The following is a 144,179-nucleotide window of genomic DNA, read 5'->3' as shown; positions in this document are numbered from 1 at the left end:
ATTGAGAGACAGATAGACAGGGAGAGAGAGCGAGAGAGAGAGCAGATAGAGAGAGAGAGAGACAGAGAGATTAAGAACTAGCATAAGTCCTTATCCTCCAGTTCTTCTCTAGAGGATTCAAATTAAACAGATTTATTTCCTAATGGATACAACCTTGAAGTGCCACAAAGAGGATAAAGTCATAAATGTTGATATGCACTTACACACTAGAAAGTTGGATGTCTCATTTTTGTAAGTCAACTTTCAAAATTCTTGGTCTTAACATTTGGATCTTGATTCTATTGTAAATATCACCTCAAAACCCCTAAATTCAATCAGCAGTAACCTAGAAATAGGCCCTCAAGTCTTTCTCTACTTACAATTAAGTACCAGTGAGCGCAAAGAATTTCAGTACTGACTATAAGTATTAAGGATACAAAGATAAGATCAAAACTCACTTCAATATCTCTGTTCACTAACTTCCTTTGAGATTTTGGAATATGTTGTTTTGCCGATTTTCACCTTTAAGATATACTTAATTCATCATATACCTTTCTGGGTCACTGGACTTGACCACTTCAAGTTTCAATAGCTTACTGAAATTTCCAGATTTCATGATTAGATATCTTGGCTTGACACCCATGTCTTTTTCTAATAGAAGGTGCAATGAACAGAGTGCTGAGCTTAGAGTCAGAAAGAGCTATATTCAAATTTGATATCAAATACTTTCTAGTTGTATGACTTTGGGAAATCACAACTTCTATCTGTACACAACCCCAGGCAATCACAACTTTTGTTGATGGTAAAAGGGAATAATAATAGAATTTATCTTCCAAATTTATTCTTAAAGATCAAAGAGAAAATCTCTTCAACTCTGCCTCAGTGAGGGACTCTGCCCCGAGGGACAAACAGCTTCATACTTGTTATCTGGATGGGGTCAGCTCAGTCCTAAAACGCACTGAATTCAATTCAAATTCTATCCCTCTCTGAAACCCAGTGAGGAGCCAACTTGGGACTCCACGACCACCGGCCCCTTCAGCTAAAGCTCCCATTATAAAAGAGCCAAACTAAAATCCCTTCTTTGCAGAGGTTCCAAACATGCCAGCTCTATGCTTGGCATGCCAACGGCCTCTGTCCACTGGAATACTCTTTCCAGTGCCATACTCTCTTTGCCCTCACCTATTTCCCTAACCAGACTTTATGCCTCTCTGACAGGATTTCTAACCTTCCCTATAATAAACTTCTTTTATCAATCTAGGTTTTTGGGTCTGTAAATTCCTTTACAGAGAATCCCTGTGCCTCCAGAAGGGAGTCCCCAAAACTCCCTACCCATGCGCCATATACCAAGGGATTGCAGGGGAGCCAAACCTCTTCATTTGGTTCCCTGAATCCTGAACCTGCCACTAGATCTTATCACTTAACTCCTTGATCACCAGAAACCCTAACTTCATTTTGGTTCCCTAAATCTAAACCTCATCAATAATGCCTGAGGCACTTAATAAATGCTAGTCTCTTTCCACCCTTATTCATTCCAGGCTTCATGACCAAATCTGTTCATTGACTAAAAAATTATGTCCTAGTGGACTTACTATAGATGGCTAATTGGTGTATCCCTTACATCCAATTGGAACCCTCTTTTCTTTGCCTAGAAGGAGCTCAGAAAGAAGTAACATAAGCAGCTAGGGAAAGTTGTCATCTTTTGTGAACTTTGGGATTAAATTCTGTATAAAGTTGTATGAAGCTGATTTTAAAGTAATGGAAACATCACTCTATTTAACTACATATAGGATCAACTAACTAAAACTAAAGGTCCCAAAGTAGCTGAATTGGACTACAAAAACAAGCATTGTGATTCCAAATCCAATGCCCTTCACCTCCTTGTTTGTTTGTTAGTAAAAGAGAAGGAAAGTTACAAAGTTACAAAAATGTATGGGTAAGAATGTCACAAATGAGTAGATTGGCTGAACATGGTCCTGGATATACAAAACAGGAAAATAACCTCTTGAATTTGTATATTCCTTTTCTGCTACTGTGTGTTTCTTCTTCTACGTCCATGTGCTGAGTGGGGAGGGATAGAGAGGAGATTGAAAATAAATGCTTTTTAAACTTTTGTAAAAGTGATAGTTAAATATATTTTAATCAGTGAACAAATCTTGAGGACAGGGATTTGGAATGATTTTTTTAAGGTTGAGCCTGGAGACTTTGGATAAAGGTAGGAAACAATTTAGGTAAACAACTGTCTTACAAAATAAGATTGGTAATAATCTTGATTGAAAAGCACTTTCCATGTATGAAGTATCAGGTTAGTACTTGTAAAGAAGAATTGTATCAGTCTCAAAACCAGACAAATTTGTCATTTTTTATGGTACCTTTGAAAAATGTACAAAAGGAGACATTAATTATTACCTAACTTTTTACCACACATCCCTTTAATTGGGAACACTTCATTTCCTCCCTTTTTCCCCTTTACCTTCTCCTAACCTCCTCCACCTGTTGGCTAAATAACAGCAAGCCACTGTAGTTCTTGGACAGGGAATTATGCAAACCCATAGAGTAACCTGAGCCAAGTTCCAGGCTCATTAGCAGTGAAAATCAACTTGTTTCTAAACCAATTCTGACATTACTGACCCTACTAGTTCTTTGGGATCATGAGACCTAGCAGAAGTTAAAGAATGAATAAAATTATACAGGAAAGAATGAAGATAGTTTGTGGCTAAGTAGTAATAGTAGCAAGAATGACTTGACTAGAATCACAAATCTTTTGGATTTGTGATATAAAAACTTAAACAGATAAGATGTTAAACTATGATTATCCTTTTACCCAACAAAATCATTTTTGTTATATCATCACCAAATAATATTTATTTATCACCATATATAAATAAATATATATATCACCAAATAGATCAAAGAAACAAAAAAGAATAGGATCTATGTCAAAAATGTTTATAACAGATCATTTTGTGGTGGCAAAGAATTGGAAAGGGAATGAATGATCATGTTATGCATTGAACTATATTGGAATAATATTGTGCTAAAATAGTAAAGGAGATGGAATAAAAAAAACCTGGGAGAAATATGAACTGATAAAGAGTGAAGGGAACAAGACTAGGAGAACAAGTAACACATAAACATCAATATCATTGATAATAATCAACTATAAAAGAATTAGCAATTCTGATGAACACAATGATCTATCCCAAATCCAAATGACTCATTATGAAAGATGCTATCCACTTCAAGAGATTCAGAGTAGAAGCTGAAGCATTTTTTTCTTTCTTTTTCTTTTCTTTTTTTTTTTTTTTTTTGGAAGATGGTCAATGGGGAAATTTGTTTTATATGACATCATATATGTAATAGGCTCTGTATTTCTTGCCTTCTTAAAGAGCAGAATTTAGAAATGAAAATTTAATTTAATTTAAATTATGCTCAATTGGTGGGCAGATCCAAGATGGCAGAGAGTAGACAGGTCTTTCTCTGATCTCTTCCTAGCTTTCCTCAGATCAACACCAAATCAAGCCTCTAACATTCAGGGGTCCTCAAACTATATGGCCCACGGGCCATATGCAGCAGCTGAGGATGTGTATCTCCCTCACCCAGGGCTATAAAGTTTCTTTATTTAAAGGCTCACAAAACAAAGTTATTGTTTTTACTATAGTCCAGCCCTCCAACAGTCTAAGGGACAGTGAACTGGCCCTCTATTTAAAAAGTTTGAGGACCCTGCCTGAATTTTGGGAGTGATACAACCCATAAATATTTGGAGTGTAACAAATTTCCAGCTGAAATTATTTTGGAAGAACTTCAGGAAAGACTTGTATCAATTGGACAGGGGGATAGCAGCCCAGTGAAGATCCAGCTCAGCACAGTACAGGTAGATCCAGGGCAGAGAGAGGGAATCTAGCAGGAGGCTCTTAGCTAAAATACCCCAGTATTTCCTACTCTATCCTAGTTATGAAGCCAAGAGATCAGCAGACTAGCTATTTCAAGTATACTCCTCCAACGTTCCACCATCTATATTAACCATACACCAAGTGGTATAGCATTTAGATTTCTAGAGGAGAAATTAAAAGATCTTCACGAAGAAATAGACAGCAAAATTATACTAGATGGGGATCTCAACTTCATTCTACCAGAACTTGAAACACAAGACAAATAAGAAAGATGTTAAATTGGTAAATAGAATTTTTAAAAATTATATATGATAGACCATTGAAAAAAAACTGAATAGTACAGAATGTACTTTTTTCTTGGCAGTAGATGAAAAACCTACACAAAAATTGACCATGTATTAATGGCATAAAAACCTCAACATCAACTGCAGAAAGGCAGAAATAGTAAGTGCATCTTTTTCAGTTCATGATGCATTAAAAATTACATGTAATAAAGGACCAGAGAAAAATAGACCAAAAATTACTTGGAAATTAAATAATGTAATGTTAAAAATGAGTGAATGAAACAACAAATCCTAGAAACAATCAAGAATTTTTTCCAAGAGAATGACAATAATGAAACAACGTACCAAAATTCATGGGATACAGTCAAAGCAGTGCGTAGGGAAAATTTTGTATCTCTAGATGCTTACTTGAAAAACACAAAGAAAGCAAAAAATTACTGAATTGGGCATACAACTAAAAAAGCTAGAAAAGGAACAAATTAAAAATCCCCAATTAAATACCAAATTTGAAATACTGAAAAAGGGGAGATCAATAAAAGTGAAAGTAAGAAAACTATTGAACTTATAAACAAAACTAAACATTTGTTTTATGAAAAAAATCAGCAAAATTGATAAATCTTTAGATTTGATTGGAAAAAAGGTAGAAGAGAATATAATTTCTAGTATCAAAAATGAAAAGAATGAACTTTCCACCAGTGAAGAGGAAATTAAAGTAATAATTAAGAGCTCAACTGTATGTCAATAAATCTGTTAATCTTAGTGAAATGGATGAATAGTTACAAAAATATATATTGCCCAGTTTAATAGAGGAGGAAATAAATCAGTTAAATAGCCCCATTTTAGAAAAAGAAATTGAACAAGCCATTCATCAACTCCCTAAGAAAAAATCTCCAGGGCCAAGTGTATTTACAAATGAATTCTCTCTAAAATTTAAAGAACACAATTCCAATACAATGCAAATTATTTGGAAAAATAGAGAAAGAAGAAATCCTACTAAATTCCTTTTATGACACAGATATGGTGCTAATACCTAAACCAGATAGGGCAAAAACAGAGAAAAAAAAATTATAGACCAATTTCCCTAATGAATATTGATGCAAAAATCTTAAATGAAATGTTAACAAAGAAATTACAATTCCTGGCCATGCTTTCTGACCATAGATCTTTTCTGCTTGAGCAGCAACTAAGGCTTACCCAAAACAAGAGGTTGCTGTTGTTTATCCCTCATTCTTGAAGATGACCATTACATAAGGGAGGGGTTGCCATGGCATGCTAGTGAATTGAATTGAAGTGAGGGAGGTCTGTGTAAAGTCACCAGCTTCATTTTCTCCTCCAGAGCCTTCTGAGTCTAGTGGAGAGATGTAGATCAGGATTATTGGTCATTTGTCTGGATGCAGTGGGAGACCTTGTTCTTTTTAAGCTAAGGTCTTTAATAGGTCTCAGTTGGACAAGGGCAATGCCCATTCACTAAAGGCAAAGTAATTTGGGTTAATCTGATCAGTAACGCCTAAGATATTTTGGAAAATTTTAGCTATCAAAATTTACATTTCTTTGGAGAGAGCATATTCTATGTTGACAGAGTGAAGGGGAGGGGAGGGAAAGAAAAGAAAAAGAGGAGATAGGAGGGCAGGGAAGAGTAAAAGGAAGGAGAAAAGGGAGGAAAAGAAGGAGAAGGAGAGGAGAAGAGTGAAGGAGAAGAGAAAAAGGAGGAAAGATGGGGAGGGGAAAATATAGGACAAGGGAGGGGAGGGGAAGAGAGGAAAAATGGAGAAGGGGAGGGAAGGGAAGAGAGGAAAAAGGGAAGAAAAAGGAGGGGAGAGGAGGAGGGAAGGGGAGAAATCAGGGGAGGGGAAGGGGAGAAGAGGGGTGAAAATAAGAGCAAAATGGAGGCAAGGACGGGAATGGAGAGGGCATTAGTAGGAGAGAAGAGAGCTGTGTTGCTCAACTGGTCAGTTCCTTTTCAGTTCCCAATGAGCTACTAGTCACAGAGGTTGTTGTTTGTCTTTCATTTTCACAGAATACCATAACATTGGTGAGGTGATACCATGACATGCTAGTGAATTTGATTTAAGTGAGGAAGGGCTATGCAAGGTCACCTGCCTCATTTTCTCCTCCTAAGGGAATTGTATGATACAGGGAAAAGAGCATTTAAAAGAGTGGGAAGAGAAGGAGAAGGAAAAAAGGGGGAAGAGAAGGGAGAGAAAGAAAAGAGAGGAAAGGGTTGGAGATAAAAGAAGAGGAAAAATAAGGGGAAGAAAGGAGGAGAGAAGAGGAGGGGGCAGTAAAGGAGAGAAAGGGAAGGGGACAAGAAGGGAGAAAAAGAGAGGAGAGGGGAAAGGATGAGAGCTTGCTGTTTGTTTTTCATTCTCACAGAATACCATAACATAAGGATGATGAGCAAGAAACCTGGATTTTAATCATTGCTATGCTACTGTGCAACTTAGATAAATGAATCCCCCTCTCTGGATCACAATTTCTTAATTTATAAAATGATGGAGTTAGGAGTGAACTAGATGGCTTCTAAGGTTTCTCCAGCTCTCATTATCAAATTTGGGGATGATTTACTTCCTGCTAGAATGTTTATATTAAACTAAAAGTTTTGCACAAATAACAATGTACATTCTCATCTTGTGGTTTGTGTGTGCAAATGTAGCTTAGATATAATGGTGGAGTAGAGGGAATTTCATCAATGAGATGCACTCTATTGCATGTTCTCAAAAATCTTTGGTGCCTTGGGGGACTGTCCCAAAGGGGATGTCTTATTTAAGAATTGGTGGCCTTCTCTATTCCCAAGCAGTCAAGCCACTAGAACAAACCATTTTTACAAGCCACTTGGGGAATCTCCTAGATGCCTGTTTGGCTGTTCCTGTACAGTTGGCCTGTATATCACCTAAATAGCAATAGGGATTTTCAAATTTTATTTTAGACAAGATATTCCATTCCCATCTCCCTCTCTTTCCCTAACCTTTCTTTTTCCTTCTATCCTTTTTAGACATTAGCCAATGTGACAAGTTTTTTTTTAATTACATTCAAAACTTCCATCCATTGAATATCCCTTTTCCTTGTCAACATCCCAGACAAAATAATGTGCTTTTCAAGATCCTTTTTGGGAGTTTCCTCTAATTTTAATCTCTGCATAAACTAAAACATGTTCACTGCCAAAGGCTGCCTCCATATGATCTATAATGTTTTCCTTTGGACCATGGTGTCTACTCTCTGGCATTTTTGCAAATGTTGTTATATACTTGGCTAAGCCAGTGGAGAATGTTTTCCCTATTGGCCCAAGTAATTGTTTGAAAACACACACCCACACACACCCACACACACACACACACACACACACACACACACACACACACACTCATACACACTGTACTTTGTTTTTCTTTTCTTTTTACCACTATGATGTAAAACTACAAAATACAGAAGATGACCTCAAGTTATTAAAAAATAAATTAAAAACTACTGCAGAGTCTTAAGAAATAAATAGTTTGGGAGTAATGAATCATATTTTCCAGTGTAAAAAATACTATTTTCAGATCTTTGAGCAAATGTTTATTTTTGTCAAGAGGCCTCTTAGCCTGGATTGTAAAGTTCAGACACAGAAAGACTTGAGTTCAAATTGCACTTCTCATACATACCGTGGGCAACAGACAATTTTTAATGTGCTTTGCAAACCCTAAAGCAACACTTAAATGCTAGTGTTTCTAAGACAAGTTGTAGAAACTATCAATCAACATTAGTAAAGGGAGCTTACTCATCCAGACTTCTTTATTCCAGTGAAATCCTAGGTTCAACTCCAGCCTATCTTGTTATTGATTATATTGTTATCAATAATAGCATATCAGATGCTCCCCAAGTGAATTGGTTGTTATAAACTTTAAGTGTAAAAAATGTTAAGTAATAAACATACATACATATTTAACATGTCATTGTAGACTTTACTCACTTGATCAATATCCATAGGAACTTCGATTTAGAGTTCAATGAGATTAGAAATATGTTGTCTAACCTTATTTTATGGCTGAGGAAACTAAAGCCCAGAGAAAGTATACAACTTTCCTGAAGTTATACAGGGAATAAGGAGCAGAAGTAAGATTCAAACTCAGATCCTGTGGCTTTAAATTTAGCAGTTTTCCTTTTTTATTTTGATTCCTTCCATGTGACTAAACCAGTGGAGAAATTTTTTTCTACTGGCATTAGTATACCCATATATTTCATGGATATACACAAGTACATACAGATATAGATATATGTGTGTATTTGTACATAGATACATATGTGTCTATATGTGTATGTGTGTGTGTGTCTTAAAGTTTGATTGTCTCTGACTTAGTTCTTATAAAGTAACTAGCTTCATGAAGACCCTTTAGAGGCTTTAGAGAATGTTTTGCCACCATCCTTTTTAGCAACTGTTGGAGAAATTCCTTCTTGGGTCTAGCTTCATTCTCTCTCGCTGCAGATCATGCTCATTATTTCTAAAAACAAGATGAAAAGATTCTCAAGTCTTTCAAAAACAAGGCTGCTCAGATTTCACAGCATGTTAATTGGGCAGTAGGCAAACAGAACTAGGGAGCCCAAGAAGTAGCTGTGTATTTGAAGCTATAAAGGAGGGGAAAATATGAGACCTTGAGTCTCTCCACAAAGCAAACATCTATTTACATGGGGGAAGGACCCCTCTGTAGATTCTTTTTGTACTGTTTACAGTTTATTGATATAGAGATGTTTGTGGCAGACATATAATTGCTTGGATTACTGAGAATTCAGTAATTACTGAGAGAAAATATAATCATGCTGTTATGTCAGAGAGTAAATAAAAGATCATTCTTTTCTTTGGCAATCTGATGACAGATATGATTTCTTTTCCAGTAATATAAATATCCTAAATACTGGACTTGAGAATTGGTCATATGCATATCTGGATCAATATTAAAGAAGAAAGTATAGATCCCAGATGGAGTAGCCTATGTTAACATTGGAAATTAGACACAATTACTCTTAATTTTATTCTTTTATCCTTTTTTCCCCTTCTTGTCCAAAATGAAATCCTCTACTATCCTTTCTTCAACTCCCTATTTTTTCTAGTTTCCCCTGATTATTTAGATCTACTGAGACATCCTAACCAGTCTGCTTTCACTAAGTGTTATCTTATCCATAAGTGATCTCTACTCCATCTATACTTTCTCCTACAATCAAAACCCTTACCTCCTTAGGAGCAGGCTGGCATTGGTTTAGAAACCAATCCTCTTTTTTTAAAAAAAGTACTCTCCACATACTATTACGTTTCAAATTCATTATTAACACTTGTCTCCACCACTTTCTTACATCTAGACAATCAGCAACCTAATACATTAAGCCCTGATTTTTAGTATTGCCAAGTTACAAGGCATAAATGCTCACTCTGAAAACTGATTCAAGCTGGCTCCAACACACTCCTTCATGCCCTCCACTACCTATTCTATTATCATTTATCAAAGGAAAAAAAGAAATCCTAGTCATTCATTCAATAAAGTTATTAAGCTCTTATAATGCACAAAGCACTGTGTTAGGCACTGGTGAATTTTTTTTAATGCATTTCATTGGTATAAAAAAGACCTAGTGAAAAATATCCTACTTAACAATCACTTGAGGCACTGAGTGGTTTAGCAAGTTCTCAGGATAACATGGTTAGTAATTGTCAGAGGCAGTACTTAAAGCTATGTCTTCCTATTTCTGAGGCTGGCACACCATCCTCTGAACACCAGATTCCTTCTACTTACCTCAATATTTTATGGACACTCCACACTTTAGTAGACAGTTATTGGGAGAGTTGTGGCTAAAAAAAATATTACCTGGCAGTAAATCTTCAAATACTTAACCTCAGCAAATTTAGCTGAGGTGATATCTACTGATAGATATAAAGTCTAGGACTGCCTACAAATCTGAAACCTTTTCAGTTTTGGTAATACCTCTCAGCGCCTGGATTCTGATAGCACAAATTTCAAGAAACTAAGGTGAACTCCATGTTGTAATGAAGTTGGAAGTAGGACTTTAATGAAGGAAATAGAAAAAAATGTTATATGTTAGTATATACTAGTATATATTAGCATAATAAAATATTATTGTAAAGCGATATTCATTTGGAAAAAAAAAACTTTTTTTTCTAAAAGTAAATGAGCCTTTGCCATACTAAAATACATGAAATCCTAGTAAGTTAATGGAAGAAGAAATAAATTTAGAATGGCAAGTAAAAACAGAAAGGTAGGATTTTCCTAGCTGAGGAAGATGCTAATACCAACAGCTCACTCATTTTCATTCTCGACTCTCTTTCCTAACCTCCATTCTTAGGCAAAGTCATAAGTAGGATGAAGAGCTTTGTTCCATGGAGCTAACATATCTTTGAAAATGGTAGAGTGGACTGAATTTGAAGCCAGAGGACATGAGTCATTCATTACCTTATCATTTATTGACCAAGGCTGGTCTTGGACAAATCATTTTAATTCTGTGAACCTAAGTTTCCTCACCTATAATAATAGCTAACATTTATATCATGCAGAAAAAAAAACGAACAAACAATAGTTTATGAAAAGTAGAGGAAGGAAGAATTTTTATTAACTACATAACTGAGAGGAATAACGGAAGAATTATATAACAGATAAAAAGAAGGAAGAGAAAAGAGCTAATATATTAAATAAAACTGCAAAACAAAGGAAAGAAATGGCAAACTGGATGGAATGTACAATCTTAGGTATGAGAGGGAGGAAGACTTTTGGAATGGGATTGCCTTAAAGTAGATTAAGTAAAATAATTGAAGAGACAAAATACTATCTTCAAATTGAAAGAAAAACAAAAGTCCTAATTCAGGGAATAAAAAACAATGGAGAGAAATGAAAGAAAATATTCAACTCATTTCAGCTTAATTCAGCTAAAAAGTAAATATCATGAATAAATAAAAATGAAGGTCTAGAATTGAATTTATTATGCCTTAGATGAATCAAAAAAGCAATAGTTGCAACTTTTTAAAGAAACATAAAAGAAAAATTAGCAAAGAAAAAAGGAAATTATGCTATGCTGAAATATTAAGTGAAAATTAATCTTTATATTGTTTATGTGATGAATTTCTTGGCATATATAAATTTTCAAAGAAAAATAAACTGAATCATAAGAAGATAAAGATATTAACATAACAATGAACCTTACCATCTATCCTTCAGTTTTTGACAAATCTAACAAAAAACAAACAAGAGGGAAAATACATAATTGAACAAATTACTGGGAAACTAAAGTTTAAAGATATCTTCCTGATGAGTTTGCTAAAAAATAAATGTATTTTCTCATACAAGAAGAGTGACACCAATTTAGATCTTTTTTCTTGTAAACAGAATCATAGCATTTTAGAAGTAGAAGAGTCCTTAGAGGCCAACTAGTTCAGTTTATTTTCTGCAAAGGAATCCTCACTGAAATGTACTTAATTAGGTATTCATCTATCCTCTCAAAGATCTCCAGTGATGGAAATCATAGGTGGGCTACAACCAGCTTTTACTGTTTCTTTTTTTTATCATGTAAGAATCAGGATAAAGATGGCCCAAGTAGATGTCTGAATGATAGATGAAGTGAGTATACTAGATAGTTTAATTGATTAAATCTTGAACTTCGAGTTTAGAAAATAAGAATTAATACCCTGCCTTGGACACTAATTGAATGACTTTAATTTTTTAATTTTTCTGTGCCTCAGATATCCTTGTCTACATTGGGATAAAAGTCTCTACCAAACAGGATTCACATTAGATTCAAATGAGATAATGTAAAATGTTTTGTGAATTCTAAAGTTACATATATATATATATATATATATATATATATATTATTTAATGCCATGGAACAGGGCAGGTTAGACCTATTGTATTGAATTGAGTTCATACCCAGTCATTCATAAATTACAGCAGCTAGTTTTCAGGCTGAGAATTACAAAACAGTGATTCATTAACTCTGGGGACTTTCAACTTACTTTTTTGAGCCATTATATACATACATACATATATATATTATATATATGTATATATATATATATGTTTTTGTAAATTGTGTTTTATTTTTTAAGCTTAAATAGAAATTGAGAAAAGAATACACAGAAGGTAATAAGAGAGTTCAATGTCAAGAAAAAATTAGAGCATTAGAATCCACAAAAAGATGAAGTGAAACAATCTTCAAGCTGAAAACAACTTATAAGGTCAGCAGGAAAAGTCTGTAACCCCAAGGTGAGAGTGTAACTCAGTCCCAATGCAGGTTATGATAGCATAGCTCCAGCCTTAGCCAACCAGTAGCAGGCCTTGGGAGTCACCAAATCAGCAGCAGCTGTGGCAGCAATTGGGGATAGTAAAGGTATTTTCAATCTCCCCTGAAGTACATTACAGAGGTCTCTTGCTAGCACTGAGGTAGGACTAGGTTACTTTTGCCTATATTCAGATCCAGGACACAATCCTGGGTCACAGTTCCAAGATTAGGAGGAGCATTAATACACTCCCTTCTCACAGTTCCAGAGCAGGATAGAGTGTTTATGATTTCTCAAAGACCAGAGCACATGCCAAGAGAATAGTGAACATATTTCTTGGATCATACCATCTTGGAACTGAAAATCTATGGTTCTCTAGAAGGAGCTCTGAAAATAGTTGCACAAAACACATAAAGCTTTGAACATTGTATCTTCCATGCTGGAAACAGAGTTCTACATTAACAAAGAGTTAAAAGTCAAGCAATAACCTGGAAAAAATGAGCAAACAACAGAAAAATATTCTGTCCATAGAATATGGTGATAAGAAAGATTCAAAAACCATACTCAGAAGAAGATAACAAAAAAAAATCTCCTATATCCAAAACCTTCAAGAAAAATAAGAATTTATGTCAGCCCATGGAAAAGCTCAAAAAGGATTTTGAAAACAAGTAAGAAAGATGGAAGAAAAATCAAGATAATTGAAAGTGGTGCAAAAGAAAATACATAAACTAATGAAGAGAAGAATGTCTTAAAAAGTAAAATTGGCCAAATAGAAAAGAAGGTACAAAACTCATTGAGTAAAACAATTTCTTAAAAAATAGAATTGACAAGTGGGAGCTAATGACTTTATGAGAAATCAAAAAACCAATAAAACAAAACCAAAAGAACAAAAATTAGAAAGAAGTATAAATATCTCATTAGACAAATAATTTAACTGGAAAGTAGATCCAGGAGAAATTATTTAAAACTTATTAGGCTCCTAAAAATGATGAGGAGGATGAAAAAAAAAGCCTGTACATCATCTTTCATTATTTGACAAAAACTGTTAGAGAAAATGGAAAATAATATTACAGAAACTAAATAGAGAACATCTCACAACATATACCAAGATAAATTGAAAATACATGATTTACATATAAAGGTTGATACCATAAGCAAATTAGGAGAGCATAAAATAGATTACTTGTCAGACCTATGGATAAGGGAATAATTTAGGACCAAAAAATGAATACACATACATACAATGTAAAACATATAATTTTTGATTTTATAAAATTTAAAGGTTTTTACACAAAACCAATGCAACCAAAATTAAAGGGAAAGCAGGAAACTGGGGAGAAATTTTGCAAGAAGTACCTTTTATTATCTAATTTCTCAAATATGTAGAGAATTGAGTCAAATTTACTTTTTAAAAATAGAAGTCATTCCTCATTTAATAAATGGTAAAAGGATATGAACAGGTACTTTTCAGACAAAAAAATTGAAGTCATCACAATTATATAAAATTTCTCTAAATCACTATTGATCAGATAAATGCAAATTAAAACTATTCTGAGTTACAATCTCACGCCTATCAGATTGACTAATATGACAAAAAAGGAAAATGATAAATGTTGAGGGAAAGTAGGAAAACTGGAACACTAAAGCATCATTGATGAAGTTGTGAACTAACCCAACCATTCTGGAGAACAATTTGGAACTATGTCCAAAGGACTATAAAACTGTGCATACCTTTTGATTCAGCAGGCACTAAAAAATCTATATGCCAAAGATATCACATTTTTTACAAAGAAAAAAAAAGAAAAATGACCTATCTATACAAAAAATGTTCATAGCAGCTTTTTGTGTGTGTGTTGGGTAAGAATAAAAAATCTAGAGGATGCCTATCAATTGGAGAATGGCTAAACAACTGGGGGTATATAATTGTAATAAAATATGATTATACTATATAAAATGACAAACAAGATAATTTCAAAAAAATCTTGACTTATATAAACTGATACAAAGCAAAATGAGCAGAGTCAGAGGAATGTTGTATACAGAACAGCAATATTACATGGATTGTAATATTCTCTTTAAAATGTAATGTTCTCTGTTAAGGTTTTCTTGGGGTCTCTGGAGCAGCCTTCATTTCAGTTCAGTAATTACCACAAGTGAAGCCAGGTGTTAAAGTCCAAATCCTTTATTGTCTCCTTCAAAGTCTTATCTCCTTCACTTGGGGCTCGAGTAGTTTTTCTGAAGCCTATCTCTCTCCTTGACTCGGAGAACTTGAGCTCCCGCCTGCCTTCTCTGGCTTCTGAATCTCCCCAATTCCAAAGATTTGTGCTTCAGCCTGCAGCCACCACAAAGGTGGACGATGGAATGAATCTGTCTCAGCCTCCAAGAGCTTCTAGTGCACTTGTCCTTTCTGGCTCTGAGAGCTTCTCAATTATATGTTCCACACTGAGTATACACCAATCATTATATTCATTAGGAAACCATTATTTATTGTAGGATTAAATCAATGCTAAACTAGATTTAACCATTGTCTCCTCAATTCCATTTAGTACCTTGTTTCAAGTTCTGGAACATAACATCTCCTTGTAGGATTAACAATGATAAGAAAATAATAAGAAAACTTTAATTACATCAAATTAATAAGTTCAGAGTTCTGGACTATAACAATGGATTACTTAGCTATTGTCAGCAATACAATGATCCAAGACAATCCCAAAGGACACATGATGAAGTATAATATCCCTCTCCTGATAAAGAACTGATATTCACTGAATACAGACTGAAGCATTGTTTTTCATTTGCTTTCTTTTTTATTTGAGTTTTTTGTACCTTAATGAGCAATATGAAAGTCTTTTATATGATTGCACATATACAACCTATATCATATTTCTTTCCATTTTAGCAGTGTAGAAAAAAGGAGAAAGGTAGAGTTATGATTTGAAATTTAAAACAGTTTTTTAAAGTTTTAAAAATTTCATGTTTAACATGTAATTGGGGGAAATACATACATACTACATACAGACATGGATACATACAAACATACATATATATATATGCATGCATTCATTGTTTGGATGACTCTGGAAATGGAGATGGCAAAGGAAAAAAAGAAAAATCTAGAAAATATTTAAAGTACCAATAAAAATCAGTTTTATAAAGAAAATATGCTATAGCTAGCATTTATCTTTTTATCCTATTTTCTCTGATTAAATTATTAAAACATTTGGATGAATATATTTTCCTTCTTTCATATATGTCGCTCTGAACCACTTTCTTCCCTCATGGGAAGAATATCTGCCAGCAAAAAAATCTTTGATCCCCTAATATATAAGGATTTGCTTCATTATTTGAAAATTAAAAAGTTGTAGCCTATTAAAAAAAGAGTATTATTAAGAAGAAATAGATAATTATATTATTCCTCAATTTTATAAGTCAATAGTGATCACAGGATCACAGAATTGGAGGTAGAAAGAGTCTCAGAGGCCATCTCATTTAATCTAATCTACAGATGTGGAGCCCGTGGTTTAGAAAGTTTAAAATTTTAAGCCTAAAATCATTGGAGTATGTTTCAGAGGCAGGATTGAACCGAAAGTTTCTAACTTCAGTGTTAACGTGCTTTCTACTATATTCCACTACTGTTTTTATCAATATACACAGTCACACACAAAAAGTCAGATATTGCTTCAGGAAAATGCCAGTGGGAAAAACGTCTCTACCAAAGTAGAACAGCAGCCTGTCTTCAACTCTCACACTGTTGACCAGAATGCTGAGAGGTTATAACTGACCCTTGTGCATTCAGTCTATGTGAATCTGACATAGAACTGCAACCCAAAACCAACAAGCTGAGAATGACTCTCCACTGCATTTCAAAATGTAAAAACTATTCTTAGTTCACCAATTATATGAAATTGGTGGTAGAACGAATATAGCACATGGGCTATCACTTGCCAAACACTATAGTACACCATGCCCAGGATAAAAAACACACCAAAATATGCCACAGGATTTAATAATAAAAGGATTTTCGAAATGTAGTAGAGAAAGGGACCAGAGAGGGATCATATTTCTAGAGATTAAAAGTAAATAGAGGCAACTATATGGTTCAATGATTAGAACATTGGGCCTGAATCAAAAATACCTGAACTCAAATCTAGTCTCAGACATTTACTAATTATGTTACTGGGATCAAGTCATTTAGCTTCTGTTTGCCTTAAGTACTGAAGAAGGAAAAGGCAAATCCTTCTAATATTTATGCCGAGACAATTGGACCACAGATCATGAAAAGATGGGTGACTCAGGAGGATGTTTGAATAAGAGGGGGAGTTATGAAGTGATCAGAAGTTTGAATCATGAAATCATCTACAAAACATTCAATGATATCAAAAGTGACGAGATGTTTGAAAGAAAGTAAGCAAAGGGAAAAAAAACCTGAAACCTTTGAATCTTGAATATCACCAGTAGTGATCATTGTTGAAAGCCTATGAATTTATGTAGAACACAACACATAGTAATAATCTTAATAAAAGTTAATTAAAAAATCTGAATTGGTTGGAAAACCAATCAACCAACTACAGGTAGTTTGCTAAATCCTTGAGCAGAGTCTCAAGAAAAGTAGTTAGTTTTTTTTTAATAATTATAACTTTTTATTGACAGAGCCCATCCCTAGGTAAGTTTTTACAACATTATCCCTTGCACTCACTTCTGTTCTGACTTTTCCCCTCTCTCCCTCCACTCTTTCCCCCAGATGGCAAGCAGTCCTATACATGTTAAAACAATATATATGTACAGAATCAAACAGTTCTCTTGTTGAACAGGAAGAATTGGATTCAGAGGGTAAAAATAACCTGGGAAGAAAAACCAAAATGCAAACAGTTTACATTCATTTCCCAATGTTCTTTCTTTGGGTGTAGCTGCTTCTGTCCATCATTGATCAATTGAAACTGAGTTAGGTCTCTTTGTCAAAGAAATCCACTTCCATCAGAATACATCCTCATACAGTATCGTGGTTGAAGTATATAATGATCTCCTGGTTCTGCTCATTTCACTTAGCATCAGTTCATGTAAATCTCTCCAAGCCTCTCTGTATTCATCCTGCTGGTCATTTCTTATAGAACAATAATATTCCATAACATTCATATACCACAATTTACCCAACCATTCTCCAATTGATGGGCATCCATTCGTTTTCCAGTTTCTAGCCACTACAAACAGGGCTGCCACAAACATTTTGGCACATATAGGTCCCTTTCCCTTCTTTAGTATCTCTTTGGGGCATAAGCCCAGTAGTAACACTGCTGGATCAAAGGGTATGCACAATTTGATAACTTTTGGGCATAATTCCAGATTGCTCTCCAGAATGGTTGGATTGGTTCACAACTTCACCAACAATGCATCAATGTCCCAGTTTTCCTGCATCTCCTCCAACATTCATCATTATTTTTTCCTATCATCTTAGCCAATCTGACAGGTGTGTAGTGGTATCTCAGAGTTGTCTTAATTTGCATTTCTCTGATTAACAATGACTTGAAGCATCTTTTCATATGGCTAGAAATAGTTTCAATTTCATCATCTGAAAATTGTCTGTTCATATCCTTTGACCATTTATCAATTGGAGAATGGCTTGATTTCTTATAAATTAGAGTCAATTCTCTATATATTTTGGAAATGAGGCCTTTATCAGCACCTTTAACTGTGAAGATGTTTTCCCAGTTTGTTGCTTCCCTTGTAATCTTGTTTGCATTAGTTTTGTTTGTACAAAGGCTTTTTAATTTGATGTAATCAAAATTTTCTGTTTTGTGATCAATAATGATCTCTAGTTCATCTTTGGTTACAAATTTCTTCCTCCTGCACAAGTCTGAGAGATAAACTATCCTATGTTCCTCTAATTTACTTATAATCTCCTTCTTTATGCCTAAATCATGGACTTATTTTGATCTTATCTTAGTATATGGTGTTAAGTGTGGGTCCATGCCTAATTTCTGCCATACTAATTTCCAGTTATCCCAGCAGTTTTTGTCAAATAATGAATTCTTATCCCAAAAGTTAGGATCTTTGGGTTTGTCAAACACTAGATTGTTATAGTTGTCTATTTTGTCTTGTGAACCTAACCTATTCCACTGATCAACTAATCTATTTCTTAGCCAATAAGTGGTTAGTTTTCAATGTAAAATTTTGAAGGTAAAGCCAAAGAAGACAGATGAGAGGATGACAGATAGTTCTGAATTTGGGGGTCAGAAAGAGAAATTCAAATACTGACAGGACACTTACTAGTTCATGAACTGGGCAAGTCATTTAATTTCTGTCTGCCTCATCTGTAAAATGGTAATAACAATAATACTTATCTCAGAGAGTTGTGAGAATTATAAAGTTCTTTGAAAACCTTAAAAAAACAGGAGGTGGGTGACTGAACAACAACAAGGGTGAAATGGATACACAAAAATAGAGGTATCTGGTATAAATACTATTTTTTTCAAGAAATGTGAAAGAAAAGAGAAAGGTTTGGTGTGGCATATAGAAAAAAAGTTGGCAGATATTTTTTAATTGAAAAGATCTCATTTCTGTAAGCAGAGGGGAAAAAATTCAATTAGGCAAGGGAGAGATAGAAGATGCTAAAGAATGAAGTTGACTTTAATTTGAACTTAATTCATGTGGTACTTGAATATAGATTCTTATATGCATCATGTAATGAATTTATTTCTGCAGATGTAAGTAATCTTTCATTTAGTATCTTACCACATATTTTACAGTCATAGGGACCTTGGTCTTTTGATGTTTTGTTTTTATTTTTGCTATAATGTGTTCTCTGGGGAATTGTATCAATTCTATGAGCTATGTATCCTTGAGACAGTGACCCAGGAGCTCTGCCTGGGAAGAATTTAGTGCTGCAGCAGGTACATAGGTCACCTTCTGGAGCCCTGAGCCTTGATAAAGACATAGACAGTGATTCCATTCAAACAAAAGCAGTATAAGATGATCCTCCAATATCATTTCTACTTTTTAGAAAATGAAGCAAAAAAGCAGAATACTTTTTTATTCACAGAAATGGAGCAGGATAAGACTTGGATATAAGAACTTGTTTCTTCTTTGAAGTCAGTGAGATATAGTTATTCCCTTCCTTCTCTTCTCAAAATAAAGGTTTGGGGTAGGGCTGGGGATTGTTGAGGTCATGCAGACAGGACAACAGAGTAAATGGAATCATCAATAATAAATCAACCTAGTAAGAGATTTATTTGTGTACTCTGACTCCTGGACATCACTACAAGGTATAGGAAAAAAGGGAATTAGAAGAAAGGCATCTGTTTCCTCATATGCTATTGGGATATTTAAAAGAAAGCACTCTATATAGCCCCATCTTAAACAGAAAACTCTTCATACTTTGTATTTCCCAGAATTATATTTTCTAGGGATGAAATAGTATTCACAAAATGTTTCCGCATGCCCTCTTTCCTCATGAATTTAGAAAAAATTACTTTTAGAAAATAAAGTCGGTGACCATTTATAATCCTCTTGCATTTCTGTTTCTAAATCTGTGGGTTCCCCTTCATTCCCTCCCCCAGACTAATAATCCCTCCTGGGAACAGTGGCACAAGTCAGTATCATGCAGCAAAGATGCAATTTATTGATAATAAGTGAGACAGGCATGAAGGTGAGACTTCCTATACATTCTCCACAGATAATATTTGGGTGAGGAGTAAACATTGTCATCTACAAAGGACATTTGCAGAAAAATTCAACTTCCCCACAATTAGATAAACAATCCTTTCAAACCCTGACTTGATTTTAAACGATTCTTCATAAGCCAAATGCAACCACTTCTGAGAAAGAAACTGATTTAGAACAAATAAACAAGCAAAAAACACAGATAACTCTACATCAAGGTACAAGCACAGCTGAAGGTCAAGAAAAGATTCAGTTTGTTTGCACAGAAAACCTCTAATCTATTTTTGATGCAAGACCTCCCTGCAAAGACAAAGAACTTAGAAGCCAGCAAAGACACAAAAGTCCATTCTATTTGTAAATATTCCAAAGGCTATTGAGGGGGGAGCTGGAGAGAACATTTGGGGAAATCAAATTTACTTTAATTTAATTTCTAGCCAGAGGAAGGGGGAGAAGGTAAAGAAAAGAACCTCTAAAAAGGAGAAGAGTTAAAATTGTGGCAGAAAGAATACAGATTAGTGTGAAAACAGGATAACCTAGCAGAAGAGTTGTTAAACACTGAAATTGATGAGTGGGGGAGGTTTAACCTTCACCAGAAAAAAGGAGGAATAGCAGAGTCATCCAGTTCTATATTGAGGTAAAGTCTGAATTGGGTGATATCAAAGTCTCTGCCAGTCCTTTACTTTACCAATATACTGGTCAGGCTATGTGAAGATCCAATATAAAGATCCAAAACAACAAATATTTAGTAAATGCCTATTTTGTTCAAGGATTTGTGCTGAGGAAAAAAAGTTAATGAAAATAGTCCTTATTTTCAAAGCACAATGACTTCTTTTGGTATTCTATTGGTCATGTTGCAATCCTTGCAAACAGTAGAGTTTATGTATTAAGTTGTTTTTTTCAACATTCATCCATTTAAAAAATTATTAAACATTTATTGTAAGCAAAACATTTTGGTACTAAAAAAATTAAAAGAATTTCCTGCCTTTGCTGTTCTGAAAATTCAGTAAGGAGCTAACAATAGCAATTTAAGGGAAGAATGTGCACTGACAATATGCTCTCTTACCTAATCCCAAGGACATACATTTTATGACAATACTAGCTATTTTGTGTATATAAAACATGACAATAAAACAAACTGGCTTGGAAAAATAGTTATTAAATTATTAAATTTATTGATGTGACATATTTATTAAAAGTTTAAATGTTACTGTTTGTTTAAATGCTTTAGGTTAATACACAAAAAACTCTTGTACTACTTTCATGATTTGAATTCATGTGTTTTGTTGCTACTTATTGCTAAAGTGTAGCATATAAATCCAATAAACCATTGTTGCTGTTGAATTTTTTTTTAGGATTAAGCAATGTGTTCAGAGACTGATATGAGTATCAGTTCTGTGGATTCTGAGTATACAGATACAATTACACTGTTCCAAGGCTCGGCTGTATGATCCTCGTGTATCTACTGTCATCATATCTATGAAGACAGAGAAAAAATTGTCAGCAATGGTTAAAGTAACAAAGATACTCCTGTGAACCAAAGATCAAAAAGAGATGGAGCAATGCACAATCTTGTTCACTTTGCAGACACAGAGAACTGGGAGAATGTAAAGCACAAAAGCAGAACGTAGGCATTCTTCAATAAGATAATCATTAGAATAATAAATCCACTTTTTGTCATGTCATGGTTTGTATCACCATATTTATGTCTGATGTACAGACAAAGAGCAGTGATGATGATGAAGTTTAAAAATCTTCTGGTCCAGTTTCAGGAAATTGGAGTGAAACTAGGGAAAGAGCTCATCTTGAACCCTAAAGGCATTGGCCTTATCATTAAGTCTTTATGTGTCTATTCCACTTGGACTCATAGGACTCTTGCAGAGGTGATGGTAAAAATTGAGAATGCGGATTGTAAAGCTGTCCTAGACAGTGGATCACAAGTTATCATTATTTTCCAATTTTTTATGACAGGTAATCCAGTAAAATAACTATAAAGTCTCTGACAGGGCTTAGACTTGGTGGTTTGAGTAATAAAGACTATTCATACCTAAGATACATCTAAGTGAGTGTAAAATTTCCCAGGGAAGTTATTTGTCAACAGAAAAATGGCACAATGACTCTGATATGTCCAGACTCTCTAAAACTCACTGGAGTGTCAGCACTGATTGGAACTAATTCTGGTCTTTTTAAAAATTCTAACAGGATACAACACAAAACAAAGAACTCATAAGTTAGTCGCCTACTGTAAAGCTAATCTATATAAAGTTAATGAGAGACTCAACCCTTTTCCTGTTTACAAAATTGGGCTAGAGAATAAAGGGAACAAAACCTATTACAATTCTTCATTGTAACCACCTATTTATTGCCCATTATTCTATTAGTTGGATTTCTAATGGGCAGGTGGTAAGAACTGATATATATGTGTATATATATATATATATATATATATATATATATATATATATATATATTCACCTATTCAAGGTTAAGAAAAGGAGACTGTCTACTATCTGTGTAAAGACTTTCAGAATTAGATATGAGTGATGGACGTAATACATCCAATGTAGAAAACTCCCTATATTATTGCACAGCAGGGAAATTAAACCTAGAGGCAACTTCTTTCCTGCCCAAAACTGTTACAGAGATTCCTCAGATACAGATTTAATCCACAGAGCACCTACTGATAAATAACCTGACTGGGCTGACAGTTCAGATGTAGACAAACTAGTTTATAATGACCTTTATGGTCTACCCATACCAACTACTAACTCAAGTTTAGGAGCAGAGAGATTACTAGATGGCAAGAGAAGTAGTAGGCCTATTAAACCAATTACTAAACTATTATGTTGTTTAAGAGAAATCTGAAACACATATATTTGGGCAACAAAACTAGAGATTGCTCCTATGAAATATACCTTGCATGTAATTTCATGTGTTTACTGTTCTACATATAAGTTATTGCATATTTAAGTGTGTTTATTTCTTGTTTTTCTGTTGTATTCATTTGATTACATTTTCTGTTACATTCGTATATATGTATATGTATATATACATATATAAAATGTCAGTTTGTTAATTGCTTATAATATGCTACTGCTTATAATAAAATTGTATATATATCTGGGCTTAGTGATAATGTTTTTATTGCAGCTAGATAACTTTGCTTTGTTACATAGCCAGACTTGTTGCATATATGATTGATTGCTATATTATATTATATATATTATAGACATATACATATTATATTATATATATTATAGACATATACATATTATATTATATATATTATAGGCATATACATATTATATTATGTATATTATAGACATATACATATTATAGACATATATGTCTATATTATAGACATGCATTACTCAAATATGTCATGTCTTGCATGTAGTTAAGAATGTTGACATTATGGTATCCTCCCATGTAATACTCTGATAATGCTGGGTCTACTGTATGTACTATTAACATGAATTTGCTTTATTTCAGTTTCAACAGTATTGAAAGCTGGTCCCCTGGGGCGTCAGGAACATCACTCTTGTTACCAAGCATGTAGGTTATGTTCAGCATAGAACTATATAGATACAAGTTTTAGACTTGCCCCGGTTGTTATCTGCAAAAGACTGCAAAGAGTTTCAGCCCAGGGACAGAATGTGACTCAAAACTCCGAAGCCCTCTGGTATGAGAATTTGTCCTCATTGATGAAGATCAATGCCCTGTACTGGCATGAGATCCCATCTTAGGTTCTTCTGCCTTCCAGTTTTAAGGGAAAAGATAGATGCCAACCTCTCTTTATTCCTCCTGAAGAGAAAACAGACCTTAGGAAGGAGCTATTATGAAAGGAGCTGAAAATCTAAGTCATGTCCATAATCTCAGCATGGTACACTAGAGACTTCAGAGAATTTTCCTCTTTGTCTGAGATCTGACACTCTCTTGGTTGAGCTGAGTTATTTTTCTCTCAAAGGGAGAGCTCATTTCCTGTGTATTGTCTGATATATATTCTCATATGTATACTTTCTCTATTTCTATATTACAATTTAGATAAACAGTTTTATTTGTTATGTGTGTTAATATGGAACTGATAGCTGGTGAACAGAGGTCAATCACTTTGGTTCTAAAATTTAGGGGCCTTCTTTCCCCATAAAGAAATGATTGTCAGGAGGCAAGTTTGAACCTTAAAGTTATTTCCCCTAGACTAAAAATATTTAAGGAAACAGATGGATATATTTCTACTACTCCCTTTTTCTGAGGACAGTGCCCAGCCTTTGGCCTCAACTTCTGGCAGACATGCTCTTGCCTTCAAGGAACTCACATTCTAATGGAGGAAACAACATGCTATAATTATGCAATTCACATAGTTGTATCATGTGTGTATATACACAAATATACATATAAACAGAGGTATATGCAATATATAATAATATATTACATTGCTCATATACAATATATAATATATATATGTATTATACACATATATTGAACAATGCATATGGGTGTGTATATTGTAAATATATACATATATATGTATATATTATATGTATATGTATGTCCACATACAGTTAGATATATTATTTATGCATAAGCAGTTGTGACATTATATATACATAATTATAGCATGTTGTTTTATAGTATACATATGTGTATATATAGTACATATAATATATATTATATCTACTTCATATATATTGTATGTTTGTGTATTACATAGAAGGCAATATCTAAAGGAAAGCTCTAGCAGTGGGGAAAAAGGAGTGGGAAAGAAGCTGGAAAGGTCTGTAGGAGGCAGATTTTGAGCTGAGTATTAAAGAAAGCCTGAAAAAGCAGGCATAAGTGATAGCTTGCAAAAAGGCATAGAGTTGGCAAATGAAGTATAATGTGTGAAAAACAGCAAAAAAGGACAATGACAGTGAAGTATGTATTGGGAACTAAAGTGTGAAAAGTATAGAAAGGCAGGAAAGTGATAGAGTATAAAGGGCTTTAAATAGAGATATTGATAATATACTAATATGTATTATGTATTATATAATATAAATAACATATAATAATATGAGATAATAATATGGTTGGACCAATGCTTTAGAAAAATCACTTTGGCAGTTGATTGGCAAATGGATTGGAATGGGAAGAGCCTTGAAGTAGGGAGATGAACTAGAAGGGTATTTTGATAGTTCAGGTAAAAAATGATCCAACTGCTTACTGCAGAGTGAAAGTTATACAAATATAAAGAAAGAGGTATAATATGAGATATTCTCTTGGGACAGGATAGTTGGATGATTTTCATGACTCTTTCTAATTCTATAATGTGTGATTTGGCCTCTTAAGTTACTTTTATCCTGTTTCTTTCTCTTTCTTTGTTAATCTCCTTGCCTCCATTCTCACTACAGAGTATTTTCTTGAGATATATAGAGTGATCAGGGTGGACTAACAACTCTTATGTGATGTCTTGGCAAGCCCTTTCCAAGAGCTGCTTATTCACCTTTGGTGTTTACCCTCACCCAACCTCTCACCTGGAGCTCCAAGAACCTAGATCATGTATAGTGGCCACATCCTAAAAGTCTAGGCAACTGGATTAAACCAAGTTGAAGGTAACCAACAAGCCTCAAACTGATTGGTGAATTAGAGGAATGTCTGCCTCTAGCATGTAAAGCATGTGAAAACTTTCTCCAATGGAATGATAGATGAGAACATTTTATTCCAATAGTCATGAAGGTGAATGAAGCAGGTGAGCTTAGAACTTGTCCAAGTATGGAAAAAATCAAGATCATCTATTGCATCTTTGGCTATTGCAAGTTTTCTTGACCTTTGTTTTGCCACTGGACTTTGATAACTCAGGAAGAGAGTGAGTCTGATGACTTGTCACAACTCTGTCTCACTTACATACAATTCATAGGTAAGTCAAGACTTCATCCCCTGATGTCACTGACCTTCTTAAAAATGAAAGATCAACAACAACATTTACTTGTCAATTCAATGATCTCAAATTTCATTTCTACTAATAGAATCCTATATATCTCCCCTGATTGGTTCTCACACTTTTAATATTTATCTTCTCTCTCCTGATCTTTCCTGTTCTTCCAAGAGTTGAACTTGTTCAACTATAACTTCTTTGTTCCAAGCAATGAATGAGTTTCTTGAGAAAAGTGAATAATTTGTGAATGTAGGGTAGAAGTTGCATGTCCAGAGAGGATGGGATTAATGGGGAAATTACAATGTGATTTTACTCATTTCATTTTCCTATCTAGAATGCCCACCTCTTTTCTACTTTAATGTAAATTTTGCTTATTTTTAAGTCCTTCTCTCCCTAAAATGTTCCCTCACTACTAATAGCCATGTTGATGCCTGCTTTCCCTGAACTCCATCTGTTCCATATGATTTAGCACTTTATATACTGCCTTGTGTTGCTCTGTAATTGTTACATCTGGGTAAGTCTTGCATTCCCTGAGGAGTCAGTTAGCTCCTTGTAGGCAGGGACCATGTCTTAGGCTTCTCTTGTATCCCCCACAGTACACGGCATGTTTTCAACAAATACTTTTTGACTTGACTACTAATTAGTTAGAGAAGTCCTCTGGGAAGAGTTGAGACTTGAAGATTTTAGGGGCCTTCCCCACCTCATGGATTAATGTTCACCAAACGAGGCTGTTAAAAAGCAGAAGCTCTAGGGATAAGAAAGTCAAACTTTGGCACCATTTCTAATATTCCACATAGTCTGTACTTCAGGCTGTGATGACTTTGGGGCATATGTTTGTAGTCACTAGGGAAAGTAAAAGTTTGGAAGAGCAAAGCAAAAGTCATTTTCTGCCTTAGGGATATTTAAGTCTATGTTCAGCTCAGTTAATTTAAGTATTTAACTTTTACTGGTTCACTTAGGAGTTGATTTTTTTTTAAAAACAGCAGTACTCAATTATTGTATGACCTCTGAGGAATTCAAAAAGAAGCTTGTCATTGGGTTCAAAAGTTTTTCCTGCCCTTTCTTCAGAGGAAGCAAAACCTCACCTCTCTTCAGTGACAGTTCCTTGTTCCATAAGAAGTGAGGCTTCTTCTTTCCCTTTAGGACTGTTTTTCTTTCACTTCAGTACATGTTGTTTTGAAAGAGTTATTTGATGTATAGTGAACCTTTTTTCTTAATAAAAACATAGTGAGAGTATGAGAGAAAAAGAAGGAAAGAAACCACATTTTTGGAGTAAATTAATTCAAACCCTTTGAACTGAAACCAGTGCATTTCAAGGAAACTCTAAGGTATAAAAGTCTAATTTTTTAGCTTTCTTTTCTGGTATATATATATGTATATATATATATATACATGTACATATATATATATCTTTATGCAATATACATAATTATCAGTATAAACAAACCTGAAAGACAAAAGGATGAGGATATACTTAAAGAGGCCTCACCTGTAGAATGCTATCCTTCACCACAAGAATGCTCTCAACCTGTTCTTCTAGCTTCACCCCAAGTTGAGATGCTGCTCCAGCCAGACTTCACATACTTTCAACTATGATATGAGTACACCTATAATCAAGTGGATCATCTCTTCTGCTTTAATTAATTTAAGAAAATCATCTTAGCTTTGTTTTCTTTCTCTCTTGCTCTGTGTGTGTGTGTCTGTGCCTGTCATTCTGTCTGTCTGGTTTTTTGTTATCTATAGCTTCATTCATATAGGAGACGGATTCTCTATGCTGAAATTCCTTTTAACAATACAGACTTGTGACCCATCTATAATGTATGATTATAAATATTTCTCTAGAGCACAGAGAGGTTAAGTGATTTATCCACAATCACATAGCTATGGAAGAACTTAAAGATAGGACTTGCTGATTCCATGACTGCCTATCTCTAGAACAATTTAGTAAATATTTATTTAGCTCTTGCTATGTAGATAGGCCTCAGTTCCTGATGTGTGCCACAGAGTGGCTATAATAAGATATACTTTAATTTTCCTTCCAATTTTGACAAACTACCTTTTTCTGTGATCTTTGATGACCTATGAGTACCTGTTTCTAACACTTAATCTTTCCAAGTCTTCCTTGTTTTGTTATATTTGATTCAACTTCCTTTCCTTTTAAAAATCAGGATTTTTTATACTCAGTTGTAGTTTTTCTTTTATTTTGAACTTGTTAGAGTTTTCTTAAAAAAAGTCTTTGTCTTGCTAAAGGGCATATCTTATATTTACCCTCAAATAGATGGAAAAGTTAAGTAAGGCAAACATAATACCATATCCCTTTGCAGTATCATGATCCTACTTCTTAGATATCTACTTTGCATTCAATAAATATTTAATAAATGTTGTGACCTTATATTCTTTGACATTGCTATTTCCTTGGTCTGTTGGAAAACTAGAAATTAATGTCCTATTTTGTTCAAGACATAGCACAATGGCACCAACGCACAAAGCTAGTTTATATCTGTTCTCAAAATCTCACAATGAGTTTCATAAACTGTCTTCAGAAATGTTGTCATTTACATGACTGTCAAACAGAATGAATGATAAAGGCGTATATAAAGTATTTACTATAAGAAAAACATCATAAGCTAGTTGTAGTGTTGAACTGTTGTTTATCCTTGGTTTTCAAAGAGGACCGGTGACATCATGAGAGTGAATTGGATTTAAATGAGGCAGAGTTGTGTTGGTAGCAACTTTATTCTTTTTTCCTGAGTCATCAAAGTCCAATGATGCTCTGTTATCTAGGTATGCTTTGTTGTCCCCTTTTTCCCAACTTAGTCAAGTAATTTTCTTCTCTTTCTAGCTTGTGATTCTATACCACAAGAATCATTTTATTAAGACAGTTTAACCAAGATACATAAATGGTCAATAAATGTAAATGATAAGCATACCTTTCAGAACCAGACACTATATTAATTCCAGCTTTATCCAAGGTGAAGTTTTGTTCTACCTGATCTCATATTGAAGTGAAAGAAACAGAAACTATCATGTTAAGTAAAAATGCACTTATTCATTTAGAACAAGGAAAAAGCAAACTCCTTGATCTCATTGTTAATATCAATACTCTATGGTTCAAATTTTCTAATATTTCAACCACTATATACCTGGTTCTCAATTTCTCTCATTTATTGTTTCCATTGGACCACTGCCCACTTTTCTCACAGCAACCTGTATTACCGATATGAGGCCAGTTCATCTTCATACACCTTTTAAGAAATAAATGGAGCCACTTATAGCCTTTCTCCAGGACTTGAGCAAAACTTGGGCTCGTGATAGTGAGTGACATTGCTCAGTGTCGCCTGCAACTTCAATCTTCCCACCTTCACTGCACCAGATGACATATATTGATTGTCATGCACAGGAATCTGAGAAAATATTTTCTGGATTCATACATTCTAACAAAATCAAAAAACTTCTGAAGGATGTAATCATTTGGGAAAACACACATCTCCAAACTGGATTTTATTACAAAATTAAAGGTACTGAGTATCAAGAATTTTATGACCAAATGGGGAAAAGAGTATAAATACTCTTAAAGAAATGTAACCACATTATAAATCCATTATATACAAGGCAAAAATAAGAGCAAAAAGAAAGATAATCCCTAATCTCAGAAACCATATATTTTAATAAAACAATATAAAAGACAAAGAGACCCAAAAAAGATGAGGTAAAATAAACATAATCAGAATAGGGATATGATTTGGAAGTCCAGAAACCAGGGAAAAGGCTAGGTGAGGAATAAAAACACCGAAAGCACTGAAATACTTATTGAATAATTTACTTAACAAACGTTTTTAATAGTTGTAACAGAGATGATATGATGATGACAATGATAGAAAGGCAGGGTTAAAGATAAGCATATTGGAACTGTATTAGCTCTTTAGTCTTAGAAAATATCTTTAAGAGACAAAATGTCTATTTTTTATCCTTTGCTGTCATTCTCCAATTGACAAAATGGTCAAAGAATACGAACAGAAAATTTTCAGATGAAGAAACTAAAACCATTTCTAATCATACAAAAAAGTGCTCCAAATAACTATTGATCAGAGAAATGCAAATTAAGATAACTCTGAGACACCACTACTTACCTCTCAAATTAGCTGACAGGAAAAGATCATGATGAACGTTGGAGAGGATGTGGAAAAACTGGGACACTAATACATAGTTGGTGGAGTTGTGAAGAGATCCGACCATTCTGTAGAGCCATTTGAAACTATTGCCAAAAAACTATCAAATGGTGCATATCCTTTGACCCAGCAGTTTTTCTATTGGGCTTATGTCCCAAAAAAAATCTTAAAAGAAGGAACAGACTCACATATGCAAAAACGTTTGTGGCAGCCCTTTGTGTAGTGGCAAGAAACTGGAAACTGAGTGGATGCCTATCATTTGAAGAATGGCTAAATAAGTTATGGCATATGAATGTTATGGAATATTTTTGTTCTATAAGAAACAAGCAGCAGGATGATTTCAGAGAGACCTGGAGAGACTTACATGAACTGATACTAAGTGAAATGAGCAGAATCAGGAGATCATTATACATGGCAACAAGACTATATGATGATCTCTTCTGATGGATATGACGCTTTCCAGAAATAAGATGATCCAAGCCAGTTCCAAATGATCTTCTTAGAAGGCCATCTACACCCAGAGAGAGCACTGTGGGAACTGAATGTGGATCACAACATAGCATTTTCATTCTTTTTGCTGTTTGCTTGCATTTTATTTTCTTTCTATTTTTTTCCTTTTTGATTTGATTTTTGTTGTGAAGCAAGATAATTGTATAAATATGCATATCAATATTGGATTTAACATATAGATTTACCATGTTTAGTGTACATATTGGATTACTTACCATCTATGGGAGGAGATGGGGAAAAGTGGGAGATTGGAACACATAGTTTTTCAAGGGTCAGTGTTGAAAATTCATCCTTGCATATGTTTTGAAAATAAAAAAACTTCAATAAAAAATAAAAACAAAATTAATTAATGGTTTAACTATTTTTGGGTTTCCATGAAATCAGTTTCTAATTTTGTTTATTAGTGTAATATTTTTATTACTTTCAGTTTTATTTTTCTCTCCTTTGATGTTATGATGATGACACCAAATTAGATGTTTCAATTTTTTTTAGTTCCACACCCAATTCATTTATCTACTTGTTTTCTCTTTTATTGATATGAGCAATTACAGGTATAAATGTTCCTTATATACAACTTTGGATGCATTCCATAAATTTTGATATGTTGTCTCATTTTTGTCATTTTCTTTAATGAAATTATTGTTTCTATGATTTCTTCCTTCATTTACTTGTTTTTAGGTTTATTTAGTTTCCAATTAATTTTAACGTATACTTCCATTATCCATCACTGAATGTAATTTTTGTTGTATGATCTGAAAAAGGATATGTTTATTATTTCTACTTTTCTGTATTTATCTGTGAGATCTTTAGGTCTTAATACATGGCCAGGTTTTGTACAGATTCTATGTCCTGCTAAGAAAAAGACATATTCTTTTTTAATCCCATTCACTTTTCTCCAGAAATCAATCATCACTAATTTTTCCAGAATTTTATTTACCTGCTTAACTTCTTTCTTATTTATTTTTGTTAAATTTTTCTAATTACAAGAAGAGAAAGTTGAGATTCCCCCACTAGTATATTTTTATTGTTTATTTCCTACTATAACTAACTAAACTTTTCCTTCAAAAACTTAGATTGAATGCCATTTGGTGCATATATGTTTAATATGATATGATATAATTTCATTGTCTATAGTACCTTTCAGCAAGATATAGTTTCCTTCTTTGTCTCTTTTAATGAGAACTATTTTTGCTTTTGCTTTATCTTAAATGTTGATTGCCATCCTGCTTTCTTTTCTTCAGCACAAGCCTAATAGATTCTCGTCCAGTTCCTTGGTTTCAACCTGAATCTCTCTCTGCTTCAAATGTGTTTCTTGTAAGTAATATATTGTACAATTCTAGTTTTTAGTACATTCTATTATCTGTTTTCCTGAGTTCATCACATTCACATTTATATATAACTATATAATTCCCTTCTTGTTTTTTTTCACTTGTTTACTCCCCTTTTTCTCTCTTATGCCTCAACCCTTTCCCTTTCTCACAAGTGTTTTACTGCTGATCATCACCTTTCTCTACCCTTTTATCATTTCTTCCTTTCCCTTCTATTACTCGTGAGCTTTTTACTTCCTTAAAGAATAAATTAGATTTCTATATCCACTTGAATCTGTATGTAATTCCTTCTTTGAACCAATTTTGATAAGGATAAGTTATAAGCATTGAATATCAGCCTCTTTTTCCTCCATTGGAATAGGTTTTTCATGCCTCTTTTATGTAAAATAATTTAGCTCATTCAATTCCCCTTCTTTTTCTGTAAAAATTTTCTTTCTCACCCCTCTATTTTATTTTGTTTTTGGAGTATCATCCTATCAAAGTAACCTTATATCCACACTCTATTTCTACAATACTGGTTCTAATTGCTTTTGTAGCAATAAAGTTGTTGTTACAAATATTAGCAATATAGAAATATAGTTTAACCTTATTGAATTCTCTTTCTTGTTTCTTTTTTATTATCTTTTTATGTTTCCCTTGAGTCTTATATTTGGAGGTCAAATTTATATAAATTTGACCTCCAAATATAAGACTCAAGGGAAACATAAAAAGATAATAAAAAAGAAACAAGAAAGAGAATTCAATAAGGTTAAACTATATTTCTATATTGCTAATATTTGTAACAACAACTTTATTGCTACAAAAGCAATTAGAACCAGTATTGTAGAAATAGAGTGTGGATATAAGGTTACTTTGATAGGATGATACTCCAAAAACAAAATAAAATAGAGGGGTGAGAAAGAAAATTTTTACAGAAAATATTAAACTCATGGAAAACAAGATTATTGGGGAGAAACAATTGAACTAAGATATGTTTAGTTCCTTAATTTGATATGCTTTACAAAATCATATGCAATAAAAATAAAAGATATGATTCCTATAATATCACCTACATTTATATCATAATGACAAATATTTAAAGATTCACCATATGGACAAGGAATGGAAGTAAGAATGAACTTTTCATTATCCCAGCAAGTACAACCGGAAGGAGATAGTAAAGGGGCAAAATACCACTTATACGCACATATGTGCATGGGATGTGTGTGTGTGTGTGTGTGTGTGCAGTATAATGATATGTGGTCAAAGGATCAATTCAAACTCCTTGTTCCTATAAGTTTTTTCTTGAATTTAATGAACATTCTTCTCTAATATATGGATTCACATTCCTTGATATTGCTTTTGTCCTTGAGTGGATACCTTCTTTCGAACTTGATGTGTGCTTTCGATCACCTGTGCCTCACTGGTCCAATCTCATCAAAATATTATGATCAATGGAGGGAATGAAGGATATAGTTACTTGCTTCTGGTCTCACTCCCAATGAGGAAGACAATGGGATTGCTTCCTTATTAGAAAGTAATAGCAATGGAAAGAAAATAGAATTAATAGATGTCATTGATTTAGGAAGAACAAAAATTATATTTTATTATAATTAATTAACTCAAATATGAGAACTTACTAAGCAAATTTAGCTAGTTGTATTAATATTCAATATTAGATTTTTAGTAAAATAAATATTTTAAGAAAAATAAATGAAAATTATTCGTTTACCTTTTTTTGCACCATTTCCCAATCTTTCTGATTCCTCAAGATTACTTTAAGTTGCTTTATGAGCTCATCTAAACACTCATTCAATACCCTAGAATGTAGTCCTATTCATCCTTGGAAATTTGAACTCATTTAAAGTTATTAAATGTTTTGTACCTGTCCTGACTTAAGCCCATATAATGACTCAGTGTCAGTATCGGAGTGAAATAAAATACCTGTTAAGTCATCTAACAATTAACAAAAAGTAGTTTACTTAACAAGAGGACAGAAATTATATTCAGCAAAAATATAATATTGATTCATTGGATTATATCTCTCTTGTCTCAGCATCTACCACAGTGGCATACCCTAGTTGGCAGGTTATGTTTATCTTAAGGAGACACTAACTTCAAGAGTTGTAGCTTTTATACTAAAGCAAATAAGACCAACAGTTTTAAAGATATCGTTCACAGTTCAATGAATTCTCAAGGACAGTTTCCTTTCCTTTTGACAAAAAAAGGGGAAGGGAGGACAGAAATCTCAGTAGATGTGACTCTAAGGAAACTAAATAAATTCATCTCTTAATCGGCAATTTAATCCCTTTCGACTGTTTTATATATATTAGCATTTTAAAGGCTATTGTTCTTCATAGAGATAAAAGGAGCCAAGTAAAACTGAAGCATTTCCTTCACTAATTTCTGGATGTAGAACTCTCCCTTTTCATTATACCTGCTGACATACCTAATTTCATTCACATCATAGCTGAAGTTCCATTTCCTAAAAGAAGACTTTCCTGATCCTTTTAAATGCCTTTCCTCTGAGAAAATGTCTAATATATCCTCTATTTGCCTTGTTTGTACCCAATTGTTTGCATATTGTATGCCATATTAATCAATGAGCTCCTTGAGAGCAAGGATTATTTTTTGCCATTCTTTATATCCTCAGCTTTTAGCTCAGTGCTTGACACTGGTGCTTAATCAATCTTTTTGATTTGACTTCTATCATCCACTAACATTATATCTTCTGTCATAAGATGTCACTTCTGTCGCTAACATTACTCTGCTGTTTTTGTTATGAGAAAAGAGAGAAAAATGGGGATGGATTATCTTTATCAGTTTTCCCTTATTCTGAGTTTTAGTTGTGTAATACAATTCTTACATGGCTTTGTTTTTATTGTCTGTTTTTTATTCATGATCTTCCTTCTGTTGGAAGTATATAGCAAACAAGGGGAGAGGCAATCAGTGTCTGGTACAGCATATGGAGCAGTATAGAGGATCAAAGAATTCTGACATCTGGAGAACTCACTTGTGAGAAATAATACTTGAATGGGAGGTAATTACACATAGGATTTTTAATAGGAGATCCAACACCTGGAAGATGCTTGTAATTGGCTAACGAGTCAGTCAATAAACTGTACCATGTGATACACACTGTGCTAAGTGCTGGGGCACTGTCTGCTGAGTATAGGTTATTCTATTGTATCATTTAGTTTAGTAATAAGAATAAAGAATAGTCTTAGATTCTCTATGCCTATGTACATTACAATGATGCCAAGGATTCACCCCCAAAATCTGGAGGTTAAGGTTTTGTGTCATTGCAGGTTAAGTTGCTGACATCAACCTTCCAATGTATGAACTTGTGTTTGATGAGATTAGATACAAAGAATTCCATGTTCTTGCTTCTATGGAGCTAGAAGAACAATATATTAGAGTTCAAGGCAATCTTATTTTTCACTGAGGAAGATATTAGTCATGAAAAGATCCTAATCTAGTCATTTTCTGTGCTTTATCTCAAACTGGATATTCAGTAGTCATCTTAAACTCAATACGTCCAAAATGGAACTTATTTTCCTCTGTAAATCCTTTCCACCCTTTCCCTCTTACTGCAGAGGAACTCACCATTTCCCCAGTTCTGTATTCATCTCTGTCTTTGACATTCCTTCACCACCAATATCTGTTACCAAAGCTTATTTATTACACCTTTGCAACATCTTCCAAACAAGTCCCCCTCTGTCCTCTGAGACCACCAACATTGGTGCAGACTGGTCTCAGGCCCGGATTATCACAATAGTCTTCTAGTGAATCTTTCTGATTCAAATCACTCCCCGTCTCAACCTATTGAGTCATTAAAGTGATTTTCCTAAAATTCAGGTGTGATCATGTCACCCTATTATTCAGTAAACTCCAGTGGTTTCTTGTTGCCTCCAGAATCAGATTTAAAATGCTTAAAATGCTTCACTTGTCATTCAAAGGCTTTCATAATCTCGATAAAACAACCTTCTGACATCTAATTCTAACTTCTTATACCTTATTTTCCAATAAATACTCCTTGAATGCAGTGACACTAACCTCTTTGTACTGTTCAACAAACAAGAAACTCTATCTCGTGGCTCTGGGCTTTTTCTACAACTGTCCTCCATGCCTTGAATGCTCTCTTTCGTCCATTCTGACTACGGAGTTCACTGGCTTCCTTTAAATCCAACTAAAATGTTGCCTTCTACTAGAAATTCTTTCCTATCTTCTTAATTCCAATGTCTTCCTTCTGTTAACTATTTCTATTTATCTTATATATAGCTTACTTTGCATATATTTGTTTGTTGTCTATCCTATTAGACTTTTAGCTCCTTGAGGATAGTGAATATTGTTTGCTTGTTTATGCATCCTCAGCATTTTGTACAGTGTCTCCATATAGTAGGCATTTAACAACTTTATTGAATGATTGAATGAATGAGTCAGTGAGTGAGTGATTCTTGAGTATAATTTTATACTCCAAACCTTTCTCCCTTTTTAATGTTGAAATTACAGCAGAAGAACTCTGGCTTCTCATGCCCTCCATATTTTTGTTACTTTTTTTTTTTAAAAAAAACTCTTAACTTTTTAGTGAATTCTCAGAGTTGCCATTTTGTTTTCTATAGACTCCCCTTTTCTTCTTCATAAAAGTTATTTATTAATAAATAAGCCAAAATTTCTTTTAAGAATTTCTCATGCCTCTTCTAATAAACTCTCCTATATGATCTCTGGATATGGGATTTTCATTATCAATCCTGACATTTATCAAAGAAACTTTTATAAAGTCTAAAGTAATTTTTTGACTATCTCCCTCTTAACCATTCTTCACTATTGTAAGCAATAGATGAACAAAAACACTTTGTCCCCAAATTCAAATCACTCCCACAGCACCAACTAGTTCTTCCTTATTGGCAATAATTAAATCCAATGTTATGGTTTTCCTTGTTGCCTCTTCTACTTTTTAAATGATGGAATTGTCAGTAGGGCAAGCCAAGAATTTATCAGACGCTCTGCTTTGAGCAGCATTATATTTTGAGCAGATGTCTGGATACTTGACATTCCCCGATCACTAATATATATTGCTCTGGTGCCAGTTTTATAATCTGTAACAGGAAAGCATTGTGCATATGCTCAAGCTGCCTGTAGGATAGTCCCATAATAATATCATTTCTGTTTTTTTTTTCTCTTTTTATCCTTAACTAAATGATCTCCACTCAGTTTTTACCCTCAGGCTCATGGTTTTCCATAGAGGGGATTACCTTTTTAAAATACCTTGCTACTCTTCTCTTCTATAAAGAAGACTCAGCCACCATTGTGTTCCACTCATAACTTCTATTCCACTGAGTCCCAGAAATACCTACTAAACTGTATTGTATTTACCTTCTTATTTTAATATTTTAAGTTCAATTTGCATATTCCCAAATTTATCATATGCATTGACATAAAGATTCTTGAGGCAATGATTTCTTTTTTTCTGACTAATTGGTAGGGGGGAAAAACCACAATGACCCACATTTCACCTGCATCTGATAATATATATCTTGTCCAAACTCTCTCTCTCTCTCTCTCTCTCTCTCTCTCTCTCTCTCTCTGTCTCTCTGTCTCTCTGTCTCTCTGTCTCACACACACACATCAATTCTAGAAGATGAGAAGCTAGGAATCAATACATTAATGTATATAAATAAAAAAATAATTTCCCATCCTGAGATAGATTACAATTTTGCTAAAGTTTGGAAAACTATATATTTGAATTATTTAAAAATAAAACTGAGGAGTTAGGAAAGTATGGCTGTGAATAGTTTCTAATTTAATATTAATAGCAGAGAGCATTCCAGTTAGAACCCTAGAAAGTCTAAAACAAGTAAACATGTTAGACTGAAGGATTTGGGGCTCAGATCATGAATGTGTATGTAGGCAGGATGGGAAAATACAAGTTTTACTATGCACATCAAAGCCAAAGTCCTAGAAGGCTTTACAAAGAGGGAGATGACACTCATTAGATAAACAAGTTTAAATGATTCCTTTAATATTTATGATATGAAAGATTAAAGATAAAACCAAAACTTCTTTGATGGTTATAAGAAAAAGGAAATTTACCATAAGGATGCTTAAATTAAAGAGGTAAATGATCAAAGAACACGTCAAGTTGTAGAAGCAGAATTAGTTATCAGAGAGTATGAAATGTGTTGGAAGATTTTCTTGGGTGCTTATGTGTTTGTACTTGATGAGTTTGACTCATACATACTCATAACACACACACACACACACACACACACACACACACATACACACACACACACACATACCTTGTTAATAATATTACACTCTGCCTTGGAATTATAAGATAGGTGAGACCAGCAATAAGTAGAAATAAAAACTTCACTTCCCATAGATAGTGGTGAATTAAGAGGAAAAAAAGAGGAAAAAGAATAAACATTTAAATGGATAGTTACCATAGTGATTTCCAGGAAAATGCCACAGAGGACTGTCATTCATCTTGATGAAGATGAATTGGGGGATTTGTTTCTATGATTTACCAAGGATATGCTATGTTTGTCTTCTTGCTTGAAGTAATGCCCAATTGTGTGTGCCAAAAATAAATATTGATCTTTACCAAAAATTACTTTACTATTGGTTTAAATTACTTAGTAGATATGATTGGATTTATTGTTGTTCAAGAGTCTAGGATTTTCCTTGAGGATGGTAATTTGTGATATAGTCATTCTGGGTGAATTTGTTAGCACTATATTCTCTATAATGACACAGATTAACATAACCATTACTTGGGGAACTCTTCACCATCCTAGGTAAATATTACATGGAACATGACTGGGGGAAAAGTTACCATCATTAAGAAGGCCAGTCCTTTTCTTTCAGAGAAAATCCCATCTTTTGCAAATGCCTTTTTTTATTTCCCTTTAACGCTAATACTTTTCCTCTAAAACATCTCCAATTTATCCTGTCCATCTCTTATTTATACATAGTTGTTTATGTGTTGGTTCTCCAACTGTACTCTGAACTCCTTAAAAGTAGAAATTGCCCTTTACTTAATAATAATAACATTGATTGTTATATTAACTTGATTTGATTCACAATATGAAGGAATAAACAGCTATAGTCATGTAATTGGTACAAATTACCATCAAATAACATTTCCCTAGATTTGATCACAACTAGAAACCTGTATGCCCTGCTATCAGTACTGTTGTTTGACAGTTTTCATTAAATAATTTTATTTAATACACAAGTAGATACCTACTACTTTTACTTCATAGAAGACCTCTTAAACTGACACCATATACATATGAGGAAACAGGTTACCTATAGAATAAGAATCAAGATAATGCTTCAAAAAAGAAAGAAGCAAATGATAATGAAAGAATAATCATGAAAGTTAGGTGAGTAGTCAAACAGGATTAAAGGACTGATACAGCAGGGAGCCCTGGGCATTTAGGAGCAAGGAAACACAGAGATACAATGGAGAAGAACAAAAGCAATCGCATCGACTTTGCCTTTTGTTGGCACTGTAGACTCTTCAGTTCTGGGGGGAAGGTAAACTCTAACATCCTCATGTTCTTTTCCCATGATGAAGGTTATAGCAACTTCTTGATTGTTTGTGGCCTTGGGTATTAGCATATACTATATTTTTCTTGCATTCCTAACCCAAATTTCACATCCAATATCTTGTTAGTCTAAGTGCTTAGAATATGTGGAAGGCTATTCAGAGAAGGGTAAAATAAACCAGTCACTGAGTCCTATTGTTTTTTTTTTTTAATAAGATTGTGAAACAAAGTTATATGGGGGACTGGTAACAGGAACCTGGCATATGTTCACTCACAGTATTGGAATGGTGTCCCTCTTTTAACTGATTTTATGAATTATGCCTCTCTTGCAACCTGTCGAATCATATTTTTCTTCAGAAATCTGCATCTAATCTTCTCAGAGGATATTGTAATAATAGGTTTAGAGCCAAATAGGTACTGATACACAACTGTTTTCTTATGAAAAAGTATTGTTTCTCAAAGTTCCTTTCACACAACAAAAGATTAATTCCTATTATCTTACCTCAAATTCACATTTTTTTTCCTTTCTCACTCTCATTCATGGGGGGAAAATAACTTTAGAGTAACCTAGATTGAATACTGTCTCTGCTACTTACATCTGTATTAACCAAAGTCAATCAGTTCTCTTCCCTGGGCCTCAGTTTCACCTGAAAGATGAGAATGAACAAGATAACCTCTGAGGTCCTTTACAACTCTAAATCTATGCTCCTAGGAGCCTAAATTACTCTTGCCAAAATAATTTATCTGGTGGTAAGCACTACTAATTTAGCTACCTTAATTCCAAACAATAGGCATAGCATATTATTTACAGCTTGATATGTCAGTCAACCAAAAATCTAGGATGAAGCATTAGAGTTGGACCTTAATGGAAGCCTCTTTCATAAGATCTGACTCAATAGAGAGAATGGAATCTAATAAGTTCATAAGTATAAATTTGGAAGGGACTATCAACTCCAACCCCATTATTTAATAAATTAGGAAACTGAGACTCAGAGAAATTTAGGGACTTGCTTCTGGTCACAAAGTTAGTAGGTTGGATTTCAGCTGAGGTCTTTGACTCTAGATCCTGTATTCTTTCCACTGTAGCATGCCATCTCACAAAAATGGGGTGAAATATTCCTAGATATATAAAAGAAATAATCCAAATAGAGATACAAAGGAATGAAAAATTCCAAAGAAGCAGAGGGGATATCTAGCTCAAAAGATTGGTGACTGAAAGTATATGATTGTAGAAAGAAGTAAAAGAAAACTTTTATTATTGATGTTATGTAAAATCTAAAAGATCATCTATGATTAATGCTGAAATAATTACCCATTTGAATTATTAGCATGCTTACATCCATTATCTCATTTGACCCTGTATTAATTTGAGCCATAGGACAATAGGCATTGTGACTTCATTTTGCACAATGAAAACTAAAGCACAGAAAGGTTGTATCACACAGTAAATGGTAGCATTAGTATTCAAATCCTGGTCTAAGGATCATACCCAATAGAACAGTGAGTATGGACAGGTGGTAGCTAGTGGAAAGGATATTTCTACCATCATTTCAAGAGAAAGAGACAAATCCATGTTTCAGGACTTCCAGCTGAGGATTACTAAGAAATAGCAAGAGAGAACTATATTCTCTTCTTGGACTGTGAATCTCAAACATGATGGAGAGACTCCATGACTCCTCAGGCCATCAACTAACCACTATCTACATCTGTTGAGTCACCTCATAACAAATGATACACACATACAGAACCTGAAAGTATTGTTAATGACTTTGAAGTCTTAGGTAGGAATCTTAAGGGCTTAAGGGAACAGATGTTGTTATCTCTTCTTCTTCCTGCTGGCTATATCTTTCAAAGAAAAAGGATAAAAAAGAGAACATGGTAATAGCAGCACCTTAGATTTTTTAGCCTTTTACAATTTCGGTTTTATGAAATATTTTCACATATATTATTTCACTTAGATTTCACAAGAAAAAAACAAAGTGAGGGAGATAGGACAAATATTCCTAGCCCAATTTACAAATGAATTGTAAGACTCAGAGAAGTTACATAATTTACCGAAAATAATACATTGGAGGACCCACAACTAATTCCCAGTTCAGAAGAATTGCATTATAGCATATTGTATTTAATAGGAATTACACAACTATTATTAATGTCAAAGAGAAAGGAAGGGTAAGAGAATTTTAAGTCCCTATTATATTCCAGGCACTATGGCAAACACTTTACAAACGTCATTTAATTTGATTCTCATAACAACCCTATAATATAGGTGATATTATTATGTGCATTTTACAATTGAGAAAACTAAAGGTTAAATATGTTACCTGGGATTCATATAGCTAGTAAATGTCTGTGTTCAAATTTGAATTCATCTTCTTGACTCTGGGTCCAGCACACTAGTACCACCTAGTTGTCTCAGTGGTTTATAAAATAAAATGTATAAAATTATATAATGAGGTTTGGCAAATGAAAAAAAGGCCTCCTATGAAATCAGGAACAACATGTTTCCAAAAGATGTAGTGACTCTATCAAAAGAGCTTTATATTTAAATTTGGAAGAAGAAAGAATTAATGCCCTAATAAAGCTACAGTTGGAGAGGGTTTAAAGATAACGGGTGTACTAGAAGAGATGCCCAGAAAAACTCATGAAGGAAATAATAAGAAATGATGGTTGTATAATAGTATAGTTAGATGAATTCATAAATGTTTAAATAATCATAATGCAAGAACATTGTGTTCAACAGTTGGAACATTTATAGGAACCAGAGACATGCTTACCTACAATATTGAAATATTTTCATCCTTTGTCCAGTTCCATGAGTTGGTGTGTCTCTCTTGTAACCTGTACAGGTAAAGGCCTAAAGATTAGTGCTTTATATGCTACAGTCCACATATTTCAAATCAGAAAATCATAGAATATCAGATTAGGAAGGGACTATATAGAGCTAATCTCTTTCAATCTCTTTATTTAATAAATTGTTTCTATCCTAGGAAAACTGTTATAAATAACTTGGATGAAAATGAAAATGGAAAATACATATTCTAGTGAAAATACCAAAATTCAATAATCTAGCTCATGCCTGAGAAAAGAAACTCATTGAAAAAGACCCTTGGAACCCTGACAAGGTAGTAGATGCCTATACTCTTTGTCACTGGAAATCTAATGTTGATGTTCTCTTGAGCTAAGTAATTCAGAGCTACAGTAGGCCAAACTAATAGGGTATTGACATTTAGTTAAGCATTATTATCATAAATCTTAAGGATTTTTCTTAATCTTGAATTTAAAATTCTTTTAAAAAATCTTAAGGAGCTAGCAAGTTGGGTTGTCTAAGGAGGAGTTTACTCAGCTCAGGTCAGAAATGGAACATATTAAAGCTTACAAATTCCTGAGGAAATCAGTTCTCTATTTTTCCAACTTCAAGCTCTAATTTGGCCCGTCCTCTTCTACCTAATCTTTACCTGATACTGCTTTCCCTACATTCCTTGAATCTATTTTCAAATAAACTAAAGGTTAACTCATTTGTCAGTGATAATGACCTTCCCAGAAACATCTACAGAACATTAAAGAACATTCATTGTGGAAGAACATTTCCCAAATGTTCAATCTGGGAAAGCAGGCAGCAAGTCTAAGATTCCAGGTCAGGGAATATTCTGTGGCCATAGATTTCAAATCATACTGAAAAAGGGAGATAAATGGAGGAAACAATAGCAATGCAAGAAATATAAAGAATATATACTCTAACAAAAGGGGAAGAACAGAAATCAAAGAAACAAAGGAACATTTAGAAAATGACAGTCTTGTTGTGCCCAAAGAATTATATCTTCTTGTCACTTTTCCATAAATAATAACCATAAGTCCACTTGAATCTCAAAGACAAGAATGCCAGTCACTGCATATTTAGATTGATAGATAATAATCACAAAAATCTTGATTAGCTAGTAAATATAGATTGTATTGATGGAAAGCCTGAAGAGAGAGCAGAGGGGAGTAGTAAGTATTCTAATTCCCTTATCATAAACAGTGAATGGAGGGTGGGGGTGGAGATAAAACATGAGAAAAAATGCAACCATTGGTAGAAAAGGTAGATTGGGAAATTGTGTCATCAGGATGGAGTCTCAGTGATTGCAAGAAGATAAAAACATTTTTTCATTCTTGCAATGGCTGCATTTTCAGATGTAAAAGTCCCATGTCAAAGAGCTCTATCTTTCTAGCTCATTTATGGTTGTAGTTCTATAAGTCTTGCTACCAAATGAGTCAATCAGCATTTACCCTTCACTTCTCAGACTTGTGATATCTATAGTAAAACAAGAAGTAAAACAAGTATAAAAGAATTTGTAGGATTTCTTCTCCCATTTTAGTTCTTATAACAAGATAAGAGTATCATTGCTCTTTTGCCTTATCTTTTCCTATCATTATTATAGTAGTGGATTTTGTGTTTTCATAGCAATCTAGATTGTTTTTACATTTCTATTGTGGCCCCCTACTTATACCTCGATTGTAAGCATAATGATTTCAAGATAATTCCCTAAAGAGGTTGGGCCTTGGAATATAAGCCAGGCAAAAAACTGTCACAAAATCTCATTCATTCTTTTTTGGTGAGGATCTACTGTTGGGGATACTAAGTGCTTACTATCTGCAAGACACCATGGAAAGCACTTAGAATGCAAAGCAAAGAGAGGAGAAAAAATAGTCCTTGACTTCAAGAAGCTAATTCTCTAATGATTAGAGGGAATGTAGCCAAGAACAGGTGGGTAGTGTATTTAAGTGTACACATGGGAGTATGACATAGGGGAGAAGAACAATTTTAAAGAAGGGATAATTTTCCAGTTGGGTAAAATTACAAACTTTTTCTACATTTTTACAGCTGCAAAATTTCTTAAACACAGGTGCAACCCAGAACCTAAATAAATACTTGACAACATTTTATGAACCTTAGGCTTAGGAGAAAATAATTTTCCTCACATTCTATAACTAAATAATTAGCACACCTATTTTTCCCCCAAATTTGAGCATGCATCTGGATTTAATTATAAAAACAGGAAAATAGCATCTGGAGAGGATCTGGACAGCTTGCTCTTCAAAAGGAGATTAGACATGTTAAGTGTGGAAATTCATTATGACATCTCCCTATATGCCTTTACCCTATTTCAAGAAACTTAGCCCTCTCAATTAGGTTATAAAAAAGCTCCACTCTGGCTAATACTGTATTACTATGCACCAATAAATGACTATCATTGCTCCCTGAAGCTTTTACTCTATTTCCCTTAAAATTTATTTAAGTGTTCAGAAATTTCTAGCTTAGGAATTTGAGTTTGAAATATATGTCTCTTGTTCCTGTGTTTAGGGTAAAGTTGAGGGGAATGCTTAAACCTTCTGGGTTCAAAACCTGTCACTGCCAACTTACTATCTAAGTGATCTTTGTTGTCACCTCTTTTTCTATGACCTCAATTTCTTCTTTTTAAAATAAGAAGGGTAATAATAGATGGCCTTTGTGCTTCTTTCCAGCCCTAAATTTATGTTTCTGTAATCCTAATAAGAAACCTCAGTTTCTTTGGCTTCAAGAGCTTCATACTTTCTGTTACAGCAACTGTCTATTCTTCTAACTTCTAATGCTTATTAAAACTGCATTATTGTCCAATTATTGATAGCTACTTCTAAACCAAATTTATTTAGGACAATAGGAAGATTGTCTTGACACAATGAAGAGTTGTCCATATAATAAGAAAATATGACTGTGTGAGTAAAATATCCAGGTATCCAGTTGGTTTAGTTAATGCATGTTATGGCTATCTAACATCAAAAGAAAAGGTTGATTTATTCCAAACAATAAAAAGCAAGGCAATTTAGGAAACCAATGAAATTATTTCTTTAACCCGTGTATATCTGAAAAACTACTTAGTAGCCAAAGTAAATTCCCCCCCCCCCACAATATAAGTAGCTTTGTTAGAATTGTGAAAATAATTGTGTCAACCAACTAGATAATTTGGCTCCATAATTTTACAAATTAAGACTGATTGATTTCTTGAAAGGCTAGTTTTGTTTTTAACTTTTTCTTCACAAAACTACAAACTGTTAGTACTGGAAGTACTGTAATGCCAGAGAAACTGAGCTAAGTAAGAGACTGATTTTTAATCTTTAATGTGGAGTTTAAGATAGCTGGCCAGATGGGACTCTTATCCAAAGCATTCAGCCCAGATAAACCAAGGCAGAAAATTTATATAGGGTTTTAGCTAAGAGGGTTTGCAAACAGAATACATAATTTGAGTATACAACCTTATAGGGGAAACAAAGGCAGATAAGGAGGGAAAGGTCACTGGGAGGATAGACAAGCCATAATTCCAGGAAAGGATCATAACTTAATCCTGACAGGATAGGGGTCAAGATAAGAAAGCTAAGGGCAGGAGACATCAAGAAGCAATGCTCAAAAGGAGGGGGAATTATCCTAGGAAAAATCAAGATAATGCACCTGGAGTTTATGACACAATGGTATATTAAAGTGGTCAGAGTTTCAAGGTTTTTCCTGGGCTCTTTTTAAAAACTCAATCTCTAGTCTCTTAATGGCAAGGAATTGGGTGGCTATAATTCTTTATACAGGATTCAACAGTACATTTCAAAGTTATTAGAAATCTGAATATAAAGGATTTAGAGAACCCCATGAATGATTTGTTTGAACCGATATGGAGTGTAATAAATAAGAAAAACAATATATGTGTTAACTACAGTAAATGCATATGAAAACAATCCTAAAAGACCAAATTTTGCATAATTGTAATAATTTATCTTGGCTCCAGAGAAGGGAAGAAGAAAAATACCTTCCTCCTTTCCTTGAGGAGATGGTAGCTATGGATACAACATGTTACTTACATAGGCATATTTGCCATATAAGGTGTTTTAATTTGTTTCTCTTTTCTGTAAGAGAATGCTTACTTGGTATTGAGATAGTGTTGGAAAGGAAATAAATTTTAAAGTGTTTCTAATATAAACTCAAAAGACATTAATATTTTTATACACTTTCAACATCATTTTTTAAAATCTTGCTTTTCTTTTCTCATATGCATCTTCATTTTATAAATAAGAGAAAGAAATTAATTAACTTGACCAAGATCACATAGCAACTGTGTTTGCCTTTATTTGTAGTTTCCATCCTTAGCATAGTGCTTGAAACCTAGCAAAAGCTAAATTAATGCTTGTTGATTGATAGACAGACTGCCCTTTCACAGCCAGAGGAAACACTCTTAAGATTATAATTATAGATTCCCCATTTACTGTGAAATCACAGGTCCTTGACCTACTAATAAATGATGAGGATTGACATTATATAATATAATTTTTTTTTTTAGTTTTTATCCCTATGAAAACATTTGATTTGGCTTTTAAGAAGCACAAGATTTCCCATAGTAAGATGGAAAATGGCATTGTTCTCCTAAGGAAAAAAAAATGAAGTCCTACTACAAATTGAAACTGAAAGAGTGAAAATTAGCTATTTCCCCCCATTCATCCAAAAACCCAACTAGAGTTTTCATCTATGAGTCTCACAAAAAGTACAATGATAAGTAACAGAGAAGCAAAAATCAAAGGATAAGCAAGAACAAGGATAAAGAGACTTCCTATTAAATGTTCAAAAGAGGCTGTTTTGTACTGCCTCATTCCCAATCTAAACTATCAATCATTAATTAAATGCCTACTGTATGCAACCATTGTTCCAGGAACTGGGAAAAATCACAAAACAAAAACAATGATAGTCACTTCTATATTCTATGTAATAGAGATGCAAAATCTAACTAAAGAGGCTTATATATTGTAATCTAGGGAGTAATGAATACAAAATCAAATCAAGAATGGCTTCCAGACAAGTCTCAAAGCCAAGATAGACAGCAGAATAGGAAGAGATTCCATTCAAAAGCTTCAAAGTAGAAAATAGTAAACTGTCTCTTGATTCCCTCACTCTCAACAGATGATTTCCCCTCTTACTTTACTAAAGATCATCAGTAAATGACCTCTAAACTTCTTTCTCTTTTAAATATCACCATACCTTACATGTGTTCTTAGCATTTTTCCATGTCCTTCTCCAAAATCCTCTCCTTTTTTCCTATCTCAGTAAATGCCATCCCTCTCATTTATTAAGACTCTGCATCTTCTAAGTTAAGGCTATTGTCTCTTTTCTCTCCAACATTTACATTTTAAATTCTTTTTTTGTCATTTTTATTGTGTATAGTCCAACATGTAAGGGGCAAAAGATTATACATGAAAATGTAAACTTTTTTCAAAACCAACATTTTATGTATATATTAAAATATAAAAGTAGTAACAATATTGTCCTGTTTTATTTATATCTTGAACTTCTTTTTGTTTTCTTAAGAATGTTTAAAAATGTTTTATTGATGCTCTCAGCATTAGCACAATGCCTGGAACAAGTAAGTACTTAATAAATACTTGTTGGTTAATTTTTTGTCATTTTAATAATTTCCTTCTAAATCATTACTCATCTTCTTCTGGATTCTTCTTTTGTAACAAACAATTTTAATGGATCATAATAGCTGGATTATAGAATGTATATGTTTAGAGGATGGAGATAATGTGTAAGACTGGAAACTGTGTGGAAAAGGTGAAGAACTTACAGCTCATGCACATATTGATCAATAACCATTAAATTAGCTGAAGCTTTGAGGCCTCAGTTTCAGCTTCTCCAGAGTCACATGATTTTAGATAAGGCCTGGACTACATTCTATTGTCCAAAGAAGAAATTAAGAGTATACATGGCTGAAGGAGCTATACTGTTATTTTATTTATTGTATTCTACTAGCCAAATAAGGGAATAAATACCTATGTAGCCAATAGTAACATATAGAGGGTGGGATTTGAGGGGTTCTTTGTCTGAAATGTATAAAAACTGTGAGCACTCTCAGGGAAGCAGCCCTCCTGCTGTGAACATGTTTTGCTCACAGCAAGGACTGCTCACTTTTCAAGATTCTAATAAATTTTCTGTTTCTATGAGTGATCTCTGAGTAGTCATTTTTGGGTAGGGGTCTTTTTACATCCCACACAACTGGGGGCTCATCCGGGATGGGGTCTTTGGGGGAGACAGCTATGTATCCCAAACAGGGACAGGCACACCCACAGAATAGATTCTCCGTGGTCTCTGGCTCTGAGTGAGCAGCCTCCCTTCCCGCTTAGACAATGACCTGAGGCAGAGGTACTCAGTGGAAAGCAGAACTGAATACTGAAGGAAGGAAGTAGAGTCCTGATTGCTGGCAATGCAGTCTGAAATACTTACACGTGTAATTCTAGGTAAAGCTCTTGGGATTCTGGGGGTCTATTGGCTGGGTTGAAGGAGACCCTGTGGGATTAGCCCTCCTAAATTTATTTTTGGTGGGTACTGATGTGGACCCCAGTGATAAAGAACTTTCTTAGGAAGCTTTCGGGTGACTGCAGCCATGAGGGTGACCTCTGCAGATAATGGGATAGAAGCAGTCCAAGAATTTGTGTCAGGATGGTAGCTAAGTATAAAAGGGAAGAAAATTGGGGGGATGCTCCCAGGACTATTTGGGTATATCAGACTTAAATCTGTATGTAAAAGGTGAAAATAGAGTTCTTTGTATGTTTGTGTGTGTATGTTTGTTTGGTTTGCATTTTGTGTTCCGTGTTAAAAGTTAGCAAGCTTATAATAGATAAGAATTCAGCCTCTGTGTTGTAGGCTTAGAAAAATATCAGGCTGAATTGTTGGAACTGGAATTCATTCAGAGTAGTAATTCTTTCAGAGTGGCTCAGAATGTATTGGTCTTTGACCATGGTAAGGTAATTTGGGAGCTAATTTTGGGCTTCTCAAGATTAGGATAGTGCAAGAAAAAAAATATTTTTCTCTTTCTCTCCCTCTGCCTCTGGCTGACTGTAGCAGCTTAGCAGGAAAGGGAGAAAGAAGGGGAAAAATAAAAACATAAATTGAAAGGAATTTGAAAGTTTGACAAGTTTAGAGAAAATGGAAGAGCAGTGTGCTATCATTTTAGAAACTCCTGTAAACAAGGGCCTGTAACGTTGTTATCAGAACTCAGGCTTATGGAATTTTGCCAGAAAAAAGTTGGTGCTAAACTCTTTCCTGGCTTACTAAAGAAAAGAAGTTTGAATGGAATATCTAGGTAGATTTTAGGAAATTTCACAAACTAAAGTACTGGTTAATTTTAAAATAACTTTAAATAGGTATGTGTGTTAAAATTGGAAACAATACAATGGTAATATGTCTAATAAATTAAACAAATGACATCTCCAATTCATGGCTAGACATAAATAGGAAATCACAGATAATGGAAGGGTGGAATAAAAATAGAGTAAAAGGGGTAAATAGTCGAACATGGGAACCCTCTGACCTGTAGGACCTGTGGGAAAACTAGGCATGCTTCTAAAAAAAAAAAAGCAGCTGGCTAGTAGTATTAAAGGAAAAGAACAATAAAATTCAAACTTAGCTTGGGCTGGGCCATAAAAGCTCTGCCTGGACAGATAAGAGGAGAATGCATGAAGAATTGATTCATAGGAACAATTAAAGATTTAAATTATTTTAGAAAGTAAGGTATTTGGAAGTAGAAAGAAGTGGGGGAAGGGCAGCTAAGTAGAATCCTCCCCCTCACCCCCCAAGTGTATTTCAGCTGGGTTTTGTTTTTGTTTTTGTTTTGTTATCAAGCTACTTCTGGTGCAGCAAATTGCAATTTAAAGGGACAGGCTGCTCTTACAAGATGTTAATTGACTGAATATTTGTTTCTTTAGATACATAATGGTTTTCTTGTTTAAAGAATATGATCATAAATGCAATCTAAAGTTTGAAAAGGTTATTTCAAAAAGTGTAGTTGGTGTTTTTAAGAACTTTTCAGATTCTTTTATGTGAATGATGCCAATTATTTAAAGGGACTCCAACGATAATAGTTTTTGCCTTCATCCTTTTGAAAATGTTTTTGTTATGGACAATATGTAGTTTGGGGCTTCTCTGTGTATTGGGTATTTTAAAAGCAAAATGATTGATATAATATTCAATTTATGAAATATCTACTTGGGTATGTAAGAATTCTGTGAACATTCTGGGATAAATTTCTTACTGTTAAAAGTCTTACAATATGTAGATGATGATCCTCTTGTGGCAGGGCAGAAAAAGAGTAACCTTGTCCAAGTTACTATCAGTTTCTTAAATTATTTAGCACAGGAATTGAGAATTTTGCAAGACAAATTGCAATTTGTGGAAGGTGAGGTAAAATATTTAGGTCATTGTATAAGTGAAGGGAAAAAGAAATTAGATCCTGTAAATTACTTGAGGGAAAGAATGGAAACAGTAAAGGTAAGGGATTGGCATACAGGGCATTGGTCACTGAAATTTTAAGAGAAAGAGAAGAGGAATCTGTAAATATGGAGAAAATGATAGTGATAATTCTGGCATTTCTGCCTCCACCTTCTCTTATCCCAGAAGAGAAGCAGGAAATCCAAAGCCTTGGTGCTCAGGAGGATAAAAAGAGGTAATGGCTCCTCCCTGATGGCAGAAAGTACTGATCACAGCAGGTATGAGACATGTACTCCAGTCTTTATATCAGGGCAGTCATTGGGGTGTCCAAGACCTGTGTGATGAGGTGCTAAGTTTTGGCCCCAGGCTTGTACACAATAGCAGGCAACTTGTCAAAGGATGTCCTGTTTGTCAAAGGACAAATAGGACAGCCCAATGACAAGTCCAAAAAAGAAGGAAGCCCTCTGGTATCAAGCCTTTCCAAAGCATACAGGGCGACTTTACTGAACTGCCATTAATGTTATTTGATGATGATATGCTCAAGGCCACTGTTGGTCATAGTGGACCATCTGACCTTATGGATGGAGGCCTTTCCCCTTGCCTGGGCAACTGCCTTAGCAGTTGTAAAAGTCCTCCTTGAGCATATCATTCCAGGGTATGGATTGGTGGAGCAGGTAGATTCGAACCAAGGCACCTATTTCACGGCTAAAATCCTCCTATCTGTGGCCAAGCTCTAGAAATATCATGGGACTTACATTCCCCATGCATCCACCTTCATCAGGTTAAGTGGAAAGGATGGATAAGGAAATTAAATAGCAACTGACTAAATTGGGTGAGACACATTGCCCTGGACTACTTAAGTGCCTTCCCCTTGCCTTATTGAGAATTGGAACAAAACCCTGAAGGGATGTGGGATTATCACCTTATGAATTATTGTATGGTCACTCTTACCCAAAAGGGATTAAAAATTCTTCCTTAGATCCAATATTTGAAACCAAGGATTTGTCTTTAAGGAAATATGCCATGTCTTTACTGCGACATCTGAAAACTTTACAACTAAAAGGGCTTATTGCTCAGACTCCTCCCTTAGGATTCACGGTGCATAAGTTCCAGCTTGGAGACTGGGTCCTGGTTCAGACATGGAAGAAGGACAAGCTGACCCCTACTTGGGAAGGCCCATTCTAGATTCTGTTGACATCAGACACAGCAGTGCTGCGCAGGAAAGAGAGTGGACTCAGCAGACCAGAATTAATGGATACTCCAAAGGTGTGGACTTCCAAACTGAATCCAGAGAGCAAGCTGAGACAAACATTGAAAAGGAACTGATGAACTGTGCATGTAAAATCTTGATAGTGGTATTGATTTGGGATATCTTACTGGGGCATTGCCTAAATCAAACAGGTACAGGGACATGGATGGGAGAGAGTAAGTATGAATGGACTTTTACCCATCGACCAGAGAGGGTAGATATTATAGATTGTAGTGAGTATAGAAACAGATGGAGCAAGTCAAATATTGTTTGTGATGATGGGTCAGTGCTTAATTATGTCCACCAGCATTCATTTGAGGATAATGAGGAATATTTGAAGGAATTTAGAAAGAAGCCTATTTGTCAAACACCCTGTAATCTATTCAAACTGGTGATGTTAATGGGTGGGGAGATGCCTGGCCCCCAGCACAGATTGTCAAGGAATATGGACCAGTGACGTGGGCCTAAGATGGTAGTTGGGAATATTAGACACCAATATATATATATATATATATATATATATATATATATATATATATATATATATAAAACAGATTAATTCAACTGCAAGCAATCTTAGTAACAACTAATCAAACTGCTCAGGTCCTTGCTCTATTAGCCAATCAAGCCATCCAGACAAGGGAAGCTGTTTTATAACACAGATTATTTTTAAATTATCTGTTAGCAGAGAAAGGAGGGGTCTGTAGGAAACAGAACTTGGAATAAAAGAAATTACCAAGGGTATTCATAGGATAGTTGTGTGCCTGTACAAGTTTGGAAATCTTCCTTTCACAAATAGCTGGTGATCTTGTCTTGATGGTAGCTGGTGGAAGCAGCTCTTATAGTATGGACTTATTGCAATTAATGGTAATATTCTGTTGCCACTATGATTACCCTGTATAATTACATTGGTAACAAGAATAGTTCAAAGATCACTGTCAAGAATCTTACATACAGAAGATCCTATTAAAATGATTTTTTTTTTACAAAAAGAGGGATGGGAGGCAGTAGCAGGGATGATCCAGATGAGATTAACAAGCAATATGTAGAGATGTTAATTGAATTTGACCTCAATGTTAGTTCTTCATGAGGATATATATATATATATATATACATTTATACATTTATAAATTTATACATTTATACATTTATAAATAACAGGGGGTTGTGTGGGAAAGGTGAAGAATTTCAGCTCAAGCACATATTGATCAGTAACTGTTAAATTAGCTGAAGCCTTGAGGCCTCAGTTTCAGCTTCTCTGGAGTCACATGATTTTAGATAAGGCCTGGACTATATTCCGTTGTCCAAAGAAGAAATTAAAAGTATACATGGCCAAAGAAGCTATACCATTATCTCATTTACTGCATTCTACTAGCCAAATAAGGGAATAAAGACTTATGCAGCCAATAGTAACATAGAGAGGTGGGATTTGGGGGGGTTCTTTGTCTAAAATGTATAAAAACTGTGAGTACTCTCAGGAGAGCAGTGCTCCTGCTGTGAGCATTTTTCACTCACAGATGGGACTGCTCACTTCTTGAGATTCTAATAAATTTTCTGCTTTCTATGAGTGATTTCTGAGGAGTCATTTTTAGGTAGGGGTCTTTTTACGTCCCACACAAAACCAAGATAATTCCAAAGGCCTGATGATGAAAAATTTTACCTATCTTCAGAGAAGGAACTGATGGAGTCTGAATGTATATAGAAGCATACTTTTTTGTAATTTATTTTTCTTGTTAGATTTTTTTTGTCTTTTTTTCTTTCAAAACATGGATAATATGTAAATATGTTATACATGACTGATGTTTTTAATCTACATTTAACTGATTGTCTTCTCAAAAAGTGAGAGAGGTAGAAAGAAAGGAGAGAATTTGGAACTCAAAAATTTTAAGAAAAAAAATTTTTAATTACTTCTAATTGAAAAAAATTTGTTCACAAAAAGGAGACTGAAAAAACAGGAAGGGATCAGGTTTTAAAGAACTCTAAATGCCAAGCAAGAGAATCTACACTTGCTCCAACAACTATTAATATTCACAGGCAAGATTTGAATCCACTCTTTCTGAATCAAGCCCCACTATTCTTCCATCTATTTCTTAATAGTTCAAAATATATCACAATATATCTTCCAATTTCCTTCCTAGTTGAGACCCATTAGATGTCCTTGTTTATTGCAACAAAGCAAGATGTGAGGTGATGCACTATGATGAACTGTTTTGTGTTATGATCAAGTTTTGAGGAAATGGAAAGGTGTTAGAATAAATGTCATGGGCAATATGATAGAGATTAAAGGAGAAAGCATTAAGAAAATTACTGAAACTGGAGGAAGCCTAATTGAGGTTAGGTAGCTAAGTACACAATGGACTCAGGAAAGTTTCATTATTTTTTCCAGCCATACTCTGTAGACCATATGTAAGAAAAGAGAAAATATATACTATATTAACAAAATAGAAAGAAAAAAATTTCATAGATAAAATCTTCTTTGAAGCTGAAAAATAGGTTTACTAAATAAGAAAATAAAAGATATGTAAACTAGAGAGGATATACTACAAAGTAATCTTAGAGCTCAATATTATAGAAGGGAACAATTTCAAATAATGATAAGATTTTGATGTGCTGGTTGATAGCTGAATTAAAAGGAAACTTAAGGTCCTTGGACTTGACAATACTGAAATAATGTGAGACTAATTTGTTAAGTAGGTCACCATTGTAAATGTTGATATGAAGGTGATGGCAAGTAATAGAATAAAGAGAAAAATTCTAAAACCATATGATGTGTTTTTTAAGGAAGGTAAGAAATCATGATCTGGAAATCAGCAGGATTTTACAAAGATGAATGGGACTAATTAGATGAAGTATTTCTCAGAATTGAACCGCATGATCTCTGGAGGGAAGAACTTCAAACTATGGGATACAGGAAGTTGCAGGAAGTGACATGACTTGTGGGAGGCAGCCAACATTGGTCACCATTGGTTTAGGAGGGTTATATCCTTTTAGTCTATCCAACGAGAAGCCTCAGGTCTTTTGCTTTTAAGTCCTGGACAAGCTGGAAGCTGGCGAGGTTCCAGGAGCACATGGGGGAGTTGGGATGACTCCCAGGTGTGTGTCTGGGCCTCTCCCTTCAGGGATTAAATAAATGCTTTCTCTTTGTAACTGAAGATGTCTCTGATTAGTTAATTGGGAAAGGGGTTCTTGCATCCGTCCCCCACCCACAAAGAGAACAGAAAGAAAGTGATAGTTGTGAATGTTATGGACTTACAAAGAGGTCATAAAGTATTGGGGACTGAACAGACCCCAATGAACCAAGATAAAGGCAGGACTAGTTGAAGTATTCAATTCCAAGATTTTCTACCCTATTGTTGGCTCAAAACCACTCCCAGTAAATGGTCTCATCTGGGCCTAGGGGCAGTGACAGCATTAAGGGAATCTCATTCAATTGAAACTTCTATCTCAGATTTCCTTATAAAAATAGCAATTTTAAATCCTCTCCTTGCAGAGGAGCTAATATGCCATGCCAAGTAAACTCTCTTCCTGACATAGCAAACTCTGCCGACTGGGATATTCTCTTTCAGTGTTAACCTCTCCTTATCCTCATCTATTTCCCTAACAAGACTTTATATCTCTCTGTCGGGACCTTGCCACTAAAGAATTCCACTTTTCTATTCATGCATAGCAAAGGCTGACTTCCCAATGCCAGTAATAAACTTCTCTTTATCAGTCTAGCTTTTTGGGTTCATAAATTCCTTTACAAAGGATCTCTGTGCCAGCAGAAGTGGGGTTCCCCAAATTCCCTACTCATGTGCTGAATCCCAAGGAGGATTCTTCATTTGGATCCTGCCACTAACCTCCTCATTTAACTCCTTGACCACCAGGAATCCTAATCTCATTTTGGTTCTCTAATCTAATCTCAAGATCAGTCTACTTTCCATGAGTCACAATGCTAATATTTCATTAGAAGGTATATTCTATTTATAGTTTCAGAAACTTTTCATATGTGTTGCCTCCTGGCCCAAGACACAATTAGAATGGGAATCTGGTAAGTGACCTAGGGAAAGTTTCTACTAAGAAACAGTGCATGTTACAGCAGACTTGAATAAAGCAAATAATCATTTGATCAAGATTTAGTAAGAATTGCAAGATGAGCTTTTCTATCCTTTAGAGTCACTAGAATCATAGGGAAGTTATAGATAGGAGCATATCTGTTTACAGTGACAAGGACTAATGCCTTAATGCAGCAAGTTTCCATCTCCGTGGCTTTCAAAACTGGCAGTATGAGAGGAACTGTAAGGGTTCAGAAAGTGTGCACTTCAGATCCCAGAGCTTATTACAGAAGAAATCAAACTTACATACACTGATCTCATCTGTAATAACTCACAGATGTGGTTTCATACCATGCTGCTAAATTAATTGGGGTTTTTATATTGTCTCCACAGTCTCTCCAGTCAATTTGCATCCTGGCCTCATTTGTAATATCAACAAATTACTATCAAACTTGGTTCTTTAATAGAAAAAGAACTCATCCAATCCATAGGAAAAACAACGAAGGTCAGCAAAGATCACTGTAGAATTTTGGGGTTCTGGCTTTGCAACTCTGAGCAGATTTTTATCTCCTTCAAAGCTTGATCCATTATAAGTCTCAAAAATAGATAACAGTAGTCTATCAGTTACCCATAGAAAAGTCTAAGCTACTCCAATAGAAAGCTTCTATAATTGGTCTGACAATTAAAAAATACAAATACAACACTGCTCAGAGAAGATTACTGAAGTCCAGCAATGTGTTGTTCTATTTAGTAAGATGTGCTGCTCAAGGGCTTATTCACAAGAACATGCAGTATTGTTGTATAACAGTGGTGACATTTTCAGCTGTCTATAGTCACAGAAAAGAATGAAGTTAAGAGAATCAATGTTTTATGTCACTGCCTAAACTGATGGCATCCTGGATATTAAAAGCATATTTAAATGACAAATAGTGAAATGATGTTCAAAAGAATCTGATGTAGGCTTTTCTTTTAAAATCATCCAGTTTGAATTTACAAACTAAGCTGAATGTCTTAAATTCAGTAAGCTATGGGTTATTAGTTATTAGACTGAAAATAATCTGTCTAAATAATTTTTTCAAACCTCCATTCATTCATTCAGCAAACACCTATTTTCTTAAAGCATAGATTCTTAAACAAGTTATACAGTGCAGACCTCTTTGACAGTCTGATGAAGGCTATGGGTCTCTTTTCAAAATAATGTTTTAAATGCAAAAAATAAAATCAATTGTATTGAAATACATTTTATTAAAAAAAAAAAAACTAAACACACCCACCCACTCCAGATTAAGAATCCCTCTACTAGAAAGTTTATCAGTGAAACAAGTTCTAGCCAAGCTCAAGATTTCCCAAGAGAATCAGGATATACAAATAGTTAAAAATAAAGGAAGCTTTACTGTAGAATGAAGTTGTCTATCAAGGTGTTTAATGGGTTAGTGAATGAGAAGTAAATTTCCAAGTAAAATATACAAAGAAACACCAAGGACAAGATAGCCACACAACTCCTTGGCCTAAATGTTTCTCATTATTATTCAAATAGCTGTCTCTTATGCATTGTTTCATACACCAAGATTTAGGGGGAGCTCTAGGTTGAGTAGCTTCTTTAATTTATTCTGTTTCAGGATAATGTATCTGCCATTTGGGCATTATGTAACTTGAATGCTTATGAATTGAATAATTATGTAAATTGAATAACTCAGGACAAAAGATGACTATTATTCAGTTGTTTCATAAGGGTTTTTAAAACTTTTCAGGAAATAACTCTTCATTTATGGAGCCTGTTTAGTTTAACTTGATTCTCTTCTATTCTTCAAGTCCTATTTCAAAATGCTGGTCACTCTGCACATCTCATCTATTTATGTGAGAGGGCTGCAATTTTTTTTTTTTAACAGAGAGAAAGAAAACTAATAGGCTGGTGGAAAGATTTCTGGATTTGGAATCAGAATATCTATGTTTGTCTTCACTCTGAGATACAATGTTTACTCTGAACCCAACTTCCTCAATTTGAAACACATACTTGTACTTCATGTATTATCACACACACAAAAACTTCCCCTTAATAATAATATAGTATGTAATATAATACATATTATATATGTGATATATATTATAATTTTATAAAATACATAATAATATAATTATATGTTACATATAAATATATAACAATAATAATTGACAACTTAAGATTTTTCTTTTTTAAAAAAGGAACTATACCTGGAATTCCATTGATATAAATAATTCTCAGGTGAGGAAACTCCTACAAAAAAAAAAAAGTAATTACCTCTTCAATTTATATTCTGAGAGAGTTCCCTAGGACACTGACACTTAAAGTGATTTTGCCCATGATCACATAGCCAGTATGTATAAGATGTGATACTTGAACCTAGCTTTTCTTGGCTTTTATCCATTTATCTATACAGTATATTGTGCTGTCTATAAGGAAGGGAATGAATCTAAAACTTTAGGTATTCTTATTATCAGTTGTTGAATTGACTTCTCCATGTTCATTATTATGCTGAAAGAGAAGTTAAATTCTCCCTTTTTCTATGTTGTACCAAGCCTTGTGCTAAGTATAACAAATACAAATAGAAAAGAGAGATAGCTGCTGCCCTTAAGAACCTTATATTCTATTGAGGGGAAAACATAAAAAGGAATTGTGATCAAGGAGGAATACTTCAATTTGGAAGTTAAAAGAATGGTGAGTAGAGTCTAAGATGCATTAACTAATAAAACCTTTTCCAATAGCAGTGACAATACTTATAAGATTATAATTCCAGAACTGAAAAGTGTGAGGTGGCAGAGGTTGGGGATGAATAGATAGGATATGATAGGGAAGATGACAAGAAGATGGCTGGAATGTGGTGCAAAGTATGGCTGTAGGCATCAAGAAATAGTTGGTGTTTTTGACACACTCACTAATCACAACAGCTCTGGCTACTGCTCAATGCTGCACCAGTATCTAATTTATCCCCTTCCTTAGGCTTGCATACAAAATCAATCAGGAAGCCAATCAAACAGGAAAAAATTGAATTGCTTAGGAAGCACCTCAGGAAAATGTGTCAAGTTAATATAGTCTATCCTGGGATAATAGGACCAAGAATTGAGATCATAAATGTTGGTAATGGTGGAATCTACAGGGCTTCATAAATGATAGAAATAAGAAGGAAGGGAGAGGGAAGTTTTCAAACATGGGAGACAAGCTAATTGGTGACATGAAAAAGAGAAGGAAGAGCAAGAGAAAAGGCAAGAGAAAAAATGTTAAATTTATTGTCAGAGGAATTGGGCTCAAAATATTACTGTACCGGGGCGGAGCCAAGATGGCGGAGAAGACACACGCGTCTTTCTAAGCTCTTCTCTTACCCTCTTTATCAATAATATATCAAGCCTCAAAAATAGTCTTGACTGCTACAATTCGTAAAGATAAGAAGTAGAACAACTCACCGGCCGAAAAAAATCTGCAGTCTCGCCAAAAAGGTTGGTTCCAGGGCCAGGGGAGATCGGCAGACTGGGAGAGAAATTAGGTTCCGAGGAGAGTCTCAAACTGAGGGTGAAGGCACAGATCACAGACAAGCGCGCAGCCCCAACCCGCAGGAGGGCTTTTCCTTGGGTAGTTGTGATCCTGCACAGCAGGAGGACGCAGCCGGGTTAGCCTCCAATCTGCGCAGGGGGAGCTCGGCTTGGGGCCATAGAGCTTTTTTTCCAGGGCCGATTTGCATCAGGCAGAGACGCTGGGCAGAGTTTGTGGCTGTCTGCATTCTGCTGTCTGTGCTCAGCTGCTAATACTCACAGTCCCACAAGGAGGCTCCGGCCTGGGCGGTGACACTTTCACCACTTAGTCTCTAGCCCAGGGCAACTCGATAATCCACTCAGCCCTACTAAGCAGTTTGATAGCTCGGCCAGTGCTGAATCCACCTCCTGTTGGGGAAGGAAAACTCTCACCCAGAGCACTCCCATACCTCGGAGCCGGAAATCGGTTTACATCTCTACCTATTCTGCAGAGGAAGCTGGTAACCCCTTGCCTAGGAGACCCTACCCTAAAGGCTTTAAAACATGAATAAAAAGATGAAAAGAACAATCGACAGCTTCTATGCAGAAAAAGAGCAGGTCAACAAACCTGAAGAGACCTCAAACAGCAAAATGCATCAGACTGTCCTCCTTTACATAATGCTCTCATAGAAGAGGCCATTAAAAGTCTCAAAAGAGAGTTAGAAGATAAATGGGGAAAGGAAAGAGAAGCCTTACAAGAGAGCAACAACTTCCTGAAATACGAATTGAAAAATAAAGAATTCACTACAAAGTAGGATTTGTGATTTGGAAAAGACAAAGAACTCGCAAGAAAGTAGGATCCATGAATTGGAAAAGACAAAGAACACGCAAGAAAGTAGGATCTGTGAATTGGAAAAAGAAAATAATTCACTAAAAAAAAAATTAGTGAAATGGAAAAAATTCCACAGACCAAAACAATACATTCAAAAACTCAATTGACATATACAGAAAGAAGTAAAAAAAGCTATTGAAGAAAATAATTCTTTAAAAATTAGAACTGAACAAATTGAAACTAATGATTCATTGAGACAGCAAGAATCAGTCAAGCAAAACAAAAATGACAAACTGAAAAACCACGAATTATCTACTTGCAAAACGACAGACTTGGAAAATAGATTCAGGAGAGATAATCTGAGGATTATTGGACTATCTGAAAACTATGATGAAAAAAGAGCCTAGATACTATTTTACAAGAAATCATCAAAGAGAACTGCCCAGATGTAATAGAATCCAGAAGGTAAAATAGGCATTGAAAGAATCTCATCGAACACCTTCTGAAAGAAACCCTAAAATAAAACCCCAAGGAATATTGTGGCAAAATTTCAGAACTATAAGATTAAGGAAAAATTTTACAAGCAGCCAAAAAACCATTTAAATACCGAGGTGCCACAATAAGGATCACCCAAGATCTGCGCCTCTACATTAAAGGAAAGAAGGGCCTGGAATATGATATTCCAAAAAGGCAAAAGAACTTGGGATGCAGCCAAGAATAAACTACCCAGCTAAGCTGAGCATTTTCTTCCAGGGAAGATGAACATTTAATGAAACAAATGAATTCCATTTGTTTCTGAAGAAAAACCAGAACTAAACAAAAATTTGATCTCCAAGAATAGAACTCAAGAGATGCAGAAAAGGTAAAAAATAACTCTTGAGAATTGTATTTCTGTTGTGGATATACAAAAGAATATATGTATAATTTGATTGTACTGATATAACATAAAAAGGGAAGTAGATATGGAAAAGGATGATGGCAGAATAAGGTGGGAAGGAGGGATAAAAAAGAGGGGAACCACATCCCACAAAGAGGCTAAGAAAACTTATCATATCTGAGGGAATTTAGAGAGGGAGGAACATTGTGTGAATCTTACTCATCAGAGTTGGCTCAAAGAAAAAATAATTGACATTTAGTTTTAGAGAAAATTCTCTCTCGCCTCATTAAAACGGGAGAGGAAAAGGGAAAAGAAAAGAGTAATAAGGGAAGGAAGGGGGAAAGAATCAAAGGGGGAGGGAGGGATTATAAAGAGGATAAGTATCGTGATACAAGAGGGGTACATAAGTTTAAAAGGGGAAAGAGGGTTGGGGAGGCAAGAATAAGTAAAGCACAATCTGGGGTTATTAGGATGGCAGGAAATACAGATTTAGTAATTCTAACCGTAAATGTAAATGGATGAACTCCCCACAAAAGAGAGGCAGATAGCAGACTGGATCAAAAGTCAGAACCCTACAATATGTTGTTTACAAGAAACACATTTAGAAAGCAGGGGGATGCATATAGAGTAAAAAGTCAAAAGGCTGGAGCAAAATCTATTATGCTTCAAGTGAAGTCAAAAGAAGTAGGGTAGCCATCCTTATCTCAGATCAAGCAAAAGTAAAATTGATCCTAATTAAAAGAGATAAGGAAGGTAACTACATCCTGCTAAAGGGTAGCATAAACAACGAAGCAATATCAATATTAAACATATATGCACCAAGTGGTAGTGGCACTCAACTTCCTAAAGGAGAAGCTAAGAGAGTTGCAAGAAGAAATAGACAACAAACTGTATAGTAGGAGATCTCAACCTTGCACTCTCAGAATTAGACAAATCAAACCACAAAACAAATAAGAAAGAAATTAAAGAAGTAAATAGAATATTAGAAAAATTAGGTATGTTGGATCTTTGGAGAAAATTGAATGAGATAGAAGGAATATACTTTCTTCTCAGCAGTTCATGGAACCTATTCAAAAATTGACCATATATTAGGACATAAAGACCCTCAAAATTAAATGCAAGAAAGCAGAAATAGTAAATGCTTTCTTTTTCAGATCATGATGCAATAAAACTACATTCAACAAAAAAGTTAGGGGAAATAGACCAAAAAGTAATTGGAAACTAAACAATCTCATCTTAAAGAATGATTGGGTGGAAGCAGCAAATTATAGATACAATTAATAATTTCACTAAGATAATGACAATGATGAGACATCATACCAAAATTTGTGGATGCAGCCAAAGCGGTAATAAGAGGTAATTTTATATCCTTAGAGGCTTACTTGAATAAAACAGAGAAAGAAAAGATTAATGAATTGGCTTGCAACTAAAAAACTAAAAAGACCAAATTAAAACCCCAATCAAATACTAAATTGGAAATTCTAAAATTAAAAGGAGAAATTAAAAATATTGAAAGTAAAAAAACTATTGAACTAATTAATAAAACTAAGAGTTGGTTCTATGAAAAAGCCAATAAAATAGATAAGCCTTTGGTAAATCTGATTAGAAAAAGGAGGGAGGAAAATGAAATTAGTAGTCTTAAAAATGAAAAGGAGAACTTTCCACCAAGGAAGAGGAAATTAGAGAAATAATAAGGAGTTATTTTGCTCAACTTTATGCCAATAAATTTGATAACCTAAGTGAAATGGATGACTACCTCCAAAAATACAGACTTCCAGACTAACAGAGGAAGAAGTAAATTGCTTGAATAGTCCCATTTCAGAAAAAGAAATAGAACAGGCAATTAAACAACTCCCTAAGAAAAAATCCCCAGGACCAGATGGATTTACATGAATTTTACCAAACATTTAAAGAACAATTGGCCCCTAATGCTATATAAATTATTTGATAAAATAGGGAATGAAGGAGTCCTACCAAATTCCTTCTATGACACAGACATGGTAACTGATACCTAAACCAGGTAGGCTGAAAACAGAGAAAGAAAATTATAGACCAATCTCCCTAATGAATATTGATGCTAAAATCTTAAATAAGATATTAGCAAAAAGACTACAGAAAATCATCTCCAAGATAATACACTATGATCAAGTAGGATTTATACCAGGAATGCAGGGCTGGTTCAAAATTAGGAAAACTATCAATATAATTGGCCATGTCAATAACCAAATTAACAAAAACCATATGATCATCTCAATAGATGCAGAAAAAGCATTTGATAAAATCCAACATCCATTCCTATTAAAAACACTTGAGAGTATAGGAATAAATGGACTTTTCCTTAAAATAATTCAGCAGCATCTATTTAAACCATCAGAGCTAATCATATGTAATGGAGACAAACTGCAAACCTATTCCTCAATAAGATCTGGAGGAAACAAGGTTGCCCACAATCAATCGTTACTATTTAATATTGTATTAGAAACGCTAGCTATAGCAATAAGAGCTTGAGAAAGAGATTAAAGGAATAAGAATAGGCAATGAGAAGCAAATTATCACTCTTTGCCGATGACATGATGGTATACTTAGAGAACCCCAGAGATCTGCTACAAAAGTTATTAGAAATAATCCAAGTACATTTTAGCAAAGTTGCTGGTTATAAAATAAAACCACAATTAAGTCATCAGCATCTTAATATCACTAATAAAATCCAACAGTCAGAGTTACAAAGAGAAATTCATTCCTAAAGTAACTACTGATAATATAAAATATTTAGGAATCTATCTGCCAAGGAAAATCAGAAACTTTATGAGCAAAATTACAGACCACTTTTCACACAAATTAAGTCTGATCTAACAATTGAAAAATACTAAATGCTCTTGGATAGGGCGAGCAAATATAATAAAGATGACAATTTACCTAAAACTAATCTATTTATTTAGCGCTATACAATCAGACTCCCAAAAACTATTTTAATGACCTAGAAAAAATAACAACAATAGTTCATATGGAAAACAAAGGTCAAGAATTTCAAGGGAATTAATGAAAAAAATCAAATGATGGTGAAGCTTAGCTGTACCAGATCTAAAACTATACTATAGAGCAGCAGTTACCAAAACTATTTGGTCATTGGCATAAGGAATGATTAGTTGATCAGTGGAATAGATTAGAGTTCAAGGGATAAAACAGTCAGACAAATATAGCAACCTAGTCTTTGATAAACCCAAAGATCCCAGCTTTTGGGATAAGAACTTACTGTTTGATAAAATTGCTGGGAAAATTGGAAACTAATATGGTCAGAAATAGGCATTGATCCATACTTAACGCTGTACACTAATCCAAGATATAGGTCAAAAATGGGTTCAATGACCTAGGCATAAAGAATGAAATTATTAATAAATTAGAGGAACATAGGATAGTTTACCCTCAGACATTGGAAGGGAGGAATTTTATGACTAAGCAGAACTAGAGATCATTACTGATCAACAAATAGAAAATTTCGATTATACTAAACTGAAAAGTTTTGTACAAACAAAACTAATGCAGACAAGATTAGAAGGGAAGGCAATAAACTGGGAAAATATTTTACAGTCAGAAGTTGTTCTGATAAAGGCCCTATTCTAAAAATATATAGAGAATTAACTCTAATTTATAAAAATCGATGCTATTCTCCAATTGAAAATGGTCAAAGGATATGAACAGACAATTTTCAGATGAAGAAATTGAAACTATTTCTTATGTCATATGAAAAAGATGCTCCAAGTCATTATTAATCGAGAAATGACAAATTAAGACAATCTCTAAGATACCACTACACACCTGTCAGATTGGCTAAGATGACAGGAAAAAATAATGATGATTGTTGGAGGGGATTGGGAAAACTGGGACATTGATTCATTGTTGGTGGAGTTGTGAACGAATCCAACCATTTTGGAGAGTAGTTTGAACTATCTCAAAAAGTTATCAAACTGTGATACCTTTGAATCCAGCTAGTGTTACATACTGGATTATATCCCAAAGAGATTATAAAGAAGGGAAAGGACCTGTAATGTGCATCGAATGTTTGTGTGCAGCCCTTTTGTAGTGGCTAGAAACTGAAACTGAATGGATGCCCATCAGTTGGAGAATGGCTGAATAAATTGTGGTATATGAAAATTATGGAATATTACTGTTCTGTAAGAAATGACCAACAGGATGATTTCCAGAAAGGCCTGAGAGACTTATACACGAACTGATGCTAAGTGAAATGAGCAGGACCAGGAGATCATTATATACTTCAACAACAATACTAGATGATGACTAGTCCTGATGGATCAGGCCATCCTCAGCAACAAGATCAACTAAATCATTTCTAATGAGCAGTAATGAAACTGAACTAACTATACCCAGAAAAGAACTCTGGGAGATGACTAAAAACCATTACATTGAATCTCTAGTCCCTATATTTATGCACACCTGCATCTTTGATTTCCTTCACAAGCTAATTGTACAATAATAGAGTCTGATTCTTTTTGTACAGCAAAATAATGTTTTGGTCATGTATATTATTGTGTATCTAAGTTATATTTTAATATATTTAACATCTACTGGTCATCCTGCCAATGTAGAGGGGGGTAAGAGGTGAAAAATTGGAACAAGAGGTTTGGCAATTGTTAATGCTGTAAAGTTACCCATGTATATATCCTGTAAATTAAAGGCTATCAAATTTAAAAAAAAAAAAAAAAATATTACTGTACCAGCATTGGGCAAATCCTTAACTTCACTTAATATATCTGAAAAATAAAGGGTATGGAAAATCCTACTACCCAAAATTAATGAGCTCAGTTGAGGTTTATCTCAGGATGAAGAATTAGAATTGGGATTTGAAGAAAGAATAGAATTCAAAGAAAAAGGAGCGGAGGGTGAGAAGAAAAAAAATACAAATTGAGCAATAAGAAAAAACAGAAAAAGAATAATGAGAAGGTATTCAAATTTGGCAAAAACAAAAGAAAACTCATGCTTAACTAGTAAATGGATTAATTTTGCTGATGCAATGACCTATATACTGAGTCTTCAGAAAAGCCTATATTCTTAAAGATGAGCTTTCATGTATATTTGCCTCAAGCCCTTTTTCTGGGAGTCAGGGAAGGTACCAAACTCATTTCCTTCTCATTTCATCTCTCTACCTTCCTAATGGTGCCCACTCTCTAATTATAACATCAAATTGAGAATTATCACCATTGTAATTCTTAATCCACATTATATATAATAGCTGACATTTACACAGAAGAGAAAGAGACAGACAGACAGACAGAGACAGGCAAAGGGGGGAAGAGAAAGAGAGAGAGAGGGGTGAATGTATTCAGGCCCAGGAACTATCCTGTTAATTAAATATTACATGTGCGTATTCCCGCATTTCATAACTAAAAAAAAAATATGAGCTCATAGAGGTTAACTCTTCTAGTTTAGACAGCTAATAAATTATGGAATCAGAACTTGAAAATACATTTCTCTCAACTCCAAGCTCTATTACACTATCCTATCTCTATTTATGAGAGTGAGAGAGAAAAACAGAGACAGAAAAAGAGAAACAGAAAGAAAAACAAAGAAGGATAAATGGGTAGATGGATGGCTAGATTAGATGGATGGATGGTTGGATGGATAGATGGATACCTAGATAGATAGATAGATTAGAGATAGATGATGTGATATGATTATTATATATTTAATAAAATAGAGAATACTAGATAGATTGACATGTGTATAAGAGACAGAGACATACAAAAATGATAAATATAATATAGATGGATATAAGCTTCAAAATGTGTGTGTGTGTGTGTGTGTGTGTGTGTAAAAGGTATAGAATTTAGATAACCACTAAAACCTAAAAGTCTTAGATGTAAAATTTTCCTTTTATACTATTGGTGAGACTATGAACTAGTCACATCACCTTCATTTTTCTCACTGAACTATATGAGGGTAGGGAAAAAGATCTCTGAAGTTCCTTGCAATTGTATGATTCATATCTTCCATATTAATTTTTATTTTCTCCTCAAACTAAAGAAAATCTAATGATCAAAATTCATTTTCAGTTTGTTTCTGAGGGAGATATCACTTTAGAAAATTTTGAGTAACAGGACAAGAGACCAGAATTAACCGAGAAGGCTCAGGATTAAGTTAACCTTCAGGTCAGCACCTGAAATGTTTAGTGCAATCTCAATAACCTGAAGTTTGGAACACCCTGATGGAAAGATGGAGAGAATGATTTAGGAATTCAGTGAAATGGAAGGAGATGAAATGATAAAAGATAGAGGAATAGCAGAAGTAAATTAAGGAGATTAAATACACAGAATCGCAAAGCAAAAAGTTGAAGCAAAAGAATAAAAGGAGAGCAAATAGATGGTGCAATGGATAGAACACTAGCCTTGAAGTCCTGAGGAGCTGAGTTCAAATCTCACTTCAGACACTCACCACTTATTAGCTGTGTGACCCTTTGCAAGTCATTTAACCCCAATTGCCTCACATACAGAAAAAAAAAAAAATGAAAGGAAGCCCTACTTCCTTTAATCTCCCAAAATTACTCTAGAAATGACCACATCTGGGTCAGATTTCTGAGAACTCAATCCACTGAGGGCCAAAACCTTTCTCTGAAAGCAGTATTAAGGAAAGTGGTGATAGTCTGGTGATTTTTTACACCCTTAAAACCTAAGGCACTCAGAGTAAAAGGAAAATAAGAGACTGATTTATATAATTAAACAAAGAATCAGCAATGGCAACATCATTTTATTTCACAGACATGAGTCTAAGTCAGTGCCTCAACTCCATCTACTTCTTTCTGCCCAGCAATTATTACAATCCTCTAAGCATGATCTCATGCACAGTCTAAAAACTTAATTCAATATCTTGTCTCTCAATGTAGCTTCTCTCCCTCCCACTCACTCCCAATCCTGGAGATTTTATAACTTTACTAATATATTCTTTCCCATTTTAAACTGTCAAGAGGACTTTATTAAGGTAAGCATGCATGTCAGTGCTTGATATTCACCTCTTTTTATCTAATGTTGAAAGCACACACAGAGCATCCTAAAGGAAAGAAGTGTTTATTTGAGCAGGGTTAACATTTGTTTGATTTTATTTCTGTGCCACTCCTTCTTCTATGAATAAATTTCTCCTACCTCCAGCACTGAAAGACACAAAAAACAAAGCATGCAAGCTAAGGGGAATAGGTAAATAAATGCTAAGGAGTCTGACAACAAAGGTATTAGTGAAGAATCAATATAACAAACATTTATTAGTTGCCTCCTATATGAAACATCACCTAAGTAGTAGGTAGATAAGAGTACCAGGCCTGAGTTCAAATCTAGCTTTAGACATTTACTAACTGGGTGACACTGGCCAAGTCATTTAATCTTGTTTGCCTTAGTTTTCTCATCCATAAAATGAACTAGAGAAGGAAACTGCAAACTGCTCCAGTATCCTTGCCAAGAAAATCCCAAATGGAGTCATGAAGACTCAGACAAGACTGAAGAACAAAAAATATGCGAGTGCCAGATGTTAGTAGCTGCCATTTAAAGGGTATTTTACAGTTTGCAAAATGCATAACCCATACTATCTACTTCATTTCAATCACCAGTTCTTAGCACCAGTGCCTAATACATAGTAAACTCTTCTTTCTTTTTTCTTATGTAATTATACTGAAATGATGATGAGTGATTCTATATCATTTTTCAATTAAGCCTATTTACATTTAGTTGTTTTTATCCTGTTACTACTTAAATCATGGTTCTTAGTCTCTGAACTTATTAAAAAAATTCAGTAGGCCTAAAATAAATTTAGAGTCATTTCTTCTGTTAATCACTATTCTAGTCTTAACTCGAGAATCTGCTAGCCCTCAAAAATAGAGATTGGATACCAAGTTGTCTGGTCCAGTATAATATCAAGGTATCCTTCAAGGATGTCTGGTTCACTATCTCTGACTTTATAGGGCAACTCAAGCAATGAACATTTCTTAATCATGGGAGGCAAGAAGGGAGTGGTTATTATCCCTTCATTCACCATTTTCAGCCAATCATTTTGTTTCCCCACACTTCAGTTCTGTAACGAATCATATTGATTTCACCATTCATGATGTGAAGTTACATCCACTCACAACTTGTTCCCTGATTATAAAGTACTATTCTTTGTTTTGTATTTCCTAAATCCAATAAAAGAGAACTGACTCTTTCATTTGGGGTTTTAGCTTCTTAGAGAAGCTGAGATCCTATTTATTGGTAAAGTCATGCTTTACTAAAAATTGACAATGTTCAGAACTTTGTGTCTCAATTTATTTTGACTGTTATGATATCATTTGAGCATATAACAGACCTGTGATATTGAAAGAAAACTAGTGTATAGTAAGTGTTTATTATATGTCAGGTACTGTGCTAAGAACTTTACAAATATTACTTCATTTGATTCTCACAACAATTCTGTGAAGTAAGCATATTTTTTATCCCCGTTTTGTGCTTGAGAAAGCTGAGGCAAACAGGGGCTAAGTGACTTTTTCAGGGAAAAATAACTAACAAGTATCTGAACTCATATTTAAACTCAAGTCTTTCTAATTTCAATTACAAAATTCTACCCATTGTACCAAATCACTAAGTAGTTGTCTTAACTACTACTTACTTAAGTTAAATAGTAAAATTAATGTTACCCTTATTTAACTGATATAAAGGAGAATCTCAGAGAAGTTAAGTGACTTTTTCATTGTCATGTGCCTAGTAAGTATAAGAGATTTAGATCTTTCTGACACCAAGTACAATTTTATTCACTGAAACTTTGCTAGAAATATAGCCATGGTGCTTTAATTCCCAACAAAATTAACAATTTTCCCCCAAAAGAAGAATTCTCAACAGAAAAACACCCTGAGCAGGGAACTGTATAAAAACCTGCAAACTAAAGACAATAGGGATAGGATTCATTAGACAACAAAAATAGATGACCACAGTTGGAAACTCTGGCTTGGACCTGTTTAAAAAAAAAAAATCACCAGGGCTCTTGGCTCAAAATGGCTATTTGCATTTTGTTTTCCATAAATTTGCATAATGCTTTCATGAGTCCTCTAACTCCAGGGATGCAAAATCAAACCAAATTCATCAATTAGAACAACCCATAAGAGCTTTAGCCAACACCAATACAGTCAATTCTCAATTATCTACCCTAGTAAAGAGGAGGGGTAGTAGAATTGCTATAATCCCAAATGCTTTTCTACTTGGTTCAAATGAGTTATATTCTATTTTCTCAGAGCAGTTTTACCTTCCCAATAAAGTTTTATAAAGCCAGTTTTAAAAGTAATTGACCTCTGAGTACACATTGGCTTAGTAACAGAGAAAGGCAGCAAGGTAGGAATATGCTCAACCTAGGGCAAATATGTGAATTCAGAAATTTTTCTGTGACATTTTCCATCACCTTTTCCTGTTACCTCAGGCTTCCATGGCCAACCTTGGATCTCCTATCTCAATTTCTCAGATGTACAGAAGATGAGCAAATCCCATAAGATTGAGGCATATCTTCCATTAAGACAGAATGCCATAGGCACTTCAATGATTTCATATTCATTTTTATGGTCTTCATTCCATATATTTTTCCCTGTGTTTTAATTCAATTCAATTAGCCTGGCATGCAAACTTTTCATTCATTAAAAGAGAGCTAAAAATCTCTAGGGATCTGCAGCCACGATAATATTCCCCTTTGTATTAGGGCACTTTAAGAGAGAAAGAAGGAGGTACAAAGACAAGAAAATAACTTGATTATTTGAAAGGTAATTGTGGTAAATGAAGTGGTGCAAATGTATTTAAGGCTAAAAAGATAGGTCTCTGGGGATAAAGCACTTCTAAATATGAGGTCCAGACCTCAAGGGACCACCTTGTACAAGGTTTCTAGCAATAAATTTGTGTATGCTATAACATCCACACTACTTACAATCCTATTTTATGAAAATGGGGGTTTTTAATCAGCCTCAAAGCCTTACAATCTGAAATATTCCCTCTCGTTCCCAGCCCCATATAAATTTACACATATAGACAGTAGCCCATACTAGCATTTATTAAGCACTTACTATACACCAGGCAATGTGCAAAATGCAAAGTGGGCCCTGCACTTAAGAAACACACATTCTAATAGGGGTGACAATATGTAAAATACATACCATATAGAGGGAAGATAATTTTAAAGAGTATATGGAAAACAACTGGAAAAGACCACCTGCAGATAAATGGTGAGATCCGAGCTGAGATTTAAAGAAAAACAAAAAGGTGGGAAGCAGAAGAGGAAAGGGAGTGCTTTCTAGATATAGGGACTCAGTCAATATAAAATCTTACAGTTGGGAAATGAAATAAGGCTTTCAAAGCTTTGAAAACTTGGGAAACCTGAAATCCATTCTCCCTGGACTCATCTCATATTTTTGCATATCTGCACAGCACCCCCTTCTCTCTCCTCCTCTCTCTCTCTCTCTCTCTCTCTCTCTCTCTCTCTCTCTCTCTAGATCTGTCTTCTGTGTCTGTCTGTCTGTCTGTCTGTCTCTCTCTCTATATATATATGCATATATATGTATGTATGTATGTATTGTCCAATTGCTCTAAATCTAATGAACACTTACCTAGTTATGTTCCATCATCCCATTGTCCCACAAGGTTATAGGAAAGTTAGGTAGTTTTCTAAAGATAATGCCTTAACCAAAAGGAATAGTGTATAATGGTGAGGATTTCAGATATTAAGGCAATTGAATAAATATCTTTGAGATAATGATGCCTTGTGTTCCTATAAAGTCACCCCACACAATCTACCTATGTCAGGAACTGGTCTTGGACACTTGGGCAAAATCTTACCTGCAGTACAAATTTCCCAAGGGATAAGCCATTAAATAAATAAACCTCACCAAATTGATGATGAAAATATCTGATAAAATGTATACTTTGAAATTAACCCATTTACTTATTCACATTCTACATTAGTTTTAAAAAAAAAACAGCAACTAAAGCAGGCTTAGATCCTACTCCCCCAAATGCCTATTATGCTTTTAAGATACAAATACAAAAGTAATACAGTTCATGTTCTTGAGAAGTTTATAATCCCAGATATGTGAATAAAGAATATATAATCACAGGAAAGGGTCACCAGTAAGTAAGGGAATAAAATCATGGTTTTATTATTTTATTATTTATAAATAAAAATAATTTCAAGGAGGAAGCATTAACAAATAGGAAGATGAGAAAAAGATTTCTCCTAAGAACTGGTACCTGAGCTGAGCCTCAGAGGAAATTTGGGAATCTAATAGGGTGAAGTCATGAGGGAGAAGTAAGAGATAGCCTGTGCAATGGAAAATAGAATGGTGAGATTAGGAAACAAATGATAGGCAAGTTAGGATAGAATGTCAGGTACATTAAAGAGAATAATATGAAATGTATCTGGACAAGTAGATGGAAGTCACTTGTAAAGATCTTTTATGAAATGTCTGGGTGAGATATTGAATTTTATCTATTTTAGGATTTTTTTCCCTTTTATTGATTTTTATTTTTCAGGATTCAACCATTTCTCCTACTCCTTTTGGTTAACTAAAAGACTATCTTCTGTAGATATTAACCTCACCTGACCAAAATCTGACTCATAAAATAATAATAAGGAAAAGTTAGAGCTGTTTTTTCTACTTCCGAAATTGTTGAACTAATTGGCTGAAACTGTCCTATGGGATGTGAAAATTTGCTTGGGTTCTTAAACATTTTAGATAAGACAGAAGAAGATTCTCAGGTGTCCCTGACTACTTTGTCTCTTTTTGCCTACTTGTAAAGTCTCCAAATATAGTTTAATATATAGCCTGACTTAGTCTACCCATAGAGTCTATTTAACAAGGTTTAAGTACGCAGTTATTTTACATATTGTTTCTCCTACTAGAATGGGATTCATGATAGGAATTGTGTTTTCTTTTTTCTATATATTCTTAGTACATGGTACATAATAAATACTTAATAAATGTTCATTAGCTGACTATAATCTGAATTCAACCCTCTAGAACTCAGCAGGAATGTTATTTTGCAAGTCTAGATAAGTCCTGTTTTCATGGTAATATATACCACTGATCTTCTCTTTCTAAGTTTCTGTCACTCTCACATATCCTTTTGGCAGAGATGGTTTCATTCCAGACCATTTCCAAATAAAACCTGTCAATGTGTCCATTTTCATCCCATCCAGATTTGTTGCTTTATTAAGCCACCAAGATTGGTTAGGGCTCAATTGGTTATTTTGGAAATCATCTCTGAAAAGTAACATTTTTTGACAGCTCTGATTCAATTGGTTGCTCTCTTCAGTGATCTGGAAGATAAAAGTCAGCTATACCTCACTTTCTGTAACAGAAGTACTCCTCAAAATATGCATGTAAAGTAAACTTTTGCAAATTGAAGCATGTTGGAAATGCACCAAAAACTCTATTTTGTGGGATAGAACATTAACACAGATAAGTCATACCACAGTATAGTTTAAGGCAGCAGCTAGTTATCTCTGTGGACAGAGTGCTGGGCCTAGAGTCAGGAAAATTCATCTTCCTAAATTCAAATGAGGCCTCTGACACTTAATAGTTGTGTGCCCCTGGGCAAGTCACTTAACCCTGCTTGCCTTCTTGTCTGTCAAATTAGCTGAGGAAGAAAATGGCAAACCACTTCAACATCTTTGCCATGACAACCCTAAAAGGGGTCACAACATGTCTTTCATGAATGAAAAACAACAAAAATGAAAGAAAGTTAGGAAAGGGAGGGGACTTCACAAATGAAATAGTACCTGAACTGAGCTTCCAAGAAAGCTAAAATTCTGAAAGATAGAAAGGAAGATAAAATGATAAAATGCATTTGGCTGGGAGTAAATGAGGGTTAGGAGGAATAGGGGATTGAAGAGGGGGTAGCCTGTGAATTCAAAAAGGAAGAAAAGGGAATGTCAGGATTGGGAAAGTTTTTAATATAGTATGTATATAATAGAGGGTGTGTTGAAGTAATGTAAAATCATTTTGAGAAGAGGTTCACTGCTAAGGTAAGGCATATGAATTCTGTCTTACAGCTATACAAAAACAGTTGAAGATTTTAAACAGAAGAATGAATTGTTCAGAACTAAATATTAGAAAGATTATTTTGGCAATGGTGTAGAAAATAGATTGGGGCCTGCTCTGTCCTCTTGTTCTAATGGGGTCCATCCTTGTGCTTTTAGTACCATAAATCTAACTGGGGGTCCCCTTCCAGGTTGTTTGATCTCAACCATCCTGACCAGTGATGTCTGTACTACTCTTGTGATAAGATGTATCACACAGGGGAGACAGATAGAGAGTTGTTTGACTCCACATATAGTTTAATGTTTAATTGTAATGTCTGGGTTAGCTTTCTGGTCTGAGATCGAGCTCCAGCACACATTCACTAGAGTTTGCCTCCAGTCTTCATCTTAGTACAGGAGGCAGGAGAGCCACCAGGAGGATGGTCAAAAATGAAATGTCTCATTTCCAGTCCTTTTCAATCCTTAAATACCTTGGTATGATTACATCACTAAAGCACACTATGTATGTGTGAACTAGAGAACCATTACGTCACCATGCTAAATACTGAGTATATGTATAATATAATAAAGAACCATAATCTCATCAATTCCACTGAGTTAACATCTTGTTGTAAGTATCCTTGTTTCAAGTATACTTCTCCAAAGTTCTGGCCCCCTACAGCTATCAACAGAAACCAAAGCTGCTTCCAAACCAAGACCCCCAAGACGTAGTAAATAGTGAGGATCAGGTCTGGACTGGGACATGAGCCAATTTTCCGATGTCTTTGGTGATTTCTTTTACTATATGTCCATTATCATCAATTTTCCCATAGAAAGTGGATAGATTTAATTTCCCACAAATTCCACCTTCTTCAACCAATAAGTAATTTAATACCAATCTTCTCTAGTCTGAGTGGCCTGGTTTGCTAACAAATCCAGTGGCTTTGCCATATGATTAGTAATTATTTCAACCACAGCCTAAGTCTAATGAGCCTATTCAGTACATAAATTGGGGCTTTGTGCCCCCAACTCCCATCTGGAAACTGTCTATCACCCTAACCATTTGCATTCCCATTAATTAGAGTAGATTCCCTTCCCAAACAAAGATGGCAATGATGAAATTCAGCAATAGAAATGCTAAAAGAAATACAGATCACTAATCTACTACACATGCCCTCAAGGTTTATGTACCCACCCTGTGGGAGGTAATCTTTTTCTCAGTTTTAATTTTAAACTACCAGTATGGTTTGAATCCACAGTCTACTCCATGGGAGCAGTAACTGGTCCTTTGGAACTACATTCAGTCTATCTCCTTGGTCCAATGTCAGAAAGACTTGGAAAGGTCCTTCCCAGGAGGAGGTGAGTTTTTTTTTTTTTTTCACTTTCCACGTTTGGATCAGCACCTAGTCTTTAGACTGAAATCATATACAAGAAATCCCAGTGGTAGAGTCTGAGCAATCAGTCATTTATTCTGCAACACAATCAAATGCTTTGCCAGAAAGTGCATATAATTCCTGAGAAATTTGTCTCTAATGTCAAATATGGGGTCCCAGTTTCCCTTTCCTCCTCCAAGATAAGGATGTCCAAACAGGATTTGTCCTAAATCTGAGGAGGACTGGGGGAAGCATTTACTTCATGGCAACTGGGTTTCTAATGCCAATTTAGTGAGTTGCCTTTTGATCTCTTAATTCATTCTTTTACCTTACCCAAGGAAGGAGGGTGCCAAGGAGTGTGAAATTCATAGATAATATTCAAAGACTTTACCAGGAATTGGAGAACTTTAGAGATAAAATGAGTTCCCTGTTCTATCATCTCCCCCATCCCATGTAGAGGGCCAGAATTCTGAAAAGATGTACTTGATTCCAGGTCAGCATAGTGCTTAGTAGGTTAAACACCTACTCAGCATGAGACAATTGGGGAGAATAGAGCTGTATGCAGCTGGGACTACTGAGACTACACCTGGAGAGGAGAAATCTGTTCCTCTCCAGCCTATGGAACGTTTGTCTCCAGGCACAGTAGGCTTGACCATTTCACCTCCTGAGAATGCTTACAAAACAGTGTCCATATATACCCTGGTGTGGGAAACTGGGGAATGTATAACTAATATCCTAGTCACTAACACAAGTAGACAATGTGTGACTTATCACCCAGGAAAAGTAGTAGCATCAGGTTTACTGATACAGACTCCTAATAAGCAATCTGGTGATAGTCACCCAGATTTTGACTCCCAGCAACAGAATCCAGGAATATTCTGGACTGCAGCTGTTACAGCTGACCATCCTATGCTCACTATTTATGTAAATGGCATACCATTGGAAGGGTTGGTAGACACAGGTGCAGATTGTACAGACATTAGAGGTGCCAATTGGCCCAATCATAGGCCAAAGATTAAGGCAGACACCTATATGTCTTGTGTAGGAGGATCAGTAGCAGCTGAAGTTAGTGTTACCCCTTTGAGATGGATATGTGAAAGTGAAACAGGAGTTTTTACTCCTTTTGTAGTAGAAAAAATCCCCATCAATCTATGGGGAAAAGACATCTTACAACAGTTAGGATTACAATTGAATACTTCAGCTTTTTAGGCAGGGCTGCTATTGAAGGCCTACCTGCACTTCATTCTCATTCAATGTAAAACTGATACATCAGTGTGGATAGAATAGTGATCCTTAGTTAGTGAAAAAATTCAGGCCTTATATAGTACAGGAGCAACTTGACCAAGGAGACACAACCTTCTCTAACTCTTTTGAATTCCCCTGTATTTCTTGTAAAAAAAAAATCTGAAAAATGGAGAATGTTGACTGATTTAAGAAAAGTAAAACAGATGGAAACTATGTGAACTCTTCAGCCTGGACTTCCATGCTGATGGATTTATGTATACCTATTTCGATTTCAGCTCAGAGGAAATCTGCTAACAATATTTGGTTTGACTCCCAATTTCCCTTTGGTGTTTTCATCTTCCTTCCTGAGAATTCAGGGAGGGCATGATCACCTCCTTTTTGGTGTTTTCACCTCCCTTCATGAGAAATCAAGCTGGGAGTGACCACCTTTGTTCTAAAACAAAAGAAAGTAGGATATGTAGAGGACCAGAACTTTGAAAAGCTATACTTGAATCTAGGTCATCATGGTGCTTATAGTTAAACATCTACTTAGTGTGAGATAATGGTTCTCTATGGTGATGTAATGCTTGTGTGTGCTCATTGTGCTGTAGTGATATAATTGTACTGAGGTATTTAAGGGAGTCTCAGACACAGAAGGCTCACTCAGTCACAGCTCTCAGCCACAGACACAAAAGAAGATGCCAGACTCCAGATTCTAGACTCATCTTTGACCCACCACATGATGGCTCTCCTGCCTTCTTCACTTTTCCACCTAAAGACCAAGGACTCGGGCTGATCCTGAGGTCCTCCTGAGAGCTATTCCAGATATTACAATCCCATATCTGGTAATAATCTGTTTCAATAAGATCTTACTAACACCCAGATCAGTAGTTTGGGTCACAGGAAAGGCCTCTACTCATGAGGTCAGATGATCTACTAAGACAAATATTTGAGGCCCCCTACCAAGGGCAATTCAATAAAGTCCACCTGTGTGCTATGAAAAGGTCTAATTCCCAGGGGGCTTCCCTCCTGCTGGTACCTGGAACTGGGCAGACTTATTCATCCTTCAATAAATAAAGCAACCATCCGCCAATTGTTCAAAGATATACAGGCCAGGAGATATGAACTGAGTCAAGATTCTATAACACCTGGTTCTTCTCAATGGTTCAGTGATCCAAAGCAGTCCAATAGACTTTGGACAGAAAATGTCATCTGCATTCAGAAAAAGAACTAAGGAGAGAGAATGTAAATTAACACATACTATGTTTACTTCTTTTTTTTTTTTTTTAAGTCTCTCCCATGGTTTCTCCCTTTTGCTCTGATTTTTCTCTCCCAACATGATTCATAAAGCAGTGTGTGTTAATAAATAATTAAATGAATGAATGAATAAACAAACAAATAAATAGAGGGGAAAAAGAGCTCAAAGATTGTATCACATAGATTTTGGACACTCCAGTGACTGTCATGGTGAAATTGTTGTAAAATCTGCCTCATACTTGCTTTATTTAACACTTCCTGATCATCAGACAGATAACATTTTATAGTCCTCCTGGGTCCCAACTCTCAGATCCATTGTTTCTCTCCTTCTGACAAAGGTGGAGCAGCTAGACTCAGGAGAAAAGAGTGAGTCAAGACCAATAGAGGGTCAGCCCATTTAGGTTCCTCATTCCCTGCCCTTCTAATTTCTTATTTGTAAGGTAATTTCCTCTAGCTTCAAAGGACTGAGAAGATTGATGCCTATTCACATGTACAATAGTAATGGTCTCAAGTAATAAAAGGTTTTTCAAGACTTGTGATAATGTAGTGTGAGCTAGTTCTTTGCCCTTGCTATTAACCATACCTCTCTCTTCCCAAATTTTCCCAAACACATGTTTCACTCCCAGGTATACTTGGAATCAGTATAAATATCCCCTTCTTTCTTTTCCAGTAATCTCAGGTCTTGATTAAGTGCATAAAGTTGATAAAGTGCATAAGTGCCCGGGTCTGGGCAGACCATATTTTAGGCAATCCCCCAGCCTTAACTATAGTACTCCTATCTCCATCGATTATAGTATATACATTTCACCTTTTTCCTTCCACTTCATAGATGGATCCTATGAATAAATTGATAATTCCTACGATTGGGATATTAAAGGGAGATCTGACCTTAACCACAGTGATTGGGTTCTTCAGTCTGATTCTTATGGGGGTTACATTTACTTGGTTTCTGTTATGGGGCAGAGCCCAAACCTTGGTATTAATTCATTTTCCCCTCCTCTTTCAATAACAGCATTCTTCTGATTGTAAATCTATATCCTCTGTGGTACCAATTGGATAGACAATTTACTAATCAAATGTATTCCTAACAAATTTACACCTGCCTCTGGAAGTAGCAGAAATTTTACCAAGGTCAGCACCCCAGCACACTCCATAGAGGCCACGAGAAGAGGAAAGAGAAATGATTCTAAATCAATTAAGCTCTGATCCTTGGGTCCTCCTTGGGATGGAGGCAAGGAAGGGAGTTCTGGAGCCATAGCCATAGGGATAGTGGCTGATTGGGAAGGGAGGCCCATAAAAATTGTTTCATAGTCACACTCTCCTCAGTATTAAACAACTTCTTTGAATATACATATAATTTTAATTATTGGTTCACCCAGTCCTCAAGGAATCATATTTTGGCCAGAAGACATTTCCTTTGAGGGGGTGTCTGCCTAAAAAAACAACAGTATTTAATAATTTTCTTTTTGTCCTTTCTTTTATATTTTGGTACTTCATCCCAATTCTTAAACCTATTACCTAAAGGGCTATTTTCCAAGACACTAGATAGGTTTTTAGAGCCAGCTACCTTAGATTGTTCCTTTCCCCATGGTACATAGTATTTGTCTTCTTTCACATAGGACTCACCTGATCTTACCAAAGGGAAGTAGGAGCACTCTTATGGATGTGAACTGCTTACAGTCTAACAACCCTAGTCACCCAGGCTGCTCACCAGTTCTTGCCAAAGGGAGTGCACTCTTACGGACTCAAACTGGGATGCTCTGTACAACTTATGTGACTGATTCCAAACTTTCTCCACTGGCTTATCTCCTAACCAAAATTAATTCTCCTTCTTCACTAACCCAGTCCAGATCTCTTCTTACTTTGATTTTTACCTCTTCTGAGTTTCTCTTCAGGAGTTTACATTATCATAACAGGATACCTCCAGACTGAAATCCAAGGACTTCTAGAGAACTCTTTGGTGGGCATCTGCCCAAGAGCTCAGTATGAAGAAGACCCCTCAGAAATAGGAAATATCTCAGACAAGCCCTCAAAGCCCACAAATAGAACAAATTTGTGCCTTGGGGTGAATATAGATTGGTGAAGAATCAAGAAGACTTTGAGCAGAACAGGGGACCCTCCTGATACAATTCAAGAAAGTCTGAAGAAAGATTCAGGGACTCAGATTAACCAGTATGAAGTGCAAACACTTTTGAGCTAACTCTGTAGAAACACCAATAGGGGACCCCTGAGCCTATCTAGGTGACTGAGGTCTCAGCAAGAACCATAAAAACTTTTACTTCCTAGACTGTTTGTTGAGACAAGGTTTGTGTCTGGAAAGACTGAGTGAACCTCAGATGATTGGGAACTTCAGGCCTAGCTGTACTGCAGAGACATGACCCAGAATGAGGAGAAACCAGTACCTGCTGAATGCAGTGGCAGTGGGGAAGAGATGCTGCTGGCTGTGAGTACTTGCTAGAGGGGCAAGCTTTTGACTTAGAGTTCCCAGTCAGAGGGGAAAGCTGAGGTGAAGCTAGAGACATAATCTCCCCCATCCCACAATTAAAGGTGTTAGCCAGCAAAAAAGAAAGAACCCCACCATAGAAATATACTATGAGAACAGGGAAGACAAGGGTTCACCTTCAGAGGACACTGAAGTAAAAAAAGCTTCTACCCCAAAGAGTAACATGAAATGGCTCCATACCCAAAGAGAATTTATAAAAGAACTCAAAAATAATTTAAAAATCAAATGAAAGATATTGAGGAAAAGCTAAAAATAAAAATAAAAATAATAACCATCCAAGAAAACAAGAAGATTATGAAAAAAAAGTTAACCAACTAACTAGAAAAGGAGATACAGCATCTCAAAGATGAAAATGCTTTGAAAATTAGAATTGGGCAAAAGAAAGCCAGTGAAGCAATGAGAGTTCAAGAAAAAACAAAACATTATAAAGAATGAAAAAATAGAAGAGAATGTAAAACATCTTATAAGAAAATGATAGCTCTAGAGAACAGAAAAAGAAGAGAAAATATAAGAATTGTATTGTCTGAAAGTTGGGACCAAAAAAAAAAAAAAAAAAAAAAAAGACCGAGAAATGATACAAGCAAATTATCCTGGAATGATAGAAAATGAAAGGAAAGTAGAAATAGAAAAAATTCTCTGATCACTACTTCAGCAAGATCCTTTGTGGAAAACACACAGCAACATTATTGCCGAATTCTGAAACTGCCAGATCAAAGAGAAAAATTTTTCAAGAAACAAACAAAAAAAGCAATCAAATATGCTGGAGCTACAATTAGAATTACTTCAGCAACCACAATAAAAGACCACAGATCTTGCATATTTCCTAACTATCAAAATAACTAGACCTGTGGCCAAAAATAACATATCTAGCAAAAATCTATAATATTAAATGAGAAAAAATGAACATCCAATGAACTTGCAGATTTTCAGGACTTCCTATCAACCAAAGCTGAACTTAATAGAAAATGTAATATATAAGAGCCAAAATCAAAAATCAGTTTCAAGGAACTCAATATGGACAAGGAAATACAAAGTTCTGAATCTAAAACAATATTAGCCCAAATGGTCATGAACTATTCAGAATCAACCCACAGTTGTGGGCAAGACCTTTTTTTTTCTTTTTTTGTGATAAGCATACATGTTTCATATTTCAAAACCAAAACATAACTTTGTGGTGGTAAAAGAGAAGCATTTATCTTTGTTCTCTCTCTCACTCTCTCTCTGTCTCTCTTTTTCTGTCTCCTTCATCTCTTTCTGTCTGTGTCTTTGTCTCTCTCTCTCTTTCTGTGTTTCTCTCTCTGTCTTGCTCTATTTCTGTCTTTCTTTCTGTCTCTGTATCTGTTTATCTCTTTCTGTGTGTGTGTCTGTGTGTGTGAGTGTGTGTTTATATAATCATGATGAATTCCATGGTTAGATCAAATGGCATTATATCTCTGTCTCTTTCTCTCCCTCTCTATCTCTGTCTCTATCTTTTTTTGTCTCTCTCTGTCTGCCTGTCTTTCTCTCTATCTGTGTGTGTGTTTCTGTATTTATATAGTCATGATGAATCCCATGGTTAGATCAAAAGGCATTATATCTGTGTTGTGATACGGGAGTTCTAGACCAGGTTAGCAGATTGAGATAGTGTTTTTTTTTAATCCAATGAGTCAAATACATGATTAGAAAATATCCAGTCCAAGAATATTCTTTGGTTCTAGGCCCATTGTGCCTTTACATTTGGTAATAATTTAGGCACATTCTTGCACTTCTTTCTTAGCTTCAATAATAAAGGCCCAATTTCTGAAAAGACTTATTTAAATTGAGTACAATGATACATTTTCAAGATAAATAATGTATAATTGTTGGATATTTTCCCATTTACACTATTTGGTCTCTGTTTCCCAGAAACCCCAAATCCTTTGTAGCCAGCTCTTTCAAACAGCTTGGAATAACAAAGCTCAAAGTACTATTAGAGATATAGTCCAATATAGTCATTTTATTGATTAGAAAATGGAAATCATGGAATCACAGAATATTAGGAATGAAAATAGTAGATCATATAGTTTAATCTTAAATATAATGCAGGATTCAAATTTTTAAGACTTCTAAATACTATCAGCCATTTGTTACATGAAAATTTCAAGGCTTAAGAACATCCTTTATTTGAGCCTGACTTCTATCTTCAATTGGCTTTAATTTTTTTAAAATTACTTCAAATAAGCTAGGAATTACAAAAGCTGAGCATGCTATGTGTGCTCATTAACCCTACATACATTTACACTATTGTGAAATCTTTCCCCCTGCAATTTAAAAAAGAGAACTTGGAATTAGATCTTTGAGCTTTTCCATCCAGTCCAAGACTGCAAAAGATGATTGCTAAAACTTGCAGAGTCTCTGAGTGGAGACAAGCCAAGGTAAATGAAAGGCCCCACGACAAAAAGAGATAGGGATAAACCAGAATTCAAAGAGCACTGTCCTCAAGCAACCCTCACCTGAGCCACAAGAGGAGAGAGGGATAGGCCAAAAAGATAATCTGGTATCCTGGTAGTCTTTGTACAGTTTATACGATATGACATAGCATGAAATAATAATAAGAATATCAAAGGTGTTTCAGGTGTTTCAGGAGGCCTGCTATGAATCCAATCAATAGCATTAAGCTGGAGTCTGCCAAGGTCACAGCAAGGGATGGAGTTAATTGTATATTTAATAGTATAAAATAGGAAAGAGATAGCAGTCAAAAACAAAAATCCAAGTTGAACTACCAGAACACTGATTCAAAGTCTAGGATTTCATAGACACTGATGTCTAGTTTTACCACTTCTTTAAACAACATCAACTCCCTGAGCATCAGAATGGGACAAAAAATAATGAATTCACAAGACAATAAGAAATATCAAAATACCAAAAAATCTTTAAAAATGATTTATAAAACAGACCAAGGAGAGATAATCTAAGAAATATCAAATTACTTGAAAATCATGTCCAAAGAATATACAGGATAGCATATTTTGAACAAATAAAAAATTTAAATGTTATAGCGCTATTAGAATCAAAGGGCTACACAAAAAAAAATGAATTTGGTAATGTGCCAAGAAAAGTCCAAATTATAAATGTCTAGAAACATGATATAAAAAATCCAGAGCTTTCATCTAAAGAAAAAAAATTGCAAGATCCCAGGTAAAAAAAATTCTAGTACCAAGGAGTAAGAGTTAGTATCACAGAAGACTTAGCATCTAAAACCATTTACACTATAAATAATTGATGAGATAATAATTAATAGTTGATTAATAAAATGAGATCTTAGAGTCTAATATTCCCAAGGCAAAATATGGATTTGCCACTAGGAAAATTTACCTCAAAATCCAGTATAATTCTATGAGGAAAAAATGAACCTTTGATGGAATCATGAACTTTCAAGCAGTCTTGATGAAACAAACAAAACTTAGTAGAAGTACCAAAATGCAAACACCAAACTAGAAATGGAATTTCATTATTTGCAAAGGCCAATTATCTATCTTATGATTAACAACAACAACAACAACAAATTCTAATATGAAAAAATTAAGTGTACCTTAAGTACCTTATTTTTCCAAGACTCCCAGTTAAATAATAAAACAGAGAGGTATGTAGTATTTTTATTCATGCTTTTTGGCCTTAAAAAAAGAGTAGGGAATATACAAGGGGAAAAAGGAAAGTTGAACATAAACAGGATTAACAATATGAAGAGCATATAAATATGGGAGAAGGTATACAGGAAATGAAAATTACAGGACTTCACTTTGTTCACTTAGAAACATAAAAAGAGCTTGTCATAGAAAGACATGAAACTCAATAAGGAAAAAGATAGGGATAGAGAGAAAGGTGAAAAGAGAATTTAAGAGAGTAAGATCAGTGAGACATTATGAAAAGTAAAACAAACTCCTACATTAAAAGGCAGATGTAAAAAGAGAATTTAGAAGAAAAAAAGTAAAAAAAAATTGTGATTAGGAAAAGGTGAGGGGAAGAAAGAAGGGACAATAGAGCAGGAACTTAACCACTTACATATAAATCACTAATGTTAAGCATATTTTGATTTTTCCCATATTCTTTATAAGTAAGAGTTAAGGAACAAAAAGGAATGGAGTAGAGTATAAAAGACAAGAGAAGAGAAAAATAACCAACCAATAATTATAACTAAGTATGAATAGGATGGCATCACCCATATAAGGGCTGAAATAGCAAAATAAATTAGAAAGCAGAATTCAACAGTTGTGTTTATAGGAAATGCACTTGAAATATAAAAGTTTACATTCAATTAAAATAGGGGTTGGAGGAAAATCTATCATAGTAAAATTTTTAAATGGAGTAATAACCATGATTTTAAACAAGGCAAAAGCAAAAATAGACATGATTAAAATAGATAAACAAGGATATTTATATTACACCTAAAAGTTCTATAAATAATGAATAATCGCAATAAGATATACATATATTATGTTAATATTCAATAAATTACATAGCATTTAATAAAGAAAAATCAAAGAGAAAAACTGAGAAAATCACAATCATCAAAAAATGTATAAAAACTTTTAGAATTTAGCTAATGCAATTAGATGTTTTACATTTTCAATGGGTGATCAGAAAAAATAAGAAAAATAACAGGAAAAGCAACAAATTAAAATTCCCCAACTCAATATTAAATTAGAAATTCATCCTTTTTATTTTTTCAATATATTATCAATCCATCTGGTGTAGTTCAGTTTAAGCTAGTTTTTTTCTTATCTTACATTTTTCTACCTTTATGGATCTAACTTTATTTGGGTGCACTCAATTCTATTTCTCCTTCTTTTGAAATTTCTACTTTCCTTTAAGATCAAGCTGGGATTATACCCATTTAAGGAAGTCTTTCATGATCTTCCCAGATGAAAAAGATTTTCCATTCTTCTAAAAAAATTATAACACATTATCTGGTGCGCTCTCTCTCTCTCTCTCTCTCTCTCTCTCTCTCTCTCTTTCTCTTTCTCTCAACTTTTGTAATGTTCTATCAGAAGGCAGCATGACATGTTGGATAGATTATTGAATTTGGAGATAGCCCATATTCAAATAAAACTTGTTCCTCTCACTTACTAGCTCTGGAATCTTTTGGATAAACCCTCTAAACTCTTTGAACTTTTTTCCTCCATCTATCAAACTGGGATAATAATATCCACAATACCCACTTCACAAAGTTATTGTGAAATTCAAGTAAAATAAAATATGTAAAGCACTTTGCAAACTTCAAAGCATTATAGCAACACCAGTTCACAGAATTTTAGAGTTGGAAGGGAACTTTAATGGTCAACAACTTCAACTCCCTGAAAAGGGGACTATGCTAAATTATACCCAGATATAGTTATTTATATTTTGAATATTTCCAGTGAGAGTGAAACCACTACTTTCTAAGGAAATGCATTTACTTATGGATAGATTAAATTTTATGAAGGTTTTTTTTCTGATATAAAGCCCAAATTTTCCTGTTTGCAATTTTAAACTATTGCTTTAGATTCTTCCCTCAGTGTTGAACTGAACAAATCCAATACTTCTTCAACCTGATCATCCTTCAAGAAGGTAGCTATGAGATTATTCTCTGCTAAATTTCCCCACTTCCTTCAATTGATTTTAATATGACATAGACCACAGATTTTAACTATTCTTTTCTATGCTCCAGCTAATCAAAGTTATTCCTATGTCCATGACATAAAGAATGGAATGTTATACTCCAGATGTGGGCAAAATTCAGCAAAATCATCACCCCCTTATTAGTACAAATGTCTTTTAATACAGCTGTAGTTCATATAAGCTTTTGTTTTGGTAGGGGCCAGATTTCTTTGACCTGGGAATTCAGTAGACTTTGAGAGATAGTGTAGGATAGAAGGATCTAGTGTGTTATTATATATGGGGGCCATAAAAATTTGAATATGACTAGATGACTGAACAACAGAGAATCTACTAATACCCTTAGATTTTTTTCATTTACATTATTTTTACATTTACATTTGCTATCTTGACCTTGAAGCTATTTTTTTGAATCCAGATATAAAATTCTACATTTATCTGTATTTGATTCCATTCTATTGTATTCATTCTTATGTTCCAGGACTTTCAAGATCTTTCTTTATCCTGATTTTCACACAGTGAAAGTTCCCACTCATAGTTTCAGCTTTATGTCCATCTGTTTATATTAGATGAATATACTATGTGTTCCATAATCCAATATATTGATAAAAATGTTAAAAAGTAAATGACCTGTCCATCACATCCACAAGTTGTGATATATGATTGTAATAGAATACTATTGTCCATAAGAAATGATAACCAGGATGTTTTCAGAAAAACCTGGGAAGACTTACATGAACTGATGCAAAATAAAGTGAGCAGAAACTAAAACATTATACAAAGCAATAACAATGTTGTATAATAATCAGCCATTAATGACTTAGTCTTTCTCAGCAGTATAATTATCTAAAATAATTCCAAAGGAATTATGATGGAAAATGCTATCCACCTCCAGAGAAAGAATTAATGACATCTGAATACAAATTGAAACAACATCTTTGAAAAAAAAACTTTGTTATTCTTCTTTTGTTTCATTTTGGTCTTCATCTTCTTTTGCAATATGATTAATATAGAAATGTTTTACATGACTGCATACATATATATAATCTATACCAAAATGCTTGTCTACCAAAGTAGAAGGAGGAAGAGGAAGGAGAGTATTTGGAACTCAAAATTTTAAAAGATGGATGTTAAAATTGTGGTTTGCATGTAATTAATAAAAAGATAGAATAAAAAAGCATCTAGCCAAGCAGAGACTTCTGGGACACTTAATTTAATATCTTCTATGAAGTTGATATAAATCCATTAAAGACTAATTTTTGATCATAAACAATCAACCACTTCCAAATTCATTTAGTTATATAATTATCTCACCCAACATCACCAATTTTTTCTCAAGAATAATATATAATACAATTGGGGGTGTTGTGAGGCTCAAAGAAGATAATGGGTGCAAAAACTTTGCAGATCTTAAAGTACTATTTAATGTTAGCTATTGTTTTAATTATTATCATTATTATTTATGAGCCCAACACCACCAGACCTCCAGTCTGTCAATGGCTTCATTTTGTGAGCTTTCTACTGTCTCTTGCTGAGTTCATTCAGCATTTATGAAGCAATGCTGCTTGAGTACTGGTAAAAATTTAAGAATGGACACCAGGGGGGAAGTACATATTTTAAGTGTAATATGCATTATTCACAAAGTAGTAAGGCTAGAAAATCAATAAAAATAATAAATCAAGTCTGGATTTTTAGCAATTATTGACTTTTGCCACAGAAGGTTAGAGCTGATCCTAGCATATCCTTGAATACAAAATAGTTACCAAACTTTGCGAATATTTAGTCAAACTATTCTGATAGTATTCCTTTATCTGTCAGGTTAATAACCTTTTTCAAAAAATATATAAGTTTTGTCTACAATTACCTATATAAAAAACAATCATGTGATATTTTATTTTTAATAATTTTCCCCTTTCTCCATATCTTTCCTTAACACTTAAGAAGTCAAGAGATATGCATATTAAGTTATGGAAAATCTATTCAGGCATTAGCCATGTTTTTTTGGGGAGCAATAAAAATAAAAGAAATGAAAATATGATTTAATTTGTACTCTGAGTCCGTCAGTTAACTATCTGGATATAGATAGTATTTTTCATCATGAGTCCTTTGGCATTGTAGTGGATCTTTGTATTAATCAGTTACTAAGTCTTACATAATTAATATCTTTGCAACCTTGTGGTTATTGCTCTCCTGGATCTGCTTATTTCACTTTGCATCAGTTCATATAAGTCCTCTTCATAATATGTATTCATATACCATAACTTATTTAATCATTCCTCATTTGATACCCATCAGTTTCTAATTCTTTGCCAGCACAAAAGGATACCATGAATATTTTTATACATGTGAATCCTTTTTTTAAAAATCTATTTGGGGTACAGTTAGTAGTGATATTATTTAATCAAATGATATGCAGAGTCTTTTTGGACGAATTCCAAATTATTCTGGTTGGATGACCTCACCATTCCACCAACAGTGTATTGGTGTACTTATTCCATCATATACATCTCCTCCAGCATTTATCATTTTCTTTTTCTGTTCTCTTAACCAGTCTAATGAGAGTGAAGTACTATCTCATAGTTATTTTAATTTTTATTACTCTAATTATTACACACAAATGTTTTGTGATCAATTTTTATTCCTTTGAATCTTATTTGTTTGTGCACATGGATCCAACCTTTTGTGTTATAAACAAATTGAAGGTAAGGATCAAATCATTTATCAGTTTTGTATCCCCAGTGTTTTTAACTGAGCTTTGTATACATATGCATTTAAATAAATGTTGTTCAAATTGAAATAAAATTGGGGCAACAGAAAGAATCTCTCTTACCTCTGGCTTGGAGTTTTTTTTTTTAAAGAAAAACAAAAAATCCTGACTACTAGGAAACCTTGTCTGTCTTTGGTTATGAAGAAGGCAAAAAGAAGCATCCAATTTAACTTGCTTTGTACATTATATATATGTTTACAAATAGATATGTATGTTATTCTATCCAATTAGTAGACTAACATTTATTATCATTATTATCATCATTAACATTAAAAGTGCCTCCAATATGCAAGGCATTATGATAGGAGTTGAACAAATGTTTTCTATTGAAATGACCATTAATTTTAAAATAAAATATTCATTAGCTTCTTACATAAAAACATCTATTAACACCCCTACTTAAATGCATGACAATGTGATAGGCATTAGAGGGGAATTTAAAGATTTCCTGTCCTCAAATACTAATCCAAATAGGTGTCACTAATTCCTAGGGGTTGCTAGGATAATCATAAAGCTTTTTGAAGGGATTTGGGAGGTGATATATAAACCCTAAGGATACAAATAGTACAGGAATCTGAATTTCTTTAATTTAACCCATTCAACACATCTTACATGGAACATATTCCAAGATTCCAACTACATTTGTCAGCAATCAGAATTTTCTAGCCTACATTTGTGGTCCATCTGTAACTAGGAATTCCTTCAGGACTCAGAAAAAAAAAGAATCCACAAATATTCAGATTGCCAGTTATGCTCTGTGAAAGGGCAGATTAATCTCCATGGACCTCACAGTTGACAAAGCCCCTGCTCAATATGTTTAGCTATTATGCTAAAAGAAATCTGAAAACACCACTCTCCTGGATGCCTTATTGGTGTTATCATAAAATAATTACTGCCCTGGGGGATTGAAGGTAATCAGATACACTGATTCTCCATCTACCTCAGGGAGGAAGAAAGGGGAAAGGATGACTATCTTACCATAACAAAACCCAATATTGCTTCTTTCCTTAAATTTCTCCTCATAAACCAATATTAATGCTGCTGTTCTCTTTTAACTGCTTATCATCTGCCAAGTTTCATTTTTTAGATGTGAAAGAAAATCATTTTATCTTTCAGAAAACACCGGTTACAAAAAGGAAATTTCATTTTCATTCAAGCATTATTTTCCCTCTAAACACTCCCCTCCCTGCCATTAATCCATTCTTCACAAAGTTGCCAAAATTATATTCTTAAAACACAGATCTGACCATATCACAACACTACTCAAAAAACTCCAATAGCTATATAATATTTTTAACATTATATGCAAACTCTGCTGACATTTAAAGACTTTCACAGTCTGGCTCCAACCTATATTTACAGGCTTATTATCCATTATTCCCCATTATGCTTTCTGCATTTCTGCCAACCTGGCCTATTTGCCATTTCTCAATCAATCAATCAACAAACATTATTAAATGCTTGCTACATGCCTGGGGCTGAGGATACAACACAAAAAAAATTGATAGAGTATTAGGCTTGGAGACAGAAAGTTGTTATCCAGTTATTTTTTGGTTATATCTGACTTTTCCTGATTCCATTTGGGATTTTTTTTGGCAAAGGTAGCAGAGTGCTTTGCCATTTCCTTTTTCAGTTCATTTTATAGGTGAGTAAACTGAGGTTATGACAAGTCCAAGATGACGCAGCTGGTAAGTGTCTGAGACCAGATTTCATTTTATTTTTTAATTAAAGCTTTTTATTTACAAAACATTTGCATGGGTAATTTTTTCAACATTAGCCCTTGCAAAACCTTGTTTTCCAAATGGTCTCCTCCTTCTCCCCACTCCGTTCGCTAGTTGGCAAAAAATCCAATACATGTTCAATATGTTAAAGTATATGTTAAATCCAATATATGTATACATATTTATACAATTATCTTGTTGCACAAGAAAAATCAGATCAAGAAGGGAAAAAAAACTGAAAAAGAAAATAAAATTCAAGCAAACAACAACAAAAAGAGTGAAAATGCTATGTTGTGATCCATACTCAGTTCCCATGGTCCTCTCTAGGACGGTAGATGATTCTCATCCTCACAAAATCAGTGGAACTGATCTGAATCATCTCGTTGTTGGAAAGAGCCATTTGAGACCAGATTTTAATTCAGAAAGATGAATTTTGCTGACTCTAAGCCCTGTACTCTTCTCAATATGGCACCACCCAGCTGCCCTCAGAATTAGACTTAATCACCAAATGCATGCAATCTCAGTCAGAGACCTGTTAAAGACCTCAGATTTCAAAGGTCAAAGTCTCCCAATGCATCCAGGGCCATCTCCAGTCATCCTGATCTATATCTTGCCACTGGATTAAGTAGCAAGATTAATTAATAACTAATTAATTAATAATATTAATTAAGTGTGGAGGAAAGTCAGGCTGGTGATTTTGTAAAGCCGACTCACTTAATGCATGTTATGGCATCTCCTCCCTGATATAATGGTCCTCTTCAAGAAGAAAGGACAAACAACAACCAAAGCTGCCCTCAGAAAGTTGTGAGTTCAAATATCACCTTAGACTCTCACTAAGTATCACTTTAATCTCTGTTTGCTTCGGTTTCTGTAAGCAAACTGTAAAATGGAAATAACAAGCACCTCCTTTTTAAGATTATTCTAAGAATCAAATGGAGATAATCGTTAATGCTTAGCATGCTATCTAGCACAAAGTAGGCACTATCTAAATGTTAACTATTATCATTATTAAAATTTTATCTTCTTTTCTCTATGCCTTTGCACTTGATGCACCAGCTTTTTCCAGTGCCTCAAATATTTTCTCCCCCTACCTCTATCTCTTTAAACCCCTATATTTCTTCAAATTTATGCCCAACTAATGTTTCCTCCCTACATATGGCATTTCTTGATTCCCTGATATACTAGTAGACCCCCCAATATAAAAATGCAGATTCTATAACATACTATTTAGTTACTTTATATTTACTTGTAATTATTGTTTCACCAAATAATATTTCCACAAAGAATGGTTAGTTCCCTGTTAGGACATGCATACTTATATTGTATTTAATTTATACTTTAACATATTTAACATGTATTAGTCAACCTGCCATTGGGGGAGAGGGGATGGGGTGGGGGAAGGAAGGGAAAAATTGGAACAAAAGGTTTGGCAATTGTCAATGCTGTAAAATTACCCATGCATATAACTTGTAAATAAAAAGCTATAATAAAAAAGAAAAAAATAAAGTGACCCTCTATCCACCCTAAAAAAAAAAAAGAATGGTTAGTTCCTTCAAGGCAGGAACTGTTTAATTTTTATCTTTTTATCTATATACTACATGGTAGTTTTATATACTGCATAGTAGTTGTTTATTAAATGTTTGTTAATTTATAAATTCTATCAATCATCCATATTCAGGTTCATAATAGTAATAAGCTGATGGAGGCCACCTTTGGGGTGCAGTAATATATAAAATCAGTCAGTAAATTAAAGCAATTATTACCAGGATAATACAGTATGATGGGATGGGATTTATATCAGGAATTCAGAGATAGTTCAAAACTAGGGAAAATTCAATGTAGTTGACCATATCAGTAACAAAACATAACAAAAATCATATGGCTATCTCAATAGATGCAGAACTTTTTTCTTATTTTTCTCTTTTGTTCTGATTCTTCTTTCACAAAATAAATAATGAAAAATATGTATAACCTGATTATACATGTATAGTACATATCAGATTGCTTGCTGTATTAGGGGAGAGGGAATAAAGGAAGGGAAGGGAAGAAAAATTGGAATTCAAAACTTTAAAAATTAATTTTAATTTTAAAAACTGTTTTTATATATAGTTGGGGAAAATATCAAATACTATTAAGTGCAAATATATATGTGTATATGTATATCTATATGGAATGGATAGAGAGCTGACCTCAAGTCAAGAAGACATAGGTTTAAATTCTACCTCTGACCTATGCTAGTTGTGTGACACTGGGCAATCCACTTAATTGTTCTCTCACTTCTCAAAAGCTTGTGACACTCTCTGAAGTTATAAATTACATATTAGTTGCATGGCTAATTGGAGACATTGCATAAAGATGTGATCCTCCTCTTTGCCAAGGCAAAAACATCCTATCTTCTCCTAGATTGCCCCCTCTATCATCACCACTTACTCATCTTCAACCTCTCCATTCCTGCTGGTTACCTTCCTACCACTTACAAACGTTTTCATATCTATCCCATTCTCTGTCCTTCCCTTTTGGTTATCATCCTATATCTTTTTTTCCCTTTTGTTGCAAATTCTTTCAGAAGGCCACCTGCAAAATGTGCTTTTATTTAATATGTGCCTCCACTTGTGTTCCTTTCATTCTCTTCTTAACTTTCTATAATCTGTTATCCAACTTTATCAATAACCAAACAGCTCTCTCCAAAACTAAACTTTGTTAGGCTTCTAGATAGTACAATTGTAGAGTACAGACTAGCTCCCTGGAGGGCTTCAGGGTCAACCAGAGTCAGGATAAATCAAAGTCCTTGGTCTTTAGGGGGAGAAGTGAAGGAGGCAGGCAAACTGCCAGGAGGCTTGCTGAAGATGGATCCTGGATCCTGGAGTCCAGTCACCAGCCTCTCTCCTCCTCCTCTGCTACCAAGTCACTCTGCCCTCTCTCCCTCTGCCCTCCAATCCTCCCCTATGATTATCTTAACACCAAACATTCAGTAAGCACCAAAGGTGAGAAGAACCATTCATCCAAATATATGCTAATAGAGTCATTGTCTCACATCAAATGGGTAATTAGCCTTAAGTGCTTGTTTGTCTGATTCAAGCATACCTTTTTGTAGTTTCAGCCTTCTACATGCAGTGGATAAAAGCTAAATTGGGAGTCAGGAAAACTTAAGTTCAATTCTTGCCTCAGATACTTACTAGCTATGTGATGTTGGGCAAGTCACTTAACTGTTTGACTCTTTCCCCATCATTAAAATGAGCCAAAGAAAGAAATGGCAAGCCCTGCATTTTTGCCAATACATATCTAAATGGTCCAAAGGATTGTGCTTCAACCTCCAGCCACTACAAAGGTGGAGGATGGAATGAATCTGTCTTAGTCTTTGCTGGCTGTTATATACTCCATTATCATAGGTGTGAATCATGTGGAACTATATTAAGTACTAAGTACATGTACTGAACTAGAAAACTATTAAATCAATTCCACTGACTTAATATCTTGTAAGAATCCTTGTTTCTGAGTTCTGGCCCATAACACCTATAACAATGCCTTGTCAACTACCTTCATAACATATCTCCTTTATGCCTGCTTCCTTCACTATTCTAATACTGCCATCACCCCTGTACAGGCCATTATCACCTCATGACTGAACTGTTGCAACTGCCTTTTGGTTGGTGTCCTTAATTCAAGACACTCCCCTTCCATTCCATCTTCCACTCAGCTATCATATTTAGTTCCTAAAGTGTAGATCTAAATTCATCACATAGCTATTAAAAAGAAATCTAGTGGTTTCCTAATCTAAAAGAAAATTCTTTTGGGGTTTTAAAGCTCTTGATATTCTGGCCCCTTCCTAACATTCTAGTCTTAGAATCTTATTCCTCTCCACATACTCTGATATTTAGTGAAATTGCCTTCTTAGCTTAGTGCCTAGTCTATAGAAAATACTTAATATATGCTTCTTCACTTGCCTGAGGAAAAACACAGAAATGAGAGATAGAGAGTTGTTTACAATGGACTGCAAGAAGACCAATGTGTGAAAGGGAATAATGTGTCAATGTAAACTGGAAGATCTTTAAATGCCAAACAGAGGCATTTGTATTTTATCCTATAGTACAAAACAGGAGTTTAAAGATATCAGCTTTGTGTTTGAGGAATATCAGTTTCACAACTGTGAGGGTAGTTGTTTACTGAGAGTAGAAACTTGATGCTGAGAGACCAATTAGGAAAGTACTGAAACAGCCCAGGTGAAAGGTGATGGCAGCTAGAATCTGAACGGATAGTAAAGGAATATAAATATGAGATTTTGTTTATGTCATTATGTTTATGTTTATAGACATAGTCAATTTTCCCCTACAAAAATAATAGAAGGCAATTCCAGTCAGAGGTCACAAACTAGAGTTTCATCCCCATGTGAGCCCATTCCTTACACTACTTGAGTCTAGCAGAAGAGAGAGAACAAAAATCTCAATTCCTGACCTAATTTTCAAGTATCTTAGGCACTAGGATAATAGGCTCATAAATTTAAAGCTAGAAAAGGGTTTAGAGTTCCTCTATTCAACTCCCTCATTTTGCAGATAAAGACAGTAAGTTTTGATGATGTTGTGACTTATGAATATCATCTGGGTAGATAGGAGCAAAGTCAGGATTTGAACATCTATGCTCCTGAATCTAAATTCTGTGACTTTTCTCCAAACAGCACTGAGAAGTCTTCACTTAGCAGGTTTGCCAGGTTTCCCGAGTATACTGATTTTGTTTGATGCATCTTTGTCTCCCCCCAGTGCCTTTGCTTTCCATAGCAAATACTCAATAAGTATTTGTCCATTATCTTCAGGGTCATGGATATGAAGTTGGAAGGGACATAATCAAATATCTAATCCAATATTTTGATATTATAGATGAGGAACCTGAGACTCAGAAAGATTAAGGAAATCATTTCTCACAATAAGAAATAGTAGATAGATCTATGAAGTAAACCTAGGCTCAAACCTCAAATTAAATACTCACAAATTAAGTGTAAATCACATTAGTGAATTTTACTCAAGAAATGGCAATGAATTGATCTGTATGGATTCTTTACTCTTTGGGGAACATAGGCTATATTACTATATATTTTGTTATACTTCTCATAAGTGAAGACTATTTTGATTTCTTCCTGATAAACCTTCTAGAGAGCTATTCAGGTTTGATACAAAAAGCCTGAAAATTCTGGGGGGTAAGGGTGTTTTGTGTGAGCAAAGCTTGAGGTCCCAATTGCCTACCTATTGGACTATTTACCACATCAGAGAAAATCACCATCACAATGGTCACCTGCCAGGTTCCTCTCAGAGGAGAGTTTGAGGGAAAATTATACAGTAAATTCATTCTGAGCGCTCAATTCAAAGCCCCACAGGCTTGAAAAATACCAACACCGTAAATTGTAGATGAAAGGGGAATCACTGAGAACAGCTGAAGCTTGTCCACACAGTGCCAACATGCCAGCCCTTCTCGGCCTTTTCTCAAGGCAGGCTTCCTGGCTCAGTACTTACATTCCTAATGAAAATTGTACTCTACTCAGTTTGCTGAGCTTTCAATTATGGAGATCAGCCAAGAAACTTAACTGACCACACAGCTTTCAGAAAGGTGGATTCCAAAATTGAGTAATCTCATTGTCTTTGGGATTTAAGTGCTGTGAAATGGCCCTCTGGTTCTCAAGATTTACAGCAGTGTAGCTAGACCTACCCCATGCCTTCACAAACCTGCTGTTCCCATCAGGTGATTGTCTTCTAATTCATACCATGAGCTGTCTGGTCTCTGCATGCTATTTTCCTATCTAGAAAGCCTTCCATTGATTTCCCCTCAAATGCCACCTCTGATGATCACTATATGTCTTTGAGAGAGTCAATTAAACTCTTTGGACCTCAGTTTCCCCATCTGTAAAATGGAGGATTGGATTAACAGCTTTAAGTTGCTTTCAGACTTAGCTGTAGATCCTATTAGATCCATTCCCTCTCACAAACCTTCCCTGTGTTTGTGTGCATGTGTATACACATACATGTATTTATGTAAGAGGATGTAGTGTAACCTCAATTATATGGCAAAATTCCCAATCTCAGGGTAAGACTTTTTATCTTTTATGCTTCTATTTAGAATACTTTGTGTGCTTCCATGAGTGCTTACTACATAGCTTTCAAATAGCTAGTATCTCAGAAAAAATATAAACTCTTAAAATGTAGGATTTGAAAACTCTTTGGAAGAAAAATTAATACAAGTCCTTTATTTTACAAATGAGAAAATATAGGGCCAAAGTATTTAAGTAATAACTTATCCAAGATTACACAATTAACTTGTGACAAAGCTGGGAATAAAATCCTGGGTCTTCTTACTCAAACCAGTGATCTTTCAACCAGCAGATACTAGTAGATTAGAGAAAAAGAAACAGGCCTGGTCTGAACAGCAGAGGAGACAGCAGACTGCATAGTGTGACTTATGGAACCATGGAGAAATCCTATTCAGTCCCCAAAATAACCCCCAATCTTCTTAACACACCTGAAATTATGCAAGGAAAAAAATCTTTCCTTTGATTTAAACTATAAAGTTCCCCTAGGAAATAAAGTATCTTTATGGAAATGTTTTGCATAATTTCGGATGTGCCTTCCTAATGGGGGATTGGGGAGGGAGGAAGAGAAAATGATCTGTTTTAAAAACAAAGCTAAAAAATGTTTCACATATAACTAAGAAAAATCAAATATCAAAAAAAGGATATAAAGTCTTATCCACCACTGACACTTTGATAGATGAAGCAGTAGGTAGAACTCTGGAATTGGAATAGAGAAGTCCTGAGATCAAATTTATTCCCAGTCATTTATTACCTACATGAACCTGGACAAGTTTTTTTTTTTTAATTTCTGTCTTCCTCAGTTTCCTCATCTGTAAAATAGGGATAAAAACAACACCTACAATCTAGGATTGGAGTAGAGATTAAAACAAGATAATTTTTATTGAAGTGCTTTGTAAATCTTCAGGCACTATATAAATGTTAGCTATGTAAAATATTATTTTTAGGATGATGATGATGATACTGATTAGATCCCTATCAGAGAATACTCTTTGACAACAGAAGTGGATGAGAGAAGTAAGAGAAAGAAGGAAATTGTGAGGGACTGAATTACTACTGAAGTGTTGATGTGACCCATATTGACTTTTATAAGGTCTTAAAGATCAAGACATTGAAATGTAAGAAGGAAGATTACAAAAAGGAAACTCATACAAAAAGGAAAGGAGACAAAAAGACAAAGTCTATCTGTTTCACTATGTTGCATTGGCTTGACCCTGGAGAAAAGCATTAAGATTGATTCCCTTCTTATAATCATAATTTGAAGGGGGGAAAGGGGATTCCCAGTTTTATAGCACTTTAAGAATTAGAAATCTTAACTTATTCCTTCCTGCCCCCCCACTCCACAGACACACATACTAAACCACCCTGTAACATAGATTGTGCAAATATAATTATTATCTTCATTTTAGGAATAAGGAGATTGTCTAAGCAAAGTTGTATCTTGTCACACATTTAGGAAATTATGAGACAGAACTCAAAAGCAGATCTCCTTAGCCAAATCCAATGTTCTCCCCTCTCCTTTCTGAGCTTCATTATCCTCTAGGTCAAGGAAAGGCTAATTCATTTCTCTTTAGGGCAATGAGAAAAGAAATTGGCAATAGCCTGCTAAATGGCAGATGTGTTCCTATAATCTATGCGCTTGCCCCCTATGCCCACTAGTATTATCTATGGACCCACAAGGTAGTCATTCATATGGTCCAATATAAATAACACTAGGAAGACCTCCTTTCCTAAATATGCCAAATGTTTTTTTCCCAATAACCATCTACCAACCTTAAAAAGTTCACCTTTTGACAGGATGACCTTTGCATAAAGAATTAGCTTCATCATCATGTCCTCCTCACTCTTTTAAAGTCTGTTCTTTTCTCCTGCTTGAACATCTGGGTTCCTCTTTAACCTTTTGTTCAGCTGAGACCTGAAGCTATTTAGCGTAATACATCTAGCTTTTGCAGTTTAGCTCTCTGTCTGGAATCTATAAATTCATTTCACATAATTGGCATCCATGCTTTCTCTCAAAGAGGGGAAAAAAGCCACAGACAATGGGAATTTTTCTACACAGAACTAGAAACCAAAGGGTTGCTAAAAAAAAATAGGAAAATATGGACATGGGAGGAAGAATATATTTTAATCCTAAATCTCTTGTTCTTCTCTACCTCAGCCTCTTGTTCTTCTTTACCTATGGAAATCTGGCCTTAAAGTCAGAAACCAGTAAGTTAAGCCATGAATTGGACATGACTTCATTCACCTTCCAGGTCATCCCCTACCTAATATGTTGACCTTGAAGGGGATAGAGAAATATCCCAGAGCCCTAGTTTCCCAGCAAAATGGAAGTAAACATTCAAGCAAAGCCCCTTGAAAACTTGAAGGACTAAATAACAAATATGAAGGAATATGGAATTCTATCAATCATAGTTGAACATAGTATATGCCCATTTATTATTGCTTTTCAATTTCCAAAGTGATGGTGAAATGGGATTTCCACTAATTTTTCAAGAACTTGAATCCAATTCTTATAATCCTTGGCTTTTTTTGCTGATGTATTATAGGTATAATTTTTGTGTGCTCTGAGAGGCTCTCTGCTCTCAGGGCATTGCTGTATGTTATGGATAATTTATTTTCCCATGCTATTATATTGTGTAAATTACCATGTTGGCAATATTTTAGCCTTTCATGCTTTGAATCAGTGCCCAGAATAATTCTAACAAGATTTTGATTCTCCGGAAGCACCCTCAAAGAAGCAAGCCCTCCATAATGCCTTAGTATTAATTTAAACCTTAACTGAAAGGGACACCTCCTTCCTGTTGAGCCTAAGGTATAGCCAAAGGGTAACTAATATTCATTTTTCTGAAGAGAATTATATCTGTGTTTCATGACCTGAGAAAAGATATCAGTCTATCATTCTTTTTAGAGCCCAAAATTCTATATTTTATTGTTCTGGTTATTGTAGGATAAAATAATAGTCCATTTCCCACCTCTACTCCTTTGTACAGGCTATTTGTTTCTGGAATTCTTCCCTATTCACTTTTGCTTTTGGGTCCCCTAATTTCTTTCAAGGCTCAGTTCAAATGCTACTTCAAAAATTACTTTTCACAGTCCCCCCCCAATTGTCAATGTTAACCTTTTCATAAAAAGAAACTTTTTGCATTTATTTTGTATATCTTATATATCTTATGAAATCATAAGATATTTCCCACCTATAAAATATAAGTTCCTTAAGGTCCAAAACTATTTTATTTTTGTCTTTATATTCTCCCAAATCTCAAGAACAATTCATAACATCTTATGGGTATTAAATAAATGTTTAGTTGAAAGGGATGAGATGCAATGGAATGAAAAGAGTAGAACAGGGTGATATGGAAGGGAAAGGACTAACCTAAAGAGACAAGGCACCATTATCAATTGAGTATTGGGCATAGAATCAGCAGGAACAAGATTCAAATCTCAACATAGGCAAAATAGCTAAATAATTCAGGACATATGACTTAAACTCTATATAGCTCAAGAAATTTTCCAGTTTCTCTACAATATTACATATGGGTTGTCACCTATATTATTAGTGGAAAGATTTACCAGCACAAGATTTCTCTATGCTAACAGAGTCATAGTCAATAAAGTAACAAGATTTCATTAATAAAGTCAAAATCAATAAGGCAACACACACATATTAAGCACCTACTAGGTTACCAGGAACTGTGCTAAGAACTGGGGATTCAAAGAAAGATAAAAGATAGTTCCTGCTCTCAAAGAGTTCACATTCTAATGGATGAGTCAATGAAATGTACAAAGATTTATAAGGGATAATTTAGGAGAAAGTCTCAGAGGGAAAGTACTAAACTAAGAGCTATAAGAAAAATTTTCTTATACTGTAAGATTTTACTTGAAACATGAAAGAGATCAGGGAAAGTGGGGCCGGGGGAGAACATTCTAGGAAGGAAAGAGCCTGTGAAAATACTCAGGGCTGGGATATAGCATATTTTGTGTAAGGAACAGCAAGGACACCATCATTATTGGATCAAAGAGTACATGGAGAGGAAAAAGATATAGACTGAGAAGAGTAAGATAGAAAGAAGCCAGATTGTGAAGGGCTTTAAAAACTAAATAGAAGATTTTATATTTGACCCTGGAGTAATTGGGAGCCACTGCATTCTTTGTCCTCACTGCAGCCTCCAACCCTTACACCTCTTAGTTGTATACCAGCACATCATCTCTCTACTGCCTATATTCTCTTCTGTTTTCCATTTTGACCCTTGGTAAATCACTTCAACTCTATACTGTCTCCTTCCCTTCAGTCCCTTGCCCCCTCATCCCATTAAAATTCTTATCTTGTCAAATTTCAGCCTAGGACTGCTTTCACTCTTCTTCAAGCGCTGCTGAACAAATCTATAGAAAATCATGAAATCATTATGATTGAACCAGTTACAAATAAATGTCAGAAAATCTCAACCTGGCCTTCACTGCTTCAAGACAATCTTTTTATATGTCCCTAATTAATTCATTGTCCCACTCACCACAGCGGCTCTTTCAAATCTTTCATTGCCCCAATCTCTAGTTACATATGCCCAATTATTCACTATACATCTGAAAGTCAATGTCCTGCAGACACTCAACATTCTTAACACTTTTAATCTTTCTCTTAAAGCATTACCCTTCCTAATTTTTCCTATTATTGTGGACTCCTTCCCATCAATCCTCCAGTCGCCCAGGCCCAAAACTTAGGTGTTATCCTCCACTCTTCATTCTTTCTCTCCTTCATATCAATCAAGGTTCACTGACTCCATCCTTATGTCTTTTATTCACCCCCTTTTCTCCTCTTGCCACTAGTCTGGTGCAAACTTTATTACCTCCCACTTGGACTATTCCAAGAACTTTCTGTTGGTCTCACTACATCAAGTCTCTTCCCAATCTGAGTAATTTTCCATTCAGCTATCAAATTGATCTTTAAGTGCAAACATGGACCCAACACATGTAAAATGTGAAAAATGCATATTCAAAACAACTTTATGATCTGAGACATCTGTGCTATAGTCTAATCAGAATTATTTTTAGAATCAGAGGATCTGAATTCAAATTTCAGCTCTGATACTTACTACCTATGAAAATTCAAACAAAGAACTTTATTGCTAGTTCTCAATTCCTTCATTTGTATAATTAGTGAGTTGAAATAGATAATTTCTAAGGTCCTTCCAATTCTAAATCCCATGATTCCATGCTGAGACATTATAAAGCTGTAGAAATAGATTCTCTATGAATATACTTGTCTACGATATAGTCATTGATTCTCCATGTGATGCCCCCAATTGCAACTATGTGTTTCAAAAAATACTTCAACTGAATACTTTCCAGTTACAATGTTCCAATGAGAGAATCTAAGGGTCTACTGCAGCTCATCCTTAATATACCCTCAAAAAGGATTTTCAATAGCTATCAATAGGTTTTGCATCACTTTGATTCCTGGCTTAAACATGACATGGGTCACCATTTTCAAAGTTAATGGTTGAAAGAGAATGTTTTTCCCCTGTTATACTTCCATAACCTACAACAATGAGATTGTTAAAAGATAAAAGATGAGGTTCAAGTATACTCCACTTCATATTCCCAATTAGTTCAAACCTTCCATGGTAGTAATTCAGAAACTTAGAAGCTGAGCTTACTCTTTTAGTCTTCAGGGAGAGAGATATCAAACTTTTTTCAAACTCTGAAGTGTCTCTTCCCCTGCCACTTTAAAATGCAATTGGGAAATATTCAAGAAAATAAATAAAACTAAAACAGAGATAGTGCTAATTTGAGGTTTTCTAAGTCAACACACAGCCATCAGGCATTATTTTCTACTTAAATTTGACACCACTATTTAACAAAATTGGCTTAGTGTATTCAACAAAATGTAAACTTCTTGAAAGTAATTTTTACTTAAAATTTTATATTTGTATGTATATTTATATCTGTATTAAACATAAACATACATTTATGTTTGTATGTATAGTACCTAGAACAGTACCTGGGACATAGTGGGTATTTAATAAATACTTATTGACTAATGCAGTCAACAATCACCAGGAAGAATTAATGCCTTCCCATAACCCCCCCCCCCTCTATTGGCCTGCTTAGGTTGACTCTTTTGTTTAGCTACAGATTGCTATACTAACAGCACTAATCCATCTTTCAGGATATGCTGTTAGTCACCCAGGGACTGCTACCAAAGAAATCCATAGTCAGTCCTGGAAAACTACCTAAATAAACCTGACTATATGATGGGTCAAAAGTGACACCATGATGCATGAATAATAATATTCTTTCATCTACCATCCCCGCAGAAGCTAGTAACCGGGGCTGGGGGGAAGAGAGAGAATGAGAGGTGAAGTAGAAAACAACTGCTTTAACCTCATAATAGATTGAATAGTGTAGTGTATCAAGCTCTAGGATTAGAGTCAGAGCACCTTTCTCTGTTACTACCAGGGTAGCTTTGGCCAGATCATTTAACCTCTTTTGATCTCAGGAACCTCATCTATAAAACGAGATAGCTAGCCTTGATATTCTCTAAGGTCACCTTCTCCTCTAAATTATATAATCCTACTATTATTGAAAGAAATTGCAGAGCCCTATCCTTTTTGACCCTGACACATTTTCTCGAACTGAGTCTAAAGCACATGTGGAAATGACTAGTTTTTTTCCCCAATATTTGTATGTCGTATGTGTCTATGTATGAAAAAAAGAAAGAAAAAAATTTCCCTTACTTTCATTTCAGATAAGGTTATAGTTCTTTATCTTTACAGCCCAGGACCTAAGATATTTTAGCCTATAGTATTTAATTCAAGGATAAGCTTTCTATAAAACTTGAGAGATAAAAATAATTCTAGAAACCAAGTTATTTCAATCATTAGGGAACTGTACTGTAGCGGAAAGTTTACTATAAAGTCAGAAGACTTGGATTCAGAATTATGCTTCTGATACCTGTGTGACTTTGGGCAAGTCAGGTAATCCTGCCTAGATATCAATCGTCATCAAATAAAGAGCTTAGAGGCAGCTAGATGGCGCAGTGGATAGAGTACCAGCCCTGAAGTCAGGAGAACCTGAGTTCATATGTGACCTCAACACTTAATGCTTCCTAGCTGTGTGACCCTGGGCAAGTCATTTAACCCCAAATGCCTCAGGGGGAAAAAATAAAATAAAGAGCTTAGACTTTATGTCCTCTGAAGTCCTTTCTACCTTTAAATCTATAATCATTATTATATTAATTCACTTTTTCATTCAATAAATCTATGGCCAATATATCTATCCCCAGAATTCTTTTCAGTTTCTGTTTCTTTCAGTTAAGCCTACTTTTATCTCTCTATGCTACTATCTAGGAATACAAAAGTCATTTGAGATGGAGAGGAAAAAAACACTTAGATGTGCTGTTAAATTTCTTCAATTCTTCTAATGAACTTAATAAGCTCCCTAGATGCATCTTACAAAGTAAAGAAACCTTCAAAAAATATTAAAGTTATTTTGTTTTCTCTAGTGGTAAAGAGCATTCTAGGTGATTGGTAAGATACATCATCAATATTACAAATGTTCTGTTAACACTGAAAGGAAAATCACAAGAGAAAACACTTATTCACTTTGATGTATTTTAATATGTTCAAAAGTGATTCTATTACAAAATTTTTCTTCAGTACATTTATTTTAAGTTTTCACATCGGGTTCCATTTGAAAACTTTTCTCTGTTTTCACAGACTAAGTGGATTTCAAGACTAAGAAGATACTTCAGAAACCATCTAATTCAACACACACCTAGATGAAACTCTACTCCAACTTTCCAGGTAGAGACAGAGCTAAGACCCAGGATAAATTCAAATGAGGAGTGAGGTAAGAAAGAGACAGAGAAGACAGTCCACCTGAATTTGTAGTTGTGTTAGCAAAGGGAATGATCTGTCCATCAAGGATTCTATTTCACATCCTTAATTTCCCAATACTTTGAAGGAGTCAGAGTGGGGAGGAGTCAGAAAACAGTCAAGGGTAGCAGTAAAGTAACACTGGAAGAGCAGATCTATAGTAATGAAACCATTAATATGGTGTTTTAGGCCATGAAAGTAATCAGGAACAGTCATGATTTGTAGCATGAGTCAGAGCACTAGAGATCTATGGAGGGAAGGATATAAAATCCCTTAGGCAAAGCTTCAAATGTCCAAATCTTAACTATGGCTCCCTCCCCAAGTAAAGGTCATGTATGTTTTGTTTAAAAACCTTCAATAATAAGAAATCCTCTACCTCCTTAGTCCACTCCACTTTGAGACTGTAGTATTTATTAGTAAGCTTTTTGACTAAAGGAAAATAATTGCCAACATAATCAAAACTTTATTGTGTACCAAATATCTTTAGCAACTGTGCTACATACTTATATGTCAAATTATCAGAATTTTATCCTTAAAGAAATAAAACTCTCTAGAATAAATATAAAAGTTCTAGGCAGAAGATCATTTTATTCCAGCACCATATCATATATCCAAAATAAAAAGTCAGTTTTAGAGGTCTCTATTGAGTTCTATTAATTAATACTGGCCAAATTGATAGAATAATTATTGTACTCTCCATTTTATAATTGTTTAGACAAGGCCTTGACCCTTTTCTGTACCTGGATAGAAAATAAGAAGAGAAAGAAAGAAAGAAAGAAAGAAAGAAAGAAAGAAAGAAAGAAAGAAAGAAAGAAAGAAAGAAAGAAAGAAGGGAAGGAAGGAGGGAAGGAAGGAGGGAAGAAAGAAAGAAAGAAAGAAAGAAAGAAAGAAAGAAAGAAAGAAAGAAAGAAAGAAAGAAAGAAAGAAAGAAAGAAAGAAAGGAGGGAAGGAAGGAGGGAAGAAAGAAAGAAAGAAAGAAAGAAAGAAAGAAAGAAAGAAAGAAAGAAAGAAAGAAAGAAAGAAAAAGAAAGAGGAAGAGGGCAGAGAAAAGGGAGACGAGAGGAGGGAGAAGAGAGGAGGAAGGAGGAAGAGAAGGAGGAGGAGGAGGAGGAGAGGAAGAGAACTTTTTCTTATGATTGATATTGTGTCTGTTCAAGTTATTGTTCTTTGTTTTCTACCCCTCCCTTACTCCTAACTCTAGCAGGAAATATAAAATAAGAAATTAAAAAATGATATACTACGAGCATAGAAGATTGTCCTCAAGACCTTAATTCAATAGAAAGAATTATCCCCCTGACTAGATTCATGTCAATTAAGAAAAATATACTGAGCACTAATTTTTAACAAAGGTGCTATCAGTTGTCACCTGTTCAACAAAGAAGATTCAGACACTGAGCTAATCCTATGCTTACTCTAGTCTTAGGGTGACTTATTTGGTTGAAATGCTCAGAAAGGTTCATAATTCTATATCGGTCTCAGAGCATCATAAATGCTCTAATTCCAAGTTTCATCTCTCTGGTTCTTTGTCTCTCTGTCTCTTTCTGTGTCTTCCTATTTCTCTCTCTGTCTCTTTCTGTCTCTGTCTGTCTCTTTCTCTTTCCCTTCTTTCTTGGCTGGATCCCCCTCTCTCCCTTTCTGTTACTAAGCTGACTCGTTAAATAAGAAGTATGGATCATTGTGGATTTTTGCAATAAGAAGACCTAGGTTTAAATCCCACCTCTGTGACTAACTAGCTGTGGTCTTGAACAAATTACTTACCATCTCTGAGACTCAGCTTTTTTTTTTTTAATTTGTAAAATGAGGTGATTGGACTAGATAGCCTATAATAATGTATATTCCAGCTACTGATTCATTCCTCAGTGATTCTATTTGATAAAAATCTGATTTCAAACCTCCACCCTTACTTCTTCCTTAAACTTGCTATTATCACACACTCTCCTAGACTCCTTGAACCACATGCCACAACATGACTTAATGAATAGAGATGATACTCCACATAAATAGAAAGATACCCTTATTTGTTATATTTTAATGTTTAGGCTTGATTTAGAATCACTCAAATTAATAAACAGTTCTTAATAAAACATCTGCATTATCACAACTTCTCCCATACCCAGGTATCCCCTAAATGTTATAAAAGTTTAAGACTTCTAGGAGAATCTTAGCTCTCATGATTGTCCCTCTTAGAAGAAGTCAAAGCAGTGATGGGCAATACCACCCATTTTTGAGCTGACATTTGCCTCATGCTTTCAACCATCAGGGCTCAGACACTGAAAAAAAGAAAAAGAAGTCCTAGATCTGGAACTTCAGAAAGTACAGATGCAAAATAAAGAATGAACTAAAATATCTAACTGAGGGTACTTCTCCACTTCTTGTCTTATTGATTAGTTCATCACCCAAGCAAGGGGAGTAGCTCCATCACTTGACCCTAGCTAAGTATCACACTCCCAGTTCGCCTTTTGCTTTCTTTCCTTCTCTGAGCTTAATTTTTTAAACAAAGCTTTGGAGTCAGAACAGAGGCATTCCCTCCTTTCCTATCCCCTTAGTTTTACAGATAAAAGTAGAGTAAAATTGTTACAAATTGTAGTTCAATCTTTGTACCAAAACCTCTTTTGTTGTACTTCTATATTTAATACATTTTATGTTTTATAATACTAATTAATTACTCATTTGTCTTATCTCTTCTACTTTATTATAAACTCCAAGACAACAGGGATTTTAACCAGTTTGTGCATATTTCACCTCAGTGCCTAGCACAGTGCCTAGCTTATATATAACAGATTTGTTGCAACATAAATGAATGCAAACATAACTGAATTAAGGTAAAGTAGGACAGAAATTATAGATTTATTCTAACCTGTTTTACATGAAGGAATTAAGAAGAAACCACCCATAGTAAGTCAATTCCGTCAATAAACATTTATTAAGCACTAGACACTGTTAAGCATGGAGAATACAAAGAAAAAAGACAGTCCCTGATCTCAGAATTTTCATCCAATAGGAGATAAAACTTACAGTGATGTTCAAACCAAGATATTACCTGGATGAAGTGAAAGTAGTATCAGAATGAAGTCATTATCATTAATGGGGATCAAGAAAGACTTCTTAAAGATGGTATAATTGTTACTGAGACAAAAAGTTATTGTCCAATAACAAAGACAAACCAAAAAAATCATCCCAAATTCACTCAACTGCTAAGAACAGGGAAATAATGAAAACTTTTGAAAAAAATTAAAAATTCATATCAAGCCCTTTTCTAGTTCCTCTCAACTAATTATCTTGCAAGTTCTAAGTGCTCAATAATTTTGGTTAATTGATTATTTGATGGGCTATAGAAACCACAAAGAGAAACTAAGCTATCTGGGATTGTAGGGACTCCCTGCACACCATGAAAGCAGAGCAGAAAACAAAAAGTCAATTTGTGCTCTATACCTTGGATAATAAAGCAATGTTCTAGGAGCAATCAGGTGTTTGCCAATAGCACAATCCATTGAACCCCAGGGAGAGGGATGTTCTCTTTCTTGAATGAATCAAGGCAGTTGTCAGAAATCTTTCTCCTCTGTTGGAAGCCCTGGAAGGTAGCCGCAATCCCTCTTAGTTACCTCTCTGATATTGCTTCATGGAACTGAAGCAGCAATTAGTGAAGTGTCTGTACTCTCTGCGTGGGCCTTGCATATCAACAGATCAGAGAGTCAAAGCAAGAAACCTGGCAAACAGCAGGGAACCTCAGTGGCAGTGAAGTGAATTGGAAAACTCCTCCATCTGTCCCAGTCAGAGTGGCTTCTAGCTGAGCCAAACTCCTTTCATCAGGAGTCATTATCTGTGGGAGATTAGGCAACAAGTACGATAGGAACAGTTTTGAACTGTGCCTGCAAAAGGGAAGAAGGGAAGGTATAATATTTTTCAAAAAGTGCAACCCTAATGGGAGTGAACGCTAAGTCTGGGCCTCTGACATAGAAGGTAGAGAGACAGCTGTCAAGGACTTCTAAGCCAGGGGGGGAGCAGGTAAGAGAGATCACCTCCTCAGTCCTATTCAGTGATTGACCCAAGAGCTATTACATCATCCATCCCCCTGGACAGAACTAAAGTTGGAAGGGTAGGCCTCTAATATTTTTCAGAAATTACCACTCATAACATTTACAACCTAAGTGCATTAATTTAGCTTCCCAAAAAGTCTACCACATTGAAGCACTGGTAATAAGAGTCTATGGCTTTCTGATCATACTTATGGCTTTTCTGCCTCAATCTAGTTCCTCTCTCTTGCGAAGCCTTCTCTAAAGAATTTCAATCCACAAGGATCCTATTCCTTCTAGAAGTGCTAAAGTATTGAAAGCCTAAGAATATTTTTACTTGACCTTATTCTGTCTTTTATTTTACCTACGTTTCTCTTCCTATTACCAACCTGACACTATAGTCAAATGCCTATCCTGCTGTTGTTCAGTTCATTGTTCAGTGCTTTTTCAATCAAGTTTAACTTTTCATGATCCCATTGGTGGTTTTCTTGGCAAAGATTCTGGAGTGGTTTATAATTTCCTTTTCTAGCTCATTTTTCAAGTTAGGAAACTGAGGCAAATAAAATTAAGTGATTTGCCCACAATCACACAGTTATAAGTGTCTAAGACCAAATCTGAACTTTGGAAGATGAGTCTTCCTGACTCCAAGCCTGCCATTCTATCCATGTCACTACATAGCTACATCCTTAACCAGCTGTGTTGCATTTGAAGAGCTCCCATTCTTTTCTCAACTCTCCCATATCCACAAACTTATCCTCAAGTATTCATTTCATTTCCTAAATTTTAACTGAAACCTAGCTTGTTTATAAGATAATAGAGTAGATTTAAAGTTAGAAGGTATCTTATGGGTAATGTAATTTAAGCTATTTATTTTACAAATAAGAAAACTAGGATTCAGAGAGGGCAAGTAAATGTCACATCTACTCCAGTCTTCTCTACAAATGTCCATCCTTCCCTAACTCCTTCTAATTTGTTTAGGCTAAGAGGATATTATTTTATGTTAATGTTATCCAATTACATATCCCTTTTCTCATCTTCTTTACATTTAAATACAAATATTCAAGTTGCCTTTCCAATTTCTTCATTGGCTTTAGTACCTGAATTTCATACCTCTTAAATTGCTACTTCTTCATATTGTCTCCTGCCCTCATCTTTCAGGGCTTCAATATTGCTGCTATTTTGACAATCCAAGCATATGATTCTTCAGTCTTCTTGAGTCCGGTGACCTCTATCACAATCTACTTCAACTGGAAAACACAAAATTATACCTTGGATAGTACTATTACCATATCTTGCCATTCCAATAATCATTAACTTCCAAATTTCATGGTTTTAATACAACCTCTTATTCTTACAGTTCGTTCAACATAACAAAACTTGGCATTTTCCTTCTATATGATTTCCAAGTTCTCTGGCTCTTTCTCCTGCTCTTTTCCTACCTTTTTAATGTATAAGTGGCAATTTCTCTTGATAGAATATAAATCCTTTCAGTGCAGGGACTATTTCACTTTTGTCTTTATATTTTCAAATATCAGCACTATTCCTGACACATATTAGGAATTTATTAGATTTTTGACTGATGGGAAGTTGTTATTCATTTATTCAGTAATGTCCAACTCTTTGTGATCCTATGGGGCATAGCATGCCAGATTCTTTGGTCTTCTATTATTTCCTGAAATCTGTCCAAATTCATATTTATTGTTTCCATGATACCAACCACCTATTTTATCTTCTACCATCCTCTTTTCCTTTTGGCTTCAATCTTTATTAACATCAGTGTCTTTTCCAATTATGTCTGGTTTTCTCATTATGTGTCTAAACTATTTAAACTTCAGATTCAATATTGATTCTCCAGTGAACAATATGAATTAATTTCTTTAAGTATTTACTGATTTAATCTTTTCGGTATGGCACGGCCTATGCAGACTCTTATTGGCAAGGTGATGTCTCTGCTTTTTAGTATGCTGTCAAGATTTGCCAGTTTTTATTTCAAAGAGCAAGCATTTTTAATTTCATGGTTGTAATTGCCATCTGCAGTGATCTCTGAGCTGACACTGCTTCCATTTCTTTTCCTTTTATTTGCCAGGAAGTGAAGGAACTAGTTGCCAAGATCTTAGTATTTTTGATGTTGATCTTCAAGGCAGCTTTTAGACTCTCCTCCTTTACTCTCATCAAGAAACTTCTTATTACTTCTTCACTTTCTGACATTAGAGTGTTATCATTTGCATATCAATCTGAATAGATTGTTGATATTTCTTTCAGCAACCTTAATTATGACTTTTGATTCATCCAGGATGGAATTTTGTATTTATACTCTGCATATCTATTAAATTAATAACATGATAATATACAATCTTATAATTCTACTTTTCCAATATTAAACAAATCAGTTGTTCCATGTTCGTTTCTAACTGTTGCTTCTTGACCTACGTACAGATTTCTAAGGAAACAAATAAAATAATTTGGTACTCCCTTTCTTTGAGGACCACATTTTATTGTGATCTACAACATCAAAAGCTTTCCATGAAGCAAAAGTAAATTTTGAAGTATACCTGTATAAAGAGCTGAGAATTCCTGTTTGATGGCCTCAGTTTCAGAGCAGTTGGATGTTAGGTTATTTGCTAATTGTGTGTTATTGGAAATTATGTTTTGTGATTCTGAGAAGAGAAGGGAAAATGTTTGGAACCCATTGTCTGATATGAAGAATCAAAAAGTGTATATTAGTAGCACTGGTGGATTGATGGCACTAAGAGCCCTAATAAGGCTACACTGCATAAATGGGTAAAAACATTAGTTTTGTTTGCTTTTTTAGTGAATCTCAAAGACCTAGAACTGGAGAGGAAATAGATAGTGGACATTTCTTCCCAACATTAAAGGTTAGCAAGTTGGGGACAGTGGGAAGTTGGATTCTATGATGATGATTATTGAACCTTTAGAGAGGCAGAATACAAATTCTAGACTGAGCCGTGGAGACAAGTGACATTAAAAAGGTAGGAAAAGAGCAGGAGAAAGAGCCAGAGAACTTGGAAATCATATAGAAGGAAAATGCCAAGTATTTCAGTTGCATAGTAGATAAGAATTCCAGATAAGGGATATAGTGGTAAAGATCATAGTAAAGATTAGTGGACACTAATTGCACCAATAGGTTAGATGACAGTTCTGGGGCAGATGATAGGACCTAAAGTATCTTACTTTGAGGAGAGAACATAAGACTTGATGGTCCTCCATCCCACAAAAGGAATAGTGTTAATGATTCCCATATAATCTAAGTAGCATATATGGGTTCTTGACATCTCAGGATAAGAGAAGTTGAGAGAGGAGGAATAGAAAGCCTGAAGAGAGGATGATTATGAATTTTCCTGTCACAGCAAAGCTGGATCTTTTCCATCTGAAAAGACAGAATGAATATAAGATCCTATCATTCCAATTGCTTGTTAACTATTTTAAAAATTGATTAAATAAAGCAAATACCATTTTGAAGACTTTCAATCATCAGAATGTCTCTCATGCATGTGTCACAATTATAAAAGATTCCTTTATAGATATAGAAAAGGAGATGCCATTTTTGATGACCCTCTGATTTTTGATGATTTTGATTTTGATAACTTCTTTGAATGCTGCTTTCTCTAGGTGACGTGGCACTAATTGCATCTAGTCTAGAGCACTGAATAATTTCCTAAATGAGATCCATGATGACTCAAATGAATCTCTCTATCTGTGGAGGGGATGAAAGTACATAAAATAGGATACAATGAAAAGAGAACTGGAATTGTATTTGAAGCACCCAAGTTCAAATTACACTTTTGAGTTTTACTATCTGTGCAACACTGGGCAATTCACACTACTTCTTTGGATCTTGATTTGTTCATTTGTAAAAAGAAGGAATTATGGACTTTGAGGTCTTTTCCAAGTCTTAAGCTATAATTCTATGAAGAATACCCACACATGGGGTTGATGGTTAATCCGTAGGATTTAATCATATATATTTATATATCTTAAACAAACACCAAATGGACAATGAGATCAGAAATTAAATTGGAGCTAAGTGGCCCAGTGGAGATAGCACAAGACTTGGAGTAAAAAAGACCAGAGTTCAAGTTCAGTCCCAGACACTTAAATGAATGACCTTGAGCAAGTTATTTTAACTCTACATGGCTCGACAGATAATAATTGCATCTATCGCACAGGATTATCATGAAGATCAACATAATAATAGCCATAAAGCTTTTAGCACAGCTGAGCATATATGGTACTGTATAAAGATTTATCCACTTGCCTTCCTCTTAAACAGGAGAGAAGCAGGTTGTATTGTGCGCAAACATTCTTCAATGATCTCAGATTCTCTTTCAACCCAGAGGCAGCTAGGTGGCACAGTAAAATAGAGCAATGGGTCTGAATTCAAATCTAGCCTCAGATATGTAACTAGCACCTGATCTGAAGCTAATCACAAAATCATTTGAAGTAAATTTCTTCAACTGTAAAATGGGAGCAACAAAAATGTGAAGAACAAATGAGCTGATGGTTTATAAAGCACTTAGCACATGCTTAATGCTTAATAAGGGTGGTGGTTCTCTTCCCTTTCCTTTTGAAACCAAGGCTCATCTTCTTAATTCCAATAGTGTCTTGCAATGTTGCATTTCTGAAAGTCACGGAACACTGCAACATTGAAAGAATTGAAAATGAAGACCACCATAAAGGTCAGTGGATAACTTTATGGTAGATGCAAACAGGTACTGAAACATAATTTTAAAAATCGCACAGGAGAAAAAGTGTGAAGTATGCAATTTAGGAAATGTATGGACAAGTAGGCAGTATCTTCCTGAGTTCAAATATGACCTCAGATATTTACTAGCTGTATGACCCTGGAAATGTCATTTAATTATATTTGCCTCAGTTTCTTCATCTGTAAAATGAGTTGGAGAAGGGAATGCCAAACCACTCCAGTATTTTTGCCAGGAAAATCCTAAATGGGGTCATAGAGAGTCAAGCAAAACTAAAAATAACTGAACAGCAACAACAAATCATCAAAAAAAGAAGATGAACTGACTATACAAAAAAAATAAAAAAAGGATGGCTAACTGATGGACAATCATTGTGTCCTATATCCTTCATATTAGCTATGTCATAGTCAAACAGCAACATTAACTTTCCCTTAATCAGATCCTCTGTGTAATAGCATACATAGGAGGGCCCTGAGGAGGCTGGCAAGGAGGAAATAATTAGTTCCTTGAGACTATATGGAGACACAGCTTGTACTGATCTGACAATGGAGGCAGCTCCATGGAACAGTAGATAGAATGGGTGGAGACAGACCTGAATTCAAATCCTCTTAGATGTTTACTAACTGTGTGTGATCCTGGGCTAATCACTCAATTTCTTCATCTATAATATAAGGATAATAATAATGTCTCCCTCCCAGAATTGTTGTGAGGATGAATTGTTATTTGTAAAATTCTTTATAAACCTTAAAAAGCTACATACGTGCTAGCTGTTATTAATAATTTCCAGGCATAATCTCGGGGAGGGGGTAGAGAGAGGGAAGGATAAAGTTGGAATAGAAGTGAGTGCAAGGGATAATTTTGTAAAGAAATTTTTTTCAAAATAAAAAAAAATAATTTTCAGGCATATTTGGAAGCATTAAGATGTTCTTTTGATGCTAATGACTGACTGACTAGGAGTGGAAGTAGGATCTAGTCTCTGAGATTGTGAAACCAGTATGAGAAATGAGAGAATTATTTCTTTGGTGAATTAGTTCAAGTGCCTGTGAATAAATCAGCAGAAGGATTGAGGGAAAGCATGAGAAGAGAGTATGACAGAGTCAGTTTGGCATTATTTGGAACTTGGGAGCTTGCAGTCAAATAGGTATTAACCCAGACAAAGTGAGTAGGGTGTGTAGGGAGGGAAAGAAGTGAAGTGTTAAATGGGTCTAAATTATCCAGCCATGAGCTTTGATATTTGAGGGAGGGTAGAAACAGTGACTATCTAGACATGCATGGACATTGTCGTACCTCATCTATGCATCAAATATTGAAAGACTGTACATAGATTCTAGATTTTTACTATCCCTCAAGCAACATAGAATTTGGAGGTAACAATGACGAAAAAGCCCAAATAGATTTTGTACCTACAGAGATATCTAGGAGGGATAGTAAACATGGAGCTAGGAAGACTTAAATTCAAATCTGGCCTCATTATCTTGAGAAAATCACTTAACCTTTCTCTGCCTCAGTTTCCTCATTTATAAAATCAAGATAATAATAGTAGCTACTCCCCAGGGCTGTTGTGAGGATTAAATAAAATGTTGTTTGTTTGTAAAGCTCTTTGCAAATTATAGAGCACTACTAGCTAGGTATTATTATTCTAGCTTTTATGGCAAATTTCCTTAACTCCATATCAGAATAAAGAGGAAGCAAAAGCAGGGTCATCTATTAGGGCATGCTTGAAATCAGCAGTAATACCATAATTTCTAGTGAGTGTGCATAAGTGAGGTTATGATACCTATAATGGACTTCGTCCACAACTCTGTCTACTAAAAATGAGGGCAAGCATATGGTAGGTATTTTAAGTGCTTATTAATATTTGAATTTAATAGTATTCATTATAGATAGATCAGCCTTTTTTTTTTTAAAGAATCCTCCACTAACATCCTGTTGTGAAGCCTAATCATGACACGGAACTGACCCTAGATTTTTGTATATTAATCAAGCAGAGAAAAAGCTTTTTCAAATTGTGCCAAGTTGGAAAGACTCCAAGTATAGTCCCAGTAATGGATTGTATATCATTAGCTCCAGGACCAGTCTAGTTCAATTCAGAAGCTTATAAGTTGATCACCAGGTGGTGAACTATCTGGTCAAACAACCTACTAAGATGATTGCTAAACTAGAGAAAAGTAAATATCAGTTTTGTAAAAGGTAAATCCTGTACCAATGAAATAATATCACTTTTAAATGATAAAGTGTAATTATAGAATATATATATATAGTTAATATAAAAATTAATTTAAAAATACATAGAAAATTTGATTTTTATTTCCTTAGAAATGTTATCAATTATAAAATTTTAGAGTTTGAAATGTTCTTAAAAATAGCTAATCACATTAAGTTTTTTTCTCCTTTTTTTGCATCATGGATTCCTTTTGCTAAAATCTATGGACTCTCAGAATAACACTTCTGAATAATTAAATGAAATAGTAGATTTCAATTAGAAGTTGGTGAAAATAATGTTTTTCCCATCTAAAGATATCTTTACTTGAAAGATATCTTAACTGCAAAAGAAGAATCCATGCATGATTTAGTCTAACCTCATTTACAAATTGAGGAATTTAGGCACAAAGAGAGGAGGCAACATTTCATATCTTCTAAAGCTATTGATTAAGATGTAAGGTACATAACATGCACTTCTCAGTAGGTAACCTATCAGCATTCTAGTAACTAGCAAATGATATGTGACACAATGATATGCCACACAATTCAGATTTTTAAAAAATCCAGTGATGCTTAAGAATCAGGCTTAAGAAGTATCATTTCCATTTCATGCACTGTTTGTCTAATTCATCCTTCATAACCAGTAATTTTCTGTCCAATGGTTTAAAATGAAATAGTATTTTAAAAATACTGTTGTGAAGATATTGTTATAGTCTCTCCATTTAGGAAATCTTGAATTTTGAACTGTTTTTGCAATCTTGATGACCAATTTGCCCTGAGTCATTCAGATGGTCATGTTAACAAAAGTGGACTATTGTAATATAACCAGACAGGGTTAAAGGTCTCATTTTCATCGACCAATTTGTGGTTGTAAAACAAGCAAATATTGATGGTGTTAATATTATTATCATATTAGTATTAGTGTAAAATAAAAGAAATTTAAATCATGTGGGAATAGGATGAAGAAAGTCATCACTATAATTCTATCTGCCACTAGACTTGTCCTAAATCTGGGACAAGCCTACATAACAACATACAATAAGCTCACATACCAGTGTGCTCATGCCAAAAAAACAAAGGAAAATGGCATAATAACAATTAATAATAGTTGTCCCCATGTATACATTGCTTACAAATCATTATTATACATAACATTTCATTTGATCCTAGCAACAATCCTGAGATTCCTATAAAATTATCTCCATTTTACAAATGGCAAAACTGAGACTAAATTAAGCAATTTGCAGCTTTGCCTTCCAAGGGAAGGACACTCAAAACGTGATCTGAATCCTCACCAAAAAAAAACCAAAAAAAAAACAACTTTTTCATAAACACTAAGTTTTGTAATTCACTGTGCTCTAAAGAGGAATTCAGCAGATACCAAGAGTTTGTCTTCAAATGACAGACATTCTTGTCATTAAATGATGCTAGATTCACTAAATTACAGTTTCCAACAGAGGCAAAAAAAGAAGAATCAAAAATTCTGCAAAGCATTCAAAATCTATTTCTGACTATATTGCAGCTCATCTCACCCTAATTATCTGTGGTGTGAATATCTCTGATCTCAAAAGTTTATTTAACAGGAAAGGGGGATGGGAAGTTAGAATTTCCATTGTGATTATTTTGCAACCAGTTTTTATTTACTTCTGGAAAGGAAAAAGTTTACTTTCTATCTTTTCTAGACAAAGTTCTCCCTTTTAGTCTGCCTTTACAATGCTGGGAATCCAGTCATGTCATGATCCCTCTGAAACCCTAAAGAAAAGAGCCTAAAACCGTCAGAGCTTGATCACAGTTGGAGACCGCTTAGCTTCCTATCTTTCATTTCCATTAAGAATCCTCAATTTTCTTGGATATAGTCATGGATCTTGCATATAAAGATTCTGAAGTTCAGATTCATTACAAATGGAAAAAAAGGAAAAATGCTTTTCAGAAACATAAAGCCCCCTGCAAACAACAAAATAGTAATGCACAGGGCATGCTTGGTTTGAATTTTAGTTCTGCATAGCTTTGCATAAAAGAAAAGGAAGTAAGGGAAATTGCAAGCATTTGAGACAAGACAACAGTACAAAATTAACTCTATCCTTCTAGCTCAGGAAAAAGAGTTTCTACTTTTAAAAGACTGTTCTCTTAAATTCTAATTTCATCTTCATGTGTATCATTTCTCAGCCACACCATGTCAATAGTAAAAATACCCAGTAGATGTTAAGTGTCTATTTTGTGCCTAGATCTCTGCTAAGCACTATAGAAATAAAATAAGATGTAAAGTCACTTGAGGGCAGAAATTATTTCTTTTCTTTTTCTTTTTTTGCCTTTGTATCCTCAGCACCTCACAGTGTTTTGCACATAGTGAGCATTTAACAAATCTTTCATTATATGCTGAAGTGTCAGATGAAAGAAATTGAGAGAGGAAACAGTAGTGTGTATTGCATATATTAAAGAAGGTTTTCCAGAATAGTAAGGTCTAAACTGAACTCTTGAGGAAGGTAGGATTTGGATAGGAGAAGAGGAAGAAAAGGAAAAAGAAAATTTCAACTGGACAGGCTGAGGGCAAAAAGGTAGAGGAGAGCAACATGAATTAAAAACAAAAAATAGAGACAATGAACATAGTGTATGTGTTTATTACTTATATATCTTTAGATAAGCTACTTAACTTTTCTTAAACTTGGTTTCTTCATCTATAAAATACAACTTTTGGGCTAGGATAGCCATATCAGTTCATCCCAGATGTTGAATGATGATCCTGTGACTAAAACCAAGTATATTTGCTTGTTGACAAAGAACAGTTACATTTGGATAGGTAGGATAAGGTGAAAGAATTTGGGTCTGTCTAGCATTTTGCAGAATTGTACAGGTTCATTAATGACTAGTTTTTTCCTCAGTTAGGAAGCTCTTAGAATTGGTCATTTCCAACTTTTTTCACTAGCCTTAGGAATGGAGTTCTCACAAACTAATTGGCACACCACATCATTCTTCTTCTGCCTCTCCCAAGTGTCTGTAAGGCCGAAGGCACAGAACACAATCAACAAAGGAAAACAGAACATAATGGACAAGGAGGGAGGCTTTGAGGAAGAGTCTTTCATTCCCGATGCTACAGAAAAATGACATTTACATGAAATTAATTTTTGGTGTTGAAATTCTACTGCTGATGTTTCATTGTGAATTTTGATAGTATTCAAAAAGTATTTCTAAAGGAACAGGAGCTAAAAAAAGAAAATCACAAGAAAGAAATGGAAAATTATTTATGCTAAATTCTTTAAATTTCCATTCCTTTTTTATATCAGTGGTGATGCCTCATGCAACCAAGCAGATAATTCTCGCTAAGCTAAAAAGTGAAATGAAATTATTGTGGCTACATTCTGCATCAAGAATCAAGACACCAACTGTCTCTCATCTTTCTGCCAAAGGATTTTTTTTTTCTTTTGGATCATTTTCAGATGGGAAGGTTCTATCTAGTCAGTGTTTGAGTTCAAAGAACAAATAAGCAAAGTATACATACACACACATGCAAAGAGTATTCAGAAGCAATAATGGACTGCTGTCTTTGGAGTTGGGAGGTGCTGACAATAGCACATTACTTAAGCTTAGATGGTGGTAGAATAGAAAAGAGTCAAAGAGATGAGCTCAAATTCAGATTATATCACCTATAATTTGTGTCCACAGACAGAACCCATAATTTCTCTGAGTCTCAGTTCCCTTTGTGAAAATGAAGGGCTTCATTCTAACTCTAAATCTATCATTCCTGTTTATTCAATGATGAGTTAGAGTAGAATAGGGATTAGATTCCCTTGTGGATGATTGGGGGCTTCCATGTATTCTTGTTTGTACATGACATTATGTTGATTGCATCAACCTCTGAACTAATTGAAATTCCTAATGAAACCCATAATCTCTCAAAGGATTTGGGCCTAACTATTCCTTAAAGAACAATTGGGTGTGTTCAGAAAATCAAGTAATCTTCCCTCTAATGGCAGGTGGAACAACCATAGCTAATATCATCCATATGGTAGAGTCAATTTTAAACAATGGAGCAACTGTGTTATATTTTCCATGTAAGCATTTATACCTCAGAAATTAGAATCTTCAAATTAGGTTTTGATGTATTGTTTTATTGATTGTTTAGACCTAAAATACATATTAACATTTCATATTAAACTAAGTGTAATAGTTCTACCACTACTCACCCTCTTCCCCCAACTCTTATTGTTAAATGTTTACTAGCATATCTCTGTATGATCTCAGCAGAAATCAAGTAGAAAGGTCAAGGAATGAAGTCATCCTCAGACTAGAGGTCTGGTGACTATAGGCTAATAATAACAACAAAAATAATTCTAATGATAACAGACATTTATATAGTGCTTTAAGGTTATTTGATTATTTCATCTAAGAACACTCCTGTGATAGGATCAGAAAAGGCCTCATATAGGAGGTAAAGTATCTTAGATGTCCTTTAGAAAAAGAAACATGTGATATTATGATGTGGAGTAAGTATGGCCTGAAGTGACAGGGACCTAGTGACTAGAAGAATCATAAAATCATGAATGCTGTAGAGGAGCGTGATATGTACTTGGGTGGGTTTAAAGGCATTTTGGTATTCATAGTTGTTCTCATTTGAGCTTAATAATATCCTTGATTACATATACAACTAGAAATGTTTCATGCTACTTTATGTGATGGCTCTGTTTTGAATCAGAATCTAGGGGTTATTTTTTGTAGGCTACCATTTGTGTAAATGTTGTCCAATATAGTGAAGTAAATACGTCAGTCATGTGACTTCTAACACATTTTTGGAATTACATGCAGTCATTTTAAAAAAAAGATCCCAATAATGATCTTAGAATGTAATTCAATGGAACATTACTATATCTATAGTGCATTTATTAACTAATTTAAAACAAAATATTTTATTGAATTACTAATTATATTGTGAAACATTATATTATATTTTTGAATTCACTTTAAAATAATCCTAGAATGAAGCATAATTCTAGTATTATACTTACAGGTTTTGAAATAAGAACAAGATTTTCTTTGAAATATTGCAATTAATGTTCTGCATTGCTCCCTGAATAATTCTTTCTTTCTCTAGCTATTCTGGGGAATGTAATTTGGAGTTCTTTGTGCAGAATTTCACTTACCATGACTTTGAATTTTCACAATGACATTTACATCACAAAGACAAAGTTACTGAGAAGCAACCAACATAATATTTCTGAAACTGTCATCTGTAACTTCTGTTACATTCATCTGATCACAGAGAGGTACAAAAAAGTCCAAAAGAAAAGTATACTGGGTCAAAAGACAATCACAGCTAGCCACTTATTTGTGGTTAGCCAAGTTTAAACCTAATTGAGATGAACACTGAGTACAAAAATGAGGCTACAGATGGATAAAAATAGGATGATTTGTGTGAGTTAGACACATTCTTGGAAATATGTCGGGCCATAAAAATGTTCTGTTGTCCATTTCCAAAGCTCTTTTCATTCATGCAATGCCAAAGTAACTGGTTAATTCAAAAGCAATGAATTAGTCACCTTGGCTATTTGATATCTTTCCGACAAAACCAAAACAAGCCACCTGGATGGATTTTTCACTTTTATGCCATTTCTTTGCTACCATATCTAGACAAAGACTCAATTTAATCACTGAAGACTCAATCTTATTATAGATTGTTTTTCTATAATTCACCAGAATGTTTGGGTTCCTACTATTTTTTAACTCCATTTCAGTTTTTCCTTTCTAATACTAGATGGAAAACTTTTCTGGATACTCTGAAATATCCATTTAATCATGATTAGTTTACCTTTATGCCTCACTCTGCAGACATAGTAGCTCCATGCTTTTCAACTGCTGTCCATACATGTGTCTTCCTCTCAGTACATGTGTCTTTCACCATAAATTCTTGTAAGGTAAAACTGGGTATTTATGTGTCCATCCTGACCGACTGCTCCAGGGCACCTAGTGGGCTAACTTGAAATCCTGGGGTACTACATGGGGCACTTAAAGGACAATAGAGAGCCAATAACCTATACAATTAATTAATATAGATTTGAAAGATCAAGAACCAAAGTGGGAGTAAGAGGGATCCTCAAGTAGAGCTCTAGGTCATCAACGTCAGGAAACAGTAAAAGGAAAGTCTATATTCCATAGGAAGTGGAGGTTAACATAATGTGGGGGACACCTGGGAGTCTAGAAGCATGGTAAGAAGTGAGCTGAGAAAAGAGAGCATTCCTTTTTTTTAATGCAGTATTTATTTCACAAATATGATGATGACATTTAAAAGGTTTACAAAATTCATTCCCTATGGAAAGTCTGTAGAGTATATAATACAAGTACTATTAATTCCTTTCAACAGATAAGGAAACTAAGACCTACATTAATTATAAGACAGGTCCAGAGTCAAACAATTGATATATTTGGCTTTGGATCCAGTGACATCAAGTATAGCTCTTTCCTCAGTAATAATAAGGCTCTTCCTGGTTTGACTTTTCCTTCCTTGAGTGTGAAGAGGGTAATTGATAGGACACAGGCATTTACAGAGTTTTCCTGAGTCACACTTGAAGAAACTAACAAGAAAGTAACCAAAGAGGTACTCTGTAGCAAACACATGCTGGCTGCCAAAATTCTAATCTGATATGTTATCACCCCTCTCTTTTTCCCTAGTTAGGATGGAGGTATGTCATTCGTTTGGTCTAATCTGTAAATCCTTTCAGGTTCCGAGAAATCTTTTTCTTTTTATGTATACGTACTTTTGAGCAGAAAAAAAGCCTGGAAAAAATAGACATTTCTGATTTAGTCTCAGCTCAGGAACTTCTAAAATTTGACAACTCAGAAAAAAATCAGAATCTTAAATGACTACTGGCTTTTCACCTGATTTGTTCTAAATGAAACTTAACAATCTCAGAATGAAAGTGTAAGTGGGAAGTATACACATAAAATGTATATAAATGAAAGTTCAGAGATGGAGCAGCAGTCAGCAGAAAACCAAATATAGACCAAGCATTTGGCACTTATGTTACTTACCAGATAACAAATGACTGTAAACTCACTGATTAGAGGCTTCCTTTTTAAGTCAACCATGTAATAAATGAATAATGCTTTTAGCTGGCTTTTAAGAAAAGTTTATTTTGGGGAAGTGGAAAGAAGCCCCACATAATTTAGAGAGAGAATAATAAGTCTCTACCATGGTCTTCAGCAACAAAGATTTCCCACTTTCAACAAAATAGAAGAATAAGATGATATGAAACAACTCTTCCCCAAAGAAGAGCTGTAGGAAAGGGTAAACCTGATTACAGAATGCTTTTCAAGAGACAAACCAAGTCAATCAAGACTTAGACCTCAGGACAATTGAGTTTGCATCATTAATTTAGAAAAATTGATGGTGAGGAAGAAAAGGGGGAGAGAGAAAGGTGGAAGGGGAAGAGAAGGACAAAGAAAAGGGGAAAGGTTAGAGAAAGGAAGGGGATAGTAATGAGAAAGGACTAGGGAAGGGATAAGGGTAGAGATGGGGATAAAAGAGAGTAAGAAAAAGAAGGGGGAAATGGAAAGAGGAAAAATAAGGAAGAGAAAGAAAAGGGAAGGACAGAGGGATGGCATTAGGGAAGGGAAGACATAGAAGTGGATAGGAAAAGCGATAGGGAAGGAAAGAGAAAGGAAAGGAATTGAATAATAGATAAAGAAAAAGAAAATAAACTAGAAGAAGAAAGGAAAGCAAATACTTGAAAGGAAAGATCACTACACCCCACTCTTAATATTTTCTTTACCACTTATTCCAAGATTCATCTGGCTTCTATGTACTAGCTTTAAAAAGCATATTTTACTCAATTGTAAATTGACAAGTTTTATTCACTTTACCTATTTGCCTCATTTTTTTTTAATGAAGCAACCAGGAAACCCTACTCACCTGGTGGAGACTCCAGATTAATTTATGCCATTTTAAGGTTCTCTTAACTATCCATATTCTCTTACAATTCTAGTTAGTCAACCAGAAGCTCCTGGACCTCTTAGCCCAGAAACATGAGGAAGGACTCAGAAGTTCAGCAGAGAAAGGGTCTGTGACAATAGAGTGGGAGTCCAATGTGCAATCCCTGCGCAGGCCAGACCAGTGCAAACAGGGCACCAATTCTGGGCAAAGTACCAACAAAATCAAAACTCCATTGATTTAGCCCTCTAGATGTTACAGCCTCAATGGGGCAGGGGCACTTCTAACCAACAGCTCTAAGGCAGAAAAGAGTACTTGTGGTTAGACTCTTAGAAGGATCTCTGAAAACAGCTGCACAAACCCCATGAAGCTTTGTACAGAGCACCCTCCCCTCTGGAAACAGACCCCTACTTTAACAAACAATTAAAAAGGGGGTAATAGACTAGAAAAATGAGCAGAAAACAAAAACAGGTCTCTGAGCATTGAAAGTTTTTTTTATGGTGACAACGAGGATCAAAACACACTCAGAAGATGATTACAAAGTCAAAGCTTCTATATCTAAAGCCTCCAAGAAAAATAAGAATTGGGCTCAGGCCATGGAAAAGCTCAAAAGGGATTTTGAAAATCACAGGAGATAGAGGAGAAATTAGGAAAAGATTTAAGAATGGTGCAAAAGGAAATGGAAAAAAAAAGATAATGAGGAGAATGCCTTAAAAATCAAAATTAGCCAGGTACAAAAGCTCACTAAGGAAAACAATTCCTTAAAAAATAGAATTGACCAAATGGAAGCTAATGATTTTATAAGAAAGCAAGATACAATAAAACAAAACCAAAAAATGAAAAAAATTGAAAAAAAATGTGAAATATATTTTTGGAAAAACAACTGACCTGGAAAATAGATCCAGGAGAGATAATTTAAAATTATTGATTTACTTAAGAGTCATGATCAAAAAAAGAGCCTAGACATCATCTTTCAAGAAATTATCAAAGAAAACTGTCCTGATATTCTAGAACCAGAAGATAAAATAGAAATTGAAAGACTCCACCAATCATCTCCTGAAAAAGACCCTAAAATGAAAACTCCCCGGAATATTACAGCCACATTCTAGAACTCCTAGGTCAAGGAGAAAATATCACGAGCATCCAGAAAGAAACAATTCAAGTTGCTATGTTGGAACCACAGTCAACACAAAATTTAGCAGCTTCTATTTTAAAAGACCAGAGGACCTGGAATATAATATTCCAGAGAGCAATGGCATTAGGGTTCCAAACAAGAATTACCTCCCCATCAAAACTAAATGTAATCCTTTAGAGGAAAAATCAATGAAATAGAGGACTTTCAAACATTTGTGATGAAAAGACTAGAGAGAATGGAAAATTTGATTTTCAAATACAGGACTCTGGAGAAGCATACAGAGATAATCGAATGATGAAACTGAGGCTGAGAAAGATTTAACATCTTACCCAGAATTACATAAATAGTGATTGTCTGAAGCAAGGCATATATCCATATTTTTCTGACTGCAAGTGATCCATCCATTATCCCATATTGCTGCCTATGTTCATATCATATTCAGATAGTCACAGCTTTCACTGTTGTAAATGAGCTAAATGAAGTTTAGTACAAATGATAGCAAATATACCTGAGGTTTTTGCTAAGTATCCTTGAGAGATGCAGCATGAAACTTACATGATAAAGGATTAGTTTTTGTTTTTATTCAGAAAACCAAATAAATGGATTGCTTGTGTTTTTGATGGTACTTCTCATTTGGTTTAATAACTTATGAAGAAATCCTTCTCTCCCAGAGGTCACTATGGGTCTGTGGTGCCTTTTTGACAAGTTAATGACATTTGTTGTTACAGCCTTTGTCTATCACTTCTTCCCTTCTCACATTTTGTCATCCGATCAACAGACTCTCTCTGTTCCTCACACACATAGTTCCATTCCCCATTCCCATGCTTTTGCTCCAGTCATCCCCACGTCCAGAATAAATTCCCTCTTTACCTCCATCTCATAAAAACCTTCTCTTCCTTTATGATGCATCCCAAGAACAATCTTCTTTCCTTTTTTGATCCTGCCAAATGCTAATACCTTCCCTCCCAAACTACCTTCTATTTAACTATTTTGTATGTATATTATTTTCATTTATCTACTTTATATTTACATTATATCTATTTTATAATGCATTTATTATCTCCCCATACAAGAACAAAAAGACAAACTCCTTATGAGAAAGGAAGGTTTCATTCTTTATACCTGTATTCCTAATGTCTAACTCAGGGTCTGGCACATATTAGGTACTTAATAATTATTAATTAATTAACCAAATGAATCTTTTTTTCTACAAAGTAAATATCATTATGTACAGTATAGTATAAATAGCATAAACAGTATAGTATAAATAGTATAAACAATAGTAAAAACTATGTAAAAAACCCTAGTTGGTCAATTAACATTTATCAAGCACCTACTCTATCCTAGGCACTGGGTTAAACTCTAAGAATAAAAATCCAAAAAAAAAAAAAAAAAGACAGCCCTTGTCTTCAAGAATCTTAAAATCAAATGGGGAAAGAAAATTGAAAGGACGACATCTGGACACCTTCCTTCAGTGGAGGTTTGGAAACAAGTTCTACACCCTCCAAATACTGGGGCCACAGGGGAAGAGGGTACTAAACTATGAGCTCCAAAACTGATGTGATCTTACAGAACTGAATATTTCACCAACCCCTTATAGAAACCTTCTACTCAACTAGAAATAGGATTAGTTCCAAGCTAAATCAATTGATGAGAATAGCACAAAAATACATGTTACTTCAGAACACTGTTGCTCTAAATTTTGGATAAACTCTCCCATAAATTCATATACCCTAAGAAAAGAGAATCAGGATGCATGAGGATCATACATAACAGTAATTAACACAGAAAACAGGTATGAATGAGGCATAGGCAACTCATGTCTCAGAAACATCAAAATCATTGACATATATCAGTGATAACTGTAGAATCCCTGAGGTCTCAAGCTGATCAACCTGGGCTTAGTCTTTTACCTTGCTCTCACTGCTCCATGGTTAGGAATCCCACAGTAACCACTATGGGCATTGCTCCCTGATACTATATTCTCAGCATATCTCTACAAGGCTGGGTACTGGCCACAACAACTCTAGTCTTCATGGATAGAATCTGATAAAATATACTAAAAGCTCTTTAGTAGTAGTCAACACACTCAGCTAACAAAAGCTAGGAAGAGTGCCCAAATGCAGAATGACCCAGTTCTTTTATTTCTTCCCTCAAGCCCTATAGGAGGCAGAGGAAAGAGAGGGTGTCAAAGTCCTCTCTTACAGATAACCATCTAATTCAAAATTTGATATTCTCAAGATCCTCTTTGACTTAATATGCAAATGAATTTGAGTCAATACAAAACTAAGGGCATGATTCACCACCCATCTTATCTAAGTTCCTGCCTTCATTAAGCACAGCTGTCAGCAGCCAGTTTGCTTCAATGCTATATTCTGGCCAGTGGAAAATCTTTATTGTCTGCCTACACAAACAAGAACAAAAACAAAGTAACTATGCCTCATTTAATGACTATTACAAGGAAAAATAAAAGAAACACCATAAAGAGGTATTGGGTCTCCCCCGCCCCGACATAGTTAAAATATGAATATTCTTTAATTATCCTCTCCCTATTCATCAAAAAAGTCACCTCTCAAAATTCTTTAGATCACACATTACATTTGAATTTAGTCATCCCAAGGAGGCCATCACAAGCACTTTAGGAAACTTAGAAGAAAAATTTTGATGCCATAGTATTCTCTGAATCTCTATAATTCCTACTGACTCTTCCATGACTTAGCCCAGCTTTCCTTATTACATTTCTACCTTCTCCATACGTCTAATAGAGGTTAGGCACTAATTCTATCATAGATGCTACTAAACAAAGGATGAATAGATGAGCAGTGGAGTGTGTACATTAGTATTTTGTAGGTCACCTAGATATACCTTTCAAGTACCAGACACACAAAAGGAATTTTAAAAAAAGGTGTTATTCTACTTTGTCTAAATTATTTCATTGTTATCCTCTGAGACTTTCTTAAGAAGCAGGAATAATAAACCATTCAACTTAGAAGGAGGAAATGGAAAACCTTTGCAAACTAATTTCTTTCATGTTTATGGTCCTGGAATGCAATATTTATGAAACAGTGTAATTATCAAGAGTCTTAAGTTGATCACATAAGTGAAAAATCCATTCTCCCTTTTTTTCTTTATTCCCTCCATTTCAATCAGTGGATTTCACCTTTTAGAGATTCTTGAAATAAGAAAAAAAAAAAAAAAACTCATAGAAATAACAGTGTAAATTATTGGGTTAGTTAGAGTTTTATTTAAATCTTTGAAAATAATCAGCAGTCTATTGTTTCCCAAACTGTGTGATATTTCAATGACACTTTCTTTCAAATATTAGCAAGACATATGAAAGAACATTCGAGAATAAACATAACATAAAGCTATAGCATTAAAATCAAAATTAGAGTTATTTCCTCCCTTGGGTCTTATTTTTTTAATCGAAAATGATCTCTGCAATTTACCTCTATGAGAGAAAAAAAAAGCGAAATCTTTGGTCAGAGAATTTTGATTAATGAAATGTTTATATAGCAAAAGGTTAAAATAAAGTTAAGTATAATTTGAAATGAAGGACCTTACTGCCATCTTGTGGAATGTTTGTAATATGACTGTGACAGGTCTTTTCCCCCCCTCTAATGTTCCAGAATGTCGTTTTCATTTGTTTTTAGTTACAGGGACATTTACAATTTCCCCAGAAACCAACTGCAGTTAACATTCATCTGAAACACAAGATATTACAGGAGCCAAGTCCTTCAGGAAACAATGCTTTCATGCAGCAGAAAGTAAAGCAAGACTCATTTGTACATCTGTGATCATAGATGCTGTGTATGAGAAAATCTGCCCTGCAAAGTGGCAGTCTGTTATTTTACTTAGAATCTCTCATGTACTAAACATCAGGATGGATGGAAGAATAAGTTAGGTTCATAACAAGTAAAAAGCAAAGCGGGCATCTGCATACTTCTCGTGAATTCAGGGCAGAAAAATTAAACAGTGTGAGCATTTGAGGTAAAATAGTTCACTTTGGGCTAGTTGTCTTTTATCTCCATTATATGTATAAAAAAAATCATCCTTTGGGAGCTAATGTAAGAAGTGCTCATCCAGATCTCTGAAAATCCCTGGGATATTAAAGATATGATGACTCATTGCTTGAATTCTTTGTGGATGATGAGCTTCCTGTCTACTTCTGACATGTATTGGCCTAATACTGACAGATCTTGACATTTCAGAATGATGCTTTAAACTCTAAGTGGTCTCTTGCTTGCCACCTTGCTCATGACAGTGTCAGTAATCTGGGTTGCTGTTGTAGTTAAAATAAGATCCAGCTTCTGTCTGGTGCTTTCCTCAGACTATTATCAGTGGCATAATATGGCTGCAGTGAAGAGGGGGGAAATGGTTCCTTCTCTACCCAGTATCAAATCAAGCTTACGCACATGGCAGCTAGTGCACAGGATCACAATTAAGTGAACTTTCTTCATAACTGGTAATCCCTTATGCCCTTTTTTAAATTGGTTCTTTTCTGATCTTTGGATAATAAACTTGCAGAACTAAATGTGTTCAGGACAAGAAATTTTTGAGAGGTCTAGAAATTCCATCAAAACTCAGAGGTGAATAAAGATATGGGGGATCCCCCAGAAACTACCACAGTGTTCTTGGAAAAAAACTAATCAAAAGAAGCCAGGGTAACCCCTGGATATTTTTAGCAATAAAGTGGTAAGGGCAATAGTTCTGAGCAGTATGAAAAAAACTGCTTTATGTTCTGATGTGTTAAAGTATCAGCCTTCCAGTAGATTATAACAGCAGTTATGTTATGTTGTTAACTCTTGTTTATTTTTTTTCTCTTAATATGTATTTGTGAGTTTTATCTGTAAAGCAATCTGCTTTGTGACCTATATCTGAGCATCTATTTTACACTTCACTTTGGAAAAACCTAGACCTTAAACATTTTCCCCGGTGGGTATCTTAGAGAGCTGAAATGTAAGGGAATAGAAACTAAAATCACTCTAAGTATAGCCAGTGTTACTCCAGGAATGAACTGAAATGAAACCAAATTCATAGGTAGAAAACAAATGGCATATTACCCCAGTTTTTGTGGGTTCACAAATGGTTCCTCAATATTATATACATATGTGTATCGATCAATCAGGTAATGCCCATAAAGGGAAAATAAATCAATTCACCATCTTTTCTTAACACTTCTCACCTCAAAATTATGATTTAAGTATTGTTAAAGTCATAACCACCAAAGGATCAAATGGAATTGTACTGTAGAATGCTAGTATCTCAGGAAAATTTTCTCCTGGGTTAGAGTGCACAATTCCTCCCAATTGAAGGTGCAATTCCTTTTCATATGGGCATTCTACTTCCCTGAAGCAAATGACTTCCTTACAACTTATTCTATGGTTTTCTGCTAACTTAGGTTATCCTTATGGAACAAACTTCCTGAGATGCTGAGGTTATGATGCCTCTCGCCAGAATTTAGCTTCTTTCTTAATCCCCACTGGAAAAGGTCTGAATCACACCCTCACCTAATATGACTGCACTCCTAGTCAGATCATCTTTTCCACCATCCCATTCCATAACTCACTTTTCCCTCAAATTTAAAATACCAATTTTAATGAGTTAAAGCAATAGAAGAGTAGGGTATAATACTATTAAATGGGAGATTCCTCAATGTCATCTCATGTAAAGTTAGTCAAGTGCCTGAAAGTTAAAAATATAAATGTTTGCCTTATATTTCCACTAGTGCCTTCCAGCCATTGAACATGTTTTCAAATTATGAGAAATAAACAAAAGCAACACCATCTCCTTTTTTTGCCAAGTTTATTAGACTGCTATTTGAAGGGAATAAAGATTCCATAAATCAGAAATTTCAAAAATACATTGGACAATCTCTCCTATCACCCATGTATATGAGATAGCAAAAAATGAGGTAGGTGAAAGTAGAGGTAAATGGATTTAGAATAGGATGGATGCCTATACCCAATGAGAACATTGATGGTTCTTTGTCAACTACAGAAATATCTAATGACTCACTTCAAGGAACTGTGATGAACTCTGTGCTGGTCAATATTTTCATCAACAATCTCGATCCAGTGACAATCCAGGGCTGATGTAGGATAAGAAGCAGAGGAGATAAAGAGTAACATCGATAAAATGCAATTCGTAAATGAATAGTCCAGGGTAAATATGGAACCTCTTTTCTACTTTGGCATACCAGAACAGGAATCCCTTTTCCCTTCTCCCTACTCCTCAAACTCCATTGAATTCTGTTTCATCATTGTGGTTTGTGAGGTTATGTTTCATAAAACTTTAACCTGTCCACAGATTTGGGAGAGGAGTATAGATTAAGTTGTGATTCATTTCTGCCCTCTCTGAAAAAATAGCCCTGGCACCAGTTAAGAAGAGTAACAGTTACAAGGATGCAAATTAAATATCAGCAATAGTTGGCTATTTAGTACAACATTTCTGATTTTTTTTTCCTTCAAGGAAATGAATGCTTTGGGCTAGAGACATACTTTAGGATGCAACCTATTATAAATAACTTAAAGAAATATAAGCTTTCAGAATTAATTTGGATACAAGAAGAAACCCTCCAAATTTCAATCACCTCACAATTTACAATTCTTTTTTAAAGTACCAGAGTTATTTGCCTTCCTTAAACTGTCTCAGAAGTGTGTGGTAACAACTTTGCATGTCAATTACTTGTCATAACAGCCCCATCTTGGTCAAACTGTGATATGGACATTTCTTTACCAATTAAGAAAATATTGTTTCCAGCTTTCAGCAGCAGATAGCTGAGCCAGGAACCAAGCCATAAATGATGAAAGGCATAATCTGTAAATCAGATCTCTGGGTATTTGTGGAGAGATTATACATCCTAGGTAAATAACTCTTCAGCCTGTCCAGCTACAGAGCTTATCAATTCAAAAAGCTCCTGCTGACTGACTGCTAAAACCAGGCAGTGTGTAGAAAGGCTTCAAAAGACAAGCAGATAACTACACAGATCTGCCTTCTAGGCAGGTCATCAACAAAGGGATGTCTACTAGACAGGTGCCTGCTACTTACTGTCTGCCTGGAAAATGAGTTGTGCATTATAAACCATTGTGCAATATCTTCCAGCCAAGAAATGGATTCATTTCTGCCTTCTGAAAAGCAGGTCACCTTTCTTCATTGCCCACCGGACACAGAGCTATCAAAACCCACCTTTTGGCTCCTTTTACCAATCTGAGACTGTCACCATAATGAGTTTCTGGAAGAGAGATTATTTCTTGTCAGAACTGCTTTAAATAGATTCATACTACCGATGCAATTCTCTAGCTTTTTAAAAACATATATACCATCTAGTTACCCTTTCTGCCCCCAAAATTATATATGTGAGAAACCATGTGTATAGAGAGTATATATGTGACTGGCATTTGTACATATATGTATGTATGTAAATGTATATGCCTGCAGCAAAAAATATACTGTTGTATATTTATATATTGTGCTTCATGGAAATACTCTCATCTATAATTTCTGCTTTTACATTATAAGATTCAGAAAGTTTAAGTTTATAGTGTATTTTAAGAAAGAAAAATACTACATCCCCAGAGTGGTTATAAACAAACACTATGCCTTGGCTGTGACTCCACAGGCAAAATGAATCAAAGTGATGAAAAATGATCATTAGATATTCACTACTCAGCCCTGGAAGCCTAAACTGTGTCATCTAGATTTAGATATAAATGTACTTTAAGTTCATTTATTCAATAAGCATTTACCTACTACTATATGCCAAGCACTAGAGAGAACATCCCAAAAATGTCCTTCCCCTCAAATAAATAGAATATGAAAAAAATGGTCTATTTATTCGAGCTACCTAAATAACCAGTAATTGAAATGGTCTAAATGATCAAATTATTTATTCTTTATGGGAAAATTCTATCAATTGCTTTATAATATGTAGCTCTACAACCCATACAACCTCATGACAAATTAGAGAAGATTAAATCCATCATACTGGAGTGTGCCCTTTCAGTTTCCCTTTTTTCCCCACTCCAAGATACATAAATTTTAAAAATTTGCCAGGTTTATTCATTCAGAGTTGGATGGAACCTATAAAATCATTTGGACCAAACCCTACGTGTCACAGATGAGAAAACTGAGACTCAGAGAAGCTTTGTGCCTTATCCAGTTAGCTAGCTAAACATGAATAGAGTTAGAATTAAAATCCAGGTGCCTTAGTTCCCAGTCCATAATTCTCCTTCTAATTTGTTTTCTTTCATAATTTCTTTTGCATTTCTATTTTCCTTCCAATTTTCACTGTCAGTATCTTTTTTGAGCTTTTATTACCTCCCTGATAAACTCTTCTAGTATCTAGTTAAGTGGTTTCTCTGTCTCCAAACTCCCCTCCTTGGAATCTTCCAAAATACTATCAGCAGTTGGTTCTAGTTTGAATACTTCAGGTCCTTCTTTGGACATCCTAATCAAAACTCATCTACCTCATCTGGCAAAAGAGACCCTCTACATTCTGGTCCTAATTCCTATCTTTCTAACTTCTGCCCTCATCACTTTCCTGATTAAACCTTTGGTCCAAGCAAGAATAGTTTGATCACTATTCTCAAACTTCCAAACCAATAACTTTTCTGCATCTGCCATTGTGCTCAATCCTTTCCCTCCTTCTGGACTGCCATGTCTCACTCCAATTCTATATGTCAAGTTAGGCTTTTCTCACTTATTTTTGCTTTTTCCATGGGATATCCCTGATTGAAAGTTCTCTCTCTGAACTCTGGTAGCATGATGTAAACCATAAAAACAATAGCTAAGAGCTAACATTTATATAACACTATAAGATTTACAAAACACTTGACCTATATTATTTGATCCTAGCAACACCCTTTTATCACCTTTTACAAGTAGTCTACTCATAAGTCGACTATTCATTATATGTTGTGTACATGTCTTCTCCTTTATAGGCTGTAAATCCTTGGGATTGGATTTAATAAAAATATCCCTCAGTAAACAGCAGAGAGTTTTGCATATAATAGAAACTCTGCAAAAAATTACTGAATGCATGTGGCTTTACAACAAAAAAACCTACTGTATTAGCAGACTAGCTTTCCTAGGTTTATTACCTAATTACTATCTGAACACACTCAGAATTACTCACAAACAGGGAAGTATAAGGGGCATCTTTAGAGTTGTGGAAACTACTTTGGATTGGAATCATGCTGAGTAAATGCCTACAGGACCTCACCACCTATTGTGCTTACTTTCAGGAGGAATTTAAACAATCCTGACTAACCCTTACATAATCACATTTCCCCTGACATCCAAAGAAAGATCAAACCATTCATTTCTGTCTCTGACATGTGTATCACCTATGTGCCATCTGCACTTTTTTTCCAAATTTAAAACATTTTTGTGAACCATTGGTAACATATAACTTCTTAAAAGAATAACAAAAATATTACAGAGCCCTCTCACAGAGGGCTCAAAATACTGATGTGTGACAATTTTTTAGCCATATTTCAAATTAGAACTTCAGAACTTAGTGACCCATCAGCCACAGTGTGTATCATCATTTTCTGACTGAATCTAATTTTTTAAGGTTAAACATCCCCAATTCTTTTAGCTCCCCTTAATATGTCACCCTTTCATAATTTTTCCCTCCTCTAGTTACTCTCCAACATATCAATGCCCTCCCTAAAATGTGGCACCCACAATTAGACTTGTTCTGGCCATGTAAGACTATAGCAAAGTTTTCACTTTCCTAGTCTTAAATGCTTCACCTTTCAGGCAAAAAGGCAAAATGTTGGTTTTTAGGATGAAAAGGGCAAATAGAATTGGAGGGCGAACGAGTAGCTGCAAAATGACATATTTTAATGACAAAGCTTTTCAAAGCTTTTTATATATTATCTTATTTGATTTTCCTCCATATACAGCATCTTAAGTAACATTAATCATGGCTACAATCCTTTATTGTTCCTCAAACAAGTCCCAGTTCGGTTTCTGTATACAAGCGAGCATTCATTAAATATGACTATGATACCTTTGTAATCCATTGATTAGCTCTTGTGAAGTGCTGTAGGCCAAATTTTATCTATACCAACTGAGTTAAATGGTTCAGACAGCATAGGTTAAAAAGCATAGACGTTGACTATTGATTCAAAGTAAAGCTAAAAAGTAAGGCAAGTTTCCTAGTATTTCAAATGGATTGAAATCCCCATAGAGTTGTTTGACTAGAATTATCCACATACTTTTTCTACATTGTCCTAAGAATTGGAGAATCATTCAGCTCAGTCACTCAATTTCCTTTGGATTATGTAGGTCACAGACTAAACTGGTGTCAGTCCAACTTTGTAGCATGAGAGGGCTTCACCTTTATTCAATGTGCTATCAAAAGTATCCATTCTGATTCTGCTAATAAATTCATGAATACCACCTGTGTTGCACAAAACATGTCAGGTTTTTTTAAAAATCTAAACCAATTTGGAAAGAACACATGAATAAAGTACTTATCTAGAACGTAGAAACTTTGCTACAGAGTGATGGAAAGCCCCATCAAGGTGATCCATTTCAAACATTACAGTCTAGTAACACTGGGGAATCACTGAGCAAATGGAGCAGAGGAAATTATGACCCACTGGCCTGAATGGATTTGTGAAGAAAAGTAATGCCAGACTAATGTCCTTATTTCTTTGTTTTGGGGAACATATTGAATGAATGAGGAAAATGTAAAAATGTAACTTCCTCAATAGATATACAAGTTCAGCCAAACAAGAGCCTGCTGAAATTCTTCACGTTTGTGAAGTATTTTTTTTTTTTTTGCTTCTTTACAAGAGCAGAAAAATTTAGTTCTTTCAGAAATCATTTCTAGAATATAAATTTCTGAGATATCTAATTCTCTTTTCTTTATCAAACTATTATTTCAGTGTTTCCTTCTTTCTTCCTTCTAATTAAAGTATTATTAAATTCCCTCCTTTTCATCCTAGTTCAGTTAATTAATTGAGTCACATCCTACATAGCATGCTTTGAGGTGACTGCCAACAAAGTCACATTCCATTGAAAGACCATATGGCCATTTTGTTAGACAATCTGTATGCACTCATTTTAAGGAAATGGCTATTATGGGAAGGTAAGCAGAATTTAGGAACCATATTATATATGTATATATATATATATATATATATATATATACTCCCCTGTTTACCACTGAAAGCCTCACAGCCAGGCTCCCCTTTATCTTTCTTGATTTATTATACATTATTCCTTTTCAAGGACTCTATAGTTTAACCAAAGAGATTTCTTGTTCAAACATGTCAGTCTATTACCCATCTTCATGCCTTTGTTATGGCTGATTCCCATGACTGAAATGTATTCCTTCTTATCTTTAGAATTCAGCTCAAGTTCGATGTGGTAAATAAAGTTTTTACTGATCTCTTAGAGTTACTAAGCCTTTCTCTACCCCTTTAAAAAAGATTTACTTTCTGCTTATTTTAGATCCAACTATATAAGGGTGGGAGTGTCAAATAACACTATTCTATTTAAGCCTAATATATTTATTATGTGGGAGCACATTTCAATTGTTCATCAGATGAATATGTCTCAAGGTATGACGAAATATATTTGGGTTGGCTGGGAGATTTGTTTTTGCTCTGGAATCTATACAAAACAATTTAACTAGTTGAAATCTGGGATTTCAGCAGGCAGTACGCCAAGAGAACATTACAGACAAACAGTAAGAAAAACAGCTTGTGTTAGAAGATAATGTGTCTGTCTCCCCAGATATGGAGTGGGGGAGGAAAGGAAAAGGGAGAGGGAGGGAAAAGAGAAGAGCAGAGAAAAAGACAGGAGAAAAAAGGGAAGAGAGGAGAGGGGAGAGAAAAAAAAAGAGAAGATGAGGGGAGAGAAAAGAAGAAGAGAAAGCAGGGGAGGGGAAGGGAAATAAGGGGAAAGGAAGGGAGGGGATGGAAAGGGAGGGAAGAAAGGAAAGAAGAAAGGAAGGAAGGAAGAAAGGAAGGAAGGAAGAAAGGAAGGAAGGAAGGAAGGAAGGAAGGAAGGAAGGAAGGAAGGAAGGAAGGAAGGAAGGAAAATAGGGAGGGAGGGAGAAGAAAAAGAAGGAAGAAAGGACAAAAAAGGAAGAAAAACCATCTATCATATGTAATGGGAATATCTTGAGGACTACTGCAAAATAACTTTTAGGAACTATGAGTAACATCTTTTCCACATATGCTCTCTAAACTTGAGCCAACTTTTCCCCTAAACTTTACCTGTGCTGGTGGGAGAATGTGTCTCAGACTTTTCAATTGTTGTTCTATATTAACTTTTTTGATACTATACCAACCTGAGTATACATCTCTTTCTAAAACTTAATTAAATCAAGCTGATTGATATCAATGAAGATCCTAGTAGAAACAATAACAATTAGACTCATAAACTATAGCATTGGGGACAGGGGGAACCAACACACCAAACCTTTGGGCTTATTGCTAAAAATCCTAAAAGAAAATAACATACTTGTGAGGTCCAGCCTTTCATTGTCAGTGGAGTTAGAGAGTATAAATCCAGAGCCTTGCTCTACTTACACATATACGTTTATTCTCCCTCAAATAAAATGTGACAAAGATAACACAATCATTCAGTGAAATAAACCCACACATTGACTTAAGTCTGATGGAATATGTAACATTTTATACTCATAGTTCCCCACCTTTTCAATTATAAGTAGGTCCTTTTTCTTAGCTTTTTTTTTTCAGAGCCAAACTGGAATATTATAATTCTATAATTTTAAGTTTTGCTTATTGTTCTTTGTAGTTACTATACATTATTATAATCAGTGTTTTCTTCATTTTGAATTTTTACTCTGGATAGATTCATATAGGAAGTTTTCCCATATTTCTCTAAACAAATTTACATTTGTTAGTTCTTATAATTATATTCCATTGTATCAATGTACCACAGTTTGTTCAACTATTCCACAGATATTTTATGCCACAGATATTTTATTATGCAAAGAAGTAAAGACAGAAAGTATAAATAATAAGTATAAATAACAAAATATTCATAGCAGCAGCCCTTTTTGTGGTAGACAAGAATTAGAAATTAGAAAAATACCTGCTTGTTCTTTATGGAATTTCAGCATGTCTTTCATCAACACTCAAGTTAACTACTTGCTAACAATATTCTCCCTACTGGAGAGATGCTGATTTTTTGGAAAGACAATCACCTCTGATGGAATAGTACTGTGCCATTAGAAATGATGAGGTGGTTGATTTTAAGGGGAACAACATGAAAAAAAATTTCATAAAGTAATGAAGAGTGAAATTAACAGACCTAGAACAGCTCTGAACATTTATCTTAACCTGGATGCTATTGAACTCTAGACTCAAATTAGTGAATTTTTCAATATGAGATATGACAAATAGTGTTCAGAATCACTGATCTTTCTCCACAAATTACACTTGGCGGATTCATTATTTTGAGTGTAGTTCTCATTGTCTCCTTTGAATATACTGACCTAAAAAGTTACTTGAGGTTCAAGACATCTTCTGTATTAGCATCAATTCAAAACTATAGCTTATAAATGCACAATAAAACATTTTGACCAAAGGATGCATTAGTTGAAACCAAAAGACATTTAGTCAAATAGTAAAACAAAATAAATGCCAAGATTCCTCATACTGATAGGGATATACATTCAAATGACTTAGCATTCTGCAGGGATGAAGCAGAGACAGGGATATGCTGGAGCCAGCTCAAACCAGTTCTTTGAGCTATTTTTTAAATGTGGGCAATAATATTGTTGAAATCAGCAAACACTAGAAATCAGGGCTTGATTTACTGTTTTGTTGATTATCAATATTAAAGTTATTTAAAGTTCTTTTAAAATTAAATAAGCTGATTTGTGAAATGAGTTTCCCCATCTCTGAAAGTATCATAATAGAGATGCCTGCAAAAGGTAGGAAATTGGATTAAATGATCTCTAATACTACTTTCAATTCATTTACTGATTAGAACACATGACAGGATGCCACTGTGTTAAGTCCCTACTAATCTAATTTTGTACAAGAAAGTACAATGAAATCATTACCACAAAGCACAAACCCTAGAGCAATACAAAATAAAGTCCATTCAAACATTTGCTAATTCGGATGACATTCATGAAATTGTGCACCAGGAATACTAATGAACCTATGAAAATCTTTCCTTGATATGCTGGGGGAAAAAATCAAATTTCATACCCTTTAAACCAACATTATATACCCAAAACAACATATTATAAAATGTAAATAGCTTTACTCACTGGGAGGAACATAAAGAAATCAGCAAGAATTCTACAGTCAATAAGTATTTTCTGAGCACCTATGGCAACCAAGGTACTTTGTGAGGTAAGCACTGTAAGAGAGAGAGCGAGAGAGCAGTAAAACCATGAAAGCCATGGTACCTATCTGCCCAAATTTCATCAATGTGCTTGAATTTCACAAGATGTGGACCCTAAAGAACTTCCACTTTCACAGGGTAGGCAGAGGTCATTCTGACAGATTCTGGCAGACGTAATCCAAGAAAGCTGAATTTATACAACTGATTTGTCAACATCACAATTAGGAATCAACAACTGGAAAAGCTGTGAAAAGAAAAGAAACTATTAGGAAGATATTTTTGCATCAAATACTTGCACTAAAAGTCTCATATAGAGACAATTGGTACAAATATAAATAATAGACATTGGGGAATGTCTATTGGGGAATAGATAAGTGATTAAATTTTCTGAACTATTTTCAGAAGAAATGTGAAAGAAAAACAAGCATGTCAAAAAAAGTTAGTTTATTAATAAAAAATATTCAACTCTGAGGTTTTATCTCAGTTCCAGGATAAATGAAAAAGTTGATAAATAATAGAAATAGTCCATTTGGAGTGATATGTGAAGACAGATATGAAAATAAAAATAAAAAAAAATATTGGTAGAGTTGTAAAATGATTTAACAGTATGTAAAACTATTTACTATTATGATAAAATAATCACTAATCTCTTTATACATTTTGACCTAGAGATTTCATTACAAGACTATTATCTCAAAAAGGTTAATAACAGAAAGAAAGGAGTAATATAAAATGAAATATTCACAGAAGCACTTTTTGTGGTAGCACATAAATTGGAAACAAATTGGGTATTTCAGGAAGAGATTAGCAATCTGAGATACATGAAAGTATTATTATTACATTGTTGGAAACATCAAATATGAAGAATTCAGGAAATCATAAGTCTACTTGTATGATCTAATGCACAGTGAGGAAAAAAGAGCTAAAAGAATATGTAAAATTATTAGAATAATTTAAGTGATAACAGCATTATGAACCAGTCAAATTCTAACCAACTGTAATAAACTCTAGAAAGTGATAACAAAATTGACATCAGTAAATAGATGGGACATTATGGGTATAGAATACAGTATTTGCTTTCAAAAGATAGTTTCAATTAGACAATTTTGCTAATGCTTTTTTTTTAACAAGAAAAGTAGGATATAAAGCGAGGGTTAGGGCAATACAAAATCAATACTTTGTCACATTGTCTATTTTCTTGGAGACTTCTAAATAATATTTACCCCTGTCCCTTCATCATATTAGAAGTTTTCATTAAATTCTTTTAAACAAAATTATTGGTTTCTTCACTGAATATTAACCATTTTTATTCTTATTTCCATCACCAAAAGATCCAAAATAGCTAGGGGACATTTGGAAGAAAAAATGACCCCACTGACCATATTTTATATTGACCAAGAGGCCAGACATTCTTAAATTTCTAAAAGAATAATAAATAAATAAGAGTTCTTTTTTCGCTAACTTTGAACAACAAATCTCCTAACAAAGCTTATATTCTTAAGAGTGGGATGCCAAATCAGTCAGCTAATTAACATTTATTGAATGTCCACTATGTGCCAGGTTCTTAAATAAGTGCCATGGATACAAATATGAAAAATCAAACTGGGAAAAACAAAGCACAAGAGGAAGCTGAAAAGCTGGGATTAGATGGATAGAGGTACCTAGATGAGGCATGATGAGGTCACAGTACAAAAGACTATGAATCAGTTGGGAATTGAAGAAATGACTTGAAGGTCTCCTTCCAATAAAACCGAGGGTACTAAATGAAACATGGGTACCAAGGTTGACGAAATCTTACAGGATGAATTTCCTGATTATGAGGTTTCTGGGAGCTTTATGGAGTTCAGTTCAAATGAGGGCAGGCTGGGTAAAGATGAGAGACATCCTTATATTAAGATATGTTTCATACAGATGAATAGACATTTGCCTGTTAAAGCTTCTCTCTACTGCTGTTTCACTCAAATGCTCTCATGGAGAAAGGGAATATGTACTAGAACTATTTTCCAAAAAGAAAAAAAAAAAGACTTGACATCTCACCTCAATTCTTTTCTTCCTGCTTCTGATATTAGGGCTGAACATCCCTCCCTGAGTGAGTAGCTTCTATTGATCTAGAAGTTAATAATAAATCCCCAACTATTCTTTACTTTGTTCTATAACCTTCATGTGGTTCATATAGTTTCATAAACTTTATATATATATGTATATATATGCATATATGGATATGTGTATATGTATGTGTGAATACATATATAGATAGCACCTACAATGTGCCGTGCTATGTGACAGATCAAAGACAGAAGATAAGCAGATATAACATTTATTATGCCCTTGCTGTCTCCTCCTGGATCACTACTGTGTTGTAGCAGAGGAGCTTGTATATATAGGTCAGTGAAATTACAAGCTATGCCATGCAAGGTTACCCAGGGATGAGTCAAAGTAGGGAATTCTGACAAAAAGTAATATAAGAAATGGAAACAAATCACTCCACTATTTTTGCCAAGGAAACTCTATGGACTATATAAAAATAATTTTTAAAATGACGCCAGAAGATGAATCTCTCAGGATGAAAGTTGTCAACACTACTTGGGAAGAACAGAGGATAACTATCAGTACTCTATTACTGATGAAGCAGCAAGGCCAAATGTGGATGTGTCTAGTGAAAAAAGGAAAGTTTTATGCTGTAAAATCAATATTGCACAGTAAATTGGAATGTAAGATCTATGAATCAAGGTAAGTTAGATGTGGCCAAACTGGAAAGATTAAACATTGTCATTTTAATTGTCAGTGAATTTAAATGGACAATAATGGGTGAATTTAAGTCAGATGATCACTTCATACATTACTGTGAGCAAGAATTCCTTAGAAGAAATGGAGTATCTCTCATAATAAAAGGGTGAAAAAACACTACTGGTATATAATCTCAAAAACGACTGATATCTGTCCAATCCAAAGCAAACCATTCAACTCCTCAATCTATGCAATGTCACAGTCACATATATGTCTATATTTCAACCACTGATGTTGAAGAGGCCAAAATTGATCAGTTCTTTGAAGATTTACAGCATTTTCTATAAAGACTTTTTTTTAATGCCCCTTCACCACTGGGGCATTGGAATACTAATACCAAAAGTGGAAATACTATGCAATAAATTAAAAGACCAGGAGCTGACTGTAGCTTAAGGTCATGAGTTTCTTATTATTAGGTTCCTTGGTCCACACATTGGGCACCAAATGGGATGACCATGTTAGCACCCTGGATACCTTAGCATCAGCCAGAGTCAGGATAAGCAAAAGTCCTTGGTCTTTATTCTTGGCCTTTAGAGGTAGGACTGAATTAGACGGACTCAGAATCTCTGCAACCTCCTTCTTCCTCGTCTATCACCAAAGTGACCCTGGCCAGTCTTACTCCACCCCTAGACCCTCCTACAATTCTCTCTATATATACCAATTATCGAGCCAGCACAGAATAGTAAGAAGGGCCATTTTCCAAGTATATGCTTATATTGTCCAATTGGTAATTAGCCTTAAGTGCTCAGTTGTCCAGACCTCAGTGCATAAACTCAAAAGTTTCAGCCCTCTACACAAAGGTTCTCAATATTGAACTGGAGACAACAAAAAAAAAACATTCCAGAGAAAAAAGAACATCAAGAGAGCTATCTGATAAGGCTTTACAAAAAACTAAGGAGAAGGAAAAAACAAAATAGAGAAAGGGAAAATATAACTAATTTGCAGAATATCAGAGAAAAGTAAAGAGAAATAAGATTGTTGTAAAAAAAATAAGATTATTTTGTAAAAAAGCAAAGAAATAGAAAACACCAATAAAATGAAAAGGAAAGCTATCTCTTCAAGAAAATTAAAAATATTAAGGGAATGTTTCATGCAAAAATAAGTATAATAAAACACAAAAATGAGAGGGACTTAATGGAATAAAAAAGATTAAAAGATGGCAAAAATGCACAGAAGAATTATTCAAGATCTTAACATCACCAGTAGCCATGGTGATATAATTATCAATCTAGAGTCAGACATCCTGAAAAATGAAGACCAGTGCACCTTAGAAAGCACTGCTAACAGCAAAGCTAGTGTGGATGATAGAATTCTAGCTGAGATATTTAAAATCCTAAAGAGAACACTTTAAAAAGTGCTATACTCAATATGCCAGTAAATTTGGAAAACTCTACAGTGGCTACTGAATTGAAAAAGATCAGTTTACTTCCCAACTGTAAAGAAGGGTAATTCCAAAAAATGTTCAAATTTATCAAACCTCTGTGCTTATTTCCCATTCCATTGAAGTTATGCTTAAGATTCTACAAGCTAGACTTCAGTAATATATGAACCAAGAATTATCAGAAAAGCAGGCTGGTTTTTTTAAGAGGCAGAGGAACTAAAGACCAAACTTCTAGCATTCACTGGATTTTGGAGAAAACAAAGGAGTTCCAGAAAAATATTTACTTCTGCTTCAATGACTACAGTAAAGTCTTTGATTATAACAAATTGTGGCAGGTCTTCAAATATGGGAGAATCAGATCATCTCACTTGTCTCCTGAAGAACCTGAAGCAACAGTTAGAAGTCAACATCGAACAACTAATTGGTTTAAGATTGGAAAAGGAAAATGATGTGGCTATATATTATCATGTTATTTATTTAACCTATATGCAGAATTCAGAATGTGAAATGCCAGACTTGATAAATAAGAAGCCTAAATTATGGTTAGTAGGAGCAATATCAACAATCTCAGATATGCATACTATGTCACTCTAATGGCAGAAAGGGAAAAATTAAGAATCTCTTTGATGAGAGGAGAGTATGAAACATGACTTGAAATTTAACATTCAAAAAAAACTATAAGATCTTGGCAACTGGATCCATCACTTTCTGGCAACAAAGGGAAAGTAATGAAATCAGTGTCAAATTTTATATTCTTGGGCTCAAAGATTACTTAGACAGTGACTTGCAGCCATAAAATTAAAAATATGGTTGTTTCTTAAAAGGAAAACTATATCTGGACAACAGAATAAAAAGTAGAGATATCACATTGCCAACAATGGTGTGTACAATCAAAGGTATGATTTTTCTAATAGCAAAGTATGGTTGTGAGAGTTGGGCTATAATGAAATCTGAGAGCTACAGCATTGATGCCTTTAAATTGTGGTGCTAGAGAAGACTTTTGAAA

General features: G+C 34.6%; 1 long non-coding RNA gene across 7 annotated transcripts; it reads right to left on the bottom strand.

Moving 5' to 3' along the window:
• Nucleotides 1-33,247: 33,247 nt before the first annotated feature.
• On the bottom strand, nt 33,248-131,892 carry LOC116422414. Of its 7 annotated transcripts, XR_004233032.1 has the most exons (7): nt 131,707-131,892; nt 130,675-130,747; nt 109,791-109,927; nt 58,265-58,307; nt 42,291-42,354; nt 40,110-40,160; nt 33,248-33,480 (listed from the first exon to the last, which is right to left on the bottom strand). It is a non-coding gene; the product is annotated as an uncharacterized LOC116422414 (long non-coding RNA). The 7 variants fall into 7 exon arrangements; XR_004233030.1 differs by lacking the exon at nt 40,110-40,160; XR_004233034.1 differs by lacking the exon at nt 58,265-58,307.
• Nucleotides 131,893-144,179: the final 12,287 nt, after the last annotated feature.

The sequence above is a fragment of the Sarcophilus harrisii genome, chromosome 3 (genome assembly GCF_902635505.1).
Source record: "Sarcophilus harrisii chromosome 3, mSarHar1.11, whole genome shotgun sequence".
Classification (NCBI taxonomy): domain Eukaryota; kingdom Metazoa; phylum Chordata; class Mammalia; order Dasyuromorphia; family Dasyuridae; genus Sarcophilus; species Sarcophilus harrisii.
The sequence above is the reverse complement of the archived record's forward strand: the minus strand, read 5'-3'. Positions and strand labels throughout refer to the sequence as shown.